General features: G+C 38.6%; 2 protein-coding genes across 2 annotated transcripts; both read left to right on the top strand.

Annotated features, from left to right (window-relative positions):
- Positions 1–28200: 28200 nt before the first annotated feature.
- PEX7 (peroxisomal biogenesis factor 7) lies at positions 28201–113560 on the top strand. The gene is made up of 10 exons (XM_060114949.1): positions 28201–28403; positions 30314–30371; positions 31249–31399; positions 39983–40060; positions 40655–40763; positions 61103–61209; positions 62858–62971; positions 64214–64269; positions 91939–92038; positions 112527–113560. Exons 1-10 carry the CDS (start codon positions 28274–28276, stop codon positions 112593–112595), a joined length of 972 nt encoding a protein of 323 aa, XP_059970932.1. The 5' UTR covers positions 28201–28273; the 3' UTR covers positions 112596–113560.
- Positions 113561–120644: 7084 nt separating this feature from the next.
- Positions 120645–122940, top strand: SLC35D3 (solute carrier family 35 member D3). Its single transcript, XM_060115373.1, has 2 exons — positions 120645–121083; positions 122108–122940. The coding sequence occupies exons 1-2, from the start codon at positions 120645–120647 to the stop codon at positions 122938–122940; spliced, it is 1272 nt and encodes a 423-aa protein (XP_059971356.1).
- The last annotated feature ends 17569 nt before the right edge of the window (positions 122941–140509 follow it).

Genomic DNA, 140509 nt, shown 5'->3' with positions numbered 1-140509 from the left:
TGTGGTGTCCATTGTAATTTCTCCTTTTTCATCTCTAATTTTATTGATTTGTGTCCTCTCCCTCTTTTTCTTGATGAGTCTGGCTAATGGTTTATCAATTTTATCTTCTCAAAGAACCAGCTTTTTTTTTTTTTTTGCGGTATGCAGGCCTCTCACTGCTGTGGCCTCCCCCACTGCGGAGCACAGGCTCCGGACGCACAGGCCCAGCGGCCATGGCTCACGGGCCCAGCCGCTCCGCGGCATATGGGATCCTCCCAGACTGGGGCACGAACCCGTATCCCCTGCATCGGCAGGCGGACTCTCAACCACTGCGCCACCAGGGAGGCCCTCAAAGAACCAGCTTTTAGTTTTATTGATCTTTGCTATTGTTTTCTTTGTTTCTATTTCATTTACTTCTGCTCTGATCTTTATGATTTCATTCCTTCTACTAACTTTGGGTTTTGCTTGTTCTTCTTTCTCTAGTTCCTTTAGGTGTAAGGTTAGATTGTTTATTTGAGATTTTTCTTGTTTCTTGAGATATGCTTGTATAGCTATAAACTTCCCTCTTAGAACTGCTTTTGCTGCATCCCATAGGTTTTGGATCGTCGTGTTTTCATTGTCATTTGTCTCTAGGTATTTTTTGATTCCCTCTTTGATTTCTTCAGTGATTCTTGGTTATTTAGTAACATATTGTTTAGGTGCCATGTGTTTGTGTTTTTTATATTTTTTTCCCAGTAATTTATTTCTAATCTCATGGCATTGTGGTCAGAAAAAATGCTTAATATGATTTCAATTTTCTTAAATTTACCAAGGCTTGATTTATGACCCAAGATGTGGTCTATCCTGGAGAATGTTCCATGCACACTTGAGGAGAAAGTGTAATCTGATGTTTTTGGATGGAATGTCCTATAAATATTAATTAAATCTATCTGGTCTATTGTGTCATTTAAATCTTGTGTTTCCTTATTAATCTCCTGTCTGGATGATCTGTCCATTGATGTAAGTGAGGTGTTAAAATCTCCCACTATTATTGTGTTACTGTTGATTTCCTCTTTTATAGCTGTTAGCATTTGCCATATGTATTGAGGTGCTCCTATGTTGGGTGCATATATATTTATAATTGTTATATCTTCTTGGATTGATCCCTTGATCATTATGTAGTGTACTTCCTTGTCTCTTGTAACAGTCTTTATTTTAAAGTCTATTTTATCTGTTATGAGCCTAGCTACTCCAGCTTTCTTTTGATTTCCATTTGCATGAAATATCTTTTTCCATCCCCTCACTTTCAGTCTGAATGTGTCCCTAGGTCTGAAATTCATCCCTGTAGATAACATATATGTGGCTCTTGTTTTTGTATCCATTCAGGAAGACTGTGTGTTTGGTTGGAGCATTTAATCCACTCACATTTAAGGTAATTATCGATATGTATGTTCCTATTACCATTTTCTTAATTGCTTTGGGGTTGTTTTTGTAGGTCCCTTTCTTCTCTTCTGTTTCCCACTTAGAGAAGTTCCTTTAGCATTTGTTGTAGAGCTGGTTTGGTGGTGCTGAATTCTCTTAGCTTTTGCTTGTCTGTAAGGCTTTTGTTTTCTCCATAGAATCTGAATGAGATGCTTGCTGGGTAGAGTAATCTTGGTTTTAGTTTCTTCCCTTTCATCACTTTAAATATATCATGCCACTCCCTTCTGGCTTGTAGAGTTTCTGCTGAGAAATCAGCTATGAACCTTATGGGAGTTCCCTTGTATGTTGTTTGTCGTTTTTCCCTTGTTGCTTTTAATAATTTTTCTTTGTCTTTAATTTTTGTCAATTTGATTACTGTGTGTCTTGGCATGTTTCTCTTTGGGTTTATCCTGCCTGGGACTCTCTGCACTTCCTGGACTTGGGTGGCTATTTCCTTTCCCATGTTAGGGAAGTTTTCAACTATAATCTCTTCAAATATTTTCTCGGGTCCTTTCTCTCTCTCTTCTCCTTCTGGGACCCCTATAATGCGAATGTTGTTGCATTTAATGTTGTTCCAGAGGTCTCTTAGTCTGTCTTCATTTCTTTTCATTCTTTTTTCTTTATTTTGTTCTATAGCAGTGAATTCTACCATTCTGTCTTCCAGGTCACTTATCTATTCTTCTGACTCAGTTATTCTGCTACTGATTCCTTCTAGTGTATTTTTCATGTCAGTTATTGTATTGTTCATCTCTGTTTGTTTGTTCTTTAATTCTTCTAGTTGTTTTTTCTTTATTCTTCTACATCTTTGTTAAATATTTCTTACATCTGCTTGATCTTTGCCTCCATTCTTTTTCTGAAGTCCTGGATCATCTTCACTATCATTATTCTGAATTCTTTTTCTGGAAGGTTGCCTATCTCCATTTCATTTAGTTGTTTTTCTGGGGTTCTATGTTGTTCCTTCATCTGGTACATAGTCCTCTGCCTTTTCATTTTGTCTGTCTTTCTGTTAATGTGGTTTTTGTTCCACAGGCTGCAGGATTGTAGTTCTTATTGCTTCTGCTGTCTGCCCTCTGGTGGATGAGGCTATCTAAGAGGCTTGTGCAAGCTTCCTGATGGGAGGGACCAGTGGTGGGTAGAGCTGGGTGTTGCTCTGTTGGGCAGAGCTCAGTAAAACTTTAATCTGCTTGTCTGCTGATGGGTGGGGCTGAGTTCCCTCCCTGTTGGTTGTTTGGCCTGAGGCAACCCAGCACCAGAGCCTACAGGCTCTTTGGTGGGGCTAATGGCGACTCCCGACTCCGGGAGGGCTCATGCCAAGGAGTAGTTCCCAGAACTTCTGCTGCCAGTGTCCCTGTCCCTGTGGTGAGCCACAGCCTCCCTCTGCCTTTGCAGGAGACCTGCAACACTAGCAGGCAGGTCTGGTTCAGTCTCCTATGGGGTCACTGCTACTTCCACCCCTGGGTCCTGATGCACACAGTACTTTGTGTGTGCCCTCCAAGAGCAGAGTCTCTGTTTGCCCCAGTCTTGTCGAAGTCCTGCAGTCAAATCCCACTAGCCTTCAAAGTCTGATTCTCTGGGAATTCCTCCTCCCGTTGCCAGACCACCAGGTTGGGAAGCCTGACATGGAGCTCAGAACCTTCACTCCAGTGGGTGGACTTCTGTGGTATAATTGTTCTCCAGTTTGTGAGTCACTCAGCCAGTGGTTATTGGATTTGATTTTATTGTGATTGTGCCCCTTCTACCATCTCATTGCGGCTTCTCCCTTATCGTTGGATGTGAGGTATCTTTTTTGGTGAGTTCCAGTGTCTTCCTGTCGATGATTGTTTAGCAGTCAGTTGTGATTCTGGTGGTCTCACAATAGGGAGTGAGGAATATTATATACTCCTAATTCTAAAAAGTATTTAATGCTACATACAAAACAAGGTATATATAATTTTAAATTATCAGAAATCAGTAAGGAAGCCAGTAAAAGACATATCAAGCAGCTAAGATAAATTAAGAATTCAATTGATTGCTAAATTTAGCTCTGTGTTTTGACTGCCAAAATAAAAAGAAAGCACATGATAGTACATATATTCATGTGAAGAGTCAAGTCTTAACCTGGCACTGAATTCTATAAAGACTTTATTACATAGAATCTGATAAGAGGACATTGGGGAATACAGTGCAATTGAATATGGATTTGTAAAAAAATTATATATGTTCTTCAAATTTAGATTTAATATTTTTAAAACCAAGAACCTGATATTAAATATTAATTCAGTGAAGGCATTATTTTAGAGGAATCTAAAATAATATGTCAGATACAATGCTTTCTGGTTATATTAACTTAATAAAAAAGAGGAACTGAGGGGATTATATTATTCACTGAAAGCTCACAAGTTGGCATTCCACAGCAGGGAAAAAAAAGAATTCAAGGAAATAGAGAAGTGACATATTGCTTGGATCCTTACCACAAAAGCAGGCTTCCCTAGAAGCTTTTGGCAAAGATTAAATCACAGTCAATGAATGATAGAATTATAACTTCGTAAATAGTCTGTGACATCTTTACACTTTAAAAAGGCAAAGGCAACAGAACTGAAGTTTACTAGTCACAATTATATCCTCCCTCAGAGTCCGTTGCACTTCCACTTAGAGATTGCCCTGGGGACACCTTTGAGAACACCTACAGGTAGGGCAAAGAATTCTCCTGATAAAGAGCTAGAGAAATATAAGGGAGAAATTGCCTGCTTCTGATTACAACAGATTAGGTAATACTGATCAACCCTCTCACTAAAGAAGACTAAGAAGGCTGGACAAAATTTAACATTTAAAATAAAGGCATCAAAGAACTAATGAGACAATGAGGAACTGTCTGGCCAGCTTCTGAAAGAAAGGAATGGGATTCAGAGGGTATGCCTACAGTTGGGGCCGCTTTGGGCCTGGCAATTTTTGTGCACAGGAATTAGGCGACTGGGAGGCTGAACTGCATTTCTGACACCTCAAAGGATGAAGAAAAAGTAAGGGTGTTATAGTCTAGAAGTACGTGTGAATTGGACACAAAATGACCCTTTTGTGGATAGCAACTCTTCCTTCCAAACATATAACCCAGAAAAAAATCTCAAACCCTGAAACTGGATTAAGGTAACTCCAGGCATTCAACAAACAAAATTCACTCCAGAGAAAGACAAATCACCCTGGACCGTGAATTATTATTATTATTATTATTATTTATTTATTTATTTATTTATTTTTTTTGCGGTACGCGGGCCTCTCACTGCTGTGGCCTCTCCCGCTGCGGAGCACAGGCTCCGGATGCGCAGGCTCAGCGGCCATGGCCCACGGGCCCAGCTGCTCCGCGGCATATGGGATCCTCCCAGACCGGGGCACGAACCCGTATCCCCTGCATCGGCAGGCGGACTCTCAACCACTGCGCCACCAGGGAGGCCTGGACCATGAATTATTTCATAAATATAAGATCCGTGGATGTAGACAAACATTTTAGTGCATGGTAGAATGGTAGAGTAGGAACAAGAATACGAATCCCATCCTGCCTTGGCCTGCTGTTCCTGAGTTCTCCCCTCCACTCACCATTCATATCCCCATAGACTCTGTCTCCGGAGGCTAATCTGTATGAATTAAATCAATGGGCTTCCTTGCTTTCTGTTCACCAATTGGGTTTGGTCAATGCGGAGTCCAGCAGGGGTTCTGAGGAAGGACAAATACTGGGACTCATGAGTCACCTCAGGCTGGCTGTGTTGCTCAATAAGAAGTCATTGCTCTTCTCAAGGTGGCAGATCTTAAAGGAAACACAGACTTTCATACTCATCCCTCACCTTGTCCTTTGGCACCTAGAAATGATGATGGCTCTGAAACTGCTGGCTCCAAGTTACTTCACAATACCTTAAAACTTCCCTATAACCCCTCCACACATTTGCAATTAGTCTTTTTGTAAATAAACCCACCTCACATTATCCTGTTTCCTGTTGAGACTCTAATAACTACCAATGAGCCTTTAGAAATTAGAAAACTAATTTAACTTCTTTGAATTTATTTCTTCATCCATAAAATAGACTGTTGAATTAAATTAAATTGAAAATCCTTTAAAGCCTTAATGTGCTTCGTTTAAGAATTCAGTAGGGATACCTGTTCTTATACTGAATTGAAATGTGTAAAGAATCAAAGTACTACTGGGTAACCAAACAGTGGATGAAGGTATGTTATCTTTATAGAAATATTTCAGCTAATACATATAAAGACTCTGAGGTAGTTAGGATGTCACCATTTTGCAACGCAGTGAATTTGGATCCAGGTACGGATAATCAATAGTTACTAACATCAGTAAAGGAGAGACAACTGGGTGTGTCATATGCCTCCTGATAGGAAAACAGACCACCAATTATGAGGTGGTCATACCAAAAACAGTAGGCGTGAATCTCATCAAAGCCCTGGAATCCAAAGCTGAGGTTCAACAACTAATTCCAGGAAATACAAAGAAGAAAAAAACAGGTTAAAATACTCTGGAGATGCAATGAGTAAAATCTAGATGGTGGGAAATTCTGCAAGCAAAGGACTGGTTTTAATTTTTGCACAAGTAAGTTACTACCACTGTAAATGATGTTAAGCCCATTTTCTAGTAATAACATGATCAAATGTGTCTGAGAGCCATTTCCATTTGAAAAAATAACAAGTGCCCATCACCATGCTAACTGCTTTCTATGCATACCTCACATCTCACATCTTTATAATGAGAAATCCAGGAACCCAGGGGAAAAAGGTTACCCAATATCAGGCAAGGAGTTAGTAACAAGACCAGGGTTCCAATACCGAGCTTGTGCTGCTTATTATAATGGGAGGATAAGACCATTGCTTCTGAAAATATCAAACAACCTGCTTTTTTCATTGTGGTGTGAGGACATACAACCAGTTCATTTAAAGCTGCATGGACTTTAAACGAAGGCTGATGAGAAGTTAAGACAGAGTCTATCTGCCAAATTTGGAATTGAAATATCATGTCAAAAGACAATTCTTTCTTCTTATCCTGGCAGCTGGGTACAGTAGCTGTGTTTCTAAAGTCCACAAGGGTGAATGTGGTTTGTGTTTGTTTGATGCTTCTGTTTTGTCTTGAAGTTTGCCATTTATTTCATAATTAATGCTAATTTAATACAAAATCATGTTTTGGATTTCTTAATTCTCCGAGAAAAACCTGTGCTCGTGGAAGATGAACCAGGTTCCTTGGTTTATATATTAGCTTCTAATTCTCCCTCCACCTGCTTCAGCAAACTCCTGGAGCAATGGTACTTAGCCATGGGCTCAGATCAGATTCACCTGAGGAATTTTACACACATAGAGACCCTCCCCACAACTCCTAACCCCAGAGATATGATTTAAATAAGTTTAAGAACAGGAGGCTTTCAATATACCTATAGGATTTGATAAAGCAATTTTGTTATCTAGAGATCTTACTCTTGGGATTCTTTCCATCTTTTTTTTTTTTTAGATCAGTAAAAATTTATTTATATCTTTTCCTCTTTAAGTGACTCAATAAATGCTTAAAAATGGAAAGAATTGTCATACAGAGTGAAGTAAGTCAGAAAGAGAAAAACAAATACCGTATGCTAACACATATATATGGAATCTTAAAAAAAAAAAAAAGATCATGAAGAACCTAGGGGCAAGACGGGAATAAAGACTCAGACCTACTAGAGAATGGACTCTAGGACACGGGGAGGGGGGAGGGTAAGCTGGGACGAAGGGAGAGAGTGGCATGGACATATATACACTACCAAATGTAAAATAGATAGCTAGTGGGAAGCAGCCGCATAGCACAGGGAGATCAGCTCGGTGCTCTGTGAACAGCTAGAAGAGTGGGATAGGGAGCGTGGGAGGGAGACGAAAGAGGGAGGGGATATGGGGATATATGTATATGTATAACTGATTCACTTTGTTATAAAGTGTTATAAAGCAGAAACTAACACACCACTGTAAAGCAATTATACTCCAATAAAGATGTTGAAAAAATAAAAAAAGGGATTTGCCATAATATTTCAAAGGATTTGTACTCATTCATTTAGCACTACATTAAGCTTTAAGTATTAAACAATAAAGTATGATCTCAACTGAGTTCACTCCTATCTGGAGACAGATGTGTAAAGAGATTGAGCTGTGATAGAATAGGTACAGAAAGAGTGGGAGGAGGAGCTATATTATTCTCCTGAATGGGAAGAAATTGTGGCCTATGCAAAAGCATGCAAAAATGTACAGACACGGGCTTCCCTGGTGGCGCAGTGGTTGAGAGTCCGCCTGCCGATGCAGGGGACACGGGTTCGTGCCCCGGTCCGGGAAGATCCCACATGCCGCAGAGCGCCTGGGCCCGTGAGCCATGGCCGCTGAGCCTGCGCATCCGGAGCCTGTGCTCCGCAACGGGAGAGGTCACAACAGTGAGAGGCCCACGTACCGCAAAAAAAAAAAAAAAGTACAGACAGGAATTGGTATGTTGAATTCTAGAAAACTGTAAGCATTTCAAGTACTATTATGTGTAAAAGAGTCATAGTAGTAATAGCTTCATAGAAATTATGGTCTTGCAGTCCGCCACTACTAGCTATTGCTACTCATTATGAGACAGGCTGGGACCTGGGACCTGAGACCCTTTGCTGCAGCGCTTGCACCTGGACAAACATCTCCTCAAGCAACAGAATACAAAGACACTGTAAGGGACTAAAAATAATTGTATGTGTGCCCAACATGTGCAGTTGGGGCATATTATGAACAACAGAATACAAAAAGACCAAAACCCAACTGACACTTCTGAGGTGCCGTAAGCAAAAGCAGTGTACTGCATGTGATGCCTGCATACAGCACCACCAAGGGGGTGGGCAGCCCACCTAAGCCACCCCTCGGCCTAACCCGCCCCTCCTCCCCTCACCTGGCCTTTTATCAATTTCTAAAGAGTCCAAGAACCCAGGTCAGTAACAATTATTTCTACAAAACTACTTCTACTACTACAACTGCTCTATTGTTGCTGCTACTACTACTATTACTAGGATGCATGTCTGATATGGTAGTTGTTAAGAAAATATGGAAACCAAGGCTGAGGTCGGATTTTGAATCACCTTCATGAAAGTCAAGTTTAATTTCATCCTATAAGAAAAAGAGACATTCAAGGATTTTAAGCAGAGGAGTAATATGACCCCATCTATATTTTAGAAAGAAAACTATGGCTTGCTGTAGAAGTTTAGGCCTGTAGCTAAACCCAGAAGGAAGTTAAGATGCTTCTGTAAGATTCCAAGCCTGGCCTCGGGAAGGGGCAGTGATCTTGTTGCCTCTCAGGGCTCCTCAAGCTGGAATGATTTTTGATGTAATCTTTTTTTTTTTTTTTTTTTTTTTTGCGGTTCGCGGGCCTCTCACTGCTGTGGCCCCTCCCGCCGCGGAGCACAGGCTCCGGACGCGCAGGCTCAGCGGCCATGGCTCACGGGCCCAGCCGCTCCGCGGCACGTGGGATCTTTCCGGACCGGGGCACAAACCCGTGTCCCCTGCATCGGCAGGCGGACTCTCAACCACTGCGCCACCAGGGAAGCCCGATATGCTTCTTTTAAAAGTATAGTTGCCAACATTTTCATTTCTATTTCTGTCCTAATAAGTTAAAGCAATTTTAATGCAGAGAAATGGTTCTCTTCACTTTTTGTGAAAGGAAGACCAAGGCCTTATCTATTTAGTATTGTTCTATGTCCCACGCACATACTCACCATTTCCCAGACTGTCAACGTGTCCCCTTCTTCCTCCCTCACTTCGACTAACGTTCTTACTGTTAAAGGCATCCCTTTAATTTAGATAAACAAATCATGGCAAATACACAGATAGAGCCACACAGTAAGAGCTTCTGTGTAAGAAATGGAAACCAACTCTGACTACCAAAACCAACAAATGAATTTTTTATGAGGATATTGGGGCTCACACATCAATGCAAGGTTGGCGTCCAGGCTCAGGAAAGGCAGAAACCAAAAGCCTTCAAAGGCCAGGAGCTATAGCTGAGGTCGCTCCACAGGAACAATATCTGTGACTTTTTCTTTGTCACAGAAAACAACTGTGAATTACAGTTGTTAAAGACATAAGACTTCTAAAATTAATAGTGCTACTTCATGAATAAATAGACAAATCAATCAGACAGAATAGAAAATCCAGAAATACATCAAATTACATAGGAAAATTTAGTATAAGATAAAAACAACCTTTTAGAGTATTGGGAAAAAGGGACTTTCAAAAAAGTGGTGTTGGAATAACTGCAAAGCCATATGGAAAAGATAAAATTGGATTCATTTCCCACACCATACACCAAGAAAAATTCCATATGGATATGAGATCTAATTATAAAAAATGAAACAATATGAGTACTCAATAAATATATGGGTATATTCTTTTCAGCTTAGGAGCAAGAAAAACTTTCAGGACTATGACTCAAAATTCAAAAACTAAAAAGGAAAAATAGATAGACCTGATAGCATAAAAATAAAGTCTTTATATGGCAAAAGATGTCACAAACAAACTAGAAAGACAAATAGCAAACTGGGAATAAATATCTGCAGCTGATAGCACAGCTCATAAAATGAGTTTCTAAAAATAGAGACTAAAAATCCTATAGAAAAATGAGCTATAGAAAGCTACAGGCAATTCATAAACATGGAAAAACAGGTGTCCTTTACCCATATAAAAAATGCTCAACCTCATTCATAATGAGATAAATGCAAGTTCGAATTACAGTAGTATTCCATTTTTCAGTTACTAAGTTGCCAAAAATCCAAAACTTTGACAACACACTCTGTTGGTGAGACTGTACGAAAGTAGGCACTCATTCATTTCTGGTGGAATAAAACAATGATAAAATACCTGCAGAGGGAAATTTGGCAATATCTAGCAAAAGTATGTACTCACTGACCCCTGGCCAATCAATTCTACTTCTAAAAATGTATCCTGAGTTTACACTGGTGAAATTATGAAAGACACGTTTAAAGGCTGTTCATTTTAGTACTATTTACAATAGCAAAAGATTGAAAATCACCCAAGTGTCCGGGAACTGGTTTAATAAACTATGATATAGTCATTCAATGGAGTACTATGCAGCTATAAAAAGGAATGTTGACTATCTCTAACCATAACCATTTTTTCTAGTTTTCTGGTTATTTTCACTAGGATGATAATCCCAGGTGAATTCAAGAAATAATTTTTTTAAGTAATGTGTTATACTGCTACTGAATTTTGTAATATAAACTCATACACACATGTATATGTCTCATTTTCTTAATAAGATGGTAACACATGATATACAATTGTCTACTGCTTATGGTTTCAGGTATTAGACAACAAGCAGTACAGGACTGGGAACCCTGAAATAAGGGAAATGAATGAGGTGACTTCTGTCAGAAGTCATTTTCTGTACAGTGCTGTAAGGAAGGAGAACTCCAACAGAGGCCAGGTATCTTAATATGAAGATAAAAAGATTGGAATTTGGGGAAGCTTAGGTGGTTAGAATGTGAAAGATAGAGTATCCAAGAGGAGGATGCTATACAGAAAAAGAATTCTAGAAATGTGTATACAAGACCCTAACCCTGCCTTAAATGAGCTTAGAAACAAGAAAGTTCACCCATAAGTAGGTAACTGCTTGTCAGAAAAAACCTGATATCTAAAGAAAAACAACAAAAATATAACATTCAATCAACTAGAACATGTAATATCTAGCATCTTAGATAAAATGACAAAATGTGACTCTTAACAAAGAAAAAAATCAGTTGCAGCAACAGACCCAGAAATGGCAGAGATGGTACAATTATCAGACAAACATTAAAACAGCTATTACAAATATGCACAAATGCTCAAGGATGCAAAAGAAACATGAGCATAATGAGGGAAAAATATGGAAGATATAATAAAGAACAAAATTGAATTTCAAGATATGAAAAATACAGTGTTAAAAATTAAAATTGAATTGAATGGAATTAATAGCAAATTGGACATTACTGAAGAAAAGATCAGTGAACTTGAATTAATAGAAACTGCATTTATCCAAAATGAAGCACAGAGAAAAAAGAATGAAAAAAATCCAGCAGAGCCTAGTGACCTGTGGGATATCAAGTGTTCTAAAATGCGTGTAATATGAGTCTCAGAAATGTTAAAGATTTTTCAGGTGAAAGCTTTTTTTTTTTTTTTTTTGTGGTACGCAGGCCTCTCACTGCTGTGGCCTCTCCCGTTGCGGAGCACAGGCTCCGGACTCACAGGCTAAGCAGCCATGGCTCATGGGCCCAGTCGCTCCGCGGCATGTGGGATCCTCCCGCACCAGGGCACAAACCCGTGTCCTCTGCATCGGCAGGCAGACTCTCAACCACTGCGCCACCAGGGAAGCCCCAGGTGAAAGCTTTTAAAATTACTTTTTCCCTTTTATGAGCTACAAGTTTCCTCCTTTAAAAAGACAAACATCTCGGGGCTTCCTGGGTGGTGCAATGGTTAAGAATCCGCCTGCCAATGAGGGGGACACGGGTTTGAGCCCTGGTCCGGGAAGATCCCACATGCCGGGGAGCAGCTAAGCCCGTGTGCTACAACTGAGCCTGTGCTCTAGAGCCTGAGAGCCACAACTACTAAAGCTCTCAAGCCTAGAGCCCATGCTCCATAACAAGAGAAGCCAGTGCAATGAGAAGCCTGTGCAGCCCAATGAAGACCCAATGCAGCCAAAAGTAAAAAAAAAAAAAAAAAAAGACAAACATCTCCCTATCAACTTTATGTCATGTTATGTATCATTATTATATTTTAAAAGTATAGTTTGTGTAAATCTAAATGATTCTCTCAGTGATATCTTGACCCAGTACCAGTCTCTCATTTCCATTAGGATGATCAAAGATTATCCTGATATCTTGGAATGCTATATGAATAGTAAAGATGGATACATATAAATATAGGCTGCCCTTGAGATAATCTGAAATCCTCTTTCAATGTATGGGCCAAAATATCATATATATTTCTACTATGTTTATCTTAATTACAGATCTCTACTATAGAGTTCCAATTTATGAGACCTTTGAATAAATACAAATATTTATTGTCTTAATGATTTGTGAACTAAAACTTATAAAAGCCAACCAAGAAGAATTTGTTTAAATAACATTTTATTTAGATAATAACATTTAATTAAATTGATCATTGTCATGAGTAATTTTATGTTTCAACTTGACTAGGCTACAGTGCCCAGTTGTTTGAGCAAACCCTAGTCTAGACGTTGCTATGACAGTATTGTGTTGAATGGTTAAAACATACAACAGCTGACTTTAAGTGGATTACCATCTGTAACCTGGGTAGGCCTCATCCAATCAGTTGAAGACCTTTAGAGCAAAGACTGAGGTTTCCTGGAAAAAGAATTCTGCCCCAAGACTGAAACATAGAAATCCTGCCCTAATTTCTAACCTGCACTATGTATATAAAAAAAAATATGTCAAATGCTAAACATTTAAACTTTATCCACAATTTCAAAACAGAAAATTTTCTCTAGATTCAAGAAGTTTTCAATTTTCCTAACTTGTGTTAGAACTAATTCACAAAATGTACAAGTATTTATATACTTCAAGCACAATACATTTCATTTGAAGCCTCATGTTTTTCATTACATAAATTTAACTATTTAATTTTAGTACATGATTCTGAATTTGTGCATGCCATCAAACATACCATATCCCAATTCCCAATTTGGTATTTTTTAGTAACTGTGCTTGTCATTACTGAGAAAACCAATAAAACTATATTTCTTTAAAAATTAAGGTAAAAATTTAAATCTTCCAGACTCATTGTGGAATATTTTATATCTTTAGGTATTTAAAATATGTTTAATATAAAATAACCAAATTTGGAATGTTAAAAAAAATCCTGAAATTCATAAATCATTTTTCTACCAAAAGGGATGGGAGGGTTGGTTTAATCCCTATCTTTGTAAAACCAGAGATTTTATTTAAAACTAGATAAAATTTAAAACTGTCATTTTTTTTCTCCCTTATTTCTTTGAAGTTCTTTGTCTATTTCCTATCTTTGAAGTCCCTTTGAAGTTCCTATTCTTCTCCTGTGGCCTATGACATTTCTTTTTTACTTTTTTGAGCTTACCTCTGATTTCAGAAAAAATATATTATTTTTAAAAGTTTATTTCACATCACTTTTAGCTTCATACAAATACATTCACAGCCCTACCCCCTTTCTGGATAAAAGCAATTTCAAGTACAATAGTCAACCTCCAGTTCATTTTATTTCAAGTATTTTACCAATTAAAACTTCCTAATTTCAATTAAATCATGTTTGGAATACACAAGTCTTAGATAATCATTCTTGAGCCCTGAGATCTCTGAATGCCATTTCCAGTTCAATAGACTTCTACTATGTTTGTATGATTCACAGCACTCCAAGCTCTTTTTGGATAGAATAGAAAATTTTGTCTGTATAACAGATTACCCCACACTGTAAAACAGTCTTAACATTTAGAAATATTTAAAATTCATCAACAGAGGACTTCCCTGGTGGCGCAGTGGTTAAGAATCTGCCTTCCAATGCAGGGTACATGCATTCAATCCCTGGTCAGGGAAGAGATCTCACATGCATGCCTCAACTAAGAGTTTGCATGCCACAACTAAGGAGCATACTGGCCACAACTAAGACCCGGTGCAACCAAAATTTTTTAAAAAAATAAAGTTCATCAACAGCTCACTTACTGCCTCTGTTTCACTGGGATTCTTTATTTCAAACATGGAAAGTTCTTTACTCTTTGTAGTCTAGGCTTATTCTGATTTTTAGTTTCTGAAATACTAAGCTTTAGACTATGAGGAAGTTAATTTCAGTACATCTGACCTCTTCTGGGGAGATGTCTTTAGTCCATTTAAGATAGTTGGGGCAAACTTCAGTGGAGCACAGCACTTTAATAAGGCCCATACCCTGGTAATTCTATTTCCATTATTTCTAGGATATTCACTAGGATATTGCCTTTCTCAAATTGGAAGGCTGTTAGAAAAAAAGTGCCAGGGAATAACTAGTGTGGCTAGGGTCATGTGTATCTCCAAAATGAGATTATATCTAGATCAGAGGACTAGGAAAGGCTTGGCCTTAGTTTTCAACCCAGGCCTGTGGAGTGAGGGGTAGAGAGAGCAGACGTCAGCTATTACAATAGAGGGAGCAGGAGCAATTTGTTACATAGCACTAGGTAACTAATATAATAATTGTGAATCAAATGGCTATTGTTTTTAGAATCTGTTGGACGCATTTAGGAATGAGAAAATATTTTGAATTTTAAAATGACATTTTTCAATAAGCTTGAAATTATATCATTTGCAGCTATTTAAACTTATGAGAAAACATTTTAGAAGGCAACTTAAAACCTGTGTGGGGTTCATAATTTTTCTAAATTCTTTTACGGAGTACAGAAGTGAAAAATTAGCCAAGACCTAACAGCATTGGGAAACCCCATTCCTTGGTGATAGTGAAAAAGGTTAAGGGAGAGAATTGAATCTTAAATGGAATTAAAGAGTTCAGTTATCTGCCTTGAAAAAGTAACGTTAGTAATTGAGCCAAGCTAGATGGTGCACAACTAAAATAATAGCCTCTACCAAATGAGGACTTAACGGTTACACATTTTACCTCATTTAATCATTACAGCAACGTTTTGAGGGAGATTTTATCTTTATGGAGATTTGAGGAGGCCAGTTTATCACACCCAAATTATTATGTTGAGTTGAGCCTACAGAAGGGGCACTCATTTATCCAGCCATTTCTCCATGTGAACCAATATCCATTTATGGGATAAATCCATCCATTTATCTCATTTATCCTATGACTAATCAAGGGGCTGTCATTACATGTGCAGCTCACCTAAAATGTTATCCTGCCCCAGAGCTGAAAGTGGACAAAAAGATGTCAGACTCTCCTCATTATACAAGTTAAAAAACACAAGGCCTGGGTTCAGTCCTAAGTCCCTGATTCTGAAGGCCTGTGCTCTTAACAGCTCTGTCTTTCCAGAAGATATGAAAAATGATTAAATGCATTTTCTACTGTGTTCAGATTATGTCAATCATACAGATTTTTGCCTCTCTTTCTGCATAAAGATTCAGTAAATACTAACACTCTAGTTAAGATGCTAAAACATTTTTATTGTAGTAAAATATACATACCAATCTAAACTCACCAATCTAACCATTTTAAGTGTACAGTTCAGTGGCATTAAGTACACTCATATCATTGGGCAGCCATCGCTGGCATCCATATCCCGAACTTTTTCATCTTCCCAAATGGAAACTGCATTCCCATTAAGCAATAACTCCCTATTGCCCCCTTCTCTTACCCCTGGCAACCACCATTCTACTTTCTGTCCCTATGAATTTGACTGCTCGATGTACCTCATATAAATGAAATAATATAATATTTGTTCTTTTGGGGCTGGCTTATTTCACTTAGCATAATGTTCTCAAGGTTCATCTATGTTGTAACATGTGTCAGAAGTCCTTTCCTTTTTTAAAATTTTATTTTCTTTCTTTTAATTTTTTTTGGCTGCGTTGGGTCTTAGTTGCAGCACGTGGGATCTTCACTGAGGCATGCGGGATCTTTCCTTGGGGCGAGTGGGCTCTTCCTTGTGGTGCGCGGGCTTCTCTCTAGTTGTGGCGGGTGGGTTTTCTCTTCTCTAGCTGTGGCGTGCAGGCTTCAGGGCGCGTGGGCTCTGTAGTTTTGCTGCACGCAGGCTCTAGTTGAGGTGCATGAACTCAGTAGTTGTGGCTCATGGGCTAAGTTGCCCTGTGGCATGTGGGATCTTAGTTCCTGACCAGGGATCGAACCCATGTCCCCTGCATTGGAAGGCGGATTCTTTACCACTGGGCCACCAGGGAAGTCCCAGGAAGTCCCTTCCTTTTTAAGGCTGAATTGTATGCATGTATATACCGCCTTTTGTTTATTCATTCTTCTGTCTGTGAACATTTGAGTTGCTTCCACCTTTTGGCTATTGTGAATAATGCTGCTATGAACATGGGTGTATGAATAGTTGTTTGTCAATTCTTTTGGGTATATATCCAGAATTGGAACTGCTGGATTATATGGTAATTCTATGTTTAATTTTTTGAGGAACTGCTATACTGTTTTGCACATTGACTGTATCGTATTGCATTCCTACAAGATTTCAAGTGATATACAAGTGGTTAGTGATGAACAATGAGTAATACAGACAATTAGCCCACAATTATGGACTCTCAGAGCTCGAAGAGACTTTACAGTACATTAGTCCAAATATCCTTCATATTCGAAGATAATGCTTAAAGTGTTTGGATGATGATTATGTTATCCTCTAGCAAACATTGATTAAAGGCTTCCTATGTGCCCAGCACAATGCTGCACAGAACTAAAAGGGAAAAAGAAATTACCCATCCTTTTCTGGAATTCTTTCCTATAACTACCATATGCAGCCTTAAACATAGCAACCTGTTCATTTACCTTGGATAATCGGATGCACCTGGGTGGAAAGACCATGCATTTCAATTATTTTACTTCCTGTCTATCTCCATGGGAAAGATAAACTAGTTTCAATAAAGATGTGGGTTGGTAAATATTTGCAATTAGAGTCTTTATGAGGTCACCATAGCAGTTATAAAAGCAAAACAATTTAAATATAATTGTAGATCCTTGCATAAACCTGACATCTAGCCATGTCTACCTACGTTATTTTAGGCTTCCACAGCATTGGCCAAGTTTAGAGTTACACAATTCTGAGGTTTAATGAATGTTTAGATGAAAACAGTTTCTATCTCAGTTGTGAAAAACCAATACCCTGAAATGATAATGAGGATAGGTAGTAGACAAGCATATTATAATAATAAAGGGAGCTCTGTATACGTGCTGCTAATGCTCTAAGTGTTCTAAGTGCTGGAAATGGTCTCTCTGCTGGACGTTGAATGACCTGGTATCTTACCTCCTCTTCAAGACTTCTGTTAAAAGTCACAATAAGTGAATACTATTCAGTTTTGAAGAAGAAAGAAAGCCTGTGATTTGGGACACTATGCTAAGTGAAAGAAACCAGACTCAGAAACACAAACACTACATACTCCTGCTTATATGTGGAATCTAAAATAGTTGAATACCTAGAAGCACAGAGTATAATGGTGGTCGCCAGGGGCTGGGGTGGGGGAAATGAGAAAATGTTGGTCAAAGGACACAAAGTTTCAATTATGCAAGATGAATAGTTCTGGAGATCTAATGTACAGCATGGTGACTACAGTTAACAATACTGGATCATATACTTGAAATTTGCTAAGAGGGTAGATCTTAAGTATTCTCACCACACACACACACACACACACACACACACACACGACTATATGAGGTGATGGATATGTTAACTAGTCTGATTGTGGAGATCGTTTCACAATGATAGCGAAACATGTATAAATATATACCATTTCTATTTACCAATTACCTCAATAAAGCTGAAAGAAGAGTACCAATAAGGTGTGCATGGCAGACAGCAAGTCTATGCCTTAGTCTTCTTGGCTGTGCAGAATCTTAGAAATCAATCTGTTTAATACCTATAAACCTTTTCAAAGTTTTTTCCTCCATGAGCTCCAGAAATGTCATGGTTTCATAAGTGGTTAATCAGAAGTTAATATCAACATCAGAGAATGAATGTAACTACCCTGCATTCATATAACCTCAGCCTAAAAACAAAGAAAATTAGAATTTTGTCTGGCCTTTGCTGCAGAATTATAAACGTGCAATTCCTGTTTGGCTTTTGAAATATTTAGACTAGTTTAATCTTGTTGTAGTCTTTTAAGACCTCCTAGCTAGAAATTATTGATCCAGTTGAAACTTTTCCATTTTACAGAGGAAGAAATAAAAATCTAGGGAAAGTATGGAATTGAGAATTAAAGGGCAAATTGAGATTAAAATGCAGTATTCTTTGTCCCATAGCTTACTTGCATTTAAAAGAGGAATCTTTAATTAATTTAAAAAGTCACAGGGAATAAATTCCTTTTTTTAAAATAAATAAATACATAAATTTATTTATTTATTTTTGGCTGCGTTGGCTAATTTCTAGTACTTTCTAGTAATTTCCAGTACTTTCTAGTGCTTTTCCAGTACTTTCTAGTAGTTTCCAGTAATTTCTAGTACTTTCCAGTACTTTCTAGTAATTTCCAGTAATTTCTAGTACTGGAGTTTCAGGCAGTCTTTGACTCTACTTCCATCCATACGCCTAGCAAAGCTGGACTCCACTTGGAGAGTACAGGTGTGGGGAGAGGTGTGAAGAGAGGGAAAGGGAGAGATAGGAGAAGATAAAAAATATTTCATGTCTCTCTTATTCCTTAATTTTCCAATTCAACTCAAGTTGTCAAACATTTATGGAAGGCTTACTGTACATTGAGCATTCTTTAAGATTCTGGAGATTCAAACAAATTAGACCTGGACTTGACTTCAAGTGCCTAAAATCCAGTATATGAGCGGGTTTATTTATGTATTTGTTTGTTTTTATTCTAGAAAACCTAGCCTGTGGGATGAACTACAGTATTCTACAATGCTGTAGTCATGTATTACTAGGGAAGGAGTGGCTAATATCTCAGAGTCCTTCAGAATTCTTTCCATGGTCAGGATTATCATAAACAATTTACCCCAGTTGGAACCAGCCTTTGTCCTTTCCATAGAGACCACACTATTTTTAGCTTAGACTGGAAATTTTCCTGTACCACTCTTGGCCAAGGTTCCAGCTGTCTTGTGTTTGCTCACTTCAATATTTTCTTAACTTCTCTTTAGCATTGCGAAAAACTCCAGAAATTTCCTAATTTACTCTTTGCACTATTACAAAAAGTACAGTGAGGGTTTAGGCTTGTATTACGCTGCAGTCACTCAATAATAATGTTTCCTGAATGCCTATCTCAGGTCCCTGGGATACACCATTGAACATAACAGGCAAAGATTCCTGCCCTCGTGGAACATATACTCCAGTTACTACATATAATAAAAATCTGAAATAATTGAGGCTCAAAATATAATTTTTTCTCTCTTATAAAATAAGTCCAGATTTAGTCAGTCCAAGGCTCCATTGGTGTCTCCACTGTCACTAAGGATCTTGACTCCTTCACTATTCGTTCTTTCTCAGCCTTGTCTCATAGCTTTCATCCTCAGGATTACCTCATACTCAGAAAATGGCTGATGTAGTCCAGTCATCATGTCTATATTCCAGGCAGCAGGAAGGAGAGGAGTGCAGGCAAAAGACCATGACTTCATGCTAATCAGCTCTTTTAAAATAGCTTTCTTAGAAGCCTCGCCCAATTATATTCACTCAGAGAAGGGATATCTGCTAGGGAGCCTGGAAACTGTAGCTTTAAACGCGGCAAGTATACGCAGCCAACAATTTAGAGGTTTTGTTACCAGGAAAGAAGAAGAGAATGGATGTTGGATAAGCAATACTCTTTGTCACATATATCTTAATCTTCAATATAATGCATGTGCATGTGTGTGTATGTATCTATAAATAGAGAGATGATAGGTAGGTAGGTAGATAGATGGATAGGCAGATGTACAAGGAGAAATTTTAGAGCATCATAAAGGGGACTCATCATATATATATAGTATTTTGGGGGCTGTTTTTACCCTTGTAAAAAATCATATATATAAACCCTAACTTTAAATATTAGACATCTACCCATCTTTAAATTTTTACATATTAGACATCTACCCATCTTTAAATTTTTACAGTGATTATCCCACCTAGACAGTTATTGTTTAAGGAGTGTGGGGTATGGGCTGTCACTCATTTCACTGAGTGAAATCCACTATCCTTAGTTCTCAAAATAATCTGCCGATTCCTTACTGTATTTATAATCTGAGTCAAAAAGATCTCCCTGATTTTGTAAATAAGAGGAAAAAAAAAAAAAAAAGGACTCCTCTGAGAGGTCCTGTATTTGGTTCAGGTAAAAGAGTGTGTGTCTTTAACCTCTGAGGTCTTAATGATGTAAGCGGGGAGGTGAGAGCACATTCAGCTTCTCCCTTCCTCTCCTCTTTACCATGCCCTGTAGCCCCAGGAATGGAAGAGACCTGTGGCTCTAAAGTAGTGGGTGTAATGGTAAGAGCTCTGTGCACCTGGAATACACTCAGTTCTGGCTCAGTTGTGGAAGAGCCGACTTCCTTTCTTTTGGCCTGAGTTTCCTAATTTGTAAAATGACAGTGATTAAGTTCAATTACTGTCACAGTAACTTCTTGAAAGAATTCTGAATTTGTACTATATCTCTGGTTTGTTTTTGTTTTTGTCTTAGAAACACTTTTGATTGAAAGATTGGCATATATATCAACAAAAGCAACAGCATATTTTCCAGATGTCTTGACAGGGGGGAAATTCCTTCAGTAGTATATTAGTCTACACAGGCTGCCATAACAAAACACCACAGATTGGGTAGCTTAAACAAGAGCCATTCATTTTCTCACAGTTCTGGGGACTAGAAGTCTATGATCAAGGTGCTGGCAAATTTAGTTTCTGGTGAGGGGTCTCTTTCTGGCTTGTAAATGGCCACCCTCTTGCTGTACCCTCACATGGCTATCCCGCTGTGTACACACAGAGAGAAAAGAACTCTCATGTCTTTTCCTCTTCTTATAAGGACTCCAATCCTTTTGGATTAGGGCCCCACCCTTATGACTTCATTTAACCTTAATCACCTCCATAAAGGCTCTATCTTCAAATTTGGTCACATTGGGGGTTGGGGCTTGAACATATAAACTGGGGGTGGGGGGAGGGGGAACACAGTTCAGACCACCACAAACAGTAACACAGAGAGCCGTGCTCTACCATCATTTCTTGATTAACTGTGGCAACGCAGTAGATGAAATACATAAGCTATATGTTAGTTTAATGTCTCAAATTGTTTCTTCATTTTGGGCCTTAATTATTCAAATTGGATAGCTTAACTGACTATAAGACTGGATAATTGCTCCATGCGCTCTCATTTCCCTGATTTAACTACCTGAAAAATAAAAAAAACAAGCTTCCTTTCAAAGGGTACATGGTCTTAGATCCCATTTAATTTAACACTTACTCTTCAGAATTTATTTCTTCAGAGCAGAAGTCTACTATGAACACAGAGACAGAAGTAGTTAATAACAATAACAACATACTTTTGTCTTTCTATTTCAGGCATTTAACTAACTTTTTCAAATGACTAAAAAGCCAAGAGAGAAAGAAATCTAAACTTCACTGAGCGCTTACTATGTACCTGGCATAATACTAGGCATAAACTGACCACTAAATCCTTACAACAGCCCTAGAGGCTATTATTATATCCATTTACAGAGAAGAAAATTGAAGTGGCTTGCCCATAGTTGAACTGAGAGGGTGGAACCCGGATTTCAAACCAGATCTGCTTAGTTCCAAAGCCTGTTCTCAGCAATATTATTTGGGGTAAAACTGAATATACAAATTTCAAGTAGATTAAGAAACTTCTATGTTGTTAAAAAGGATGGGATTAAAACTGTGTGTGGTTATGGAATGGTCTCCAAGATATATTGTGGGAATTTTTAACTGATAGTTGCATATGGTTTAAAATTAAAAGATTTTAAAAAATATCCAGTGACTAGCAAGTCTTGATTCCACCTTATCTCCTAGTGTCTCCATTATTGCTTCCCAGTGGCAACCACTATTACCAGTTTCCTTGTGTTTCTTTTGAGATATTCTATGAATTGAATAACAAGACATCTACACACATACACACATAAAACACAAATGGTGGCATATTAAAGCCCTGTTCTGTACTTTATTTTTTTAAGTAAACACTATATTGCTCTCTGACCAGGGGCACTGAAAAGTTAGAGTGAGAAGGACACTGCTTCTCACTATATACTCTTGAATAATTTTTTTAACCATGTGCATGTATTATTTTTCTCAGTTGTAAAACGTACATACAAGAAAACGTCTGCATATTTTTAATATTTGGATAAAGATCTTAATAACAGATAGTAAGATTTTAAAGAAAACCAACTCAAGGCCATTTTATGTCTCTTTTAATTTTGTGGCACAATTTCTTCTTCTTGAGGAGCATGATTTTCGGCAATATTTACTTTCTGAATTAAGCTTTGGGTTGTGATGCTACCTAAAATCAACTCACCTCTAACAGGAAATGTTACTCTGTTGTCTATGAAATATAGAATCCAATAAAGTATGGCTACAGCCTGGTGGTCTTACTTTGAATTTAAAAAACCTTCATTTACAATCACTTTTCTTTAAGACAAATCTTGGAGTCATGATATTAAGAGATAAAAAGAGTCAGAATCTATCACACTTATTGTACACCTGAGAAAGAGAGTACCAAAATGTAAAGCAGTGTGTCCCAAAACATAAAACAAAGAGTCCTGACATTCAGTCTGCTACTGTTCCCATTAAAAAAAAAAAAACCTTAATAATCATTATCCTTATAAATATTTTATTCATTAGACTTGTCATAAAAAGGATATGACCTGCACAACCCCCCCAAAAAAAAGAGAAAATAAGAAAAGCAATTACAATTCTTAAAAATGATATTAGATGCATGTTCTTTTCATATTCAGAAGTTGAGTTCTAGAGATGAGTTAGAACTTCTGGAAGTATTCAACCTTGAGGGAGAATATGAAAGAGGACAGAGAGCTTGTGGGATAACAAAGCAAAGACTTTTCCTGCGTAGGGGGTAGCATTAGAGAACACCCAGAAAAGTTAGTGGGTGTAGGGAACAAAAGAATCTTTCAGAAGAAATCTGTAGGCAATCCGTGTTAGTGAGGTGGGGGAGGGGAGATTTTATTTTCTTTTTTAGCTTTTTGAAAGTTTTCTCTCTGAAGAGTGGTGGAGAATAAAACTAAATTATAAAACTTTTCAATTTACTTAAGAACATTAAAGTTTGTTTTTAATGCACCAGACTTTCTGTAAAATTAAGACTATTTTTTAGAGCAGTTTTAGGTTCACAGCAAAACTGAGGGGAAGGCACAGAGATTTCCTATACATTCCCTGACCCCGCACATGTATTGCCTCTCCTACTATGAACATGTCCCACCAGAGTGGTACATTTGTTAAAACTGATGAACCTACATTGACACATCATAATCACTCAAAGTCCATAGTTTACATCAGGGTTCAGTCTTGGTGTTGTACATTCTGTGGGTTTGGACAAATGTATAATGACATGTATCCATCATTATGGAATCATACAGAATATTTTCACTGCCCTAAAAATCCTCTGTACTCTGCCTATTCATCTTTTCCAACCCCCTCAATCTCCACCCCCTGGCATCCACTGATCTTTTTACTGTCTCCATAATTTTGCTTTCTCCAGAATGCCATAGTTGGAATCATACAATAAGATTGGCTTCTTTCACTAAGTATTATGTATGTATAGTCTCTCCATATCTTTTCATGACTTGATAGCTCATTTATTTTTAGTGCTGAATAATATTCCATTGTCTGGATACACTACAGCTTATTTATCCATTCACCTATTGAAAGACATCTTGGTTGCTTCCAAGTTTTGGCAATTATAAATAAAGCTGCTATAAGCAACCATGTGCAGGTTTTTCTGTGGACATAAGTTTTCAGCTCCTGTGGGTAAATACTAAGGAGCACAACTGCTGGGTTGTATAGTAAGAGTATGTTTAGTTTTGTAAGAAACCACCAAACTGTCTTCCAAAGTATCTGTACATTTTGCACTCCACCAGCAATGGATGAGAGTTCCTGCTACTCCACATCCTCACCAACATTTGGTGTTGTCAGTGTTCTGGATTTTGGTCATTCTTATAGGTGTGTAGTGGTATCCCAGTACTCTTAACAATTCTCTAAGTCATATGGCTTCCAGATCCCTCACTGCTCTGCCTGCCCTTCTCAGAAGCTCTATTTTATGAAGAAACTGAGGCTCGAAGAGATAAATTATTTGCTCAGAATCATACCATTAACCACATCTGAGCTAAAATTTGTATTCATCATTATTTGCAATGAATTGACTCACAATGCAGTCACTCCTTTTTTTTTTTTTACTGTGAATAATACTGTACTGTAAATCATCACGCAGTCTGGGGACTATGAGAAGAATGCCAGACAACTTCTAAGATTTCTCTTTCACATGAAAGCATGCCTGCCTTTTTGCACAGGTTTGAAGGAAATCAGTGCTGTTTCTACTTCTTAGTTAATGAAAATGATAGCTTTTGAAGAATATGCTATTTTCCAGAGCTAAGAAATCCAAGGCAGGTAATGAACGTACTAGGTTTTTAATGTGTGACACTCACTTTTAAGATGACCATGTATATTGCTTTTGTACTTGGTAAGTTGTTTCTCTATCTGAACTTATCTATCTTAAGAATATATAAACACATACACAGTCCTGAGAAATAGCTTGGTACTATTGTGCATATTTGTCTGAGAGAATGAAATATATATAGTGACCTAGGTTTGTGTTCATTGTAAATGGTAAGATTTATGAATTGTCGAGTCAACCTTACAAAGAACCCTGGAAATGAGTGATCCTGATCCGACTGTGATTTCTCTCTGAGGTCAGCTCTAGGTCACCATATTCTGAGTCTTTATGCCACTTAGTCAGGATGGGAATTATAGTTGACCTGGATTTCCCTCAAATCTATAGATGTCAGAAGTCCTAGCAGAATCACACAACAGACATTTCTGGTATGTGACTCACCCATAGGGACTATGTGGGCATCAGTATAGGAAATTTTTCACAGGCCCCCCCAGGTGTTACTTAACAAATTAGAGCCATTTCTTACTAATTCAAACTAACTGGACAAAGAAAAGTCTGAATTAGTAAAATCTTTAATCATATACTTAAGAAAACCTTTTAATTGTAATAATTTCAAACTTACAGAAAAATTATAAGAATAATACTTGAAGTACCCATATATGTTTTACCCAGATTACCAAAGTTTTAACATTTTAAACCACACTTGTTTTATCTTTCTCTCTACTGTGCCTGTCTATATTATTTATTTTTTCTGCACCATTTGAAGAGTTATCCTTTTATAATTCCCTTTACCTCGTATTACTTCCTAAGTATTTCCTAAGAATAAGGGCATTCTCTTATGTAGCTACAGTACAGTCATCACATTTGGGACACAAATGGATACAATAGTTTTTATCTAACTACCATTCACAGTTTTCAATTATCCCAATAAGGTGTGCCTGACAGCCAGCAACTACATTCCTCAATCCTCTTGGCTGCACAGAACCTTAGAGATCAACCTGTTCAGTATCTATAAACCTTTTCAAAGTTTTTTCCTTCATGAGCTCCAGAAACATTACGATTTCATAAGCAATCAATCAGAACTTAATATCAACATTAGAGAATGAGTGTAACCACACTGCATTCATATAATCTCATCCTAAAAACAAAGAAAATTAGAATTTCAGGCTGGCCTTTGATGCAGAATTATAAATGTGCAATTCCTGTTTGGCTTTTGAAACATTGAGATTAGTTTATCTAATCCTGTTATAGTTTTAAAGACCTCCTGGCTAGAAATGATTGAATCAGTTGAAAACTTTCCTTTTTACATAGGAAGAAACAAGAATCTAGGGAAAGTATATTACTGAAAAGTAAAGGGCAAATTGAGATTGAACCTCAGTATTCTTTGTCCTATAGCCTACTTGCCTTTAAAAGAGGAGTCTTCGGGCTTCCCTGGTGGCGCAGTGGTTGAGAGTCCGCCTGCCGATGCAGGGGACACGGGTTCGTGCCCCGGTCCGGGAGGATCCCACATGCCGCGGAGCGGCTGGGCCCGTGAGCCATGGCCGCTGAGCCTGCGCGTCCAGAGCAAAAAAAAATATAAAAGAGGAGTCTTCAAGTAATCAATTAAAAAACTCACGGTAAGGGCTTCCCTGGTGGTGCAGTGGTTGGGGGTCCGCCTTCCAATGCAGGGGACATGGGTTCAATACCTGATCTGGGAAGATCCCGCATGCCGCGGAGCAACTGAGCCCCGTGCGCCACAGCTGCCGAGCCTGCGCTCTGGAGGCCGCGTGCCACAGCTGCTGAGCCCAAGTGACGCAACTGCTGAGGCCCGTGCGCCTGGAGCCTGTGCTCTGCAACGGGAGGGGCCGCTGCGGTGAGAGGCCCGTGCACCGGGGTGAGGAGTGGACCCCGCTCGCTGCAACTGGAGAGAGCCCACACGCAGCAGCGAAGACCCAACACAGCCAAAAATAAATTAAAAAAAAAAAAAAAACTCTCGGGGAATACATTTCTAGTACTGGAATTTCAGGCAGTCCTTAACAGGAAAAACCTGTATCAGGGGGTAGGGGTGGGTTTGATTGAAAACGGGCACAAGGGAACTTTCAGGTTATTTAGGCTCTGAAAATATCCTACTAGGTTAGGCTCTGGTTAACTAGTTTTTCCTGAGACCAGGCCTTGTTAAGAAGAACAGAATGCGCTGGCTTATTTCAAAATGGTTCCTTTTCTCGTCCCTCTGCAGGAAGCACAAAGTGGTTATTTCCCGATATTTACTGTGAGAAACTGGCTGGCCTCCTAGGCGTAAATCTCACAATACTGTAGAGCATGACTCTTTTCACTCCCATTACCATAATCTTTGTTTAAATTCTTATCTTTTGCTTGAACTATTGTTAAAGTCTTAACTGGCCTCCCCATTTCCAATCTCTGTTTTCCAGTTTTGTGTTGCCAGAAGATCTTTTAAAATGAAAACTTGGTCATCTAATTTCTCACATTAGAAAACTTTGATGGTTCCCCATTGTTTACATTACAGTAGAAGTCAAATTCCCTTGGTATTGCACACAAGACTCTTCATGAACCAATACAATATTCTAGTCTCTCCGTCCGATACTCTTCACCATACCCCTTTCATCTGGGCAGGCTGATACCTGGCAGCCACAATCTCCTATGGGTCATGCTGTTTTAGGTCTCCTGTTATTCCTGCTCCTATAATGACCTCCATCTTCTTGTCTATTTAAAGAAAACCTTATCATCATTTACACAGTCATTACTTGCTTCCTGAAGGTTTTTCTCCCATGCCCCATCTTCCAGTACTGACAATTCCTTTAAAAAATAGCCCCTATATATTTCTCATAGCACCTACAGTTTTTTGATTACACTTAACTGATGACACAAACTATATCTTATTGCATTTGAATCCCCAGTGCCTAGCACTGTACTTGGTGTATAAAGTGGCTGTATGACTAGGTTTGTACCTGTTGACCTGGCTTAATTATTAACTGCACTCTCTTTTATTCTCAGAAGGGTCTTGTTTGGCAGATAAGCAATATATGGCCACCCTCTACATGGTATATGCCTGGTAAATATTTGAATGGATGAAGGAGCCTTCGTTTTCAGCTCTGGCATCTGAGCACTTACTACTATACAATAAATATAGGAAGAATTTAAAAAAATTTTTAAGTTAGTTTCTTATGATGTCTTTTTCCTTAGCTTGACTACCGCTGATTTAACTTTGCTTCAATTTACCTCGGGCAACACGGCGCTCAACTGCCTTTTGGACTCACAGCATTGCTTCAGACTTTGCTGTAATTTGTCTCATTTTGTAATCATCAGCCACATTTCCTGATGCCAGTCTTTCGAAAGGTCAATAAATTAATAAAAACCAGATGGAGGCTGATATGCAAAAACAAAAGGTATCAGAATCACCACCTAACTCTAGAAATACTGCCCTCATGTCTACTGCGTCACAGGGGGGCGCCAAAGCAACTGTTTTGCCCAAGACAAAAATGGCCTCCGTCAGAGTCAATTCCCTTTCCTTTGCGGACCAATCGAAACCTAGCATTCAGGGCACCCGGTGTCCTCACTTCCGTCTCAGCTGCTAGGATCTCTAATTTTCTTAGCGAGTCCGGACAGGCCTCCTCCAACTTGGAAGGGCTTCGGCGGATGGCGGGATGAGCGCGGCGCGTGGCGGAGCGGTGCGGACGCTGCGGGTGCCCGGCCGCCACGGCTATGCAGCCGAGTTTTCCCCGTACTTGCCGGGCCGCCTGGCCTGCGCCACCGCGCAGCACTACGGCATCGCGGGTGAGGCCGGGCGGCGCTGAGCCGCCGGGGCGGGGGCGGGTTCCAGCCGAGCTCCAGCTCCCTCTGGTGGTCCAAAAGCACTTCCGACAGTAGACGGCGCCAGAAAAGAACACCAGGGGAAGCAGAGGAATGCCTGGCTCCCTGGCCGCCTTTGTCCAGTGTGGGGAGTTGGTTTAGAGTCGAGTCCATCATCTTTTCCAGTTACAGTGCGGAAGTAGCGTGTGGAAAATGCCTAGTGCCCCTAGTTCTTATGCCTTAGAGCGCACCGACACCATCGCCCCTAGTGACACACACCCCTCCAGGTACACGTGGCCCTGCGGAGAGCGGGCTGAACCTGTGGGGCCCCTTCTACCGGTCCGACGGGACCAACAGCTTTTGGAAGACGGTCTGCAGGGTCACCCCAGTACCCACTAATTGGACCACATTCCCCACAGGCTGCATTCCGGCTGTGCGTCTTAAGGATGCTCCTGAGCAGACGCCAGGAGTTTCCCCGCAAGTGCCAGCACGAAATTGATCATGTTCTTTTCTCGCTTTTTCTTGTCTCCAGAGGAATACAAACATTTGCAGGCAGTTAAGAGGTTCAGGTTAATGGTCTCTGGTCCTGGACTAGGTTGAAAGGCGGGGTTCTATTCTTGACTTACGGGGCTGTCTTTTAATTCATCTTGTAGCTGTTGTATACGCATTGAAGGTCTATGAAAAAATTCATTGCATAATGTCAGCTCTCGACAGTATTTTTTGTTGGGTCCTACAGTGATTTAGTGATTTCTAAAACTGAGAGGGAGAGAAATGTTTGCCTTCATATTTTCACCGTTAGCTTTTAGTGGTTGCAAATTCAGGTTTACAATACTTGCCTACCGTTTAGGTTGAAGACTCGTGAGTTTATAATGATATTTTAAATTATATCCTTAAAAAAAAGCCTTAAGAGGAACTGATACGTTTTTTTAAGTCAGTCATGTTTAATAGTTTTCTTTCCTTCAACCCAATAACAAATATAACTTTTTAAATATGCTGATCCTTTAGTAAAATAATTCCTCTTTGGTAGATAATGATATGTTTTGTTCAGCATTTTACCACCAAGTACGTGGTGAGTTCCACTAGGCATTTTGTTTTAAAATTCCATGCTGAATTTATTTTATTTTATTTTTTAAAGTATGGAACCAGTACTCTTTATTTATTTTATTATTTTTTTAAAAATTAATTTATTTATTTTTGGCTGCGTTGGGTCTTCATTACTGTGTGTGGGCTTTCTTTAGTTGCATCGAGAGGGGGCTTCTCTTTGTTGTGGTGCACAGGCTTCTCATTGCGGTGGCTTCTCTTGTGGGCTCTAGGTGCACGGGCTCGGTAGTTGTGGCTTGCCGGCTGTAGAGCTCAGGCTCAGTAGTTGTGGTGCATGGGCTTAGTTGTTCCGTGGCATGTGGGATCTTCCTGGACCAGGGATCGAACCAATGCCCCCTGCATTGGCAGGGAGATTTCTTAACCAGTGTGCCACCAGGGAAGTCCCAGAATGTATTGTAGATTTATTGTGAAGGCAGTGTGATGTAGAAGGTGCACAATCCCTGGGGTCTGTTAGCCTGAGGTTTCTCACCTGTAAATAGGGATGATAACACCTGTTTGGGAGGTTTGTGTGCCTGTCATCCTGCCTGGCCATAGAGTATGCACTTAAATCTCTCTCCCCTGTTAGAGCTGTGTCTGGATTCCAAGCATAGGTGAGATGGTAAGCTTAATATTTAATTAAGCACAATGTAGAGAGACAGAAATGGAGAGCACAGTCCTGATCATTTTGTATACATGGCCTCAAGTAACTTGAAATTTGTGACTGTAAAATTAGGTACTCAGTACTTGATACCTCTTTGCCTTGACATGGTCCCCCAGCAGGTTCAACAGCATGACCTCAGCATTTTTCTCCTTAGGCTGTGGAACCCTGCTAATACTGGATCAAGATGAATCTGGGCTTAGGCTTTTTAGAAGGTAAGCTGACTCTAACTATTAAACTTATATGTGTTCTCTGTTGCTTTTAAGACCTTCATAGAATTAGTTTTGAATCTTTGTGATCAATAAGATGTTTTAATTTGCAGTATAAAAGAACCTTCAGGATTTGCATAGTATAGAGCTTATTTTTGCCATGAACTTGTGATTATGTCACTTTTCTTCTAAAGCTCTTGCTCTTAGTATTCACTTATACATTGTAAAACTTAAACATAAAAAAATGTGAGCTAGTTGGTATACTGTTTGACATTCCTATCTTTGCTTTCTTCTTAATGTACTTTAGCTTTACTCATTCAGGAACTAATTATCCATTTTGTGCATTAGCGCTTCTTTCCCTTTCTTCTTTCCATGCCTGTCTTGTCTGTGTGACTGTTAGGCTCATTAACGTCTCCATCAGAGTTAGTCAAGTGTAGAGAAAGGAAAGGAAATTTCATCAGAAAATAACTACCTGCTGATAGCTCAGGTGAAAGATTTATGGGAAACACTGAAATTATGGATCTAAATTAGTATTTTCAAGTGCTTGTTCTTCTCTCCTATAAACACAGAAAGCAGTGAGCGCCCAGGTGTGGCAGCATGTCCTCATGTAAATGGTGCCATATTTCTAGTTGGGACCCCTGATTTTAACCTAGCTGTGCAGTTTTCTGGCTGTATGACTGGGCTGTTCTTTTAAGCTCTCTGAAGTTTTTTCTGAATCTGGCAAGCGCCTGCCCTACGAATCTCCCATATTCGTGAAGACCATGTGAGATAATGTGTGTTAGAATAGGTGATAAACTGTAAAAAAAAAAAAAAGCAATGATTGTTATTTTATGTTCAGCTGCCTATGTAACTAGAATTTTTTATTTTAATTTTCCTGGTGTAGCTTTGACTGGAACGATGGTTTGTTTGACGTGACCTGGAGTGAGAACAATGAGCATATCCTGGTCACCTGTAGTGGTGATGGCTCGTTACAGCTCTGGGACACCGCCAGAGCCGCAGGGCCACTGCAGGTCTACAAGGAACACACTCAGGAGGTAGGAAGGGAATCTTTCTGGGCTGATTGTTTTTCTTTGGTTGAGATCCATTTGGGGGTGGAAACATGAGGGAATGTCTTCAGGGGACAAGAAGTTTAAGCTTTAGTGTTTCTTGTACATGTTAGATGTCACTTGTTATTTGATTATTCAAACATAAAGTACCTTTTAGCCTAAGGAGCTGGGAAAGAAGAAAAGGTCAGGCTTCTCATTAGTCAGTAAAAACGCCTCCGGTAGGAAGTATACTGTGGCACGGGTTCCTCCAGAGGCACATCGCTTTCTTTACGCCGTAAGGAAGGATATGCCTCCATACACTGCCTTAAGATAGAGGTAGGTGGACTTTTCACAGAGACATCATAAGATTGCCTTTAGGACTTGACTATGATTCCTAAGGATTTTCAGAATATATTGAAGCAAGAGCTTGAAATACTGACTATAAGGCAGAGCTTACTGAAGAAGTTTAAAAACTAAATCTCTTACATGTGCTAGATATTGTGTGTGTGTATGGGTAGCATAGAGAATAGTTTGGCCTTCAGTCATATTAAAATACGTATATACTTTTCATGAACATGATGGTAAAGACATTCTCTTTTGGTGCTTTACCTTAAATGTTTTAAGAATTTTCTCAAGGTAGCAATAGATGCTTCAAATGAAAACTTGCAAATTTACTTTCAAATTTGTGCCTGGCTCATGGAAAGACCTCAGTAAATGCTTATTAGGTGCAAGAATGTTCGTCTTTTGTAATAATAGACTGGTTATGTGAGGATTCTAGACATCATTTTTATAGTTCTAGCTATTAAAAATGAGTATCTCTAAGGTCTGACAGAAAATAATAGAAAATTTTAGTTCCTCCATTTTATTGTAAAGGAGGCTCTTTGAATAAATGTAGTTATAAATGATCATGTTTTCATAGACACTGAATACCAAGACAACTTTGGTAAAGGAGGAACTTTAGCTTCAGCACGTTCAATGCAAAAATCCCCACAAAGCAGCATGTCCAAAATTCAGACATTTTTGTGGTACCTTCATGATTTTTGCCATTTTCTTATACCACTTAGATTATGATTAACTTAATGTTTTTCTTTCTTTTTAAAAAATATTTTTCCTCTCAAAAGTTTTCTTTCTTTTTCTTAAATCTTTGGGCCTTGTATTGCTTATCTATATAAATTCTAGGGCTGTAGCTAACAAATCATAAAATAATATATCCAATTTTATGAAATAGTAGATACTGATTTAATGCTTTTCTTTAAATGAACTTTACATAGTTATTTCACTTATTCTAAAACAGCACATATTCATGAAACCATGGAATTGATAGCTTAGTATGTACATTTATTTCATGTATGGTAAAATAAATATATAACGAATAAAATAAAATGTGGGCTTCCGTGGTGGCACAGTGGTTGAGAGTCCGCCTGCCGATGCAGGGGACATGGGTTCGTGCCCCGGTCTGGGAAGATCCCACATGCCGCGGAGCGGCTAGGCCCGTGAGCCACGGCCACTGAGCCTGTGCATCCGGGGCCTGTGCTCCACGGTGGGAGAGGCCACAACAGTGAGAGGCCCACGTACTGCAAAAAGAAAAGAAAAAAAAATAATTAAAAAAAAATGTATGTACCAGTTAAAATCATCTCTTGTACAACCAATGGTGTTTGTACTGCTACTACTCTGGAAAATACTGTTCGAGAATGTTCCGTGTGATGGTCACGCAGTCTTTACATCAGCTCAGTGAAAGTGAATTTCAGTATCTCATGTGATAGCTTATTTGACTTTTTGATTGCTCTATTGGTTAGATAATTGCTCTCTTAGGCCTAAATCTACCTTCAATGTCAACGAACTGTTGCTTCACATTCCTTTCTCTGACATGGTGAGACTAAGTCCAGTCCCTCTTTTCCAGGAGAATCCTTGAAAATAGCTGTCATGCCCCCTGTAAGTCTTCCCTCTTCCAGACTGTGCATTTGTAATTCTTTCGACCTGTCCTCAGGTTACACGGTCTCTATATCTTTCACCCTCCTGGTAAACTCCTTTGGGTAACCTCTTGTTTTACAGTGTTGCTTTTAATGTTGTAAACCTAGTTTATTCCAGAAATGTGTTTATTAGTGCTGAGCTATATATGACTTCGCCACCATGATCTTGAGCCTCTATTTCTAATAATATTACCTAACATGGCTGTGCATTTTCCCCAGCCACGTTGTAGTGCTGGGTTACTTTCAGTCCGCTTGTAAAGATCTTTGTACTATTGTTGAACCAGTGGTTTACATCATTCTATAATTATGTAACTGGTTTTTTGAACTGAAGACTTATTTTATTGTTTGTTTTTTCAGGCTGTTGTTCTAGGTTGTCCTTCCTCATTTTCTTTTCAAATGCAATTTTTGATAAGCATTTTGTATCAGTTAGATGCCTTGGCTGTTACCATAAGAGAAAACCAAACTAAAAGTGCTTTCAACGATCTGAGTTTTTTATTTCACATAACCAAGGATATGGAGCTGGGAATGGGTCCAGGTTTGTTTACTTGAGGCTTGGCAATGTCATCAGTTACCCAGGTTTCTCCTGCCTTTCCGCTCTGCTCTCCTCGGTGGGTTTCTTTCTTCTAACGCTCCATAGAATTCCAGTTGTCATCTCATCACATGCCCAGTCGTAACTCTGTCACTTGTGAGGGAAACAAGTCACCACTCGTACTTTCATCTAAATAAGATTCACCCCTGGGATGAGGAAAGGACAGAGCTTTCCCTGAAGGGCAAAACTGGGGTTCTGTGAGCAAGGAGAAAGGAAGATTGGTGGGTGGGGAGTCCCCATCACTATGTGCCACAATATTACTTCTTGTCTTTCTCAACAATGGTTAGTAAAAGTCGAAGCACACCAAGCCGGATAACGAGTAGAGAACTGTAGGACCCTCAGAAAGGTTGTCCTCCATGAGATTGTTAAAGAATTTCTGGTGATCAATCTAAAGCTCAGTATTATAATACCAGATATTTGGCATTTTTCATTAAAGAGAAATACAGCCTTTATTTAAAGTTTGTCTCTTATACCAAATATGCAGAAACACTTAAAAGGATTGATTTAAGGTCAAATAGAGTTTTGAGGAGCTAATAAATATTTGTTGAATATTCAACAAATAGTGTTGAATAAAGTCCAACAGTCAGTTTTCAGATAGTCAGACAAGTAGTTACGGAAGCAAAAAGGAAAATTCCAAGACCTAGATATATTTTAGGCCTTAAGGAATAAAGGTCCTGGTGAAATGAAAGAAAGAAAAACATGGAAAGTTTCCCTTTGCATGGCTTCTAAACTTAGCATCAAAGCAGGAATCAGATTCTCCTCTGTATTATTTAACTGCAGAGGCCATTATGTCTTTTGAGCCCCATAAAATGCCTTCAGCTCAGCCTGCTGCTGAATATATAATAAGAATGGAAGAACAAGAAAATTTTTAAAAGTTCAGCAAGAGGAGAAAAAAGAGAGTAATTGAGAATTTCGTTTCTGACTTCATGGCTTATAGCACTGGGCTGTTGAGAGTGAGTTAAAAGTGACTTCAAAGATGACAGACTCAGTTTAATATTCATTTCAGCATCTAATTCTCAGTGTTCTTATTACAGTTTTTAAAAATAGTTAAAATTTGTCTTCATTGTCAAATAGTGAGGCTTATCAGTTTGCTGAAAAATTTTAAAAGCTATTTGATCCCCTTAAAGTTTTTGATCATGAATTTATAAATAAAGGTAAAGAATCAAGGCAGTTATCCTGCTTTTCCTGTATGAATTTCACTGTGGGGTAATCAAATCGTTGGTGCGGAAATTTTCTTGTAATAGAATTCTACCTAGTAAATGTAGAAGGGATAATAGAATTAGAAAATCACCATTTAGTAGCCCCTAATGAAATAATGACCCTAGGCAAGGGTTATCTGTGGATGCTAAAACCATTAATTTAAGAGTGATCCATCTTATGAACAATCTTAGGATCACTAAAAGTGGATCAACCAGAAATTACACACCTCCTAATACAATAGAAAGCTAAAAAAAAGATTGAACTGAATCAAATCAAGCCTCTAGATCTAACTTCCAATTTAAAGAAAATAGGAAGGGTAGAGGAAAAAGTTGAACACCACCATGAGGAAACGATTAGCCAAATCCAGAATGTATTTAGAACATTCCATAGGACCAATAACTTCGTTTCTTCAACAAGTAAATGTCATTGGTGGGGTAGGGGGACCTGAACCAAGGTGGGAAAGGGAACTTTCCTAGATCAGAAATAACTTAAGAGACATAACAGCTAAGTATAAAATATGGATTTTGTTTGGATCCTATTCAGATAAACCAACTATAAAAGGACGTTTCTGAGACAATCAGGGAAATATGAATATGGACTGAGTATTAGCTGATGTTAAGGAACTGTTGTTAATCTAAGATGTGAAAATGGCCTTGTGCTCATGTAAAAGGTGAAAACATTCTTTCTCCTGAAGTATTTGTGAGTGAAATGGTCTGATGTTAAAATACTCCAGTAAGTAATGGAACAGATGAAACAGGATGGGTAAAATATTGATAATTATGGAAGGTGTGTGATGGATACCTGGGGATTTATTATGCTATTCTCTCTAATGTGCATTTTAAAATATCTATAATGAAAAAAAATTTAAGTTTCACATTAAAAGAAATATGTAGCCCTTTCTAATCGCTCAGTAATTAAAAGTCAGTGTCCCTTCCCTTTGTATTGATACAGATAAGTCTGAACGTTCTGGACACAGTTTTTATTTGATGATTTTTAATTAAATAGACCAACTTACAAAGGGCAACACTGTACAGTAGATTAAAAATGAGCTCTTTGGGAATTGGATTCAGTAATAAAATTTGTCCTCCTCAAACTGTGGTTCTGATGAAGTTCAGGTTTCATAAAGCAGGACAAAATATTCTTCAGTGTTCTTCTTTTTTCTTTGTATAGTTTCCCAATTAATTTTCTTCACCACTACCAAGAGTAATTTCATTAAGCTAGGCCTTTAGAGGACCCTGCCTTTAAAGCATAGTTGCATATCTCTCTTCTTTTTATATTTCCCGTGTCCACTATTTGAGTGGGAGTGGAGGGGGGGATTGGGAATAGGGAGAAGATGTGAGAGTAGACTAATGTGAGATGTGCTTTCTGGTCGCCCGCCCTTGTTATTATTTTCTAGTCTTCTTACTTTACATTATTTTTCTTAGTAGTTTTAAAAAAATCACAACCTGAAATGGTGTATTTATACTTACAGCCTATCTTCCCTTGCTAAAGTATAAGACCCATGAAGGCTGGGGCTTTATCTGTCTTGTCTAACCCTGTACTCTCCCTCCCACATGCCTTGTTCATAGTAAGTGCTTAATCAATATGTATTGAATAGTTATTTGACTTGAGGTTGGGATAATGGAATCTAGTCATCCCTTCTCAGCTGTCTCCCAAACATCTCTCTGGTTGTAAACTGTTTTCAGGGCTTGAGGTTAATGCCTAAACCCTGTTCTTCCTAGACACTTCAACTTGACTGTCAGGCTGTCACCTCAAACTCACTGTGTCTAAAATTACATATTATCTCCCTTCCTCCAGTCTTCCAGTTTTGTTAAGGCCACCGTCACTGCCAGTTCTGAGGCACAAAACCTTGGTGTTATCTTGCAGTTGTTCACTAGTCCTAATCCCTAGGGTGCTTTATGTCCCCATTTATGTCGTCTTTGGGGGAGTTTCTGGTCACTATTTTCACCTCTGCTTTCTGCTGTTGACATTTTAGCCAGCCCTCAGGGCCCTGCTAGGATACCTCTCTTCTGGGCATCAAGCTGAATTTTCCATCCCACCAGCTTTTGTATTTATGGTCTACAGTTTTCGTTTCTGTGTTTTAAACACAATATCCTGGCTTATACTGTTAGTTTCTTTCCCATGTCCTAGTATATTAAACACAGTAAAACAAACAAACAAAAAGTATATATTGATTGAGTCACCTTTATTTCCTTCTTTTTTATCCCATTTTTAACCTCACCATGTATGTCCTATGCTTGATTTTGTCCTAGACCCTGATGCTTGCCACTTTGTTATGAGTCACATAGAAGAGCTGGCAGCAGCCCTGGTATCAGCATAGTTTTCTTAAATCACGTCTTTTGTTCTCATTGGGGCTGGGTTCTCTGTGAGCCCGCGGAGGCTCTTGCAGTTTTAAAAGGTGAGAAGTTGTCAGGTTTCAAGTCCGCTGTCACGTTGGAAATGTGTAGAGGTAGAGGAGTCTGAGCTAATGATGTTATCTTTTAATTGTATTTGTTCAGTTATCCTCTGAAATGAAAACAGTAGCTCTTTATAACTACTTAGCAACAGCACAGGTTGTGGAGATAAATTTGGTTGGTTAAATCATTTTAACTCAGTTTCTTGAGTGCCTGTTATATTGCAATGAGCATAAACAAGATGGTTTTGTTTATGATGGTTCTTCCAAAATATAGCAGGTATGGCAGTTATTTAACACTGAATTTAGTAAAACATGGTAAATGCTGAACTAGGAGTAGGTGTAAGATGCTGTCGGAGTGCACAGAAGGAAGCGTCTGACTCCTCGATGCTTGAGGGGTTCATCAGGGGAGGCTTACTTCACAGATTTAAAGGGGCTGAGTCTTGACAGATGAGCGGGGGTTCACCAAGTGGATAGATAGGTAGGGGCTTTAATATGGGTATGGATAATTCATGAAAACAAAATGGAATCAGTCTGGGCCCAAATGGAGCTCCAGTGAAGGGTGATACCAACAAGGTCAGGGTTTTATTTCCCTAATATCACAGTCCAAGGTCACTGAAAAGTTCCATTTTAAAGTGCCTTCATGCAACATATTGTAGAGACAGCCTAGCATCATGATTAAAGGTGGATTCTGTGATTAGGCTGCCCAGGTTCAGGCTTCAGCTCTGCAGCTTACTAGCTGTGGGAATTTGGACAAGTTACTTAAGCTCTTTGGGCCTTGGCATGGTATTTACTTCACAGAAGTGAAGATGAAATGAGATAAAATATGTAAAGTGCTTATGACAACATCTAGCAAACAGTAGGTGCTCAATAAAGACTTCCTATTGTGGTTATTTTTGACTGTTCACATCAGCTTGGAGCAGGGGTTGGCCAGTTACTACTCGTGGGCCAGAGCCAAATCCAGCCCACTGTCTGATTTGTAAAGTTTTATTGGAACACAGCCATGCCCATTTATTAAGTATCATCTATGGCTACTTTGTGCTCTACAAGGCTGAGTTTAGTAGTTGTGACAGAGACCAAATGGCCCATAATGTATTTATTATGAATATAATTAATATATTAATATATTTATTATATAAATATTTAAGGCCTAAAATATTTATATGGCCCTTTACAGAAGAAACTTGCTGAGCCCTGGCCTAGAGGGTAAAATCAACCTCTTTAGGTCTCAAGCTCTTCCCTGATTGCTTCCAAGCCTGCCTTTTTCCATCCATAACTGACAGATGGCTGCAGCAGCACCTTGGATTTTGCTGACCCTTCTGTGTACCTCATGAGCTACTCTCTGTTGCTGGATCATGATTTCTTTAGTGTTCCAGCTGCTTTTCTCTCCTGTGCAAGAATATGGGCCGCAGCAGGGCCAGAACTGGGTGGTGAAACACTCACCTTAGTACATAATTTAAGTACATAATTTAAGGGGGCCCCAAAAGCTCAGTAGTCAAGATAAATAATCTCTTAATGCAGTATTTAAAAAATCAAAATTAATGTAAGAAAAATCTACGATGAACAAAATATCAGAGTTTTAAGTAAGGACATAATCAGTATTACTAATTATTTTTTGCTTTAAACTCAGGTTCCAACATGGCTAGGCATAGCACTAGGCAGCAGAGAACAGGGAATCCATAGTTAAGCCACAACAAACCCCAGACAGTCATGCTTCCTGCATAAATAAGGTAGAGTTTTTAGATTCAAAATAACCTGCTGGCTGATCACATTTAATGGCACACTCAGGTCCATGGCAGGACTACTTTTGTAAAGTTTAATTATACACATATTTGGTTGAACTTCGCTCCAGTAGTGATCTGTATATAATCCGTTGTATCAAATAACAGAATTAAAAGTATTTCCATAAGTTTTCATATAATTCATTTGAAGTGGTTTACTGAGAGCAGCGTCGGATAACTAAAGCTGTTTACCAAGAGATCTGAAAGAATCACGTCATTCCGATAAGCTTGTTCAAAGAAAGGCCAGAAAGGGATATTAATTGAATTTTAATGCTTTCTGATAAACATTGACCTGGCAAGCTTTTTTAGATGACTAACTTTCTAATCTTCTCTGACATTTCTTCAGGGTGCTGCAAACAGTGATTTGTTGGTAGGTTTAAAAATATGTATAATTTGTTTTAGTGAAGAAGGTTTTGGAAATGTTCTGTAGGATCCTGCTAAAGTAGAATGGAGTCTTATCTGTTAAGGGTAAGGCTGGAGGAATGGACAAGATGACCTTTCCCTTTCTCAGACACCATATTGAGATTTGTAGGACTTTATTTGATGTTTCAACGAAGTGAATTAGTTGTTCTAACTGGCTGTCACTGTTACAAACAGATAAATGTAATATTGAACTTGATGCTCTTTTGCATTCTAAATGGCACTTTAAAATGTTTTTAGGTGTACAGTGTTGATTGGAGTCAAACCAGATGTGAACAGCTTGTGGTGTCTGGCTCGTGGGATCAAACTATCAAACTGGTATGTCCGCATTACTGTATTTAAAACCAAATATTCCCTTCCTCAAAGCTTCCACTGAAGTTTTTTCTTTTCTGGAACATACTTCTATTGCTTTTCAGTTAGGCAGTTAATTTTCTTTTCAAAAAATATACTAAAGCATTTATTAGAATTTAAAATTTTCTAATCTTCTAGCTATAAACTAATAATTAGCTCAATGTTGATTATTTTGGCCCCTTAAATACCATCTTGCTTTATATAAAAATAGACTTTTGGGCTTCCCTGGTGGCGCAGTGGTTGAGAGTCCGCCTGCCGATGCAGGGGACACAGGTTCGTGCCCCGGTCCGGGAGGATCCCACATGCCGCGGAGCGGCTGGGCCCGTGAGCCATGGCCGCTGAGCCTGCACGTCCGTAGCCTGTGCTCCGCAACGGGAGAGGCCACAATAGTGAGAGGCCCGCGTACCGCAAAAAAAAAAAAAAAAAAAAAAAAAATAGACTTTAAAGAAATCCTTGAGATATATATGTATATTGTGTGTGTATATAAATACATATATATGGTAATATAAAGCTTAATGAATTTGCCTCTGTTAAGTAATTGATCTATTCATTTATTTGTAGTGGGATCCAACTGTTGGAAAGTCTCTGTGCACTTTTAGAGGCCATGAAAGTGTCATTTATAGCACGATCTGGTCGCCCCACATCCCTGGTTGCTTTGCTTCAGCCTCAGGTAAAGAATTCATTTACCAAAAGCATTATTTGTAGGGAATGGTGGCCTCACTTTTCCCAGTAGGTGGCACTGTGTACCTTAGATTTGGAGAAGAAAAGGGACTACATTCCTATTTGAACTCTTGAGACTATTTCATTCTTTCTCAGTCTCTAGGTAAGAATTAGCCCGGCCTACTTCTAAACCTTTGACTTAACATGTGACTTTTTGGTGAGGTGAGAGGTAAGGGACAAAGTGAGGGCTTTGGCATCAGACTTGATTGAATTTGGAAACTCTCTTCAGTGGTCGATTGTGGGGCATCAGGGTGATGCGATGGGTTTTTGCATCAGTAATATGGGGCTAAGAATGTCTAACTTACGGGGTTGTTGTCAGCATGAAATAAGGAAACGTAAAATGTCTAGCACACAGTCAACCTCCTTTGCTTGATATTTACCCTCTTTTTAGGGATAGTCTCTTTAATTCATTGCCACTAAGCCATAGCAAGAATATGTTTGGTATGATCTTTTTTCCTAACTGTTTACTTTTGATTCATGTCAGCAATTCTAAGATAAAAGCAGATACTTACATTTATATGTCTCTATGTTTTTTTGTAGAGAAAAGTCATTTTATAGAAATTTAAAATTACACTTTGTACTGTTTGCATAAGGATTTACAAATTTGGTTTGTTGGCCGATTCCTAAATCATGTATAATCTGAACAATCTACTTTATATATAATTTGGAGAGAAACATTGCACAGTTTCTCTGCAGTGCCATTTAAAACAGCTTGGTCCCCCTGCCAGATGGTCATTTAAATAGCTGTCCTCATCTTCACTCACCCCTGGCTGCTCTGGAGTGGGTCTCCCCTGGCCATTTACCTTCTTCTCACACCCTGTAACCCTGCCCTCACAGCTCTGGTACTTTCCTCCTCTTACCTTTCCTTTCTGCCAGTCTATCCTGTCACCCTTCTGTTGTCCTGACTTTACATGAACAAGTTCAGTGGAAGGGTCCTTCCGTAAGGTGATGGGGAGAAGAAGCTGAGATAACAAGAATAACACTCCCTTCTTCCCATGGTTAGAAGGTAGAATCATTCCCAGTGGGGAAACAGTATGTTGGAAGGCATTTAGAGGTTATATTCATGTGGTTAAGGATATGGAATATTAATTTTCAGTGATATTATAATATCTGCCACAGCATGACTTTTCATACTGTGAATTTTATAAGCACAACTATTAATGAATAAATATGGTTAATTAATGATTAATGGTCTGTCTTAGGCAGATCATAACCAGTTATAAATCTTTCAAAGTTGGGAACCAGTCTAGCTCCTTTTATTAGCTACTGAGCTGCTTTACTTATTAGATGGCTTTATTTTTGGTTTGTTTATCAGAACAAAGGTTGAGTAACAGTTATAAGAATGTGTTAATTAATCATAAATATTTGTGGCGATTGACAAGATAATATCGGCACTATATTTCTTGCTGCTTTTATAACTTTCAAAAAATAAATTTAGGAAGAGAAAACAGAAATGGCATCCCGATAATTCCTGTTTGAGCATATACGTAGTAAAGAAACTCAAACAAAACAGAAACATGCCAAGTAAAAAGTGCTCATTCCCCTCCTCCTATAGAACCACTGTTAACATTTGCTTGTATTCCTCCATAAAAATTCTTATGCTCATTCCAGAATATATGTTCAAAAAATTAAAAATATTAATGGGGAATATTCTTCAGGAAAAAGTCAGATATCTTTAAAGGCTGAATTTGCTTAGTGATGTTAGATTTTACATGCTTATAGGTATAAAACTTTTGTTGTTGTTGAAATTGTACAGGAAAATAATTTTGTAATTTTCAGTCAGAAAATCTCCTGTCCCAAATTCATTTTCCCCACTGAAAACATTGTTATTTTAAAACAATTTTTGATTGTGGAGATTTCTTAATAGCTGTAGTCCAGTCTTACAGCTGAATTGAGTGAATCATACCACCATTCAGAAAGAGTTCTTAGACTATAGGTTTAAATACACTTGATGGAAGAGAACATCTCTCAATTATATATTATGAATCATACATATGCATTTATATTATATATTTACGTTTATAAAATTAAAACAAGCCTAAAGTAGAAAAAGAGGTACAAAAGGTTTCTTTTATTTGATACACCACCAATAAACATTTGGCTAAAGAAAGATTTCTGATACTATTTCCTTCCTAAAAGCTCTGATACCTTAATATATATTGCTTCACTTTTCTTTTAGATAATTTGTATAATGTATTGAGTGCCATTAAAGCTGTAAAAAGCGTAGAAATAAAACAAAGATGAGCAATTTAATTGGTGTAAGCAAGGGCAGAGTTGCTTTTCTAAGGCTGCCTTCTTGAGTCACTTTCATCTGCCTCAGAAGACACATACTGGGAAGGAGAAACTGGTATCTACTCAGGGTATTCCAATGTGAGGAATGATTCAATTAGACCATTTGGGAAAATGTATACATAAATATAATCTATATGACACTTGTTATTTTCCAATGTGTTTATTTCAGGGCAGCAACACCTTATAGATTAGACAAAACAATAACAACTTTCCTGGTCTAGATGATGTCAGTTTATTCTGATAATGAGAATGCTGATAGTGTCAAGGCAACAGTTATTTTAAGGTTTGGACCTTGAAATGGTGAATGGATGTGTCTCCTCCATCTGTTAGAGGTTTGCCAATTCGATGAATGAAAAATTGCAACTAATTGTTGTTTTGATTTGTGTATTTGATTACTAGGACTAGTGAACACATTCAGTATGTCAACTGGCTGCCGTAGTTGTTCTTTTGTGAGTCAGCTGTTAATGTCTTTGGCCTGTTTTTCTACTGAGAGCTGTTTGTTGTTGTTTTTCTGTATTGATGTATGAGCTCTTTTTTTTTTTTTTTTTTTTTTTTTTTTTTTTTTTTTGCGATACGCAGTCCTCTCACTGTTATGGCCTCTCCTGTTGTGGAGCACAGGCTCCGGAAGCACAGGCTCAGTGGCCATGGCTCACGGGCCTAGCCGCTCCGTGGCATATGGGATCTTCCTGGACCAGAGCACGAACCCATGTCCCCTGCATCAGCAGGTGGACTCTCAACCACTGCGCCACCAGGGAAGCCCTGAGCTCTTTTCATATTTAGGAGTTAGTTCTCTGTATCTTATGTCTGTTACAAATATTTTCCCAATTTTTTTCTGTCCTTTAACCTATTTATTATATTTTAATTTTTACTGTATAAGCATTGAAACTTTTTGGTAGTCAAAACTATCAGTTTTTTGCTTGATAGGTTTCTGACTTTCATTTAGGATGAATAAGGAGTTGGCTCAGTGAAAAGTGGGAGGCCTTAGATGGCATAGCAAGAGAGAACATTCCAAGCAGAGTAGTATATTCAAAATTAAGAACTTGATGTATTTGAAAAACTGAAAGAGGGCCAGAGGGACTGTTGCCTAAGAGGAAAAGGGTAGTAAAAATCAGGTCAGGATCACAGGCAGGGGCCGAGATCATGCCTTGTGGGCTGGATTCAAGACTCTGGATTTTATCCTATGGACAGTGGGAAGACATTGAAGAGGTTTAAGCCTGGGAGTGATATGATTAGGCTTGCATTTTTAAAAGCTCATTTTGGCTGTCATGTAGAGAATAGTTTGGAGGTGAGCAAGAGTGGATGCAGAGAAACAATTAAGAGAGAGATGAAGGCATGGATAAGGATAGTGGCAGAAGAGATGGAATAAAGTAGGCTGATTTGAGTGGTATTTCGAGATGATTTTATAAGATGTGGAAGAGGTGGGAGAGGGATGAATAAAGAATAAGTCCTAGATTCTTGGCAAGGACAAATTCATGGATGGTAATGTCATAACTGAGATAAATACATTTGAAAACGAAGATCTTGAGTTAGTTTTAGAGCACGTTGAGCCTGTGGGACACACATGTGGGGTTGTCAAGAGCAGGTGGAGTTTGGAGCTGAGAAATCAGGCCTTATGAATAAAAATTGTGTCGTTGGCTCATAAATGGGATCTAAAGCCATTGCAGTACATCAGAGCACCCAGGAAAGACTAAATAGAAGAAAGCTTAGAATAGAGCACAAGTTGACAAACTATTGCCCTCAAATCAAATGACCCACTGACAGTTTATATAAATAAAGTTTTATTGGAACACAGTCACACCCATTCATTTATATATTGTCTGTCTATGTCTGTTTTCATGCTATAGTGGCAGAGTTGAGTAGTTATGACAGAGACTGAATGACCCCCAAAGCCAAAAATACTTACAGTTGGGCTCGTTACAGAAAATGTTTGCTGACCCCAGGTATAAGTCTCATTTGAGGGGAGATAAAGGGATGGAAGGTCTTTTGCACAGTGTGGTTATTTAGGGAAGGAGAGAAGGCACAATATCAGGGGAGGGGAAGAGTGCTTCCTGTATTGTCTCCTTGTTTCATTATCTAGCATCTGAAGATAGGCAATCGGTAGGATAATTGCTCCTTTCTTGCTAATAAGCTAAATCAATGCCCTGAGATGTTGAATTATGTTGAGTGGGTTCCACAGGAAATATAATATCACAGAAATCCTTTCTATTTGTTTATTATGTTTTTAATTCTAAAACTTAAAACTGACCAAATGTCCCTGAATTCTGAAGTATGACTAGGTTGGAGAACCTCAGAAGTGGAAACCTCCAGGTAAATTGTGAACAGACAAATACGTCCCATTTAGATTAAGCAATTTTTTTAGATCCTAAGATAATAGTGAATTATAATAACTTCTGTGTGTAGAGGTTCAGTTAACTCAGAAAATGTTTTGTTTGCTGATTAAAATTAATAGTATTTTCTAGAATGAAGAAAGGTACACTGATAAAATTATTACTACTATTTTTAAAATTTCTAAGTTGTGTAAGTTGTAGTTTCTCAGTCCATAATTTGAACCAAATCTTTTCTGAAATATCAAGTCTTTGGGGATGGGACCAGTAATATATTTTTCCTTGTCACATTTCCTTTTCCAAGCCTAAATTTCTTCTTTGATTTTTTTCAGTCTTTCTGTGGCACAACTAGCCATAAGGCTGGGCGTGTATTAAGTAAATGATAGCAATATTAACACACTTGTTTGAATTAACTAACCCTTTAGCCTGCATATATAACTTGAGTTAGTCATTTTTATGCTTTTAATGGAAATGCTAATGAGTTTCATGTTGATAGTGAATCAGATCTGCAAGATGACTGCAGTTAAGCATAATGGTTATAATTTGACCATTTTATAATTTTACTATTGGTAAAAAGCCCTAATACAGAGACTGTTAGTACAAGTTCAATTAAAATTCTTGTAAGGATGTGAATTAGTTTGACATTAACATCATTTTCTTAGTGTAGGGATGCCCTTTGGTCTTATATTCTACAGTTTCAAAGTATTCGCCTCAAACTCTGGAAGGAATTAGTGGTATAGAATAGATCTATCTTCAGAATGAACTGAAACATACTTCTTTTCTAGTGAAGCAGTGAAGATATGTCTGCTAGGAACTCTAACTGGTAGCATTTGTAATAAACTAGAATTAATAATGAGTATAATTTGGAAAAGTATTAATAAATAAAACCATAAATTACTGATATATTTTTTAAAATCCCTTTACCTTACTATTGCATGTAATTTTATTAACTTGTATTATTATTTAAGGCCCCCAAATTATCTTTCTTTGTTTTTAATTGTTCTTTCACTGACCATGACCAAAGGTAAAATCTGATAGCGACAAAGTCAGGCAGAGGGGACCTACAAGATGGCGGAGGAGTAAGACATGGAGATCACCTTCCTCCCCACAAATACATCAAAAATACATCTACATGTGGAACAGCTCCTACAGAATACCTACTGAATGCTGGCAGAAGACCTCAGACTTCCCAAAAGATGCCTGAGGGCAACCTACATGCAGGGGCGCAGCCAAAACCAAAGTTGAACCCCAGGAGCTATGCGAACAAAGAAGAGAAAGGGAAATTTCTCCGGGCAACCACAGGTGCAGCGAGTTAAATCCCCACAATCAACTTGGTGTACCCAGCATCTGTGGAATGCCTGAATAGACAAGAAATCATCCCAAAATTGAGGCAGTGGATTTTGGGAACAAATGTAGATTTGGGGTTTGCTGTCTGCACCTGATTTGTTTCTGATTTTTATGTTTATCTTAGTATAGTTTTTAGCACTTGTTATCATTGGTGAATTTGTTTATTGGTTTGGTTGCTCTCTTTTTTTCATTATTTTTATTTTAATAATTATTTCTTTTTATTTATTATTTTATTTATTTTTAATTTTTTTCTTTCTTTTTCCTCCCTTTTCTTCTTTTTAAAAAATATTTATTTATTTTTGGCTGCATTGGGTCTTCATTACTGAGTCTTCGTTGCTGCACGCAGGCCTTCTCTAGTTGCGGTGAGCAGGGGCTACTGTTCGTTGCAGTGCATGGGCTTCTCATTGTGTGAAACTGCAACCTGTGAAAAGGAGACCACAGACACAGTAAGTTAAACAAAATGAGAAGACAGAGAAATATGCAGCAGATGAAGGAACAAGGTAAAAACCCACCAGACCAAACAAATGAAGAGGAAATAGGCAGTCTACCTGAAAAAGAATTCAGAGTAATGATAGTAAAGATGACCCAAAATCTTGAAAATAGAATGGAGAAAATACAGGAAACTTTTAACAAGGACCTAGAAGAACAAAAGAGCAAACAAACAATGATGAACAACACAATAAACAAAATTAAATATTCTCTAGAAGGAATTAATAGCAGAATAACTGAGGCAGAAGAACGGATAAGTGACCTGGAAGATAAAATAGTGGAAATAACTACTGTAGAGCAGAATAAAGAAAAAAGAATGAAAAGAATTGAGGACAGTCTTAGAGACTTCTGGGACAACATTAAGTGCATCAACATTCGAATTATAGGGGTCCCAGAAGAATAAGAGAAAAAGAAAGGAACTGAGAAAATATTTGAAGAGATTATAGTTGAAAACTTCCCTAATGTGAGAAAGGAAATATTCAATCAAGTCCAGGAAGCACAGAGAGTCCCATACAGGATAAATCCAAGGAGAAACATGCCAAGACACATATTAACCAAACTATCAAAAAATAAATACAAAGAAAAAATATTAAAAGCAAAGGAAAAGCAACAAATAACATAAAAGGGAATCCCCATAAGCTTAACAGCTGATCTTTCAGCAGAAACTCTGCAAGCCAGAAGGGAGTGGCAGGACATATTTAAAGTGATGAAAGGGAAAAACCTACAATCAAGATTACTCTACCCAGCAAAGGATCTCATTCAGATTCATCGGATAAATTAAAACCTTTACAGACAAGCAAAAGCTAAGAGAATTCAGCACTGCCAAACTAGCTTTACAAAAAATGCTAAAGGAACTTCTCTAGGCAGGAAACACATGAGAAGGAAAGATCTACAAAAACAAACCCAAAACAATTAAGAAACTGGTCATAGGGACATACATATCGATAATTACCTTAAATGTAAATGGATTAAATGCTCCAACTAAAAGGCATAGGCTGGCTGAATGGATACACAAATAAGACCCATATATATGCTGTCTACAAGAGATCCACTTCAGACCTAGGGACACAGACAGACCGAAAGTGAGGGGATGGAAAAAGATATTCCATGCAAATGGAAATCAAAAGAAAGCTGGAATAGCAATTCTCATATCAGACAAAATAGACTTTAAAATAAAGACTGTTACAAGAGACAAAGCAAAAGACACTACATAATGATCAAGGGAACAATCCAAGAAGAAGAGATAACAATTGTAAATATTTATGCATGCAGCATAGGAGCACCTCAACACATAAGGCTAATGCTAACAGCCATAAAAGGGGAAACTGACAGTAACACAATAAAAGTAGGGGAGTTTAACAGCCCACTTTCACCAATGGACAGATCATCCAAAATGAAAATAAATAAGGAAACACAAGCATTAAATGACACATTAAACAAGATGGACTTAATTCATATTTATTTATTGAAAAACAATAGAATACACTTTCTTCTCAAGTGCTCATGGAACATTCTTCAAGATAGATCACATCTTGGGTTACAAATCAAGACTTGGAAAATTTGAGAAAATTGAAATCGTATCAAGTGTATTTTCCAACCACAACGCTGTAAGACTAGATACCAATTACAGAAAGAAACTGTAAAATATATAAACACATGGAGGCTAAACAATATGCTACTAAATAACCAAGAGATCACTGAAGAAATCAGAGGAAATAAAAAAATACCGAGAAACAAATGACAATGAAAACACAATGACCCAAACCTATGGGATGCAGCAAAAGCAGTTCTAAGAGGGAAGTTTATAGCAATGCAATCCTACCTCAAGAAACAAGAATAATCTCAAATAAACAACCTAACATTACACCTAAAGCAATTAGAGAAAGGAGAACAAAAAAACCTCAAAGTTAGCAGAATGAAAGAAATCATAAAGATCAGAGCAGAAATAAACAAAAAAGGAATGAAGGGAACAGTTTCAAAGATCAATAAAACTAAAAGCTGGTTGTTTGAGAAGATAAACAAAATTGATAAACGATTAGCCAGACTCATCAAGAAAAAAAGGGAGAAGACTCAGATCAACAGAATTAGAAATGTAAAAGGAGAAGTAACAGCTGACACTGCAGAAATACAAAGGATCTTGAGAGATTACTACAAGCAACTATATGCTAATAAAGTGGACAACCTGGAAGAAATGGACAAATTCTTAGAAAAGCACAACCTTCCCAGGCTGAACCAGGAAGAAATAGAAAATATAAACAGACCAATCACAAACACTGAAATTGAAACTGTGATTAAAAATATTCCAACAAACAAAAGCCCAGGAAGAAATGGCTTCAGAGGCGAATTCTATCAAACATTTAGAAGCGCTGACACCTATCCTTCTCAAACTCTTCCAAAATATAGCAGAGGGAGGAACACTCCCAAACTCATTCTACAAGGCCACCATCATGCTGATGCCAAATCCAGACAAAGATGTCACAAAAAAAGAAAACCACAGGCCAGTATCACTGATGAACATAGATGCAAAAATCCTCAACAAAATACTAGCAAACAGAATCCAACAGCACATTAAAAGGATCATACACCATGATCAAGTGGGGTTTATCCCAGGAATGCAAGGATTCTTCAATATACACAAATCAATCAATGTGATACACCATATTAACAAATTGAAGGATAAAAACCATGTGATCATCTCAATAGATGCAGAAGAAACTTTGGACAAAATTCAACACCAATTTATGATAAAAACTCTCTGGAAAGTGGGCATAGAGGGAACCTACCTCAACATAATAGAGCCCATATATGCCAGACCCACAGCCAACATCTTTCTCAATGGTGAAAAACTGAAACCATTTCCTCTAAGATCAGGAACAAGACAAGATTGCCCACTGTCACCGCTATTATTCAACACAGTTTTGGAAGTTTTAGCCACAGCAATCAGAGAAGAAAAAGAAATAAAAAGAATCCAAATGGGAAAAGAACTAAAACTGTCACTGTTTGCAGATGACATGATACTATACATAGAGAATCCTGAAGATGCTACCAGAAAACTACTAGAGCTAATCAATGAATTTGGTAAAGTAGCAGGATACAAAATTAATGCACAGAAACCTCTTGCATTCCTATACACTGATGATGCAAAATCTGAAAGAGAAATTAAGGAAACACTCCCATTTACCATTGCAGCAAAAAGAATAAAACACCTAGGAATAAACTTTCCTAAGGAGACAAAAGATCTGTATGCAGAAAACTATAAGACACTGATGAAGGAAACTAAAGGTGATACAAACAGATGGAGAGATATACCATGTTCTTGGATTGGAAGGATCAACATTGTGAAAATGACTATACTACCCAAAGCAATCTACAGTTTCAACGCAATCCCTATCAAACTACTAATGGCATTTTTCACAGAACTGGAACAGAAAATTTCACAGTTTGTATGGAAACGCAAAAGGCCCTGAATAGCCAAAGTCTTCTTGAGAAAGAAAAACAGAGCTGGAGGAATCAGGCTCCCTGACTTCAGACTATACTACAAAGCTACAGTAATCAAGACAGTGTGGTACTGGCACAAAAACAGAAATATAGATCAATGGAACAGCATAGAAATAACAGAGATAAACCCACACACATATGGTCACCATATCTTTGATAAAGGAGGCAAAAATATACAATAGAGAAAAGACAGCCTCTTCAATAAGAGGTGCTGGGAAAACTGAACAGCTACATGTCAAAGAATAAAATTAGTACACTCCCTAACACCATATACAAAAATAAACTCAAAATGGATTAAAGACCTAACTGTAAAGCCAGACACTATAAAACTCTTAGAGGGAAACATAGTCAGAACACTCTATGACATAAATTACAGCAAGATCCTTTTTGACCCACCTCCTAGAGAAATTGAAATAAAAACAAAAGTAAACATATGGGACTTAATGAAACTTAAAAGCTTTTGCACAACAAAGGAAACCATAAATAAGATGAAAAGACAACCCTCAGAATGGGAGAAAATATTTGCAAACAAAGCAACTGACAAAGGATTAATCTGCAAAACATACAAGCAGCTCATGCAGCTCAATATCACAAAACCAAACAACCTAATCAAAAAATGGGCAGAATACCTAAATAGACATTTCTCCAAAGGAGATATACAGATTGCCAGCAAACACATGAAAGGATGCTCAACATCACTAATCATTAGATAAATGCAACTCAAAACTACAATGAGGTATCACCTCACACCAGGCAGAATGGCCATCATCAAAAAATCTACAAACAATAAATGCTGGAGAGGGTGTGAGAAAAGGGAACCCTCTTTTACTGTTGGTGGGAATGTAAAGTGATACAGCCACTATGGAGAACAGTATGGAGGTTCCTTAGAAATTGAAAACAGAACTACCATATGACCCAGCAGTCCCACTACTGGGCATATACCCTGAGAAAACCATAATTCAAAAAGAGGCATGTACCAAAATGTTCATTGCAGCTCTATTTACAATAGCCAGGAGATGGAAGCAACCTAAGTGTCCATCATCGGATGAATGGATATAGAAGATGTGGCACATATATACAATGGAATATTACTCAGCCATAAAAAGAAACAAAATTGAGTTATTTGTAGTGAGGTGGATGGACCTAGAGTCTGTCGTACAGAGTGAAGTAAGTCAGAAAGAGAAAGACAAATACCATATGCTAACACATATATATGGAATTTAAGATAAAAAAAGTCATGAAGCACCTAGGGGTAAGATGGGAATAAAGACACAGACCTAGTAGAGAATGGACTTGAGGATATGGGGAGGGTGAAGGGTAAGCTGGGACAAAGTGAGAGAGTGGCATGGACATATATACGCTACGAAACGTAAAATAGATAGCTAGTGGGAAGCAGCCGCATAGCACAGGGAGATCAGCTCGGTGCTTTGTGACCACCTAGAGGGATGGGATAAGTAGGGGGGGGAGGGAGATGCAAGAGGGAGAGGATATGGCGATATATGTATACATATAGCTGATTCACTTTGTTATACAGCAGAAACTAACACAACATTGTAAAGCAATTATACTCCAATAAAGATGTTAAAAATAAGTAAGTCAGGCTGAATTGTATATATTAGCCCTTTATTCAGTCTGAGTCACACACACTTCTTTGTATTACATTGACCTTTTGTGTAGCATATTATACATAATATTGACTCTGATGTTATATATAGAATATTCAGTGTGTGAGACTGAGTAGCAGAAAAACACTGTGTGTAGAGTGTCAGCAGTATAATTACAAAACTTAAGTATCTGTACTTTGTAAATAGATAGTATATAAAAAGAGTCTTTTATCAACAGAATGTCCATTTACTTTAACAGAAAAAAGAGACAGTTTAATGACATTACCTTCATGTGTTATGTTAGAAATGAGTATAAACGGTAGTCATACCAGCCAGCTCGTCTTTGGTTGAAAGTGAAAGAAAATCTGACCCAAACTGCCTTAAGGTAGAAGATAATTTATTTGCTCACATAGTTGAAATGTCCAGAATTACACCTGGCTATGTACACACAGCTGGATGTAGGGATCAAAGACTGTTCTTGCTCTCTCTTTTGTTCTGTGTTCTGTTAAGTTGGTTTCAGTATCTGGTACCACATGATAGCAAGATGGCAGTAGCTGTAGACCCTGCATCCTTTCTTGTTTCTGTACAGTAGGAGAAAGTGGGAGATTCCTTTTCAGACATCTAAAAATGTTCCATTTTCTCTCATGGGCTCTGATGGCCTGTGTGGATGTTCCTAAACTAATCACTGTGCCTGGGAAAGGAGGCTGTAATGTGTTGATTGGCTTGGGCCTGGCTCAGCTCCTGCAGTTGAGAATGGGAAATGGGAGAGAGGGTGGTACCCAGCTACATACACTGAGAATGGCAAGAGTGAATCCTGGTTCGGTGAAGAAGATGGATAGGGGGTCAATATGAACTAAATTGTCTGCACATCCAAGGCTTGGAATAAATCAGAAGGGATTTGACAAAAACCTAGCACTGGACCTGTGAGTTGTAACCTATGTTCCTTAAAAAAAATTGAATACAGTAAAGCCATTTTCTGCCAGATTTTATGATTTTGGAAACTCATTGGAAGGTTTATTTATCAACCATTTGACGTTTTCCTGAAATATTTCTTCATGATGATTTTTCCAATATTTGCCTACTTAGTAAAGTTGAAAAGACGTAAAGTTTTTCTTCCACTCTACAAAAGGAGGGTTTGTGGCATAGTAAAAGTTGGGGTAAGCTCTAAAGCTCTCATTGTGCCTTTGCCATTTCAAGAGAGAGAAGAAAATTTGCTTACCAAGCTGTGTACAGTGCACTTCTTTGCATATTTTTCTTTGCTTGACTAGGGCAGGTATATCCTTTGACATAGCTGAGCACCTTACACAAGCAAACACTAAAATTTTTTGATTATTATTATATAATATATGGGAATAACCATCTTACCAGAATTTTTAAAACATATTTAAGGTTAATTTTGATTGTTGACAGGGACATTGTCAGTGAGTCAGTCAGATATTTAGTGAATGTCCACCTTTGTCTGGGCACTGAAGATACAGTGAGGGTACAGTCCAGTGGGAAAGAGAGCTGCTAAGAAAAAGCCTAGCAACAATAACGGTAAGGAACATGAAGCTCTTTGAGGAAGAGGGCACAGCACAGTGGTTAGGGACGTGGACTCTGCAGCCAGCCTCCCTGTGGTCAAATTCCGCTTTCACCAGTTACGTGACTTTGGTCGTGCTACTTAACTTCTGTCTCTTCATTCCTCATTTAAAAAATAAGGGTGATAGGGCTTCCCTGGTGGCGCAGTGGTTGAGAGTCCGCCTGCCGATGCAGGGGACGTGGATTTGTGCCCCGGTTCGGGAGGATCCCACATGCCGCAGAGCGGCTGGGCCTGTGAGCCATGGCCGCTGAGCCTGTGCATCCGCAGCCTGTGCTCCGCAACAGGAGAGGCCACAACAGTGAGAGGCCCACGTATCACACACACAAAAATAATAAAATAAAATAAGGGTGATAATAATACCCATGTCATGGAGTTTTGATGAGGATTAAGTGAATTCGTATGAGCAAAAGGCTTAGGACAGTGCCTGGCACAGAGTAAGGGCTCTCTGAGTGGTGACTCCTATGATTAACCTGTGTGCTCAGAATTCTGTGGAAACGTAACAAAGGATTCTTGAGCTTGTCAAAGTTGGCTGGTCAGAGAAGCTTCTCTGAGGAAATAGTGTTTAAACTGCTACCTTGTGAACAAGTAAGAGTTAGGAGATGAGAAGCGGGAAGCAGAGGGAGGGGATGTGGAGAGAGCAGGGCATATTTGAGGAAGCTCTGAATGGCCTTTGCATACGTATGTGCTGTAAGGATTAAGAGTCAGTGCTTATCTAGAAACTAAAACTCTGAGAACAGAGTTTTAGAGTAACTTCCTCCAGGTAGAATCTGGACTGCATGCTTGTGTAATAACATACTAGTCCAGTGATCCTGAAACCTGGCCCACCATCAGAGTCATTGGGAAGTTTGAAAAAACAACAGATTTCTAGCCTTCATCTTAGTCCTACTGAGTCAGATACCTCTGAGAAGTGTATGTATGTATGTATTTATTTATTTTGGGCTGCGTTGGGTCTTCCTCGCTGTGCGCAGGCTTTCTTTAGTTGCAGCGAGCAGGGGCTACTCTTCATTGTGGTGCGCGGGCTTCTCATTGCGGTGGCTTCTCTTGTTGCAGAGCACGGGCTCTAGGTACGTGGGCTTCAGTAGTTGTGGCTCGCAATTGTGGCGCACGGGCTTAGTTGTTCCACAGCATGTGGGATCTTCCCAGACCAGGGCTCGAACCCGTGTCCCCTGCATTGGCAGGTGGATTCTTAACCACTGCACCACCAGGGAAGCCCCAGAAGTATATTTTTTAATCACCCCAGCTGAGTCTAGTGATCAGCCTAATTTGGAAAGCACTGTACTAGTCTATGGTGTCACTCTGTTTAAGATGCCTAAATAAATAGCTTATTTCTGTTGATGTAATGGAAATTGCATGTTTGTTTTAATAGAAATATACTCATCTCTTTAAAAAAAACCCGACAGAATGGTTTCAGTGCTGAATTCAGAGAGGAAGTGGTTTCCTTAGATTGAGAACTCTTTAGTTTTTTTCCTCAGTTTTGTTGGTTGTAGTTTGAGTTATATTATGGTCTTTATCAATTAATTCTCTTACTTTGTTTTCTTGCTTACAGACAAGAGCTTGCTATAAAACATACTATAATCTTTGCATAAAAATAGTTTCAACTGCAGAATTCATGGTTGAGAAACCCAGTATTGTAAAATATTTGTCTTCACAAATATTACAAATGGTAGAAGCTTATATGATAGGCAGTCAAGACATAGTTTTATGTCGAATCCTGTGGCACACGTATAGCTAATTATGTCTTTCAACTGCTTATAACAGTTTATATTTTAAGATAGTATATGTGAATATAGCATTTGAGTTTTTCCAAGAATCTGGTCACCTTCAAAGTTGTATGGTATTTGCAAATCTAGACCTAAATATATCATTAGCTAAGTTAAGACAGACCAAAAGAGAGGAGTATATAGAGATTTAGATCTTCCTTAGTAGAGTTCTCTAAGGACATTGGTTTTGTTTAGTTCATGAAAGTTGTATTAGTACAGAATTCATATTTCTAAATTATATGAGATGAAAGGGAAGAATATTTGAGCTCTTTTCATAAAGAGGATTAATATGAAGTAAACTTTCTTTCGAACCATGAAAACTAAATTACTGCTATTACAGACTCCATATAATTGCATAAATCATAGCCATGCCTGAATATGTGGAGTCCAGTAGTTAAAAAAAAAATCATTCTACTCTAAGAAAAAAGTCATATTACATCTGATAGGCATCTGGCATTTCAAATAAATTATTTGGGCCCAATATGCATCCTTTTTCTACTCATTTCACTTCACAGTTTCAGATTCACCGTTTACACTTACTCTCCTTACCCAATTTCTTTTTTTTTTTTTTTTTTGTGGTACGCGGTCTTCTCACTGCTGTGGCCTCTCCCGTTGCGGAGCACAGGCTCCGGATGCGCAGGCTCAGCGGCCATGGCGCACGGACCCAGCTGCTCCGCGGCATGTGGGATCTTCCCAAACCGGGGCACGAACCCGTGTCCCCTGCATCGGCAGGCGGACTCTCAACCACTGCGCCACCAGGGAAGCCCTCCTTACCCAATTTCTTAACGCTGCAACTTGGATTAGACATAGTAGTAGCCAGCACATCCTATACCATATTATGCACTTAAATTCACTGGTTCTGCTGCCAGTGGCAAGTCTGCAACTGATAAGAGAAGCTGGTAATTCAGGTGGTTCTATGGCACTATCACGTCTGGCTGACAATGAAAGGCCAGTTATCTGGAAAATGCAATTTGAAAAATATATAAATATAGATGTCCTGGTGGCTAAAAGAGTTGAATGAGTCCTGGTACCAGTGGGCCAGAAGGTCTCTCTCCTACCTGGAAAACAAAGTGATGAGGAGGAAGTGACGAATGTGTGCAGCAGAAGTGGAATCTCAGCTCATTCAGAGCAGTTCTCACTTTTTTGTGCCCTTTAAATTAACTGCAAGAGGGGACAACCTAAGCCATGGTGTTTTTAAAAAGCATGGCTTGAATATGATGGTGAAGAACCAAAATATTGTCCCAGAGTAATTTGAAATACACATATATAATGTATATTATATATATAACATAACAATACGTTATATAATACACATACAGAACAGTGCATAATCTTAAGCATGTGATGAATTTTCACAATGAACACATCTGTGTACCAGCCCCCAGATCAAGAAACAGAGCATCCCAGAGGCCTCCCTCACACCCTTCCAGTCATTACCCGACCCTCCACTCGAGGGTGACTACTGAACTGCCTTGTAATAGCATAGGTTAATGTTACCTGTTTTTATGTTTTCATGTCTAGTTTCTTTTGCTCAACATTATGTTTTGTGAGATTCATCCATATTGTTGCTAGAATTACTAGTTGTTTCTTAATCTCCTAGTCCACGTTTATTGTAATATTTTGGTACTTTAAAGCATTCACATACACCCATAAAATGTAATTTTTAGGAATGTAATTATTAGGATGAACACAAGCTCATTGAACTTTAAACAAAGCTTAGTCATGGTTATATCAGACTTTATGATTTCAGACCTGATATTACATATAAATTTTTGAAAGCTAGTATACATCATTTAGGCATTTCCTATGTTTTAGTGGAAGCCTTGTGCCAAATTGAATCTTTTTCTCTGGGGCTAGGCTTTATAGAGTTTGAAGCTTCAGGTGAATTCCGTTCACTGCTTCCATGATGATAAGGGCTCGCCTTTGCCTATAGATGATAGAACTTGAGCAATCTTAGGTCTTTGAGAATTTATTGAAAAGCAGCCCCAGAAGGGGAAGGGATGCTTAAATGACCCCCGGACACATTCTCTGTCTCTAACCTGGACTTTTCTCTGCTTGTTAACTTGACTCTGCAGGCCAGCTTTCTCCATACAGTGAAACACAGGGCCACCAGCAGTTTCTCAATTTTGTAACCTGTAAATTCTACTGAGAGAGGGACTGACATTATGTTTTCAGTTATACTTCAGAAAAATCCCAAGTAGATACTTTTGACCTGTCAGCTGTGGCAGGGGCAGAAAATGAGATAGTATGACTGGTCTTGCTTAAACCTGTCCTTGGCCAGTCGATTGTGTTGAGCCATAGGCCTTTCTAGAATCACATGGTGAAAAGAGGGTGCTGTTCCTGGAAGGGTGTTGCTGGGCAGACCAAACTCTGGACATCCACACCACCCTGCTGTAAACTCTGAAGGTTAGGGAAAGTCGTGAAAGATCGTTTAATCAAAGCTACTTAGACTTCTGAAAGAAATTCTACTGACTGGTGGCTAGATCACAGACAGTGATTATAATTAGGACCCCTGAAATTTTGGGAGCTCTAGTCTATACCAATTCTGAACCATTTCCGTTTGGTACTTTCAAACTCATCATTTCATCTCATCCCCACTATCCTTAGCTAGATTCAAAAACATTAGTCACTCTTCTATCAGAGTGGTTTTCAACCTTTTGTAAAGTAGGAGGTTGATGCTTTTTAAATAAAAAAACTTTTTAATCTCACACACAAACAATAGTACATACATATGAATACATAAAAATGTTGTAGAAGTATTACCAAAACACAAACTATAGGGATGCACACCAAATTCAGGATTGTGGTAGCCTTGGGCAAGGAGGATGGGGAATGGGGTTGGAAATACAGTAGAGGTTTCAACACTATCTGTTGTATTTTGTTACTTTTACTTCTAAAATAATTGTGGGGCAAATATGACAGAATGTTAGGTGTCTATTAAAATTTTCCCCAATTTATAAAATAATTAACGTATAAATTAAAAGAATAATTCCTCAAGGTTTCGCCAACATTGATCACATGGCACTTCTCCTCCGACAACCTTAGGGGGCAGCGTTGTGTAGTTATAGTTCACAGGGGCTAGGAAGCCAGACAGCCTGGGTTCTGATTCTAGGCCCTGATTCCACTGTTTCCTCTCTGCTGACTTACTTCAGCTCCATGTGCTTCAGTTTCCTCCTTTGTAAATTACTACAAAAATTACTTTTTATGTTATCAAAATTTTTACCTCACTTGTTGTGATGTTTTTAAAGTTAATATATTCATCTCTTGGTATCTGTTGGGGATTGGCTCCAGGACCCTCCCAGGATTTCAAAATCCCTAGATGCTCAAGTCCCTTGTATAAATTGTCGTCATATTTGCATATAATCTATGCATATCCTCCTGTATACTTTAAATTATCCCCCAATTATTTAAAATACCTAATACAATGTAAATGCTGTGTAAATAGTTGCCAGCGCAGCAAATTCAAGTTTTGCTTTTTGGAACTTTCTGGAATTTTTTTTTCCTGAATATTTTTGGCCCATGGTTGGTTGAATTCACAGATTTGGAACCCATGAATATGGAGGACTGACTGTACATGTAAAATGCTGACCAGCATTTGGCATATAGTAAGCACTCAATAAATATTAGTTATTATTTATTCATGTTATTAATAGGGAAAGGAATGACTTCTAATCACGGTTATGTTTTGTTATTTTATTTTTAAAACTTTATCTCATTTCAACTTTATAAGGCAGATTTGTTTTTGTTTTTTTTTTTTGAAGTATAGTTGAGGTACAATGTTATATAAGTTGCAGGTGTACAATATAGTGATTCACGATTTTTAAAGGTTATACACCATTTATAATTATTATAAAATATTGGCTATATTCCCTGTGTTGTACAATATATCCTTGTAGCTTATTTTATGCCTAATAACTTGTACCTCTTAATCCCCTCCCCCTATATTGCCCCTCTGCCCTTCTCTCACCCCACTGGTAACCACTAATTTGTCCTTCACATCTGTGGGTCTGTATAAGACAGATATTTTATCATAGGTGAGGAAAGTAAGAATCCAGGATGTTAAGTAACTTGACTAAACGTCAACAGCTACCAAATGATTGAGCTGGATTAGAACCAAGCTCTGGAACTCCAAAGCCCCCATTCTTAACTTCTACATTTCATTACCACCAGCAATTTAATTCTTATCTTTCTTAAACAACTTGCAAAGAAATCAGAAAAAAATGGTCTAAAACTCTTGAACTTAGGTAAATGACATATGATTTAGAATTGGGATGATAGGAAATTGTATGTAGGTAACTAAAGGAAATTTTTAAAATTTAGCATTTTTATATACCACATATTAGTGTATCTACTATATGCTAGAGACCATGCTAATGATTTACAGGAACTTTGTTACACTAAATTCTTATACCGTCCTGCATGTAGTCATTCTGTTTCTTTTTTAGAAATGAGGAATCAGCCTCAGAGATATTATATAACTTCTGCAGGGTCACACAACTACTAAATGGAATCAAGACTATGCCTGCCATCACATTGTTTTTTTTTTTTTTTCATTAAGCTGAACTAGCTTTCTCACATGATCAGTTTTATTGTTTGTAATTTAATTTTGATGTAGATATACATATATTCAGGGTTTTTCATCTGGTCATTTTGTTATTTCCTCATAGTTTACAAAATTGAAGGCAAACAGCATGTAAAACATTTAATCAGGGTTGACTTTGTGCAGCTATGTGATATAAATCATTTTTGTAGTAATTCAGAGTATTATCTGTAGTAATCAGAGTAATTCAGAGTAAAATAATTCAGAGTATAATCATTTTTGTAGTAATTCAGAGTATAATGACAAATTTTCTCAACTTGTTTTTTCCAAGGTGAAAAATATACCTTTGGATGGCCCTTTAAAATGTAATAAATGTAAAAGCTAAGATTTGAAAATTATCCATTTCAACTTGGTAGATTTTGCACACATTTAAAATTATCCATTTCAACTTGGTAGATTTTGCATATTACCATTTTGTTTCTTAGAGAATATGCTGGTATAGGGTGCTAACTTTATTTACAAGAAACAAAGATTTTCAGGGCCTTTTCCTATCCTGAAGAAAAATGCATTGAGTGTGTGTTTAATCACTGCTATGTTTGTCTTAGTGTGAGATTTAGATTTTCCTGCTTTGAGTAGATCTAAAAACATTATCATGGTGCCTTATTTTTTTGTAGTTCATCACTTTTAGTAGGTCTTATGCATTATTATAGTACAAAAACAATATATATGTGTATATGATATATAGGTGGCAGTATCCTGATAGTGAAAGTGGTGTGTTTTCCCCTGACTTGTTGTCATGGGTACCGAGTATCCAAGTGGTGTGATGGAAAGTGATCAAGTCTTCCTCTTTCACCAGGCGATCAGACTTTGAGAATTTGGGATGTGAAGACAACAGGAGTCAGAACTGTGGTTCCAGCACATCAGGCAGAAATTCTGAGTTGTGACTGGTGTAAATACAATGAGGTACCCTGTCTGGTTCTATCCTGAGCTGCTGAGCCCTTCCTAATGTCGAAATGTTTTAGATTTTATTTTATCTTTGTTTATGTGGACTTTGATAGTGTTTATGGACCATTAAGTTAAATTCAGTCCCTTTTGTTTCTAATTGATGATTGTGAGTGACCTGCATTAGCATTAATTAGATTTAAGTGCCCATAAAACAGGCTGAATAAGAAACAGAAATTCTCAAAAGTTCAGTAGTGCAGCCTTACTTGTTTATTTGGGAAACTGATTTACAACTTATGTAATTTTTTACTTTATTGCTCTTAACCCTGCCAGTTTGAATCATCTTTTGCTTTCATTTCTTGTTCATTTTGCTAGTGAGGCTGCTGAACTATTTGTAACTTTATTTTTAATTTGACAGTCCATCAGTTTTTAGAATTTTCTGTTTCATCTTCCCATATAAACCTAACCAAGCTTCATGTTTCTGTAAGATAGCAGTGTCCATTTGTAACTTTTTGCAGAGCTTCAGCTAACCACATGAGCATGTGAATTAGAAATAGAAATGGATTAAATATGTGTTGATATGCTGTTTAAATATATTTATGTACCTGAAGTAGTCTGTTGACTATGACAAATAAGCATAACATATGCCTTGTTTTTCCCACTTTTAAAGTAATCAGTGAAGGTTAAGAGAACATTGTATTGGCTGAGTTCTTTAAATAGAAAGAAATAAAATAGATTTTAAAAATATAGAACATATTCCAAATAATACTTGATTTTAATAAAATTTTCAGTGCTGATGACTACAGTTCAAATCTCTCTCATGAATTTTCCAAATAGGAAAATGAAATTGTGGACTGTGTGTTATACTTTTGGGAATTCTAAAAAAGTTGCTGATATATACTTGAGAGTAGTTAAAAAAATTTTTTTAAATCATTGCAGCTTTTTTTCAGATGAGCTTATATTGAAGCCAAAAACGTTCAGACAATGGATTACTGCCCTGGTTGATGTGGAATGGGGCTGAGTGTGGACACAGCTCTTGGCTTCTTCAGCCATGAACTCTGGGTTCACCTAGGGTTCTAGATAGCAGGATTTATAAAACCTGACTAGATAGGAGACTTACCACATTCTGCATAAATTCTCAGATAGTGTGACATATTATATTAAGACATGGCCCATGAGAGTTGAGAGCAGTGATTGATTTAGAATTAGAAAAACATAAAAATTTAATTTATACTTTGCACTTTCAAATATTTGTAAATTAGCAGGCCTCTTGCCTTTTAATGCTTGGTAGAAACCTCAGAGGATGCTGAAAAGAAGGGTGGGCTCATTTGTCAGGTATAATTTTTAAAATCTTATGTTCTTATTAATATTCCTAAAAGTAGATTGGAAAATCTACAATGCTGTTTGAGACTATGCCTTTTTCTGTTGTGTATAGTGTTCCATCATATGCCTAAAGCATATTGAGTTCCTTTTCTCTCAAGTCCTACTAATTTTTGCTTTTTGATGTATATTTTGACTCCTTTCTATAATGTTATATAACTTTTCAAGAATGACTCCTGGGATCAGATTAAATAAATACCAGAAAATAGACACTGTTTCTAGTAGGAAAGCTTGGGTACTGCTTAATTGCAAAGATGTCATACTTTACTTTTCTCTGAATTGTTTTCAGAATTTGCTGGTGACAGGGGCAGTTGATTGTAGTTTGAGAGGCTGGGACTTGAGGAATGTGCGACAACCAGTATTTGAACTTCTTGGTCACACCTATGCTATTAGGAGAGTGAAAGTAAGTTTTTATCTTTTCTTTTTATACATAGAACAAAAATATAAATATAGTTAATGAGGTATATATAAAAGGTGCTTAGGGGATGGGTTATTCATTCTTCTTTATGCATGTTTTTGTTATCCAATGAATGATAATGAATATTGAAAGCTAAAATTGGGTAAAATACTGGAATACTTATTGAATGAATTGTAATAATGTAGTCAAGCAGTACTTAGGATTAAATAAAAATGTTTCTCTCATTCTGTCATCCCCATTCTACTATTCCTTTTAATATGTCTTAACTATAGTAATTTACTTTTAGTATTATATTCTTTACAGTTTTTCATTCGGTGGGAAGATTTCTTTATTTTGTTGGAACTTGCACAGAGAGAGAGTTAATTCTTTATTTTCCCTAGCATGATTGTATATATGAATGTTCTCAGAAGTTTAGGGTAGAGACAGTTTTCCACTTTGTAAACAGCAGAGGATGAGGTAACTTTTTTCTGCTGATCCCCTCAAATTTGTCAGGTATAAGGTGACTTAAGTTAGTTTCCCAGCTTTTATTTAGGTAAATTTTGCTAAGTCACTGTGGAAAACATCTTATTAAGGGACATTTCCCAATTTCATTCTTTGTTTTTTACATTAAGGATAAAAAGGTACCTTTTTGGTCTTTTCATTCATTATGTTATTCCTATTTAAAAAATTCTAAATTGTAGTTAATATTTTAAATTTTACTGGTTACAACTCAACATATGAGACACAGTGCCCTGATTTTTTTTCATGGCACACAGGTTTTAGTAGTTAAAAAATATTTTCTATATATATTTCACAGTGCTTCTGAGAATGAAATAGGGTAATGTAGTGAAAGTATTTTGTAAACTATGAAGAGCATTCAAATGTAATTATATTATGTGTATATAACTATTAAAGTACTGGTAAGAAAAACATGGAAGAAATAAAATTGCAATGGGCAGCCTGGTGAAACATGTTTATTACTAAATACTACTTGTTTTTAAATTTGCAGTTTTTGACCTTGATATCATTTTCATTTGATGTGATATACAAATAACATAAAAATTATTTTAAAACTTTTAACATTTAAATGTTTATTTGATACTTGTGCTAATAGCAATCATAATATGTATTCACAAAACTGGTTAAGTTAGATGAACTTTATTATAATGTTCATGGGAATGACCTTATGAAGTAGCATGTTATAATTACAGTTAACCTCAAAAAGGGTTTTTTGTGTTTTTTTTGTAGTTTTCACCATTTCATGCTTCCGTGTTGGCCTCTTGCTCCTATGATTTTACTGTAAGGTACAGTGGCTTTTGATATGTTTCATTGTGAAATACCAAGTACCATTTGCCTCTTTGCAGCTTTTCTGAAGGGTAATATGTTATCTTACTAATATAAAAATAATCTGAGCTGGGCACATAAGAATATTTGCCACTGAGATTAATATTATATTTTTCTGTTTTTATGATCTGGTGACATATATGAGTAAATTCTTTACTATTTAAAGGTTAGCTTGATTGCTCTGTTTAAAAGCCTTTTTTCCTGACAGTTGTTCCTCATAATATCTTCCTATGCTATAAACTGAACAGCCAGAATCTTTTAAATTTAACTTTTAAAAATTATGAAATTTTATTTCTTCAGTCTAATTATGTGAATCTTAAGGCTAAGATTGTTATGTATGAAAAAATCAGCATGAGTGTATGTATGTTTGTGAATATATATATGATTGTGTATGTATGTGTATGCACATGTGTATCTATGTTTTAATATGTGTATGTGTATCTCTAATCATACCCCCAGTTCTGATCCCACACCACACAGGGTTCATTCTACTTTTTCTCCTTTTCCAGATTTAAAACTCCTGATTCTTATTATTCACAATATATTTACCTATTCGCTACCCTAGAATTCTCAGAAAGTAGTTTAGAAATCACTGTATATCAGCTCATAGAGATCTTTTTCATTCTGCATAATACTCCATTATGTAGACATACTATAGTTTATTCAACTAGTCTCCTACATATGGGCATTTAACTTGTTACAAATATTTTATAAATAAGCAGTGCCACAATGAATAATAACCTTGTAAGTACATACATTCACATCAGTAGAGAATTAGCTTCAGAATATATTCCCAGATGTGGGATTGCTGGATTAAAAGGTAAACATATACATGTATATATATAGTTTTGTTAGATATTACCAAATTCCTGTCCATAAGGAATATACCAGTTTCCATTCCAAGCAGCAGTGTTTGAGACTCCCTGTTTCTCTACCATCTAAAGATCGTTGATTCTTTTTTTAAAATTAATTAATTAATTAATTAATTATATTTTTGGCTATGTTGGGTCCTCGTTGCTGCGCACGGGCTTTCTTTTAGTTGTGCGAGTGGGGGCTACTCTTCATTGAGGTGCATGGGCTTCTCATTGTGGTGGCTTCTCTTGTTGCGGAGCACAGGCTCTTGCCACGCAGACTTCAGTAGTTGTGGCACGTGGGCTCTAGAGCTCAGGCTCAGTAGTTGTGGTGCATGGGCTTAGTTGCTCTGCGGCATGTGGGATCTTCCCAGAGCAGGGCTCGAACCCGTGACCCCTTCATTGGCAGGCAGATTCTTAACCATTGTGCCACCAGAGAAGCCCCAAGATCATTGATTCTTTAGGGGTTTCCAAGTTTGTGATCATATCATCTATAAATATAGTTTTACATCTTCAATTCCAATTCTGATGCCCCTAATTGATTTATCTTTTTGCATTGGCAGATACCTATATTACAGTGTTAAATAGTGTTATAGAGGATGTCTTAATTCTTTTTTTTTTTTTTTTTTTTTTCTTTTTGCGGTATGCGGGCCTCTCACTGTTGTGGCCTCTCCCGTTGCGGAGCACAGGCTCCGGATGCGCAGGCCCAGCGGCCATGGCTCACGGGCCCAGCCGCTCCGCGGCATATGGGATCCTCCCAGACCGGGGCACGAACCCGTATCCCCTGCATCGGCAGGCGGACTCTCAACCACTGCGCCACCAGGGAGGCCCTTAATTCTTGTATTAGTAAAAATGCCTCCAGTGTTTCCTTGTTAAAAGTAAGATACTGACTTTAAGACAAAGTGTATATATTTATTTATCATGCTAAGAAAGTATGCATCAACTCCAGTTTTCTTGAGTGTTTTTTTTTTTAAAGTCAGGAATTGATCTTAAGTTTTGTTGAAGGCTTTTTCAGCATCTATGGAGATGATTATGATTTTTTTGAGCTATTAATATAATGTATTACATTAATGGATTGAACCAACCTTGCATCCTTAGACTAAATCCCTCTTGTTCTTTGTGTATTGTTATCTTACTGTGGTGTTGGATTTTGTCTGCTAATATTTTATTTAGAGCTTTTACATCAATATTTGAAGGTGATATTGACCTATATGTGTATGTGTACCTCTAGTCATACCCCTCATTCTGATCCCACACCACACAGGGTTCATATAGGGTTTTTTTTTCTGTTTCTTTTTTTAAATTTTTGGTTTGTGTATCAATGTTTTAATTGCTTCATAAAAAAGAATTAAGAAGTTTTTCTACATTTTCTAAGCTCTGGAACAATTTGTGCAACATGGAGGGTACTTGGTTTTTGAAGCGTTGGTAGATTTTCCCTGTGAAACCATCCGGGCATGGTTCGTTTTGTGGAGTACTTCTTGACAACTTTCTTTATTTCTTCTATGGAAATTTGTCTGTTTAAACTTTCTATCTCTAATGGGAGTTTAGGAAATTATCCTTTGCTTATAGGTTTTCACATTTATTTATACGGACGTCTGTAGAGTCATGACTTCTTAATTTCTTCTGATTCAATGGTTATTTCACTATTGTCATTTCTGATTTTATATATATGTGATTCCTACTTTAAGTTATCTAATGGCATGTTTATTTTGTTATTTTTTCTTCAGCATATAAGATTTTGATTTATGAATGAGAACTACTGTTTTTCTATTCAGTACCTCATTAATTACTGCTTTTATCTTTATTTCCTTCTTGATACTTTCTTTTGGCTTACTTTCTTTTTCCAACTTTTGATCTGGGAATTTACTTATTTTTATTGTTTCATTTTGTTAATAAAGTGTTTAAGGCTATGAGTTTTCTTCTAGTTTTCATTTCAATTGTAACTCATAAATCCTGATATATAATTTTTTTCATTATCATTAAAAAAATGTGTAACTTCTATTTGTATTTCATCTTTCTCCCAAAAGTTGTTTAGTAGGAAGTTATTTAATTTCCATATGAAAGTGCCTTTTAATTTTTGAGAATTTGTTAATAATTTCTAGTTTTATTATGATCAGAGAACACTGTTATTAGTCATTCTGTTTTATGGAATATGTTGATTTTTTTGTGGAGGAGAACCTAATAAATGATCAATTTTTGTGAATGTTACATATACAATTGAGAAGAAGGTATATTCTCTATTATCACATTGTAAAGTTAAATATATAACCATAAGCTCTACTAATTGATTATGTTATTTGGATCTTCTGTATCCTTTCTTATTTTTGGTCCACTTAATCCATTTTGTACTGAGAATGGAATGTTAAAATCTCCTATTATCAGTGGGTTTCTATCTCTGTCTCCCTGAATCTCTTCTAGTTTTGACTTCATAAAGCCATATGCTGTATTATTTGGTGCATAGATGTTTACAACATACATTTAGTGAACTGAGACTTTTAGCATCAAAGAGACTCTTTCTTTGACACAGCTAATTGCTTTTTAGTTTTAATTATGCTTTATCTCTTATTAGTGTCATTGCCCCTGCTTTCATATTATTCCCATCTTCCAGGTATACCTTTTTCCATACTTCTATTTTTAGTTTTTTTGAACCATGTTGTTTCTGGTATGTCTTTCATATAGAGCATATACTTGGGTTTTGCTTGGCAAGCTAAATCAAAAATCTTTTTATTATAATATGCAAGTTTAACCTATTCATATTTCTTGATAAAAATATGTTTGATAGCAAGTCTGTCATATTATTTTATGTTATGATTATTATGTGTATTATGTTTTGTTCATTGTTTCTGTGTGTGGTGTATTTTTTGTTGTGCTTTGGGTGGTTTTTTGCTCTTTTATTAAAAAATTTATATTTAGGTAAGTTTTTTTCTTTGTTTCAGTGGTTTCCTTTGGTCTTATAAATTTTGTAATGCTTTTATTCCCTTTATTTTGTTTTATTTAAACTTAAAAAAAAATCCCAAACAGTTCACCCACTTCTCCTTCTCCCCATCTGCTGCCTCTGGCAACCACCAATCTTCTGTTCTATCTGTGAACTTGTTTTCTGTTTTGTTTTGTTTTTGTTTTTTTCCATCCATGTTGTTGCAAATGGCACAATTTCATTCTTTCGTTATGACTGAATAATATTCCATTGTATACGTATGCCACAATTTCTTTATCCATTCGTCTGTTGATGGACACTTTGTTTGTTTCCATATTTTGACTATTATAAATAGTGCTGCAAGGAACATGGGGATACATATATCTTTTTGTGTTACTGTTTTTGTTTTCTTCAGATAAATACCCAGAAGTGGAATTGTTGGATCATATGGTATTCTATTTTAAGATTTTTGAGGAACATCTGTACTGTTTTCATAGTGGCCTCACCAATTTGCATTCCCACCAACAGTGCACAAGGGTTCCCTTTTTCTCCACATCCTTTCCAACACTTACTATTTCTTGTCATTTTGATAACAGCCATTGTGGTTTTGATTTGCATTTCCCTAGATTAATGATGTTGAGCAACTTTTCATGTACCTGTTGGCCGTCTCTATGTCTTCTTTGGAAAAATGTCTGTTCTGATCTTCTGTCCATTATTAAAATTGGTTAGTATGGTTTTTTGCTATTGAGTTGTGTGAATTCTTTATATATTTTGGATATTAGCCCTTCATCAGATACATGATTTTTAAATATTTCCTCCCATTCAGTAGGTCACCTTTTCATTTTGTTGATGGTTTCCTTTACTGTGCAGAAGCTTTTCAGTTTGGTGTAGTCCTACCTGTTTCTTTTTACAATACCAGTACAATACCAGTACCAGTACCAATACCAGTACCATACTGTTTTAATTACCATAGCTTTGTAATATAGTTTGAAATCAGGGAGCATGATGCCTCCAGATTACTTTGGCTATTCAGGGTCTTTTGTGATTCCATACAAATTTTAGGATTGTTTGTTTTATTCTGTGAAAAATGCCATTGGAATGGGCATCAAACTCAATAGTAAAAAAGCTAAAAGTTTTTCCTCTAAAATCAGGAACCAGACAAAGGTGCCCACTCTTGCCACTTTTATTCAACATAATATTGGAAGTCCTAGTCATAGCTATTAAACAAGAAAAAGAAATAAAAGGCACCCAGAGGGCTTCTCTGGTGGCGCAGTGGTTAAGAATCTGCCTGCCAATGCAGGGCACATGAGTTCGTGCCCCGGTCCGGGAGGATCCCACATGCCGCGGAGTGGCTGGGCCCGTGCGCCATGGCCACTGAGCCTGCGCGTCTGGAGTCTGTGCTCCGCAACGGGAGAGGCCACAACAGTGAGAGGCCCGCGTACCGCAAAAAAAAAAAAAAAAAAAAAAAAAGACACCCAGATTGGAAGGGAAGAAGTAAAATTGTCATTATTTGCAGATGACATGATATTGTATCTAGAAAACCCTAAAGACTCCATAAAGAATGTTAGAACTAATAAATTCAGTAAAGTTGCAGGATACAAAATCAGTACACAATAGTACACAAAAATCTGTTGCACTTCCATATACTAATAATGAACTATCAGAAAGAGAAATTAAGAAAATAACTCCACTTACAATTGCATCAAAAAGAATAAAATACTTAGGAGTAAATTTAATATAGGAGGTGAAGTACCTGTTTATTGAAAACTACAAAAAATTAATGAAAGAAATTAAAGAAGACATGAAGAAATGGAGAGATATTCTGTGCTCATGGATTGGAAGAATTACTATTGTTAAATTGTCCATACAACCCAAAGCAATATACAGATTTAATGCTATCCTTATCATTAGTCCCTTGTTTTTCAAAAAATTTAACCATTTATTTTCTGGTTTGTGAGTTTTTAATGGTATTTATTTTAACTCCTACTTACTGCATGTACAATAATCGATAAGCTTATTTTACCTTACTTTTTTTTACCCTCCCTATTGCATCAAATTTTGAGTTGTTTTATTTATATTTTGTTAGAACATACCACATATAACATGTAATACATATCATATTATATATTATTCTTCCACTCTTGTTTCCAATTTTGTTTTCATCTTAGATACATAACTAAATATATTAAATGCCCATCATCAATCTTTTTGCTAAAATTTCCTCATCATGTTTTAGTTTGATGAAGTTTATATTCTAGTAAATTCCTCAAGAAGGGCTCATGGGTACAGACTTCTCAGGAGCTCTCGCATATTTAAAACTATTTCTCTGTAGTCTCGATGCTTGAAGGATAGCTTAGCTGAATATGAACTCCTTGATTTACATTTCTTTCCTATAGGGACTCCAATTAAACATAAATTGAATCTCTCTTACTTGTCTTCTATATCAGATGCTTTCTCTCTGATACGGTTTTTTTTTTTTTAATTTTTTTAAATTTTATTTATTTATTTATTTATTTTTGGCTGTGTTGGGTCTTCGTTTCTGTGTGAGGGCTTTCTCTAGTTGCAGCGAGCGGGGGCCACTCTTCATCGCGGTGCGCGGGCCTCTCACTGTCGCGGCCTCTCTTGTTGCGGAGCACAGGCTCCAGACGCGCAGGCTCAGTAGCTGTGGCTCACGGGCCTAGTTGCTCCGCGGCATGTGGGATCTTCCCGGACCAGGGCTCGAACCCGTGTCCCCTGCATTGACAGGCAGATTCTCAACCACTGCGCCACCAGGGAAGCCCTCTGATACGTTTTTAGTCTCATTTTCATTCCTTGGTTATTTTTCTCCTGTCTTTGATGTCCTTATATTTTTGTGTAAATTTATTCTTTGAGTACCACATAATTTTGTCTTCATTTCTGATATGAATTTGCCATTTTTCTTCTATTTCTTTCTTGTGTCCAGTTAGCTCTATTTCACTTTTTCCTGTTTTTGTCCACTTCTTTTCTTTGTTTTTGAATTCTTGATTGTAAGGGGAAAGCTCTATACTTCTGACACCAGATGTATGTGGAGTTTTCCCACACCAAGAAATTCTCTAATTCTCAGCAGACACCAATGGTGTGTCCTACAAAGTTAACTCAATTCTAATTCTATCTACCTGGAGATAACATCAGATCCCACAGATTAAGAGCTCAGTTCCACTAGACTGCCCTTACGTCAGATGCAAATTGAAAGCCTAGATTGTCACCTATACTTCTGACTGACTAGCTGTAAATTGGGGTTCCCAAGAGCCCCTCCTCAGGTTTGATAATTTGCTAGAATAGCTCACAAAGCTCAGGGAAGGGCCTCCCTGGTGGCGCAGTGGTTGAGAGTCCGCCTGCCGATGCAGGGGATACGGGTTCGTGCCCCGGTCTGGGAGGATCCCATATGCCGCGGAGCGGCTGGGCCCGTGAGCCATGGCCGCTGGGCCTGCGCATCCGGAGCCTGTGCTCCGCAACGGGAGAGGCCACAGCAGTGAGAGGCCCGCATACCGCAAAAAGAAAGAAAAAAAAAAAAAAGCTCAGGGAAACATTCACTATATGTACTAGTTCATTGTAAAAGATATTATAAAGGATAAAAGTGAACAGCCAGATGAAGAGGTACAGAGGGTGAGGTCTGGAAGAGTCCTGAGTGCAGGATCTTCTGTCTGTATGGAATTGGAGTGCCCCACCCTGCCAGCACATGGGTAAGTTCACCAACCTTGAAGCTCATCAAATCTTGTTCAAGAGTTTTTATAGAGCTTAATTTCCAGCCCTCCCTCTTCTCTGGGAGTTCAGTGGATGGAGCTGAAATTTCCAGCCCTCTAATCACATGAGACTATGTAAGGACTCCATCCTAAGTCACCTCATTAGCATAAACTCAGGTGTGTTCCAAAGGGACTCCTTATGAAAACAGAAGACATTCCTGTCATTCAGGAACTTCCAGGGGTTTTAGGAGCTCTGTGCCAGGAACTGCAGACCAAGATCAAATATATTTCTTATTATACTACACTGATCTAGGTCAATTATTTTTCCTTCCTGTCCCCAGCTGCTTGTTTAGAGATATTAATTCAGTTTAGAATGCTATATTACAGTTTTTCTTACACTTTGCTATGCATTTTTTTGAGGTGGTCTTTTGTCAGGTGAAATGTTTGAGTTTATGGTATCCATTTTATTTTTATGTTTTTTAAAAAATAGATTAAGACTTTATGTGTTTCTGCGTATCCATGTACAGGATTGATGGTTTGGGATTGGTACGTTTCCTTCCTTTTAATCCTCTTTTCCCTTTAAACTATTAACTTCCTAAAATAACTCCTTGTGTCCTATGTACTTTAAAATCTGTACTCGATTCTATGCTAGGCTTTTTCAGTATTTTCACTCATAGGATGGGCTTTCTCTTTCTGGTGGTGGCTCTAAATCAGTTTTAGACCTTATCCTAGCTCTTCTCTGTTCTATTCAGTTTTTCCTAAATTGCCCTTGCTGTCCAATAAAGCTTAGATCTGGAACATGGGAGAATGCACATTGGGATTCTGGGGGATTTTTTTGTTTTGTTTTGTTTTTTTACATGTAATTACAAGTTTGGATGTGTTGTAGCCTGAGTTTTATGTGGTTTTATTTGTTCTTTTTGTTGTTCTGTATTGGTTTTTGTGAGGATACACTAAGAGGTTTGGATGTACATGGCCTCATTGCTTCCAACTACCCAGAATTCCTCTCCCCTTTACTTCTGAGTCAGTATTTGATATGGCAGAAGCTATGTAACTTTGTTAGTGTAGAATAACAATAAATTACAACAGTGCCTTGGGAGAAATTACATGCTCTAACTTGGTTTTTTTGACTGATCCAATACAAGCAGGCAGACAAACTGGGAAATATAATCACACTGTCTTCCAGCTCTCAATTAAAAGGGAACCATAACAAGTTTTTTTCTTTAATAGTCTGTATAAAATAGTATGGAGTGATTATAGAATTTTGAGCATGGGAGCCAAAAAATGGCAGCCTGGCAGACAGGAAGAACACTTATCAGTTGTTCACCACCCACCCCAGTCTTTTCCAAAGTGCATCTCTGGAGCTAGATCATTGGCTGGAGGTTAGGGCTGTAAATATGGCTTTGAAGACCATTAACTTACTGATGGTTTGGTCCATAGGAATGCATCAATCAAAGGGCAATAAGTTTAGAGAAAGAAAAGCAAAAAAACAAAATAAAAAACTATCTTCAGGAGGGAATTAATGTTGGAAGGAAGAAGGGAACAGCCCACCCAAAACAGGAGGAGACCCCAGAGCATGCAGTAGGTCAGAGAAACTGCTGGCGAGGATATCAGCCAGATGTGGGTGGCCAGTAATGTGAGATCCTCCAGGTAGACTGAGCAAGATGAAGAGTGAACTTGGAATCTTCTCTCTTACATAGTGTCACCTGTGGGCTCAAAAGGGATTTCCGAATATAGAATCTAGTTCTCGGATTTCAAAGTCTTTTCTGGTGTTTAAAGCTGATTTCCAAAGTCTTGACAACTGAGGTGGGAGCATTTATCTTGTGACATCTTAAATCCATTTCACTGTTCTGTTTCTAATTAAAGGGGAAAACCTAGTGACTACTTATTCTTTCTTTTCAGAATTGTCATTATCATCTTAATGCTACTGACCACTACCTGTTTTATCTATATACTTAAGTATCCTAAAACACCCAGTTGGGAAATGCCTTACCTTTGTTGATGTAGGTTTAACTCAGGAATATGTTAAAACTGGGCTTTTGAATGCAAACTACAGTACTCTAAAATCTTGTAGGTACCTAACTATGTCAGAAATCATTACAGTTTTTGGCTCAGCGTCTTAATATTCCCTCCACTTTTTATTGAAGTATAGTTGATTTATAATATTATATTAGTTTCAGGTGTACAACATAGTGATTCAGTATTTTTATAGATTTTTTTCTCTCCACCTTTAAGAATTAGGCTTTGATTCTTTCCTGAATTCTGAGCAAGACTGTAGATTGGGGGATAGATGTTTAGTGCTTCTGGGGAGAGAGAGATGGCTTAGGTCATGGTTCTCTGACATACTACAAGATCAAAAACATCACAGCTAGATTTGTAAGCATTTGGAAAAATTGAGATTATAATTAGGTAATAAGAGATCTTAAACATAGTTGAAAAAGACTTCAAATAGGCAATTTTTCTATATAACTGAGAGTTCAGGTTTCTTTACTATGTAAAATGGAATTAGTAATATCTGTCCTCATAAGCTTGCAAGGTGATTATAAGAACTGCATAAGAGAACATACTTGAAAATACTGTGCTAATTCTTTATCTCGGTTTCCAACCTTTGCTTCTCTTCTCAAGCCGCCCCCAACCCTATTCCCTGCACTTTCAGCAAACAACCTTATCTCTCTAAAAAAAAATAATTGTAGGATGCAAGCACAGATTATCTGTTTTCACTGCAAGCCTGTAAACGTATTTAAATCTATACCTATCCGTCCCTCCTCTGCTATTCAGAAGTCTTGCACATGAGTGCTCTTAACCCCATACACTTCTGTGTCCTTCAGCACTTTGTTCCATTAAATTACCTATTCTCTCTGTTATATCCTCAGTCTCCAACTCTCTACTGACTTTCTCCTCAGCCTGTAACTTCTTCCTTTATCCTGTATTTTCCTTTCACTTTTCTTTCCTTCTTAGCCAAGCTTTTAGTGTCGCCTTAAGCTCCATTCACCAAGGCCATAAGAGCTCTGCAGTCCTAGGGTGCTCTGCTTGGAGGTCTTACCCTATACCACTTGAATCTATAAAATGGATCCACATCACTGATTAAACAGGGCTAATTATCTTGAAAAGATTTTTAGACTTTGGCTTTTGAAGTCATTTGGCAGTGAGTGGCTCACTTATGATTGATTATGATTTCTTGGCAATTATTATGCTTACTTAGGAATTTTTGTGAAGTGAAAAACTCTAACTTAAAAATTGTTTTCAAATGGAATGAAATGTTTAATACAAAACGTATCAGTTAATAATGTTAATTTATATACATTTAATTAAAACTTGATTTTAATTTTCAGCTCTTAGACATTTTTGTAGACCCTTGAAAGCCTATAGTCCTAGGCACTTATGGCTATATGTCCATTTACTCCTAAGCCCACAGCTGGCTTTAGCCACACTTCTTTACTGAAATTGTTCTGGCAAAAGCCATCATTGACCTCGGTAATACCACATCCAGTCCACTTGTCAGCACCTGTCATACTGGACCTCGCTGCTGTATTTCAAATTGTTGATCACACCTTCCTTCTTGAAACTCCTTACCCCAGGGATTCCATGTTCTTCTTTTTTTTTTTTTTTCTCATCGTCCCTGACCCTTCCTTTTTGTACTTCATCATGGAATCTTTCTCTCCCCCTTAAACTTGGCAGACTCTGGCTTAGTACTTTTTTACATGTCCATTCTAAGTAATAATGCCCACCCCCCTTTTCCAGCTCTGACCTCTGTTGAGAGCTTCAGGCCTGCTTATTCAGCTCTATGCTGGTTGCAGGCACCTAGTGTCCAAACCAGCATCTCACACTGAGCTCTTTATTTCTTTCCTTCCTTCCCTCTGCAAGGCTTGCTTATTTATCTACATTATTTGTCTCAGTTCATGAGAACAGTATCTCTAGTCAAGTCTGAAACCTGGAGTTCTCCTTTTTTCCTACAAAATTGGTAAACATTTTCCCAATATGAAGTGGAGTAAGAAAACTTAAACCAAATTGCTTCACTGGCAGTATATAGAAGCGACATCATTTTACTTCCAGAAATAGGATTTTAATTTTAACATACATTATAGCCACTGTTACTGTTCCACCTTCGTACTAAATGTAACTGGGGCTACTAATCGTATATTCCAATGTAGGATTATCAAAGACTTTCTTATGCAAAGGAAAATGAATAGAAAAAAGAAAACAAAATGATTTGAAAAACTTTAATTTTTGAATGTATGTGTATATGTATGCATATTTGTAACTCTCATCACATGTTGAAACTACGACTTTTAATTGTACTAATGCCTTGTGTGAGTTTAGTCTCTCATTACTTTTGTGTGGTGACCACTCATTAGAAAGGTCAGAAAAGGTGCATTTTGGGTAGATTTTTACACCATGTGATATGAGTTAAATTTATCCTCTGAAGAATTTTAAATCTCAGTGGATTGATGATATTTTTAGTGGCAGAAAAATTATTTTAAAACAAAAAAGATTTGAGATGTAAGACCAACAGTAACCTGTTCAGTTTTTAGCACTGTTAATTATACAGATATCACTCTAGATTCTGTATGGCTAGTTTTTGTAATGTAAACTCTTCAAATATAAGTTTTCGTTTACTTGCTAATTTATATTTTGTTTATTTTTTAAGCTTTTAAAATAGTTTATATGGTGGGCATTATATCAAAACCGACACTATGATGGATATTTTAGTTTATAAATTGCAAGTTCCATATTTTTTTACATGGATCTATTATCATATCTAATGGGGAAAATCTTGAAGTCCTTTACCTGTATAGTAGTTCATTATGCTTCATCAAGTAAGTAATAAAGATCTAGAAAGTAATGTATAAAACAGATTTGAAATTATTTTGTATGGTTTAGGTTAAATAAAAACTCCAACCTTTTGGAAAAAATGTCAGAACTCTCTTCAGCTGATGGGCAATATATTCTGTAAAAATAGACATTGGTTCTTTCTAAACTTCACTGAAGATAGTACTAAATTTAAAATATTTCAGAGTGGATTATTTCCATTCTTTTATGAATGTTGTCATCATAGGTTTTAGCATATTATCTTTCTTCCCATGTACTTTCCATTAGGTTACTGCTTCTTCTGTCAAGCCGTGTTTGCTGTACCAGCCACACCTAAGTATGGTTTGAGTTCTAAATGCTAGTGTTTAGTTTTATACCAAGTAGATCATTTCATAAACACAGGCAGAAATCAACAAACCAGGTATATATGACAGCCAAACAAAAATAAAAGCTGCTCTAATTATGTTTCTTCATTAGGAAGAACATTTTGTCTCTTCCATGTTGTAGCAAATATTTCTCAGATAAAGATATAGCTTTCATAAATTGCTAAAGCTAAAACGATTAGTTTAGCCTCAAACAGAGTAACACTCTTCTGTTTCATGATACTTTTATAAATATTCTAACCTTTAAAACATTTTAAAATCAGTGGTCTTTGGTAATAATAAACCAAATAGCAGGGGTTTTTTTTAGACTTACAAATTTTTTTTTGGCAAGAAAAACATGAAGTGAATTTTAATTCCAATGTTTTCAAACTGTACTCACCTACAGCTTGTATGATGTGAAACTCTTTGCCCATACCAGCAATTTTAATGTTTCCAACTCAACTGTTAAGCTCCTTTTTGAATATAAAATGGTACAGCTGTACTCTGCTTTAAAATTCAGGCATATTTTACTTAATGGCTGTTATCTGTCAGCCATTGTGGTAGACAGTTTGGAATATCTTGCTGAGGAAATGATAAAACAAAGGCTTAAAGAGAAATAGAAGCACACAAAGGAACCCTGAGCATGTCAGTTGTGTTGGCGTAGTGGGAGATATGTAGTCACAAAAATAGATGTGGGGTAGTGAAAGATACATGTTGAAGGGACTAACTGTGGGTTGGCACATTCCCGGATAACACAGGAGTTAGGGCCACAGACTGTGAAGCCAGACTGCTTTTAACTCTCTGTATAAGCTTGAACAAGTTATTTTAAAACTGTGTGGCTCAATGTCCTCATCTGTAAAATGGAGATAACGATAATACCTACTGCATTAAGATTGCTGTGAGGCTTAGGTGAGTTAATGTACACAAATTCTGGCACATAGTGCCAGAATAGTAGTAGTAGTGTTTGCTACTATAGTCATTATTATTATCGCCAGAATTGATGGTGACAAAAGAGCATCTCTGTGGGGTTGAGGCCCATTTCAGCTCTAGTCTTCAAGGGTATGATAATTTTTATTTTACGACAAGAAAACAGGCAGCCTCAGCCTGGCCTTTTGTTGGCCCCTGCCTCCTTGGAGTTCAGTTTCTTAGTGACAGTGTGAAACTTTTTGTCAACATGTTCTCCAGTACGTGACTTTTACATTCATAGTTCTAGCTCTGAGTTCTAAAAGTATAAATACAAGGTAAGAGTATTTTTATCAATGCTTCTCTTGTGTGTAGACCTGATAATGACACCCTTTGAGTTTACTCACAATTTATTATTCAACATAAAACACAGTGAGGGCTGACCAGTGGTGTGCTGCTGGATATTTAACAACCAGCTCTTCAGGTGGGTGGGGGGAGCCTGATGTGTAGTGTTTGAGATAGGAGTTCAGTGGTGTCAGTAACCCCACCAGGGCAGTATCAAGCTACCTGTGTGATATGATGTCAGTAAGTACGGGGTCGGGAAGAGATGTGCGCATCCAGCTCTCACAAGCCAGTACGAGCTGGCTCCAGCACTCTGCTGGGACTGGCCCTAGACCTGGATGCTTGTTATCTTAATAATTATTGATTTTTTAAAAACTTCTGTCATTATATGTGCCTATATCTACATTTTCATTGAAAAATGTCTAGAAAGGAAAGGTATACACCAGGTAAACTTTACTTAAGCATTCTCTACCTCCTCTCCGTTCAGGGGCTTTCTGCCCCCTTGGCAGAATGATTTTTCCCTTCAGTGCATCTTAGATTTCTAGAATTTTCACATTGTCTCCATGGGCTTCTAGAAGAACATTCTTACCCATTTATTTATATGGAGGTAAAAGGGCTTAAGGCTTAACATGTATGTTTTCCTAGTTACACTTACACTTTAAGTTACACCTTCAGTAATTCTTAGTGGGGACATATTTGATTTTGTGGCAATGGTGGAAGACAATACTGGCATTTGGTGGGCAGGGACCAGGCATAAGGTCCTGCAAGGGCAATGACAGTCCCTCCAGTGAGGAATTGGCTCCCCTTCCTCCAGTGTCAGAAGCGCCCCAATTGGATTGGATTTCAGGGGGTCGGAACACTGAGCGGGAGAGGGCCAAGAGAAGACAAGTCTTTATCATGCCGAAAATCCTTCCACATCAATATCTGTTCTTACATTTAACTTCTTAGTTTTGGTTATCTGGGTCTAACTTATATTTTCACACAACACTGCTGTGGGGCGTGTGCTCCTTTTATCCAGAAGACAGTTGACTCAGAGAGAGAGAAAGACTGGCTGATGTCACACACAGCCAACTTGAACCTAGATCTCCTATTTCCAGTCTTTTTATGTGACTTGATACCTGAAAACATCTTGTAAGCCTAGGGCTCTTATATTTCTGATCCAAATTGCTAAAAACAAGCAGAATCACTAAAAGACTCAAGTCATGTTGTCTGTAGTTTATTTTTAGATAGCTCAGCAGATAGTATTTTATATGCGTATGTGTAGAGAGAGAGAGATAAAGCAAATGTGGCAAAATTTTAACAACTGGTAAATCTAGATGAAGGGTATATAGATGTTCAGTATATTATTCTTTGAATTTTTCTGTGGGTTGGTAATTCAAAATAAAAACATTTGAGAGACAAATAAGCTGTATTTGCTCATGTAAAATAAGATGCTGAAAATGTTTCTTACTATCAGTACCTTTAAATTAATTATTAAATGTGATATTTAATTATAATGTTTAATTGTAAAATACGATAAATAGCTTTATTATGTTGCATAAGTGTGCAAATGGCCTTTAGGTGGATTGTAGTGAATTTAGAAGCCTAACAAAGCAGCAGACACAGAAATACCTTTTATCTTTGTCACATTTACTCTCGTGGGATTTGCCTTTACACAGTAAGCGTCTTTACTTTGGTGTGTGCATGATGGGCTTTTTTTGATCCTTATGATTATTAGCACAGAGATTTCCACGAGCAGATACTTCTTTTTCTTCCCCTTCCCCAGAAACAAAGGTCAGCCAAAGTAAACAGATGGTATAGCTGAATATGCACTCTGTCTCACAAACCTTTCATTTCAACTCTACCTAGTCCCCCTTACTCACAAAGAAAGGTCAGTTAAAGTAAATAGATAAGAAATGGGGCTGAATGTGAGCTCCTGGGCAGGCTTCAAACGATCATTTTACTTCATCTTTTAAGATAGTTGCTTTTAATTCCTCTACATTTGTTCTTCAAACCACAAGAAATTGCGTGGCTAATGATATGATACTAACTGTTAATATTTGTAGGAACTATGACTGTATTCTTAAAATGATCCAAGAGTTGTTTAATGTTCCATGCCTTTCAGACATCTTAGATACAAATGTCTTTGTAACTCTATCACATTTTTTGCTTTGTAGCAAAGGTTCACTAAACTTCATCACTGATATTAAGAAAGCATCTTAATGTAGTCGTCTTTGGTTTCTTTTTTAATAATGTGAATATTTGCATTCACACCTTTGTTTAATTCTTGCAAGGATATTTTAGTACCAAATATATTTTATGTTAATAAAGCATGTTGCCTGATTACAGGGTAGGACTTTTCTGTTTCCTTGTTTTGTCCCTGGCATCTGGGGCATGGATACACTAAATAATTGTTTATAAATATAAGTGAATTTAAATTATATGAAAATATATGATATCCTTTGGTCACTCTGATCTTAAAAGCCTGCAAAAGGTTGTATTTAAATGAGGTTTCACTTATGTTTCAAGTATTAATTAATTAATTATGTTTGAAGTAGTAATTAATAAAACTAAATTTAAAACAGAAAGTCCTATTGAAATAAGAAAATGATATTTTTCGAGGAGAAAACTTGCTGTTCTCTTGTATTTAACTCAGTAATGACTAGATTGCAAAATTTTACTGTTGAACAAAACTTGGAATCTTTAATTGGTATCCTGATTTTTAACTAAAGTAACAGAAAGATGTTTTATTTTTTTCTACAATCAATTGTAATATGCAATTTACTGTTAAATCTCTTTAAGCTTTATATTTGTAATGCTTAAGATATTTGTAGGTATGAACCAGTAACTCCCAAGTTCGTTGATATGTCCCCAAAGATTTTTTCCATTTGACTTGTTTAAATTAGAAAATTCTTAAGGTAATTATTCTCATACTGGAAATATCTTTTGATGAAGTGAAACTGAACTTTGCTAGTTAAATGCCAGGTGAAAAATGAAAATAATTTCCTATAAAACGAAACAACATACATTAATTAGAAAAAATGTGTAAGACTTTGGATTTTAAATACCTTGATTTATAACTGCAGAACATTTTTCAGAATTATTTAGTACTAACATTTTTCTTTAAGAATCACATCAAATCCATGTCTAATTCAAAACCTAATTCAAGCACATGAAGAAATAGATCTAAAAGGAGTGAGGACGCTGGTCAGAATGGCCATCATCAAAAAATCTACAAACAATAAATGCTGGAGAGGATGTGGAGAAAAGGGAACCCTCTTGCACTGTTAGTGGGAATGTAAATTGATACAGCCACTATGGAGAACAGTATGGAGGTTCCTTAAAAAATTGAAAACAGAACTACCATATGACCCAGCAGTCCCACTACTGGGCATATACCCTGACAAAACCATAATTCAAAAAGAGTCATGTACCACAGTGTTCATTGTGGCACTATTTACAATAGCCAGGAGATGGAAGCAACCGAAGTGTCCATCGACAGATGAATGGATAAAGAAGCTGTGGCACATATATACAATGGAATATTACTCAGCCATAAAAAGAAATGAATTTGAGTTATTTGTAATGAGGTGGATGGACCTAGAGTCTGTTGTACAGAGTGAAGTAAGTCAGAAAGAGAAAAACAAATACCATATGCTAACATGGCAACATATATGGAATCTAAAAAAAAAAAATGGTTCTGAAGAACCTAGGGGCAGGACAGGAATAAAGATGCAGTTGTAGAGAATGGACTTGAGGACATGGGGAGGGGGAAGGGTAAGCTGGGATGCAGTGAGAGAGTGGCATGGACATATATACACTACCAAATGTAAAATAGATAGCTAGTGGGAAGCTGCTGCATAGCACAGGGAGATCAGCTTGGTGCTGTGTGACCACTTAGAGGGGCGGGATAGGGAGGGTGAGAGGGAGACGCAAGAGGGAGGGGATATGGGGATATATGTATATCTATAGCTGATTCACTTTGTTATACGGCAGAAACTAACACACCATTTTAAAGCAATTATACTCCAATAAAGATGTTTTAAAAAAAAAAGGCCACTCTGGGAAACCGAAAAAATAAATAAATAAATAAAAGGAGTGAGGAATGTTAAGCCTTAGCTTAATGCAGTAGAAGTCACCGCTTTGAACTCTGAATTGTGCTAATTAGTTCCAACAGAAAATTTATGGATTTTGTCAGTTAATTTGCATTATAATTTTAAAAGTCTGTTGTGCAGTGTCAAAAGGCAACTGAGTGGATTTTGTTGTATATATTTATACAACATCTAATGTAAATGTTGCTTTGCCTCATCTTCCATAGTAGGAAGTCAGAAGATAAAATCTGAAAATGAAAATAATCAGTGAATTCTGTGTGCGTATTCCTTAGAAAATATGGACTAAAATATCAGAAGAAACAGCTAAACGAATTGATAGTGATTGCCTCTGAGGTGAAGGGTTGAGGAGGTGCAGCTGGAAGCGGCTGCTCTTTGTCATGAACCTTGTAGAAGTAATGGACTCTAATCTGTGCAATTATGGTTTTTAAGAAAAAGTTATAGAGCAGGGAACCTCAGTGTTTTCCTCTCTTAGTGACTTGCATGCATAGTCCGTCTCTTTATTTAGATCAATGGGGTACTACCTGTCAGCTGTTAGTAGTTTACTCTGTCCCCTGAGAACTCAGGGATAAATAATTCACCCGTGAGGGCTGTCCTGAAACCCCAGTATAGAATGTGGGAATACTAAATGTTCTAAAACTGAATTCTTAGAGATTTGACCTAATAGAACGAACTATATGGAGAATAAAAACCAATTATTAATCTGTTTTCATCTTAAACAAAATTCAGCATCGTCCCTTTTCTTTCTTCACTATTAGATCGTGTGTGTGTGTGCGCGCGCATGTGTGTGTAAAACAGTAACCATCTTGAACTAGCTTCAACAGAAAAGGGGAATATTTCTCAAAATATGGGATCCCTCGGAGTCCAAGGCTGGGAGTGTAGCAGAACCTAAGGAAAGTACTGAAACTGCTTTACTCCAAATGCCTGCTTCATCATTCCTCCTCTTTCTGCAGACTGATTTTTCTTTTTTTTTTTTCTTTTTTTCCCTTAAGCTTTCATGTCCAATCACCGGCAAAGAAACAGAATTACGTGGTCTGCCCTGTCTCTCTTTTCCTCTATCCCACCCTTATTCGTGTCTGTCTTCTTCCCCCCACCCCCTTCACTGTATCCATCCTCCTCTGAGGAGAGAGTTGTTCAACAAAGGAGATCCTTGTAATCTGTACAGACATTTCCCGGCCTGATAAACCCGAGTGGGTTTATTCACAAATGCTTAGCTGCTGAGGTGAAGACATTAAGTATTTCATGGTGATAGAGCTAATCAATGACCAGAGCACAGGCAGGCGGCTGCTGTGAGGTGAATGTTCTTTAGAGCACTGAGGTGTGGAGTGAGGTTCTTCTGCAGCCTCGTCGGATCGTGTACTTCCGGGAAATGCCCTTCTGCTCCAGGTACTCACATGTTGGCACCAGTTACAGTTGAGATGTACATAGACTATTCTTATCCCTGAGATACTGATACTGCTTCACGCGTAGATAGCGTTCTTACCATTTCTTTTTTAGTTAGTTTCTTTTTTAGTCAGATATTTGTTTGGAACTTTACTGGGAAATTATTTCATGGTTCTTCAGTTTGTACCAGTAAGCAGTAAACAAACCCAGTGTGAGTTTTTCTTTTTTCCTTTATCTCCTCTTGTTGAGGTGTGGCATTCTTCAGAAAGTCATCTGGGGGCTTCCCTGGTGGCGCAGTGGTTGGGAGTCTGCCTGCCAATGCAGGGGACATGGGTTCGAGCCCTGGTATGGGAAGATCCCACATGCCGCGGAGCGACTAGGCCCGTGAGCCACAACTACTGAGCCTGCGCATCTGGAGCCTGTGCTCCGCAACGAGAGGCCACGACAGTGAGAGGCCCGCGCACTGCGATGAAGAGTAGCCCCCGCTCCCCGCAACTAGAGAAAGCCCTCGCACAGAAACGAAGACCCAACACACCCCAAAATAAATAAATAAATACATTTATATTTTTTAAAAAAGATCTAATGGAACATTAAAAAAAAAAAAAAAAAAGAAAGAAAGTCATCTGCATCCCTATGGATCGCAGCCATAAATACTTCCAGAACAAGCCTTCCATCAGCTAATGGTTCTCTTTAATTTGTCAAAGTACTCTAGGCCTTGTGGCGTATGGTTCCTGGGCTTAATGTTTATCGTGATGAAGTAGAGTCAGCCCATCTAAAATACTGATCTAATTAAAATCTTAATTGAAATATTATTATTAATTCATTTAGATAAAGAAGCTTAAGTCTAGAATTTTATCATATTTAACCCTGAAAGTTTGTAAATATGGTATGGTTTCTGGATAGGTGTAATTCAGTGTTCTAAAAGTCATCTGTGAAAATTGTTAAGTAATTCTTCAAAATTAATCATATATTCTTCATTTAGCAGGCAATTAATATTTTTCTGTTTTAAACTTTATTTTTGTTATTACCAGTTCCAAAAAGAAACAAAAAGCACAAATAACTTTCCAGTCTAATCATTCAAATGAGCATTAGCACTCAATAAGCATTTTTGAATTAATTAATGAAAGTTTACCTCTTTAAAAAATTGTTTTGATAGTCTACAATTTCTATTCTTTTAATCCCCTCCAAAAGTGATACAGATGGGCCTCCCTGGTGGCGCAGTGGTTGGGAGTCCGCCTGCCGATGCAGGGGATATGGGTTCGTGCCCCGGTCTGGGAGGATCCCATATGCCGCGGAGCGGCTGGGCCCGTGAGCCATGGCCGCTGGGCCTGCGCGTCCGGAGCCTGTGCTCCGCAACGGGAGAGGCCACAACAGTGAGAGGCCCGCATACCGCAAAAAGAAAAAAAAAAAAAAAAAAAAGTGATACAGATGATAAAATAATAAGGCCATGCTTTCATGTGTTCTACTCAGGGGGTTGTGACTTCAAAAGGATGGGAATCTCTGAGGTTACAAAAAGAGCTGATCAGTTGAGTGATACCCAGGTTAGGAAGAGACAGCAAGGTAGATGAGAGGATGCAGTAAGTGCACATACAAAAATATTAGAGGAGAGAAAGGAAAATTCCTATGCTTCTTGCCATGGGAATGCAGATTTATTCTAATTCATGATTTCCTTGGGGTATTGGTTTTGAATGTAAATTGGCAGGCTAATGGAGTCTTGGTGTGGGCTTTGGTTTATGAAATTTTCTATGGAGTTTGAGGAGTTTGGGGGAAGCCTGACTTGGTCCAGTTCATTTGAATTTTCAGGATGTTAATCAAAACCACCTGAAGAGTCCCAGATCCTTCCCAGCTATATTCCAGATTCCCTGGCATGGCCCAGGCCTAGAGAAAAAGGGAATGGGAGCACCTTTCAGTAGAATGTACTGGACTTGAAGCCAGTAGTGTCTCGTGCCTTGGGGCTGCCGTTAATTAGCTATGTCACCAGGAATTGCTTAATTTCTTTGACCGTATTCTCATCTCTGAATTGAGAATAATTATACCCTGTATGTCTACCTTGAAAAGTTTTTGTGCTGATCAAAAGCAGTACAAGACAATGAGAAAGCACTCTGTAAACTGTGTCAGTCTTTGTTGCTGAGGATGGATTGGGTAAAGTGAAGGAATCAGTTTGGGATCATCTTTGTTCTTTATTATTGGTAAGCTGGAACTAACAGCTGTTAATACACTAACAGGTTATTAATAAATTCTTCCCAGTAATTTGTTACCACCAATCAGTGATTCTCAAAGTGTGGGCTTAAGACCAGCAATATCAGCTTCACCTGGGAACTTGTTTCTGAAGCAAATTCTCAAGCCACACTCCAGAACTTCTGAATCTGGTTTTAACAAACCCTCCAGGTGACTCTAATGCAAACTTAAGTTTGAGAGCCACTGGTCTAGATCAGTGATTCTCAATTAATGGGTAATGCCCCCCACGGAGGTCAGACGTTCTCAACCTGGGCTGCACATTACAATCACCTGGAGAATATTTGCACCTCCCAAAGTACCCCAGGCCAATTAAATAAGGATTTCTAGGAATAGTGCTCACAGGTCAGTTGTTTTTTTTTTTTTTTTTTTATGGTATGCGGGCCTCTCACTGTTGCGGCCTCTCCCGTTGCGGAGCACAGGCTCCGGACGCGCAGGCTCAGCGGCCATGGCTCACGGGCCCAGCCGCTCCGCGTCATGTGGGATCTTCCCGGACCGGGGCACAAACCCGTGTCCCCTGCGTCGGCAGGTGGACTGTCAACCACTGGGCCACCAGGGAAGCCCCAAGGTCAGTATTTTTTTTAAGTTTCTCATTTGATTCCAGTATAGTCAAGGTTGAGAACCACTGCCCTATTGGCCTCACCTTCTGCCTGAAATCACTACTGTTTCTAATGGGAATTTACCAGATCTGTATCTTGAAATAAGTTAAATTTGAGAAGTACTGCTTTGGATGGTGATTCCCAAACCTAGCTGGTTGAGCATCAACATTTCCTGTGAAAAGCTTTCTGGATTCCTTTCAGACCCAGTCAATTGGAATTTTCAGGAAAAAATTCCTCAGCAAAGCTGGGGAATGTGTATTTTCTGAATGTCTGGTATAAGGAGTTTTTGGTCCATCATTTGGGAACCACATCAAAAGGTGATTTAAAAGTTACCTTGGGCTTCCCTGGTGGCACAGTGGTTGAGAGTCCGCCTGCCGATGCAGGGGACACGGGTTCGTGCCCCGGTCCGGGAAGATCCCACATGCTGCGGAGCGGCTAGGCCCGTGAGCCATGGCCGCTGGGCCTGCGCGTCCGGAGCCTGTGCTCCGCAACGGGAGAGGCCCGCGTACCGCAAAAAACAAAAAAAAAGTTACCTTATTTGTGAGGTTGGCCTTAGTTATCCATCTTGTCCTTAATATCCTCACTTAATTTTTTTATTCATCCATTCATGAAACATTCTTTGGGTGTCCATGTGTCAGACAGATACTTTTATACATGTAAGGGATACAAATAGGATACTGTCCCTGAATTCAAGGAGCTTAGTGCCTATTAGAGGAAAATAGATCTAGAAATAAATAAATGCATGGAAGCGTTGTAAGTATTATGGTAGAAGCCAGAAACATGGGAATCATTCTTGATTTCTTCTGTCCTGTTAATTCTTCTGCCTAAAATTATCTCCAATCCATGAACCTTTCTTAATCTTCACTGTTACCACCTTAAATCCAAGCTGCTTTCTCTGCTTTCCACCTGGCTAACTCCTCAACCTTCAGATTTCAGCTCAGTGTCACTTCCTTGGGAGTTCATTCTTACATCTTTCTGCGTTGTCTTTTGGGGCATTTGTCAGTTGCAATTACATTTGTGTTTTTGTGATTAAAAAAAAGAATGTCAGTCTACCCCACTGGACTGTGAGCTGTGGAAGGGCTGAAGCCAGGTCTCTCTTGCTTCTGGTGCTTATACCTCACACATTCTAGGGCTTATAAATTGTTGAATGAGTAAGTAATTAAATAATGAGAAAAGAAGCTGTCGTTACATTTTTGCTCATCACTCTAGAGAGTGCTGGACCCAAATAGTGCAAACAGAGGGAATTACAATGGTGCAATTTGCTTAAAATTTCAAAAGCACTAGATGACTATGAGTTACTAATAAAGGACCTAAAATGCCTTCTGATCCCTAAAAAATTAAATTATGAGCAGTGTGAAAACAAAAACCTCACAATTACTATCTGATTACTAATTAATAACTAATTTAAATTAATGTACATGCAAAGCATTGAAAAGTTGCCAAAACATTTCCCCATCTTTTTCTTGTAGTTAGGAAAGACTCACAAAGAGTTAATAACTAACTCAAGTTGAAAACAGGAAAGAAAAAGGAAGAACTTGGAAAAATATTTTAAACCCTCTGCTGAATTCACCTGTAAGCTTAATTTCAAAAGCATTGGTATAGAGATTTCAAATTACATTTTAATCAAGTAAAAAGTAATTTCAGCTTAATTTTTGAAATAATTTTGGTGTTTTATTTGACACAGTGCTACGTGCTTGCTTTGTTCAAGACTTGTGCAGTCAGAAGGCAAAAAGGAACTCAACCAAGACATTGTACTATGATGGATTTTTCTCTCTTTCCATCTCCAATTTAAAAGAAAAATGTCCCTACAGTTCTGTAATATTTTTAATCATTGGAGGCCTGTCCAGTATATTTACTTCCCATGAGAGAGCTTAAATAGTCAGTGATTTCATCAGCAAAGAGACAAAAAGGCACCAAGTAGTATATGTGCTGGACCAAAACAAACATTTCACTTAAAAATAATGTGCCTTATTTGACCACTTAATGATATATGTAGCCTGACTTCTCCCATATTAAAAGGAGCCCATTTTACTTGTGTGATAGGTGCATGAAGGCTCTCGGATATATAGAACTTTTGGGGCCCTAGAGTCCAGAGGAAGATTGCGCAGAGAGACCTTGCCCACTCCCTTAATTGCAATCGTGAGAAAACCTGGAGGAAAGCTCGCCTCCTCCTTACAGTTCACCCCTTCCTGTTGGCGCTTGAATGGAGATAGATAAAAAAATTCCGGCAGTGTACATGTCAAACTGTTAACAATGGTTGCCCTTGGAGGGTAGGAATGAGGAAAGAAAGACATACATTTCTTTTCTTATTTATTGAAAAGGCCATTTATGATGAAAAAACAAATTATAGTTTATAGTCATAGTGCTCAGCTTTTGGTTTTCTCAACTTATTTAGCTTATGCAAGTTACTGTATTCAACTTGATATTTTTTGATAAGACATTTTAATTTACTGAAAATTATTAATATTAATATTGCTTTTTCTGGTTTTCCTGGCTCCTCCCTTTGAGGTTAAGAAAATTGAAGCTCGGGTTCTCCCTATTTCACACACTCTCCGAGGCAAAAGCTGGATTCCTGTTCCACGTCCTCCTCTGGGTTTCAGCGTTCACATAGTTTTTACCTGAGTGTTCCTCACTGATGCTTTTGTGAAGTTTTTGTGGTGTTTGTTTTTCTGTATTATGTAGGATTTTTGTTTTTTTTTAGTAAGAGTGTTGGTCTAGGCACCTAGTCAGCTATTCTGCTGGGAATGAACCTCCCATCATTTTTGCAGCATAATATACACTTTGTATATTACATAGTTTCTACCAGAGCTCTGAAATGGTATCATAACCAATAGCGCTTTTATAGCATTCACTAGACTAGCCCTCCCTTCACCAAATACTAACCTTAGAGTTTTAGCATGCATTTTGTTTGATGAGGTTTTTTTTGCAAAATGCAGATAAATACTTGATAGTTTTTCCTATGTTAAAATTAGGGTGGTATGAATCTGTGGTGTGGAACTGGGTGGGGCTGTGACTGCCCATCAAGCTATGTATTAGCGCAAATTCAAATTGACTTTTTGAGTAGAATTTCAGCCCTCCTGCATGTGTGACTTTCCCTATCACACTTATTCAAGCTAAAGTTGGATGGTTTTCACACGTCTCCTTATTAGGTAACCTAATTTTCATGAGGCCCACCTCTCCTGTCCTCAGTGTAGCCTTATCCTTTAACTGGCTTAAAATAACAATAAAAACTGTTTTCTAGGAACTTATCAGGAGGGTATAAATGAATCCTTGTTGCTTTTTATTATCCCTAAAAAATTCTAAAAGAAACCAAGCTTTATGGTTTGTCTAAAGAGTAACCCATTCTACGGAAATAAAATCTAAATCCCAAATGAAGTCAGAGAGCTGATACCTGGATTAAATTGACTTCCCATAGAAGGACTGTGCTAAACTACCCTTTGGGGTGATGCCATTGACTCATGAGTAACAGCCCATGAAACAACATCTCTGTGTTTCCTTAAGAGATGTTGAGGATGCTCTTCATTACCTAAGCATAGGGTTTCTTCTCTGTGAACTCCCAAGGATGAATTCCCTTCTGAGATTTCCAAGAGCAATTTGGATGTGGACAGTATGAATTCAGGGCCTGATCGTGTCTCCCTTTCTTCTTTGGCTGATGGAAAGCTTAGCGTTTCAAGGTCCTCCCTGTCAAGTATATACAACTTCATGAATATATTTTTGTTTACCAGTCTCATTGCAGTTTGAATTTACTTTACTATCCTTACTTTTCATTTAACTTATATATTTTTGCCATGTTAAACTCATATTTTAAAACCATTTTGAATATTTTTTAGAACAAATTGGGTATACACAAAATCATTTGATTATTGTTTCAAATAATGCAAATCAGTGAATAACCATGTTTCAGGAATGAAATTACACAATTACATATTTACTTTTGGTTATTTAAAATCTGGAACATTAGATTTCAGTACAATTTCTGTCTCTAGATCCAAAGGAACAAATATGCATAGACAGTGGAGACCACTATTATGATTTCTGAGAGAGACTGCAGGCTGTTCCCTCATTTGTTTGGACAGGAAAATTTTCAAAAGTAAAATCACTCTCTTTAAATATTGTGTAGATTTCAGCAATCTGATAAATGAGCTATTTATTCATTGTCTCTCTGGTACCCAACAGTGGATTATCCATAGCAACAATCCTTTTCAAACTTAATGAGACCGACTCTATATTTATTAGGGAAATAATACCACCAGGTTAAACAAACTGACTGTTGGTCCTGTGTATTTACTCTCTTTCAAAGAGATCTGCTAAACCTTCAGTGTGTTCCATGTCGTAGATCATTAGGGAAGCTGAATTGGATATGTCTCTATGATTCTGAATATGCCATTTTTGTGGTGTGTTTAGAGTCAAATAATAAAGATGATGAGCAAATAAAGCTTTAGACATGAAGTACTATTTTGTGCATTGAAAACAGAGCCAAATTATTCTCCATACTATAGAAATCAGAGATATATTATGATAAATATTACCACTCCCAGTCTATAGAGGATCAATAGAATACTTAATATTGGCCCAGGAAAACATATTTCAGTTTTTCTTTATGCTAGAAATTACATTGACATGGACTCTATAAGAAAGGCCGTGCCTCAGAAAAAAGGTAGTTTCAGAATTGCAGAGATTTTCATAAGAGAACAGATTTTTTTTTAAAGACTTTGAATTGCTGTTGAAATGTAAATTAAACCTGCAATCTTTTCATGTCAGTTGTTGAGAAATGAAGTAGTATTTAAAAACACAAAATGTTAGAGTTCATGTAATCCAGTATCCTTATTTTTTTTTTTTTTTTTTTTGCGGTATGCGGGCCTCTCACTGTTGTGGCCTCCCCCGTTGCGGAGCACAGGCTCCGGACGCGCAGGCTCCGGACGCGCAGGCTCAGCGGCCATGGCTCACGGGCCCAGCCGCTCCGCGGCATATGGGATCCTCCCAGACCGGGGCACGAACCCGTATCCCCTGCATCGGCAGGCGGACTCTCAACCACTTGCGCCACCAGGGAGGCCCCAGTATCCTTATTTTACAGCCATGAATGCTTTTAGAAATTGCTAAAAAACTAGTGTCTCTCATCTCAAATGTCCTTGTACTATATAAAAACAAAACCAAAACGTGTTAAGCTTCCATCCTACAAAGTATGCTAATGGGAATATAATAAACTTTTGCAAGGGTAGATTGATTAATAATTCCATTTGGTTTTTGTCTTTTTATATACAGTAGAAAAGAGCACATTTTTTTCTTTATTAGATTTTTAAATGTACATTAGTAGTGGGGCTCTGCATTTATGAATTGATTGAACCTGTTTTGATGAAATCTGCTATGTTAAATATCTATTTTTTCTTAGATAAAATTTTTTGTAGTTTTAATATTTAAATTATTTATTTTTCTTTATGTTCACAGATTCTGGAACTTTTCAAAGCCTGACCCTCTTCTTGAAACAGTGGAACATCATACAGAATTTACTTGCGGTTTAGATTTAAGTCTTCAGAGTCCTACTCAGGTAATGGATCGATCTCCTCATGTTTTTTCTACCCATACAGTTTACAGATAGCTCTATGTGTGGCATGTGTTGCTTTTATGAACAAGAGTCTTGCCTTTAGGGCAGGGCAAAGTACATTTACTTAATAAACCTGATCTTTTTTGCTGTATAAACTTGAGCATTTGAAATACTAGAGAAGAAGAGGTATCCAGAAACTTGGCGTACCTCTCTCCTTTTGAGAGATTGACTTGTCTGAGAGGAAAAGGAAACTTCCCCAGAAGTGTTGTGCTTAACATCGTAGACCTCTTCCAGTGGGTAACAAGAGAAGAATGGAATGAGGAAGGATTGTCCCCAGAGGCTGGTGGGAGTCAAGAGTGTGTGGTCCTGGATTCAGCTGTCCTGCTAAGCCTTTGAGATGACGGGCAGGTCATTTCCCTGTCAGGACTGTCACCCTCATCTCCACACCCCACGTTGGAAGACGGGCTTTACGTGAAGAACAAAGTAGAGGAGAGTGGCAACTGTTTTAATTACGAAAGTTCATATTTCCCCCCTTTTTTTCTCTTGAGGACTTCAGAGTCAATATTTTAGATTTTAAATATTCTTCAGGTTTTTCAAAAAAGCAGTTTCAGTTTTGAAAATTGTAAACTCAGGTCAGAAACACTGGACTATGTGGAGTGATAAGATACTTTATAATACAGACTATGTGAAAACACCAACATATCAATGGAACAAAGTAATATGTGAAAATTCTACAATATGACTAAGAAGTTATGCATTTATGATAAATTTTAGAAGTTAGACAAAAAGCAAATTACATTTCTCAATACTGTATTCTTAAGTTTAAGTGAATACATGGGTTTCTTTTTATTTTAAGAGTTCAAGACAATTCTGAGTTTAAAGTGTTTTCATTAGACATCAGAATATTCTCATTAACAGAATAATTGTTTGAAAATGACTTAACAGCATCTAAGAAGAGAACAAATTGAAATAGTGAGGGGTGAAATGGCATTATCTTTAATGTGTATACAATGTGCTTTAAATGTTCTAGTTCTTTTTCTGAGAAAAACATTTATTATAGATGATTTTTTAATAAAATAATTGCACCTGTTTGCTAGCCCAGTTTGAAAAAGTTGTAATGTACCTATTGAAATATGGCAATACCCAAAAAATGACCCTAAATAGATATCTTCCTTCTCATATATTTCTATTAACCCATCTCTGTGATCCCCAGACTGTGGCCTGAGGCAACACATGTGCCTCTGTGACACATGGCAGTTCCTCACCCAGGTCTTGGAGAGAGCCAAATGTCGAATTAGTGTTTTCACTTTCTTCAGATAAGTACCTCGAAGTGTAATTCCTGGATCATATAGTAGCTCTATTTTTAATTTTCTGAGGAATCTCCAATATTTTTTTCCGTAGTGGCTACACCAATTTGCATTCCCACCAACAGGGTATAAAGGTTCCCTTTTCTCCACATCCTCACCAACGCGTATTATTATTATTTGGCTGCGTTGGGTCTTTGTTGCTGTGCGCGGGCTTTCTCTAGTTGTGGTGAGTAGGGGCTACACTTTGTTGTGGTGCATGGGCTTCTCTTTGCAGTGGCTTCTCTTGTTGTGGAGCACAGGCTCTAGGTGCACAGGCTTCAGTATTGCAGTACGCAGGCCCTAGAGCATGCGGGCTTCAGTAGTTGTGCCACATGGGCTCAGTAGTTGTGACCCGTGGCCTCTAGAGTACAAGCTCAATAGTTGTGGTGCACGGGCTTCGTTGCTCCATGGCATGTGGAATCTTCCCAGACCAGGGATCGAACTCGAGTACCCTGCATTGGCAGGTGGATTCTTAACCGCTGTGCCACCAGGGAAGTCCTAGAGTTAATTTTTGTGTATGGTGTAAGATAGTGGTCCAGTTTCATTCTTTTGCACGTGGCTGTCCAGTGATTTGTGTTTTTAAAGATCATTCTGGCTGTTTTGGGAGAATAGACCATAGGTATGATTGGAAGCGGGGAGGTCATATTGGAGTATCTTGGAGTAATCAGGCAAAAGACAATGGTGACTTAAAATCTAAGAGATGTAGAGATGGAAAGATTCAGAATAAATTGCTGGATGTTTTATATAGTTCAACTTAATAGTTTGGAGATAGCGATTGTAGGATTTGCTGCTGGATTGGAAATAGGCTATGAGAAAAACAGAAGAATCAATTTGGATTTGGATCGGGAAAACAAGGTGAGATAGGGGAAGAGGAAGGAACTTCAAATAGAAACAATCAAGAGTTGTGTTTCAAATGTCTCCTGTTAGACATTCAAATGGAGATAGGCAGTTTGATAGAGGCTGTCCACCTCAGGGAAGAGTTTAGGGCTAGAGACACAAATATGGGAATTTTTAGCATATAAATGGCTTCAAAAGTTTGAGGGTGGAGTGAAATTATCTGGAGAGAATATGTGGAAGAAGAGGCTCAGAGAAAACTAGAAGCCTGAAAGAAGAGAATTCCAGCAAAGGGGATTGAGAAGGAATGACTAGTGAGGTAGAAGAAAAACTATAAAAGTATGGTATCTTTGAAGTTCAAAGAAAATAGTAGTTCAAGGAGGAGAAAATCACGCATGCTGCTGGTGGGAATATAAAATGTTGCCATCACTTAGGGAAAGTTTGACAGTTTCTTAAAAAGTTAAATGTAAATTTACCATACACCTCAGCAATTACACTCTTAGATATATACTCAAAAGAAATGAAAATATTTGTCCACATAAAGACTTGTATGTGAATGTTCATAGCCAGAAAGTAGAAGTAATCCAAATGTCCATCAACTGGTGAATGAATAAGCAAAATGTGGTATACCAATGCTACAACATGGATGAATCTCCAAAGTATTATGCTAAGTGAAAGAAGCCAGATACAAAAGACTACATATTGTATAATTTTGTTTATATAAAATGTCCAGAAAATGCAAATCTATAAAGATAGAAAGGAGATTAGTGGTTACTTGGGGAAGGAGCTGAGAATGGGAATTATCTGCAGATGAACACAAAGGGTCTTTAGGGAGTGATGGAAATGTTCTAAAACTGGATTGTGGTAAGAGTTATACAGCTGTGTAATGATACTAAAAATCATTGAATTGTACACTTAAAATGGGTGAACTTTATGGTATTTAATTTATATTGGGTTGGCCAAAAAGTTCATTTGGGTTTTTCCATAAGGTGTTTCTGAAAAACCTGAATGAACTTTTTGGCCAACCCAATACCTCGGTTGAAGCTGTTTAAAAAAAGAGAGATAGAATGGAAGAAGTTCTGATTTTTCCTAAGATGTAAAAAGATGAAAATCTTTTCACTGTAAAAATAAGAAAAAAGGCAGATAAACTATAAAATCAGAACTGTGTGAACCCATCAGAGAGCTGAGGTGACAGGGAAAACAAGTAGCCTGAAATCCAAAGAGAGACAGACCCCTTCCTCTAAGGAGAGATGGGACACTAGGACTCTTTTACCTGTGACAAAGCATAGGAAGAAGACACAGCTGCTATACAAAAGGGATATAGTGGAAAAAGTGAACAATACGTGTGAACAAATGAGGGATTTCAGCAGAGAGATGAAAATATAAGAAAGAGTCAAATGAAAATAGTAGAAAAAATTTTGAAGTACAGTACAAGGGATACAGTCCTTCAATATACTCATCAGTAAATTTAGAGATAGGTCACTAGAAACTACCCAAGCTGAAACAATAGGAGAAAACAAGAATGAGGGAAGTAAAAGAGAACAGAACATCCAGGAACTATGGGACAATATCACATTGGAGTCCAGAAGGAAGGAGAGAATAGGGAAGAAGTATTTAAAGAAAAATTTCCAGGGCATTCCCTGGCAGTCCAGTGGTTAGGACTCAATGATTTCACTGCTGTGACCTGGGTTCAGTCCCTGGTTGGGGAACTAAGATCCCGCAAGCTGCGTGGCATGGCCAAAAAAAAAAGAAAAAAGAAAATTTTCCAAAATAGTAGAAGTTGTCAAACCACAGATCCAAGAAGTCCAGAGAAACCCAAGCAGGATTTAAACAAAGAATCAAAACATCAAGGCATACCCATATTCAAACTGCTAAAAAACAAGGATAAGGAGAAAATTTTAAAGGCAGACAGAGGAGAAAAGAAACATATCCAGAAGACTAGAGATAAGAATTACAGCAGACTTCTTGTCATAAATCATGTAGACCAGAAGATGATGAAATGTCTTTTTAAAGTACTGAATGAAAAAACTGTGAACCCATGATTCTATACCCAGTGAAAGTGCCATTTGAATATAAAGAGAAAATAAGGAAATTTTCAGACAAAGGAAAGCTGAGAGCACATCTCTGCTGTAAGAAATGTTAAAGGAAGTTCTGTGCAAAGAAATAAGCCCAGACCAAAACATGAAACTATGGAAAGAGAGAAAAGGAGGGACGGAGGGAGGGAGGAAGGAAGGAAGGAAGGAAGGAGGGAAGGGAGGGAAAGAAGGAGAGAGAAAAAAAAACTCTGGAAATGGCAAAAATGAAGTAAATATACAAGACACTTTTTAAGTTAATTTTATCACTCTGAAAAATAATTAACTGCCTAAAGCAAAAGTAGTATTGTATTCAATACATTTGTGTACAGTATATTGTAAGGTTTTTAATATATGCAAAAGGAAAATGTAGGACAATAATAGAACAAGGGAAGGTAGGGAGGAGTTAGAAGTATACTGTTGTAAAGGCATTACTACATGTGAAGTGCTATAATACTATTTGAAGGTAGATTGTGATAAATTCAAGATGTATATTGTAAACCCTATGGTAACCTCTAAGAAATTTTTTTTTTTTTTTTTTTTGCGGTACGCGGGCCTCTCACTGTTGTGGCCTCTCCCGTTGCGGAGCACAGGCTCCAGACACGCAGGCTCAGCAGCCATGGCTCACGAGCCCAGCCGCTCCGCGGCATGTGGGATCTTCCTGGACCGGGGCATGAACCCGTGTCCCCTGCATCGGCAGGCGGACTCTCAACCACTGCGCCACCAGGGAAGCCCTCTAAGGAATTTTTTAAAAAGAGCTATCATTAATAAGCCAGTGGTGGAGATGATTATTTTAAAAATCAATTACTTCAACATAATAAAAGCCACATAGAAAAATCACACTTAGCCAACATCACACTCATTGGTGAAGGACTGAAAGCATTTTCTTTAAGATCAGGGATAAGACAAGGATGTTCACTTCTACCACTTCTGTTCAACATAATATTGGAAGTCCTAGCCAGAGCAATTAGTCAAGGAAAAGAAATAAAAGGCGTCTAAATTGGAAAGAAAGAAGTAAAATTATATCTGTTCTCAGATGACATGATCTTATATGTGGAAACCTTTGAATCCAACCATTTCAACAATTATATTAAATGTAAATGGTCTAAACACCGAAATTAAAAGACATTAAAAGTGATAGATATGTGAGGGACTTGGAGAAGACTAGGTCAATATTTAGTGACCTGTCAGATTTGAGGTTTGAAGAAGAGGTTTTCTGACTCCAAGTTCTAGGATTTGGTTACTTTCTGTATTACATTTTCAGTGAGTAGTTTACCCTGTTCTTCTCCATTTTATTTATACTGTGTCTTGGACTTTAAACTTTCCTTTCAAACTAAGATCATGATCCTAACCAGTATGTTTTTTAAAAAAAACATATCTAACATTAACACATTTTAACCCAAACATTTATTTTTATTATTAATGTATAGTTTTACCAAGTAACATTAAACTCCTTTCTAGGGGAAGTAAGAATCAAGTTCTTAGTGCATCTCCCTATTTTTTTCTCACTTATTTTATCTCAGTTATCTATTGCTATATAACAAACTCCCCCACAATTTATTGGCTTAAACAACAATTGTCTTCGCTCACAGTTCTGTGAGTCAACAATTTGGGCTGAGCTCAGCCAAGCAGTTCCTCTGTTGGTGTCTCATGTGGTTCCGGTCATCTGGTGGCTTAACCAGGACTGGGTGGTCTAAGATGGCCTCACATAGATGTGTAGGGTGTAACACTGGTTGTCTTCTGATCCATGTGTCTCTGGATAAGTTCAGGTTTCTTCACCTAGCAGTTGTAGCTTTCCAGGAGGGCGAGAGCAAAAGCTGCAAGGTGTCTTCAGGACTAGACTTCGAAGTCACACAACATTCCTTCTGTGGCAAAGCAAGTTACAAGGCCAGCTCAGATTCAGAGAGTGACAGACAGACTCCACCCCTTGTTGGGAGTAGCTGCAAAGAATTTGTAGCCATTTAAAATCTACCACATTAACCTTTTGTTGGTATAGTTGGTAGTTTAAGTTATTTTTGACATATAATATTTATCCTTTATTCTCACAAATATTTATTCAAGTTTACTTGTTGCATGTTAATTTAATTTCACTCTTTGTTCATAGTTTATTCTCTTAGAAAGTATCTTTCTCTCACCTCTTAGAAAGTACCTTTCCATCTGCTTTCAAAACCTTGTCATCTGTGTGGTGATCTTAACAGCTGTGAGACTTTGCTGATGTTACTTTTGGCCTCCCGTGTCTTAATATATTCCCTGTCTTAAAAGAGATTTTTCTTGTATTTATAATTTTATATTTATTATTTTCTTTTTAGCTTCTCCATTCTTAGAGATCTGAAAAATGAGATCCAAAGACATTCTTGTATTATAACCTTCTTTCTTTTTAACAGAGTGTAAGATCTTGTCTTTAAAGGTTTAAAACTTGACAAATAAGTGTCTGGGGTCATTCTTTAAGGATAATTGCTGAGAAATATTCTGTGCCCTCTTGTTAACCAGGCTGAAATCATCCTTCACCTCAGAAAATTTTTCTTTGAATTTTTTCCCTCTGATCTTGATTTGTATAGTCCTGACATTTTCTCTTTTCTTTCTTATCCTTATTATCTCTGCATTGGAAACCTTTTTTTCTGTTTTTAGGCTTATGATTCTAGACTTTTAATATGTCCATTTGTATAATTGGGATTTTCTGTATTAATGTATTTTTAGAATCCCTGACTTTGTGCTCTGCAGTATCAACTCTGCTTTTTTGAATGTTCATGGATATTTAGTTTAGTATTTATAAGCTGGGTACAGGTTTATATATCATTACACATTCCTTTTGGAATATAGTTATTTCTCTTTTAAATCCCCTTTAGGGCCTCCCTGGTGGCGCAAGTGGTTGAGAGTCCGCCTGCCGATGCAGGGGATACGGGTTCGTGCCCCGGTCTGGGAGGATCCCATATGCCGCGGAGCGGCTGGGCCCGTGAGCCATGGCCGCTGAGCCTGCGCGTCTGGAGCCTGCGTGTCCGGAGCCTGTGCTCCGCAACGGGGGAGGCCACAACAGTGAGAGGCCCGCATACCGCAAAAAAAAAAAAAAAAAAAAAAAAAAAAATCCCCTTTAAAGTAGGCATTATTAGTTCATTCCAAGACATCTCATCTTTGTGTTTAATAAATGTATCTTTTTTCCCCATGATGAAATTGGGAAATTATATTTAGAAGAAATAAAAAAGATTACCCATGGTTTTGCCACTCTAGAAACAATCTCTATTATACCATATTAACTTGTTTCTTTTCAGCGCTTTTTTAGGAATTTTTATTTGAAGTGTAACACCCATATTGGAAAATGCACATATTTTAAGTGTGCAACTCAGTAAGCTATCAAGAAGTAACTATACCTGTGTAACTACCATTTAGGTTAAGTATGGAACACACTACCAGCATCCCAAAAAGCCCACTCATGTTTCCTCCCAAATCTTATACCCCTTTCTCCTTCCCAAAGATAAGTACTCTCCTTTTCATTTTGTTTCAGTGGAAGATGCTTAGATTTGGTTCTGATTTAAACTAGTTCTGTAGGTGTGTTTGACTTTATTGATGTTTTAGTAAAAAAAATTAGCAATATGTGTGTGTGTGTGTGTGTGTGTGTATATACACACACACACACACACACATAGAATCATTATGCTGTATACCTGGAACTGATGCAATATGGCAGTTGTATCTCAATTAAAATAAAATAATAAAGAAACAACAACAAAAATATTAGGGTATCATTTAAAAATTCAGCTTATGTTTTGATTCAAATCCCTATTCCCACAATCTTAGATATCAGGTTTACAGGTTGACAGTGGATAAAATATTTTAAGATTCTCAGTATGAGGTTGGAAAATCAGATTTTGAAGATGGCTAGCATTACTGGTAGTTAGGATATATGTGTCCTGTTCACCTTTAATTTGAGGTGATATTTTCTGCATCTGTCGCAGACTAGCTTTAGACTTGAAAAGAACACGTGCCAGAAGTACCCAGTGTCCTCAGGCATTAGTCTCTGTTGTTTCCTCTTTGATGCTTTCAGAATTGTGTAATTTTTAGCTTAAAACTGTATAACAAATGCTTGTTTTCCTCCAGCCATAAAACCTTCCCCAGGCCCAGCTCCGTAGAATCTTGGTGTAACCCTGTGTCTACTGCCCCCTGCACTGCATGGGCTGCCCTTGCAGTGCGAGCTTCCGAAATTGTTGACGCCTTAGCCTCTGCTGCCTCTGGGCTCCCATTCCTGAATCAGTCATTTACTCTCTTATTCATTTTTCTTTCTTTAGACTATAGAGCATTGCTTCATAAAAAACAGCAGACTTGACACACAACAAGTTACTTTTCAAAAAAACTTCATTTGGGCTCTTGGTCCTACTCAACTTACCTCTGAAGTCTTTTTGATTTTGTAACCCATTCTCCACAATATCGTTCCTCAACCTTCTGCAGTATCATTAACACTCCAGACATTTGTCCTTACCTCCATTCTTATTGTCAAAATAGACAAAAATGAATATCTTCTTCCAGCGCTATCACCTCAAAATATTTATGTTCCATCTCTCTTTTTCCCCTTTCCATTAGGTTCCTAATTTTCTCATTGGCTTCTTCATCCAGGTCAATAATCCACTGGTTTTTGTTTTGTTTTGTTTTTTGTTTTTAGACCATCAGTCAGTTCTTTTCTCTATTTTCAAAACTCACTTGATCCCACTGTCTTACCTCCCTACCAGTAAATTCAGTTTCTCATCTATTATTAGACATCAAGAATTAGTAGTTTACCTGTTGCTTTTAGTTTCTCAAAGTCAACATTCTCTTTTAAGCCCCTGCATCTGTCTTCCTTTCATCATTCAATTGAAGTTAAGCCCCAAAAGGTCACTAGTAAGAGCTCCTGAAAACCAGGTTAGCCTTTTCTCAGACTTTTTTAAGCTATATAATGTTAATTTTTTTAAAAGAAAAATCTTCCCCTCCTATTGCTTTAATGCTAACCATGCTAAGCAGTTTTCCTTACCTGTTTGCTAAATATCTCCATCTCTTAGGCCAGTTTCTTCCTTACCATCCTTCCAAAAGCAGATATTCTCCAATATACAAGTCTTAGTCCTCTAACTTTTATGCATCTTCTTCTTGAAGTTGGTGTTTAATTATATGTTAGTGATGCTTGACCCATTTATCCAATTGCCTTTACTGTGTGATCTCAATAGATGTTATTATATACTTATCCTTCGGTATTCCTAACGTGGTCAGTTGATTGCATCATGGGGCCAGACTAGAGACCTGGGAAACCATCCTAGTTTTCTTGTTTCTCTTTGCATCCCTAAATTCAAATGGGCATCAAGCTTATGAATTTTTCCTCACCAATATCTCTGAAATGTGGACCATACTATTCTAGCTCCACTGCCTTAGATAATCATTTATTAGTATCTCTGCCATGGATGACTGTAGTAATCTCCTAACTGGTCTCTAAGCTCTTTCCATCATTCCACTGATTTCCTAGCACTGCTTATGGGGAGAGCTCTCCATAATGCAAGTCTGATTTTGTTAGTCCTTGACCTGAAATATATCAATGGCCCCATTAAAGGCAGCAGCAAGATGAGGTTTGCAACCCTTATTACTGTTAATCAACATGGTTCTAAAAATTGTAGCCAATTAGTAATAGGAGAAAACAAAATGGAATATAAATATTTTTAAAAGGTAGAAAATTTTATCATTATTTATACTTCATACTATTGTCAAATGTTATAATCCAAGAACATCAACTTTAAACCTATTAAAAATAATAAGTGTTTGATAAGATCAATAAAAATATACAAAAATGAATACCATGTGGATACCAGTAATCATCAGTTAGAAAATAAAATGGCAAAAATTACTTTTACATGGCAACAACTGTGTGTGTGTATGTATGATACATAGAATAAAAATTTTTAAATGTGCAAGACTCTAGATAAAGAAAATTATATACCTTCACTAAGGGACTTTTAAAAAAGACTAGAATAAATGAACAGACATATCATGTTCTTGAAACAGAACGTGTTTTTTTTTTTTTTTCTTACAGCTGTCATTTTTTTAGGCCTTTCTTATCTTATAAAGATATTACGTTTGCTTCCTAACAGGCCTTTCTCTTTTTGGAACGCATGGTCAGTCACTCCTGTGATTGCTCTTTAACTAGTCTGACCATTAACTTTCTGCCATACTAGTTACATACCAGTTTTAATTTACAAATCAACATAGCTAAATTGTCATTCTCATCATGTCCTCTCAGAAAACTTTCAAGAGGCAGCTTATTACCTCCATAGTAGAGTCTGAACTGTTAATCTTCCTTTCAAGACTCAATATAATCTATGTTGCTTTCTAATTTTATTTCTCAACCATCCTATGTAATCTCCCTATTTCATACCAGTTATATTTTATTATTTGTGATCTCCATGTGTTTGCCACTTTTTCCCTCACTGTCCTCCACTTCTGCCTGGGCAAAGTATTTCTGCCTTTCCAAGTCCTGGACAAGGTCTTCTATTCCTTCTCTCCTTTCTCTTCTTTTTCTTCAGTAAATATTTGAGTGCCAGCCATGTGTCAGGAGTTACATAGTGAATTTATGCAAACTCCCTGATATGTATGTACTAAATAAATGTTGAATGAATGAATGAATGAATGAATGAAAAGACCTTTTTTTAGTATATTAGTCAACACTTTCCTTACTTTTACTTAAACTTCATACTGATTAACATAATAAACCACGTTCTTCTCTGTAGTCACTTCCTTCCGGAAGCTGGTTGAGTAAATAAGACGTATTTTCTTTAGCCCGTTATTTAATACATTGCAACATAATGTCTGGGCTGCTTTTTCAAAATTTAGAGTTGACTGTGATTTCTTTCATTCTCTTTACATCCCTCTGCTTATTTTTCTTGTTCATTTTTGCTAAAGAGGTCATATGTCATACAGATAATTATAGTAGTTTGAACAAGTTTCCCACGGACAAAAGCAATTGTCCACAAAATTGAGAGAAAGGAGTATAATGATAAATAGGAAATGGAAAACTTGTCAATAAAGTAAATCTCTTAATGGGTCTGTAGGGCTTCTTTGTTATATTAACAGCCATATTAAATCATTTGAAGTAAGTTACCTTATCAGTGGCATGTGTAAACATTTTAATAAAATGGAGAAAATTGATAAATTAAGGAATATAAATTCATTTTCTAAATTATACATGTATTTAAAGTCTGATATTTTCATTATAATGTTTCCTTTTCCAGAATTTACATTTATAGGATCATTATTATTGAGGATGTTTTGTAACAAGTCTTACTTGATCCATCAGTGATAAATTTTTATTATAAACTCCTTATTGACTGGATTTGTTTCTTTAATACCCTTGGGTCTACTGTAGAACTTAGCCCAATACTTTGCACATAGGAAATGGTAAAATATTTGTTTAATACAGTTGCTCTCAAGCATTCCATGTATAACAATGTCATGATGTATATGCTATAGCTGTATTCAGAAATTAATGGGCTATAGTGATAGATAATAAATTTCTATTCAGTTTTTCAAGAATGTTTCATTATATGTTTTAAAGAAATTGACATATTAGGGTAGTAGCAAGAAATTCATATTTCTAATTAGTGTGCTTATTCTTAAAACGTAGAAATATCTATTGTGCTGTTCAAAGTAAAATTGAAATAACTAAAAATAGAAGTTATGTGGACTCTTACCCTATTAATTATTTTCTACTACCCTAGGAAATAGCAGCTTTTAAAAATAATAATGAAAAAGACTGATCCTGTCTTCAAACTTTACACTAAACAAAGTATAAAACTTTTTGACAAACCAATTTTCCTATAATGTCGATAATTTTCATTTTGAGTTTTATTGAAAAGGTTTGCGTGTTGATCTCAGACTAAAGGAAACTGAGAGGAGATAGGGATGAAGTGTACTACAGTGGGGGCTTGCAGGTTAAGAAATACATTTTCTACTTGAATACCCTTGCAGAAGATGTAGAGACTGGAGGCTCCTACCCTGTGGTGTCCACATGCACAGTCACCACAAGGGGAGAGGGTCACACAAGATAGACCTTGGCAGCCAGCCTTCAAGAAACCCTAGACGGGAGTCAGACAGGAGCCAGAAAAAAAGCCTCTCTCAAAAGATTAAGAGTTTCCTCAGAGGACTTATAATGCAATTTAGTTACCTTTAAGCTAGAACTTTTAGTTTTACATTTCTTCTTTTTTTGTTGTTGAAGTATTGTTGATTTACAATATTGTGTTAATTTCAGGTGTATAGCATAGTGGTTCAGTAGTTTGGCAGATTATATTCCATTACAGGTTATTATAAGATAATGGGTATAATTCCCTGTGCTGTACAGTATGTCCTTGTTGTTTATCTGTTTGATATGTAGTAGCTTGTATCTGTTAATCCCATACTCCAAATGTGTCCCTCCTCTCTTCCTTCTTCCCTTTGGTAACCATAAGTTTGTTTTCTATATCTGTGAGTCTGTTTCTACTTTGCATGTATACCCATTTGTAGTATTTTTTAGTTTCCACATGTAAGTGATATCCTATGGTATTTTCTTCCTCTGGTCTTCATTTATTCTTATTTATTCCACTGCCTAGAACACTTTCCTTCTCTCCATTGTACCCCTGCCCCACAAACAAAGGCTCTCTGGTTTAGGCATACTTCTTTAAGCCACAGCTTAGATAATATGTCCTCCTGAAAGCATCCACTTTCCTCACATTTGGTTATAGTGACCCTTTTCCTATTTCTACTAGACCCTGTCATTCCTCTATCATTGTTCACATCACTCTGCACTGTAGGTGTCTATTTACTTATTCATCTCTCTGCTGGACTCCAGACCTGTGGGGACAGAGACAAGGACCATCTTGTTTACTGTAATATCTCCAGCATACTTCTGACACAGAAGAGGTGCTCAGCAAATATTTGTTGAATAAATGGATGAATATAAGTATATATGTATATGTGTATTATATTTTAGATAGCTTCATAGTGCAGAGGAGTATTTTACTAACAGCTCCTGGGACATAAAAGAAAGCTCCCTATGAAACCTCTAATTAATACAGGCAGACCTCGGAGATATTGCGGGTACGGTTCCAGACCACCACAATAAAGCGAATATCTCAATAAAGTGAGTCACACAAATTTTTTGGTTTCCTGGTGCATATAAAAGTTATGTTTACCCTCTATTGTAGTCTGTTAAGTGTGCAATAGCATTAGGTCTAAAAAAAAGTACATACATTAATTTAAAAAATACTGTATTGATAAAAAATGCTAACCATCATCTGTGCCTTGAGTGAGTTGTAATCTTTTTGTTGGTGGAGGGTCTTATCTCAATGGTGACGGCTGCCGAAGGCTGGGGTGGCCGTGACAATTTTGTAAATAAGATAGCAGTGAAATTGGCCATATTGATTGACTCTTCCTTTTACAAACAACTTCTTATACTATGTAATGCTGTTGGATAGCATTTTTACCCACAGTAGATCTTCTTTCAAAATTGGAGTCAATCCTTTTAAACCCTGCTGCTGCTTTGTCAACTAAGTTTATATAATATTCTAAATCCTTTGTTGTCATTTCAACAGTCTTCACAGCATCTTCAACCAGGAATGGATTCTATCTCAAGAAATCACTTTCTTTGCTTATCCATAAGAAGCAACTCCTCATCTGTTAAAGTTTTATCATGAAATTGCAGCAGTTCATTCAATTAATCACAATTCAATGAGGCTCCACTTCTAATTCTAGCTCTCTTGCTGTTTCCACCACATCTGCAGTTACTTCCTCCACTGAAGTCTCCAACCCCTCAAAGTCATCCATGAGGAATCAGCTTCTTCCACACTCCTGTTCTTGTTGATAGTTTGACCTTTCCCCATGAGTTACGGATGTTCTTAATGGCATCTGGAATGATGAATCCTTTCCAGAATGTTTTCAGTTAACTTTGCCCAGATCTATCAGAAGAGTCACTATCTATGGTAGCCTTATGAAATGTTTTTCTTAAATAATAAGACTTAGAAGTCGAAATTACTCTTTGGTCCATGAGCTGCAGAATGGATGTTGTGTTAGCAGACATGAAAACAACATTAATCTAATTGTACATCTCCATCAAAGCTCTTGGGTGGCCAAAGTGCATTTCCAATGAGCAGTAATATTTTGAAAGGAATCTTTTTTCTGAGTAATAGTTTTCAATAGTGGGCTTAAAATATTCAGCAAACCATTTTGTAAGCAGAGGTGCTGTCATCCAGGCTTTGTTGTTCCATTTCTGGAGAACAGGCAGAGTCAATTTAACATAATTCTTAAGGGCCCTAGGATTTTCAGTATGGTAAATGAGCATTGGCTTCAACTTAGAGTCACCAGCTACATTAGCCCCTGATGAGAGAGTCAGTCTGTCCTTTGAAGCTTTGAAGCCAGGTATTGACTTCTCCTCTTGAGCTATAAAAGTCCAAGATGGCATCTTCTTCCAAAAGTAGCCTGTTTAGTAGTCTAAACATTGGGAGTCTGTTGTTTAGTGTAGCCACCTCATTATCTTAGTTTGATCTTCTGGATTAACTTGCTGTAGCTTCTGTATCAGCACCTTCTGCTTCAACTTTTATGTTATGGAGAGGGCTTCTTTCCCTAAACCTCATAAACCAACCTTTGCTCCTCCAAATTTCTCTTCTGCAACTTCCTCACCTCTTTTCGTTTCTTCATAGGATTGAAGAGAGTTAGGGCCTTGCTCTGGATTAGGCTTTGGCTTAAGGGAATGTTGTGACTGGTTTGATCTTCTATCCAGACCACTAAAACTTTCTCCATGTCAGCAATAAAGCTGTTTCACTTCCTTATCATTCATGTTCTAGAAAAAACTTTACCTCCCCTGATGAACTGGTAAATTTATTATGCTATTTGCTTATCTTACATTATTGTTTGCATTTGTCAGCTCTGCTGTCAGAAGGTGGAGATAGAGCTCAATTTCATATGCCATTTTAGCAGTTATTCTTAGCCTATTTTTCCTGGTATAATTATCGGCCTCTTATCCCCATTTCATGTGTGTTCTTTTAATGAAATGGCTTTTCTGTGGCCATGTTGAAGGATACTTTTCAAAATGGCAGTCATGGCTCTCATACAAATATAGCATGAACCTGTGTCAAAGACCTTGTGTAACTTGTGAAGGATTTTACAACTAGCTCAAAGGAGCCAAAGAAAAAACACATATAGGCAACTCCTGAATGTGAAAATGAATTTACTAATAGGTGCAGAACCGGTCAGTATCTATAAGGCAGTAACATTTAATGATTAGAATCATCTCTTGGGAGACAGGATGAGGCATCAGTTGCATCTCCACAGGACAACCTTCATTTGCAATTTTAATGGCTGAGAATCATTTGATTACTATCAGTTTTCTATAACTTTAGAGTTGTAAAATAATCCAGTCAAAGACATTGTAAGGCATAGACCCCTATAGAATCAGGTAACCCTGTGGGGCTCTAGGACAATGCCAGCATTCTGCTGAAAGAACACCTAGCAATCTTTTTGCTGATTGCAATCATTCACAGTTTTTCCTGACAGCAAGGTAAGGAGCAAAGAAATGAGTCCTCATATAGGAGACTGAAACGGAGAAAGAGGATCTTCGGTAGATGCGGAAGGAGATATCCTGTTATCGTCTTCTCATTCTCTATGCTGAGTCTGGCCTTGAAGGAGTCTTCATGGCAGGAGTGCATTCCCGGGGATGGGAGGGAAAGATGGCTTGTTGTGGAGAAGCAGGATGGGACCTGGGAAAGATTCCTTGCTGTGTTTGACAAGCTAAAGCAATGAGTGGATCTCATCCAGTAAAGCAGATTTTTTATTATCATGTCATCTGCTTGTTTATTTTTTGGTCTTTTTGTTAACCTTATTTTTAGCAAAGTCTTTTTCTTTTTTTTTTAAACGTCTTTTAGGCTGACCTCAGATAGGCAGTATGGGAAATTAAGAAAAAGCCCTGGGGGCTTCCCTGGTGGCACAGTGGTTGAGAATTTGCCTGCCAATGCAGGGGACACGGGTTCGAGCCCTGGTCCAGGAAGATCCCACATGCCGCGGAGCAACTAGGCCAGTGAGCCACAACTACTGAGCCTGCGCGTCTGGAGCTTGTGCTCCGCAACAAGAGAGGCCGTGATAGTGAGAGGCCCGCACACCGCGATGAAGAGTGGCCCCCGCTCACCACAACTAGAGAAAGCCCACGCACAGAAACGAAGACCCAACACAGCCATAAATAAATAAATAAATAAATTTTTTTTAAAAAGAAAAAGCCCCATGTTTACCCTAAGTTATAGAATGCCTTTAAGGCCATTGGGGTGGTGATGGTAATTAATGAGTGCCCCCTAACCCCAGACCCACAGCGACCACACGGTCACCTTTCTTTACCAGGAAGTCTCTACAGTGCCTTCCTTAGAGAATCTGGAGCTGCATTGTTAGTTTACTAAAGTGTTTCTTACCTTATTATTAGTTTTTTGATTGTTAGCTTTTTAAAACTTAGAGCACTAGATGGGGTTTAATTAATTAGTTAATGGAGAAATAGTGTTTGCATTAATTTGAGTCAATCTATTCATAATTCTGTATCATTGCAGTTTTAGGTCTTTCTCATATTACCAATTAATGTAGTATAGAATTATGAACATTTGCTGATTCAGTGGCCTTGACATCTGTTAGTTATAAGTTCTGAGTAATTAAGAAGCTGGATTGAAGGGTGCTAAATAGGGATTCAGAAAGGTAATTTATGGATACCTTATATTAGAAGCTTAAGTCTCATTTCTCTGATTCTCTTCTCCATAATAGTTGACACTTAACATACAGAAAGGCCCAGCACTTGGAAAAAAATATACATAGATGAGACGGATAAATTTGTCTAATGATCTTTGTATTCTGTGGTATAAAAATTTACAATTGCAGGATTAGGCAAATAATGAGTGTCACTTGGCCTTTTGTGAGGCACTATTTTCCGTGGACAGACTCAACCAATTTAGGTTCTGCTTCCAACTCTGCTGCTCTAGTGTGGTTATGAGAAAAAGTTAATCTCTGCAATCTTAATCTATAAAATACATTCTTTGAGCTAATCTTCATTGTGTCATTGTTATTACATGGGCCATGACATGGTCCATGCCCTCAAAGAGCTGAAGACACATGTGTCAATAAATAAGCACAGCTGATTATTATAGGTATAGTGAATGACTTCACAGAGGAGGTAATGCTTAAACAGATTCTTCCCAAAAGAGTTGTCATCTCCAGGCAAAACAAGGTGAGGGGTAGGGGGAAAGGGAAGGAGAAAGAGGTTATTCGGCGGGGGTGGGGGGGAATCAGCGAGAGGATAAGAGCACAGAGGCATGAACAGGATGCCAGGATTTGAGTGTGTGAGCCTGGTGCAGTGAGAATAAAAGAAGTGGGTAGCAACCAAATCTTGAAGAGTCTGGTTTTTAATGCTTAAATAAAAAAACGTTTGACTGAAAGGTCTCTAATGCTTTCTCTAGCTTGGATTCTGATCTGAGATATTGTTAATGAATGATAAGGAGTTAATATGTTCTGATTAATCTGAGCAGTTCCTGTATTCTATAGTGACAGCCAGGTAATTAGATTGACCAGGACTGTGAGTTCCCTTATATAACTTTCAGCCTTTGCAACCATTAAAGGACGCAAAATACAGCGCAAATAACTTTGGTCAATTCCCTCTCCTGCTACTTCATCCTTCATGTTACTATCTACATTTTTTCATTTCTTCTTCTTTTATTGTGGAAAATTTCAAACGTATAAAAAGCAAACAATAGGATAATGCACTTCCATTATCCAGCTTCAACAATTATCAACATTCTTGTTTTGTTTATTCCTCTACTCATGTCCCACTCCTCATTCATTATTATTATTATTGCTCTTATTGTTGTTGTCATTATTATTCTTACTGTTTCTAGGTATCATTTACATACAGTGAAATGTACATATCTTAGATATAGGTTTTTGACAGATACACTTGCGTAATCTACATCCCATCTCAATACAAAACATTTGCATCTTCCTCCAAAATTCCCTTGTACCCCTTTCCAGACTTTCCCTAGCCCCATCCCTCCCTCCAGCTGAAAAGACAAAACAAACCAAAGCCCTAATTTTTTTTTTTCATCTTAGATTAGTTTTGCCTGTTTTAGAACTTACATGACGGAATCTCCTGAATGTACTCTTTCGTTTCTGGCTTGTTTCACTCCACTTATTATCTGTGGGATTCATCCACATTGTCGTGCCCATCAGTAGTTCCCTCCACTGTGTTGCTTAGCAACATTCTGTTGCATGAATTTACTACAATTTGTTACCCATTCTTTTGTCTGTCTTTTGGTTGTTTCCAGTTATGTGGTATTGTGAATGAAGTTGCTGTGTACGTCCTTGCATACATTGCTTTGTGAAGATGTTTTCATTTCTGTTGGAAACCCCTCTAGGAATGGAATCACTAGGTATATGTTTAACTTTATAAGGAATGGGCAGTTTTCCAAAGAGTTGTTATACCAGCAAGGTATGAAAGTTAGAGCTGCTCTGCATCCCTGCTAACATATGATATTGTCTATCTAAAATTAAAATTTTAGCCATTCTCATGAGTAAGTAGTGGTATCTCATGGTGGTTTTTATTTGCATTTCCTTGATGCCTAATGATGGTGAATATTTTTATGTGCTTATTGGTCATTCATATATCTTTTTTTATCGGTTAATAAAAATTTTTTGTGTTGTCTTTTTATTATTGAGTTATAGTTGTTCTTTATATATTGTGGATGCAAGTTCTTTGCCAGATATATGTTTTGTGAACATTTTCTCCCACTCTGTGTTTTGCTTATTCGGTTTCTTAGCAGTGTCTTTTGATGAGCAAAAGTTTTATTTTTGATTGAGTCTAAGTTATCTAATTTTTATGGTTATTGCTTCCTGTTTAAGAAATCTTTACTTACCTTCAGATTGAGACTATATTCTCCTGTGTTTTCTTCTAAAAGCTTAATACCATTAGCTTTTATATTTCAGTCTGTGGGCCATCCATCTCAAATGAACTTTTGTATGATGTGAAGTTGGGGTTGAGTTCATTTTTTTCCATATGGACATCCAGTTCTAGCATCATTTGTTGAAAAGACTTTTCTTTCCCTGTTGGATTGTTTTGGTACGTTTGTTGAAAAGCAACTGTCTAAGTGTGGGGTCTATTCCTGAGTATGTTCTGTTCCTTTGACCTACTTGTATATCCTTATTCCAGTATTGCATTGTCTTGATTACTGTAGTTTTATGATAAGTCTTGAGTCAGACAGTGTAAGTAGTATAACTTTGTTGTTCTTTGTCAAGATTTTTGTGGTTATTTTAGGTCCTCTGCCTTTCTACTTAAACTTTAAAAGTCACTTTCTCCATTTCTATTAAAAAGCCTGCTGGGATTATGAATTATTTATAAATTATTTGGGGGGAGAATTAACTTCTTAAATACTGAACCCATGAACATGGTATATTTTCCATTTATTTGGGCCTTCTTTAATTTCTCTCAGCCGTGTTTTAGTGTGGACATTTTGCATATCTGTTGTTAAATGTGTTACTAAGTATTTTGTTACTTGATGCTATTGTAAATGAATTTTTTTAATTGTAATTTAAAATTTTTTTCTTGCTAGTGTACAGAAATATGGTTTATTTTATATAGTAATCTTATACCCTGAGACATTGCTACACTCATCAAATTTTTAACACACAGTTCCTGAGCACCATGAACTATCTTCCCTTCATGTTTTTATGTGACTTTTTGGACTTGAATGTCCATATCTCCCATGTCTGCCCCTAAAGAGGGCCAGTGTGAATGCCACGGCATTTGTGAAGTCTTCTGACACTGCCCCAGTTGGATTCAAAGAGTTCCTCCCCTGAGAAGACTCTATTAGAGCACTTTCCACTTTTGGTTTTGAATGAGCCATTCTTTGAAGGCAAGAGCTATACTTTACCTCCTTTTTTATCCCCACAATAGCTAGTATGATGCCTTGGTTCACAGTTTAGGAATGTATCTTTTCAACATTTATCTCAGGACCTATAGGGAATTATGTAGCTCTGGCAGGAAATCCTTACAGGCAACTTCAATCAATTGGAACCAATCCCTGAAGTGTTCTTAAAAAGGGAAAATAGACCTTTTTTCAAAAACGTGTCCCTGTGTACTTCCTATTTAAAGAGATGTTCCCTGGTGGATGATCTACTTACACTCTAAAAGACTAAGGCTTTTCTGCCAGTTTTGAACATTTGTAGATTATGTTTCCTTTTTGTTTTCAGGTGGCTGACTGTGCTTGGGATGAAACGATAAAGATATATGATCCTATTTGTCTTACCATGCCTGCTTGAGATAAACTACTCCACTCAGAAACAAAGGATATGACTGAAGAACTGCTTAGCAGGAAATAAATGATTGATAACATAGAGTTTATGTTTTTATATACTATTCAGATTTCAAAATTTAAAAATTTATTCTGGAATCAGTTTTGAGGAAGCTGGTAAAGACTTTGGCTCACTATTTAAGCCTGGTACATAAGCCATATTTCTTAAAATCCTAAGGAATATTGAAGTTATGATATATCTTGTAGTATCTATTAAAATATAACCTTTCTAGTATAAAATGGATTAAAATATGAGAGGTCTATAGATTATATTGATAGTGATATATTTCATTTTTGTCACTTTTGATGAAAATAAAATCACTGCTGTTGATAAAAATGACAATAAACTGCATCCCTTGATCATTTATGATTTTATGACACCCCCAACAAGATTACTTCTTCTAATATAGTATATATATATAACACTATATAATATAGATATATCTATGGTTCAGTAACAGGGCTCTAATAATCACTGATTTATTCAGCAGTTATTTATTGAGCATCTACTGTGTGCTTGATACATGGAATGAATGAGATTCTTTCAAGGACTGGTGTCTGTCATGCTTTAAGAACATGGATGCAGAGAGTTAAGAGCTTACATGTATTTTACATTTATTCAAATATTTTTAGATATTATACCCATGACCCTATGTCTCTCTTCTTATTTCTCTACAATCAAATTTTTAAAAAACTGGTCACTGGGCAAAAAGTCTTAGGTCCCACCAAGGTTTCAAGCAATTACCCTTGAAACTAAGTAATGAAAGCCCTAAGTAATGCAGTAAACCCTCCTTACTACCTCTCTAAGTCTTGAAAAACCTTTAGGTGTGATGACCTATAAAAAATTAGGTTAAAAGGGAAAAATTAGTAGAATAGGCAACTTTGCATAGCGCTTATGTTTTTATATAATATTAAAATAAAATGTGTTATAAATGGCAAAAATTGTCATTAAATTTTAAACAAGTTTTTGAGATTTTTTTAAAGAGCAAAATATACTTGTAGTAATCAGAACAAAAATAAATGTAAATATGTGTATATTGTCTAATTTACATATTTCCCTGTTTACTTGTTACAGAAAAATTTAAGACAGCTTACAAAACACAAAAACAAGACCACAAGAACAAAAGGAGACATAAAGTGGAGCCAGGAATGGGCTTGAAAATATATGCCTTAAAGTCCTAGAAAGTTGCTACTGGCAGCCTAAATGGGAAGTCTGGTCAAGTACACAATGCTGCGCAAGGCCTGAGGGCAAGGACTTTGTCCTAGTCCCTGGCTTGGCCCTAGCACCATGCCTGGCACATAGAAAGTGCTCAATGAATATTTGTCAAATGAATGAATGGTCTCACAGAAAGTATAACTCTTTTCAGTTCTTAGACCAATCAGTGCTAATTATTTTTGAGAGGCCCCCATAGAGAGGACACTGCTTCACATGAATGTCTTGTAAGGAGCAAGGTGCTCAAACACATCCTTCGATGTGTCACGATGATTAGGTTGGTTCATAGAGCTGCTTTGTGTTGCATGCAGTTCAATAAAAGTGGGTTTACAGTGAATGTTCTCTGTATCGGCAGAATTTATAATAGACCTTTTAAAATACCTAACCCAGATCATATTTACAGTGAAATGAAATCACTTATTTTTCTTTTAGAATGCAAGAGATTTTATTAAAATAATCTGCCATGTATCATTTGAAACAAATACTTGTGATTTAAAAACTAATATCTCTCTTGATTTATTTCCCCTCTATTTCAGGGATGTTAGAGATGTTTAGAGCCCTAACTTCATAATACTTAACTCAGGTGCTTGGAGTCTCTCAGTCTGAAGGAGGGTGGGTGAACATTTCTTCAGTGAGTTCCCTGAGCTAGGATTGGCAAGCTAGAGGAAAAGGAGCTGGATTGTGACCTAAAAGGGAATGCACACGATTTTTGAATTCTTGGTAATTCATAAACCGAGCAGCCTCTGGACTTTAGAGGACAACCAGTCATTCTTCTAGTTGGGAAAATTAGAATTTGTCTCCTGGCAACTGAGTTCTTGGGTTTCATCCTGCCTGCCTCCCCAAGTTCCTCCTGCACCTGCAGTGACAACACAGCACTGAGGAGTGGATGCAGGAAAGGGGAACTCAGGTCACTGAGCATCTTCTGTGATCTGGGCATTATGTGAGATGCTTTCTGTATCTAATCCCCTTTAATCTTTATAACGTCCCTGCAAGGAAGCCCTCCCATTTTCCAGACAAGGAAACGAAGGCTCTCGGGAGTCATAGTAGCCAGGAAATGTGGAGCTGGAATTTGAAATCTGCTATGACTGGATCTGGTCCTGCCATGTGGCCACCTTTTCCTAGGAATAACAGAAATTGGCCCACTGAGAAATAGTAAAGCTGTGGGACACTCTGGTGACTAGATCCTGATCGTTCCTGAGAAAACTGGCAAAACTGTGTTTCCAAGTCTAAAGCGCTAAGAAGCTGACCCTGGGTCTGGGGTGACCCTAAGGTGTATCACCCCCAGGGAGACCCAGGCTGAGAGCCAGCTGTCCCTTCTGCCTCTGGCAGTGAGTGTTCTCTGTATATCTTAGCTATAATTTGGCTCTTCCAGCAATGAACTCATTAATTTCTTACTTAACTGGCCTCTTCTTGAAGAGAGAATCCACTTACATGTTTTTGACCTCCATACTGACTACTCCCAAATCTCCTGCCTTCCCCACTTGGGTCTCCCTCAGCCTTTGCACTCATTTTCTTTCAACCAAACTCAACTTGCTCACCAAGTGGGCTCCTCCTGCACATGCTTTTTTCATTTGTTGTCAATACAGTCCACCCAGGCGCTCAAGCTAAAGACCTAAATGCCATCCTTGTTCCTTTCCTTATTCCCACCTCTCCAGTCCAAGGCACATCAAATAGGTCACTAAGTCCTATCCTTTTCACACCCTAAATACTTCTCCATTCTGTCTCTTCCCCTCAATCCAAACACCACTGCCCTAGTTCAAGCCGTCATTAGCTTTTCTCTGGACGATCACAACAGCTTCCTAAATGATGTGTCTGTTTCAAGTTCTGTACCCTTGGAGCCATCCTCCTCAACACAGCTGCCGGAGGCTGATCTGAAATGCAATCTGACTACATCAATTTCAGTGTAAAACTTTTCTCTGCTTATAGGATTGTCTGCAGGAAGAAGTTCAAGCTCACTAACCAGGCAGCCAAAGTCCTCTGGGGCTAGCCCTTGCTGCTCTCGGCAGCATTGCTTCTCTCCACATTGTCACGAACTTTGTGCTCCGGCAACACCAGTGTGCTCCCAAACTCCCTGTGTAAATAATGCAGGTTTTCATTTCTATCTTAGCTCAAGGTAGTCCAGGTGCCTGGATTAGCCTGCTCTTGGCTTGGCAAATTCTTACCCATCATTTATTTGAAAGTCATGTGAAATGACTAAAGAAAAAGTTTGACAACACACAAAAATTAAAATAGCAAAACACAGCAAAGCTAAAAAGACATATTGGAAGGATATATTTGCAACATATGTAACAAATGATTTCATATCCAGAATTTATAAAGAGCTCTTAAAAATCACTAAGAAGACAACCAAAGATAAAAGCAACAAAGGATATCAATAAGCAAACAAATGTTTAATATACTTCAAAAGGATACTTAGTTAAACTTCGTCTCATTGATGACAAAGAATTTTTTTGCTTATTAGTTTGGCAGACATTTAAAATATTGATAATATCCAATATCAGTTAAAGCGAAAGTACTGTTATACACCTTTTTGGAAGGCAGTTTGGCAATAAAGTTTTTAAATTAGCCATTGACCCAGCAGTTTCAGGTCTAGGATTCCCTGCCTGTACCCACCAAATCCTTACAGAAGTATCTAAGAACAAATTTCCAAGGGTAATCATTACATCAGTGTTTGGTAAAACCTAGACGCCTGTCTGGAGAAGAAAGATTATATGATAGAACAGTCATTTAAAAGAATAAGGTAGAACTGTGTGTGCTGACATGGAAAAACAGATTGTTATTGATATGTGTATTATCTATTTCTGTGTAACAAATCACCCCAAAACTTAGCAGCTTAAAGCAACAAACATTTATTTATCTTACAGTTTCTAGAGGTTTGGAATCCAAGAGTAGTTTAGCTGCATTGTTTTGGCTTAGGTTTTCTCATGTCATTGCAGTTAAGCCATCACCTAGGTCTGCAGACATCTGAAGCGCAACTGGGGCTGAAGGGTCAGCTTCCAAAGTCACTTATGTGATTGTTAGCTGGCCTCAGATGTTCACTGTGTAGAACACTACACTGGCTGGCTGAGTGTCCCTACGACATGGCATCTGGCTTTCCTCCAGGCTGAATGATACAAGAGAAAGAGAAAATTCAAGATGGAAGCCTCGGTCTTCTGCACACTAATCTCAGGAGTAGCCATCACCTCTGCTGCATTCTACTGGTCACTCAGACCGACTGTTGTACAACGTGGGCGGGGTTAACAGGAGTGTAAATATGAGGAAGCCAGCCATCTCTGGGGACTCTCTTGGAAGCTGGTTACCACAATATGCTTTTATAGACAAATGTGTATAATATCCTAATTTTATTTTATTTTATTTTATTTTTTGCGGTACGCGGGCCTCTCACTGTTGTGGCCTCTCCCGTTGCGGAGCACAGGCTCCGGACGCGCAGGCTCAGTGGCCATGGCTCACAGGGCCAGGCGCTCCGCGGCATGTGGGATCTTCCCGGACCGGGGCATGAACCTGTGTCCCCTGCATCGGCAGGCAGACTCTCAACCACTGCGCTACCGGGGAAGCCCCTAATTTTATTTTTTTTTTAAAGGGAGAATTATGTATGTATACATATATGCACAAGAAAAACTGAAAGGTTCACGCCAAACTCTCAACAGTAGCCAGCTCCGTGTAGTGGGGCTGGGGGTGGGGAATATTGAAGACAGCATGTTTACTTATTACTTACAAAGTTTGTTTTCCTTTTATGTACTATAATGAGCATGTATTACTTTTACAATTAAAATAATGAAATAAGACCATATTTCCTTCTCCAGGAAGCCTTCTAGGATACCCTTCTCAAGCTGATGTTATTGCCCTCCTCAGCACTCTCCTGTTTCTGCCACAAGCCCCCACTGTTGCATGAGTGTCATTGTGTTGCCTCACCTCCCCCTGTGAATCCCTAAGGACTAAGATAAGTGCTCATCTTTGAATCCTCTATGGCTAACAGACTGCCTGGTACAAAATACTAGCTCTATATATGTTTGTTGAATGAATGAGCTAAAGGATTTATTTAATGCTGTCGAAATTTATTGTGTAGCTCCAAAGGTAATGGAGGTTGAGTCTTGACTCTTGATACCAATAGGTCAAATAGCTTTTTGACCTTCAGATCTACATTCATGTTCAATTAACCTTGCTAAACATAGTATTCTTATTTTTCCCATTTTTCCTTAGAAGATTTCCCATTTTTCTTTTAGGAGATTATCTAGTAACTGGTTTGGGAGATGGCATTAATTTTTTTTAATGAAAGCCCTAATGGAAAAAAATTATATGCAGTAAAATGGAGAAAATATACTGTTTCATGCCAATGTAGGTTTCAAACATTAAGCTAAATATTCTTGCCTAAATGAGAAGGATAAGAGAGCTGAATCAGCCCCAAATCTTTTACCTAATGTTAGTATCACAAATGGAAGCAATTATAATTGCTGGCAGAAATGAATCATTCCAAAACTAGGTCTGTGCAGACAATTCTTTATATTCACTTAATATGGCTTAAAACAACCATCCTTTAATTGGAACAGTCCCCAGAAGTAGAAATGTGTTATTTGCTGATGCTGTCTTTAAAAAGTTAATTTTCAAAGTTTTTATCTGAGTGTACTATGAATATATGCTTATACCACACATATAAACATAAATTTCAACGGTTGCTTCAAACCTCATTATTTTCTAAAGGAAGAATATCAACACTTGAAAAACAGAGTCTCTGAAATAGCCAAGAGTGTGTAACCATAGCTTGTAGCTACAAAACCCAAGAATTCGCCAGGGAACCGGAAGCACAGTTTGCAGTATAATGCTTTCCGGTTGCCACAGTTCCGCAAGCATTTTCTTGAGTGCCCACTTCTGGGGGCCCTACTAGGCCCTGGGCATACCAGCAGGAGGACTGGTGGAGCCCAAGCTCTCTCCCACCAAAGGGAGCTCCCAGCACACACAAAGCTGACGCAGATGAAGGACTGCAGTGATGCTACCAATCCCTGATGTAAACTGTTATTTTGCTGCTGCGGCAATAATAATCGCGGCTTCAACATCTGGGCTGGAAGCGTTGCGTTTAGCACAGCAGTGGAAATATGGAGGAGAAAACAAAAGAATTAGTAGGGAAATGTGCCGTGTGTATTAGGGCAATGTGGTGGTTAGAAGGTTGGGATCCCAGTGGGGGTGGGTGGGTAATAGAAGTGAAGGAAAAGAGAGGTAGGGCGCAGCGATCTCGCGCGCTCTTCCTCGCTCCGGAACCCTGGCCAAGCCGGTAATTTTTAAGCAGCGCGAAAACTATACTGTGCTCTTAGTGGTGACCTCTGCTGAGCGAACCCGCTGTTGCTACCGAGTTTACGGGTCCGGACATTACTTTCCAGGGAACGAAATTCAGATCGTAGGGACACAGAAGTCTTGCACCTGCAGAAAACAAGAATTTCATTCTTTTTACTCTTAGCCAAGTAAGAAGTAAACAGTTCACAAGTCCTGTGGGAGACAGACATGCCCTGGGCCGGGGAGGCAGGAGGTAGGGGTTGTCCTCCCCAAAGCGGCCCGTGACAGTTCCGCAGGTGGCGGTCGGTTCCAGGGCATCCAGAGAAAGCAGCACCCAGTCTCGGCTGTACGTCCGGGTTCCCGGCCCTGGGACCACGCCCTCCCTCCCCTGCCTCCACCCACACCCCATTCCCCAGAGCGGCCAGTCTCTCCCCGCTCATCCCTGGGAACCGTTGCCCCGGCGATCCTCCGGAGCTAGTAGAGGCTACTTGGACTTAGTTTCTGCTGTTTTGCCTATTTCACATCTTTGCCTCACTTGGAATAGGTGTCCCTGCCCCCGCCCCCAGGCTCGGCTGCCCCGCGATGCCACGGCGCCCCCGGGGTCCTCCCCCCGCCCCTGGCCGCGAGCGTAATTCCAGGTCCCTCCTCGGAAGGCGCACAGACAGAAGAGCGCGTCACCCGGGACTGAGAGGGACTAGCTTCCCGCTCTAAATAAAGCACGTCCCGGCGGCGGCCCGGGGCCCTGGGCTCCTTCGATGTTGGGGCGTTGGCGCCCGAGCATCCGGGAGCCCCGCAGCCCGCTGGCACCGACGTTTTCCCCTTCCCTGGCCGGCAGCTGAACAGGGTCCCGCGGCTGCGCCGGGAGGAACAGTGGGTGGAAAAACCGCTGCAGCTCACGGGGAAGGGGGCTGAGGGAGCTGTCACTTGTTGCGGCTAATGAACGGTGCCCGACCGTGGAACGCAGCTGTTTCTAAAATCTTTAGCTGTGCCCGCGATCCCCCAGCCCGCGCCCCTCACCTCGGAGCTGGGAAGCAAGGGCAAGCGGGAGCAGCTGGCCATGCGGGAGAAGAGAGGACCGCGCCCCGAGAGCCCGCCCGGGTGGGTGCTAGGTGCCCGAGGGGCGCAGGTCCGGTCCCGCTTGCGGCCGCTGCCGGGGCTTCCAACCGCAGAGCGTCCTCCCTGACGGGGAAACCGCGCGGGACACAACCCAACGCAGCCCGTCACCTACTTACAAATCGCTGTCGCTAGGATTCCCGCCACTCCTCTCAGACCAGCCCCCCACCCCTGCCACTTTTCGGAGTCCCCCGCCCCCGTCACTGCCTCCCCGGAGCTGCGGGGCAGTCGGACGCGGAGCCGCAGAGCCGCGAGGACGCCTGGCTGGAGCTGCCCTTTGCAGCCGAGCCGGCGCCCCCTGCCCTTCGCCGTGGTGTTGGGCGGGCTCCCCTGCCGCCCTCGCTCCTCTCCTCCCGGCTCTCTTCCCCGCTCTCCTTCCGCAGGTCTCGGAGCTCCACCACCGCCGGGTGCGGCGGGGCAGGCGCGATGCGGCAGCTGTGCCGGGGCCGCGTGCTGGGCATCTCGGTGGCCATCGCGCACGGGGTCTTCTCGGGCTCCCTCAACATCCTGCTCAAGTTCCTCATCAGCCGCTACCGGTTCACCTTCCTGACCCTGGTGCAGTGCCTGACCAGCTCCACCGCGGCTCTGAGCCTGGAGCTGCTGCGGCGCCTCGGGTTCATCGCTGTGCCTCCCTTTGGCCTGAGCCTGGCTCGCTCCTTCGCGGGGGTCACCGTGCTCTCCACGCTGCAGTCCAGCCTCACGCTCTGGTCCCTGCGCGGCCTCAGCCTGCCTATGTACGTGGTCTTCAAGCGCTGCCTGCCCCTGGTCACCATGCTCATCGGCGTCCTGGTGCTCAAGAACGGCGCGCCCTCGCCGGGGGTGCTCGCGGCCGTGCTCATCACCACTTGCGGCGCGGCGCTGGCAGGTGAGCGGGCCCCGCGCGGACCCCCGGTACACCCCACCCCACCAGTCAGAGACCGCGGATATCACTTAGGGCAAAGCCCTCACTTCCAGATGGGGAGACTGAGGCAGAGAGAGGCGGAAAGCTTTGAACGTGGTCGCTCGGCTCGAAAACGGTACTTCTGAGACCCAGCAGAGCCTTCCCCAGGGTTCCGGCCTCCCCCTTTCACAGCCCCCTCCCCCGCCCCCCGTCCTGGCTTCCGACCCCCGCCCTTCTCACTCCGTATCGCCCTTCCGTTCTCGCCCTCCCCCTTCCGTCTTCCCCCTTTATTCGTTCCTTCCTCCGGGAGGGGTGGGAGAGCCGCCTGAGCCTGGGAGCTAGAGTCCCCAGACCAAGACGGAAGGAGGGGGCCGTGAACTTCCCTGGGTCACTCGGGGCCGGAGTAGGGAGGGACGACGGGAGCCAAGCTGGAGCCCCGGGGCGAGCTTGGGATCACCGGCGCCGCGCGGGGGTCTGCGGGCGCGAGGCACAGGCAACTGGATTGAGAGCCGTGCGGGCCGGGCTCGGAGGACTGAGCGAGATGGGAGCTGGCGAAGCGGGATGCCTTCATTCGAGGGTCGAGGGGAGGGCGTTCTTCGCCCGGTTCCCAGCCCGCCCGCGGTTAGAAGCCGCTAGCCGGGGCCCGCTCGCTCCTCCGGTGCCCCACGGAGGCGACAGGCGTACCACGTGCCTGGGTGACATCCGTGCCAGCTCGGGAAGCCACAGCGCCTACCCCGAGGGCATCTGCGCTGTCCTGGGCCTCTGTCTTGGATAGAGGTAGAGGGGAGACCCCCGGGGATAAGGAAGGGAAGGCGCGCTCCTCCTGCCTCGAACTGGGCATTGACTGAACTTGGCTCTTCCTTTTGATAAGCCGGGGTAGAGCTGGGGCGCGAACCCTGTCAACTTTCCAACCGACGCCGTTGCCCCAGTGGGTTCCCACCCTTGCCAACCCGGTGTCTTCTCTTTTTCCTTCCTGCCCTGGCTCCTGCGGCCTCTTGATGCGCTCCAGGAGCTGGCGACCTGACCGGCGACCCCATCGGGTACGTAACGGGCGTGCTGGCGGTGCTGGTGCACGCCGCCTACCTGGTGCTCATCCAGAAGGCGAGCGCCGACACGGAGCACGGGCCGCTCACCGCGCAGTACGTCATCGCTGTCTCCGCCACCCCGCTGCTGGTCATCTTCTCCTTCGCCAGCAGCGACTCTATCCACGCCTGGACCTTCCCCGGCTGGAAGGACCCGGCCATGGTGTGCATCTTCGTGGCCTGCATCCTGATCGGCTGTGCCATGAACTTCACTACGCTGCACTGCACCTACATCAACTCAGCGGTGACCACCAGCTTCGTGGGGGTGGTGAAGAGCATCGCCACCATCACGGTGGGCATGGTGGCCTTCAGCGATGTGGAGCCCACCTCTCTATTCATTGCCGGAGTCGTGGTGAACACCCTGGGCTCCATCATTTACTGCGTGGCCAAATTTTTGGAAACCAGAAAGCAAAGCAACTACGAGGACTTGGAGACGCAGCCTGGGGGAGAGGAGGCGCAGCCAAGTGGAGACCAGCTGCCGTTCGGCTTGGAGGAGCTGCCCGCGGAGGGTGGAAATGGCGGGTCAGAAGGTGGGAAGGTAGCAGGTGGCTCCACTCAGCAGGGTGGGCAAGAGGCGGCGAGGGGCAGCCCCAGAGGAGTCCCGCTGGTGGCTGGGAGCTCGCAGGTCTCAGACAGCCCTGAAGAAGTGAGCAAGAGGTCCTTAAAGGCTACTTACCTCGAAGTGTGGAGGTTAGTTAGGGGAACCAAGTATATGAAGAAGGATTATTTGATAGAAAATGAAGAGTTACCCAGTCCTTGAAAAGGAAATGCATGTATGTATATATGTACATACACCTATTTTCTATGTTAGAGATGACATATTTTAATGAGGAGCCGCCCAATATTTTGCTTTGAGGAGTGGGGAAGGGGAGCAAAGAAAGAAGCTGAAACGCCTGACAGCAACAAAATTAGCAACGGCGCGTGAATTATTTAGCGCGAGTTTAGCCTAGGCATCACAGAGACAAAAGAATGTGAAGGTGACTAACAAATGAAGGCAGGGTTTCCGGCTGCAGACTCCTGGCACATTTTTTGTCATTATGACCCTAACCACATATCTGCATGTACCAAGAGTCCTTCAACCATCCCCTACAAAGATGGAGTGTAGAAATGATGGCAGCGCTTAGTAAACTCAAAGATTACATGCAGGGGCACCTTCTTGATGATAGTTAGAAACTATAGTTTTTATGGCCAGCTGGGAAGAGTATATTATTGAAATGACATTTTTAAATACATTGAACTGATGTTTACTGTTTATAGTCATCTGAAATATGTTTCCTCTAATATTTCCTCACTTTTAAAAAATATATAAGCGCTCTACTATTCTATTATTCTATTATATATTGGTAGAAAATGTTAAAGCTATTTTGAAACTATGAATCCTTAGCTTTAATCATGAAGTTTAAAGTTGGCTTTTAGTAATTATAAAAACAATTTGAGAGGTTGTTTTGGTTCGTTGCTTTTTAATATTTATTATTGAATGCCATAACCTTTTTAAAAAACAGTTTTACTGTGTCCAGTATTTTCTCAAGTAAATGCAACGGCTGGCATATAATTCAGTATTAACTGAAACCCAAACAGAAATGAGACCGTTCTGTTAAGCTAGGCCTTTCAAGTTGCACTGCACATCCAAACCGTGTTACAAAAAGAGCAACTGCTATATTCACTTTATGATATTTTTCTATCTTAAATTTGTCAAAATAAAGTATGAGTCTCTCTGCTAAAAGGGATAATGTTAGAAATTTGTTTTAGACACATCTGTGTTCTCTTGCTGTTGTGTGGCTTGTGTTTGCCTTCCATGGTGGTGTTTACTATCTGGGATGCAGGGCCCATCCCATCAGGAACTTCCTAAATTAGCATGGCAGTTTGGTTTCAAACAACAACAGCATCAAAAGCACTCTCATTTTCCAGTCAAGGAAAAGTAAAGTAAAATAAAGTTCTGCCTCATGCTGTAGCATGAAAGCCATCCACAGCCGACTTCAGTTAACATAGAGTTTGAGACATAATAGTAGCGGGCAGCCAGGGGGAAGTCTTCCTGTCAACCCTCTCCTGGAGAGGTACTTGGAGGGTGAAGACACTCATTATTTGCCAGCATATTTCTGAGACTCTCAGATGGTGGCGTCCTTTATTTTTCTTTATTTTCCAAAAATCAAGACAGAGCAAAAAGCAGAGGTGTCAGTTTGTCTCCACAAGCTGGTTAAGTGACATTGTAATGGTTTGTGATTGGGTCTGGTTGACTTGTTTTCACGGCAGTGGATTGTTTCCATAGGTACCTCTACAAGCCGTTTAAGATGTAGGAGCTCTCATTTGGCTGCAGTTAGAAATGGTTGGCTAGAGTTATACTGACTTCTTTCAAAATAAGCATTAATTGTAATGCCGGCATGCCAGAAGGCAACATCCTGCTGCAACTCTGTGAAGCTGAGAATTAGTGAAAAGCAGCGAAGTTGAATGAAGTATATATATTTTTGTTAAGTCCACTATCAGGCAAATGGATAAAATGATTGTTTTTCACTGAAAAAAAATTCCTTTTGGTTAAAACTGTTGGTTTGCGTTTATTACAAAAAGATTAACTCTTTTCTGTCAATAAACTTGTGGAGACACTGTGTCAGTTAGAATTCTCCAGAGAAACAGAACCAAGAAGGGGTGTGTGCGTGTGTGTGTGTATATACTGAACCTAGAAGATCTATCTATCTATCTACTTTAAGGAATTGGCAACTGTGGGAGTTGGCAAATCTAAAATCTGTAAGACAGGCCAGCAAGTGGGAAACTCAGGTAGGGCTTTTATGTTGCAGTCTTGAGGCAAAATTCCTTCTTCTGCAAACCTCAGTCTTTGCTCTTAAGGCATTCAACTGATTGGATGAGACCCACCCACATTATGGAGGGTAATCTCCTTTACTCAAAGTTGACTGAGTATAAATACTAGTTATATCTTAAAAGTGTCTCCACAGCAACCTTTAGACTACTATTGGACCAAACAACTGGGCACCACAGCCTAGACAGTTGTCAGAGAAAAGTAACCATCACAGACACCTATGGTAGGAGGGGAAAGGGGTGGGTATGATAGGATAGAAAAAACCCAGGAAGATCAAAAGTGTCACATGCATTGGTTTGGGCAAAGCTTGGGAGTCTCTCCGTGGAGTAAGCAAGTCACACGGCAGGGCAGAATAGGAGTCAGTGCTGGAGCTCAGCCACAGGTCCATCTACAGACTCAGGTCCACTCTGACCTTTGGGCTCTGTCAAGGCATTGAGTCAGGCACGAAGGAGGCTTCTGACATTCTCCAGAGTATCACCCTAGGAGGGACTCAGCTGGAAGTCACAACTGTCGCTTGAGTGACCCAGTCTTTGTGCTCATTTCTGACAACTTGGATTCTCCCTTTTTCTGAGAATATGCCCCCACCTTGTACCCCTTCTGGTGTCTGGTCCCAACTGACAATCTGTTCCTCTATCAATTCTTCAGGATGGAGGCCCTGCGTCACACTCACTTGCCACTTCTCAGCTGGAATCTGTCTGTGGAACACAGCAAGATGTCAGGCCTTCTCAATGCTGGCCCTGCTGCTAGACCCCTACCCAGATTCTGTGTAGCCCTCTATTGTTCATTGAGTCATAGATCAATCCGAAGCCCTGGGGTAAAAGATTTCCCAGAACTGTGCAGGTGAGAGGTTGTGTACATGCTACTGTGGGGTGCTGAACAGAGCTGAAGCAGTGACCTAAACTTCTATGAGACTAGCCATCCTGAAAAGTGGTGTCAGAGGGCCTACTAGTCTGTATGATTAATAGCAGTAGTTCACCAAGACAAAGCTGGGTGAAACTCACAAGTCCTTACCTGACTGAAGATTTTTTTTTTTTTTTTTTTGCCTTTTAGTTTGAGAAGTTTCTATTGACCTATCTTCAAGCTCACTGATTCTTTTTGGGCCATGTCCAGTCTGTTGATGAGCCCATCAAGGTCGTTCTTCATTTCTGTCACAGTGTTTCGGTTTTTTTAAATAACTTCTAGCATTTCCTTTGAATTCTTTCTTAGAGTTTCCATCTCCCTGCTTACATTGCCCATCTGCTCTAGCATGTTGTCTACTTATTCCATTAGATCCATTAGCATATTAATTATAGTTATTTTAAATTCCCTGTCTGATAATTCCAGAACCTGTGTCAAATCTGAGTCTGGTCCTGATGCTTGCTTTGTCTATTCAGACAGGTTTCATCCTTGTTACTTAACATGCCTTATAACTTTGTTGTTGTTATTGAAAGCTAGGTGATGTATGGGATAATAGAAACTGGGGTAAATATGCCTCTAGTGTGAGATTTCATGGTAATATTGACTTCGTTTAATGTTTGCTGCAACTGTTGTCTTTGGGCTTCTCCAAGAACTCCTCCTTAAACAGAGTTTGACACACCTCAGCTCTTAGAGCTGTAATCCACTCTTATTAGATTGGAGCCTTGTTGGTGTGCTGGTAAAGTATAGGGGCGGGGACGTGTTCTACAATCTTATTATTACATCTCAGTCTGTTAGTGGCGTGTGTCCCTGGGTTGTGACCTTCACAGGTGTTTCTTAGCCTTTTCTTTTTCCTCCCCTTAGATGAGACAGGTAGACCAGAGGGGCCATCCGTGGGAAAAATGCCCTTTCCCCAGGGTGGGAAAGTCTGGTAAGTCCCTGCCGCTGGAGAGTAGGCCTCTGTTGTGAAGAACCCTCTGGGCATATTTCAAAATTATTACTCTTTCCCTCCCTCTGCCAGAGTGCCAAGGTTTCCGGGAAGTCAAACCCATGAAAATGTAGTGGCTCCACTAAGACTCCTCCAGGAGTTTCTCACGTGATAGTCCACATTCAGCCTCCAGAAATGTATAAAATTTACCATTTAAGTGTTTCTACCAGTTTATAGCTCCAATGGCTTCTGCTTCGGGTAAGGAGGTCTCTGCTGTAACTTTCTGGATTCATCTCTCTATCCAGATTTGGGGGTGGCAGTTTGCCCTGTGACCTCAGTTCTCTGATGAGTCCTTGAAAAGTCATTGATTTTCAGTTTGTTCATCTTTTTCTGCTTGTAAGGAAGGTAGTAACAGCTTCCAAGTTCTTTATATGATGGAGCTGAACCAGAAGTCCTGGCTGAAGATTTTTGAAAAGTCTGCTCAATTTCTATAACGACAGCCATTGTGAAGGGAAAGTAGACATTCCTAAGGAAGGTTCCAAAAGAAAATAAAAGCACCCAAAGCTACTGGCCCTTCTTGTAACTCCTGACCTCTGCACCTCATATTGAGTGTTGGCCACTCCTGCACTCAAGCTGTGGTGATATGTGCATGTCAGTGTGGGCAACTTTTGAGTCCAAGTGTGAGCAAGAGTCAATGCACATTGAGATTGGTTGCCATGGTAGTTGTCATTAGTATAAAACAGTCTTTTTTATTGTTACTATTTGCTTAAGTCATTTTAAGTTGAGATTTCTGCCACTTTCAATCCAAAGAGTCCCAAGTGGCACAAATATAAATAAATGGTTCTTAGCCAACAGGGTGGGGTGAACAAAAAAAGAGGGTTTTTTTTGTTTGTTTTGTTTCTGTTTTTCATTTTTCACCATGCAAGCTGTTACCTGCACCTGACTAGGGATTAGATATGTCACCCTGGTCTCTTACAAGTTACCATCTACCACGTATCACCTATGGTCTTAAGCAACCCATGGTTTTACCTGTCGTCTTTCTCTTCAGTTTACAATTCAGTTGAATCCCACATTCATGCTTCACAAATTCACTGGACATTGGAGCAATGTCGTGTATTGCACACTATTATAAATAATAATACCTGAGGTTTATTATTACGGTGCTTGCACTTTGCTAGGTGCAGTTCTAAGTGTTTTATATGGACTAATTCATGTAATTCTGACAATAGTCCTACAGGTTGGCATTAATATTATCCCAATAATACAAAGGGTAAACTGAGACATGAAGAGGCTCCGTAACTTGCCCTGGTCTCATAGCTGGTAACTTGTAGGTGTGGGAGCTGATTTGAACCCAGGTGGTCTAGCTCCAGTGCCCATCTGTCTCACCATTATGCTATTCTGCCTCTTGGTAAGAAGCACTCAACCTGACATCATTAAGCTGGAGAAGGTGGGAGTGGTGGTGGGCAGTTCCAACGCTTGTTAATTTTGCAGCTCAGTGAGGACCCAGACTCTATGCATGATTCCTTTCTGCTGTCCTCAAAAAGGAAAAGGATCCAACCTATACGTTTGTATGTACGAACAGTTTTCTGTTTGTGAGCACTAAGGGACCCAGAGAGCAGTTGAGGTACCATGAAAACAGAATAGAGATAGGGGTCCAATTGCTATTATAACCAAGTCCCCAAGATCTCCAGGCTTTTTGGTCCATCTCTCATTTAATATTCAAATAAAACAACTTAATCCTTTGCCTTAAGTAACCCTGAAGAGTACAGAGCTTCAGACTAGTGTTTCTGAGGATTCCTTGAGCATGCTCAGTGTTGTTGGTTACTTCCTTCTCCCAGCTGCTGCGTCAGTCACTTTTTAAAAAAAAGTTTTATTGAAATATAATTTACATCCATAAAATTTGCTCATTTTAAGTGCACAATAGTCATTAGTATGTTTATAGAATTGTACAACTGTTACCACCATCTAATTCTAGAACATTTTCATCATCCCAAAAAGAAATCCTGTACCATTAGAAGTCACTATCCATTTCTCCTGAATCTTCCCAGCCCCTAGCATCACAAGTCTACTTTCAGCCTCTATGGATTTGCCTCTTCCGGTTGGATGCTTCCTGCTGTCCTGAAATTGCTCTTTCAAGCTGCTCTTCCTAACCTGCTCCTGTGCTCCTTTTTTATGCCAGGTATTGCTAATAGAAAGTTGATGTTGGGATGCAGTTGAGGAGATCTACTAAATGCTTGAAGCTCCCTATCATAAGGGCATTTCAGTGCAGGAAAGGAAAACGTGAAAGTTAATGTCGAATGTCCTTGCTCTTGGTGTCTCTGAGTATTTCTCTCCCTACTTGGGCCTTGCTTGCTGCTATACACAGTCCCTTTCCCATAGTCATACTTACCCTAGACTTAAGCCCCCAAGTTCCTTATTTTCTTAATATTTTTCTGAAGAAGTAACTGGAAGTGCTATAATACTGTTCTCTAAGTCAAAAGAGCAATCATTCTCCAATATAATTCTTCACCACGTCCTAGAATGTGGAAAAGCCATAGTTATTAAAGCATCACCCCTTTTCTGTCCCACTACACAAAACACACACACACAGATATGTATATATATACACACACATATATATATCTATACATATGTGTGTATATATATATATACACATGGATAGAGAAAGTTACTCTGGAAGATTTTACAACTAATGCAAAGTTAATTGCCCATCTGTCATCTCCCAGTCCCTCTCCTATTCTACCTTGCACACAGAACTCTCAACTTGTTCAGGTACAAGCAGCAATGTGCTCAGGGAAGGTGGACCGATCCCCTAGCTGGATTAGTCATCATTTTTCTAAAGCCATCATGGTGGACCCATAGCTCTTTGCCAATGATTGGTTTAGCTGTGGGCCTGTGACCCAGCTAGAGAATGAGGTGAATGAGTAAGTATGCTAGGGAAGGGGTTCTGGGCCATTTCGCTATGATAAGAAGACACTCTTCAGAAGAAACTCCCTTTATCCTGCCTTTGCATGCAGTGGTGTGGATGTGATGTCTGAAACTACAGTAGTCATTTTGCAGCCATGAGTGGACAACCCTAAGTGTGTACAGCTGTGTGCTGAAGGCAACCAAGAAAATGAGGAAAAGAGTCTGTTTCTTGACACCTTCATTGTGCTGCTGAATTAGGAACACTGGAACTCCCTAATTCAGGCTTCTTGTTATAGGAGAGGATAAATTCCTATTCTAAAGTCATTTTTAGTTGGGCATTCTTTTCCTCTCAGTCAAAAACTTCCCAATTGATATAATTTAAATTTGATAATTAATTTTGCTTCTGAAAGAAAATACACTTGAAAAGCAAAACTTTTTTCCATTGCAACACCGATTTTAACCCATCTATCCATAATTTATCCCTTTATTCAACATTTATTAAGTAAATATTATATACCAATTTCTGAAATTTGTTTCCTTTTTTAAAATATTTCTTTATAGTCAATGTAATCAGTGATTTTATATACATGAAGGATTCCTTCCAAAAGGGCTAATTTGAGGATAAAGACTAGTCAAAACATTCTTTGAAAGGGCAATAAAAACTCTAAGGTTTATCTTCTAAAGTTTATCTGAAAGACACAACTGGACAATGTTTCCCACATTCACCAAGAGTTTAAAAAACGAACTAGAAATGTGATAAAAAAAGGGGGGCAAAAGGTGTCAAAAGAAAGTTTTTAGCAAAGGAGATCAAATGTCTCTTATACAGATGAAAGGATCCTTAACATCATTTAAATAGGAGAAAAGCAAATTAAACCACAATGAAAACACACGTGTCAGCAAGGCTGTTGGAACGAAGGTTGTTCAGGAGAAAGCATGTTGGTACCACCTCTGAAGACAAGAAAATGGATAATAAATAATGCACCTTATTATGGGCTGAATGTTAATGTCTCCCTCCTCTACCCCCAATTCATATGTTGAAATCCTAACCCTCAGGGTGTTGGTATTAGGAGGTGGACCCTCTGGGAGGTGATTAAGTCATGAGAGTGGAGGCCTCCTACCTGGGATTGGTGTCCTTATAAGAAGAGACAAGTGAGCGTGCCTTCTCTCTCTGCTCTCTGCCATGTAAGCATACAAAGAGGAGCTGGCTATCTGCAAACCAGAAATCAGGCCCTCACAAGACATGGGATCTGCCATCACCTTGATTTTGGACGTTCCCAGCCTCCAGAATTGTGAGAAATAAATTTCAGTTGTTTAAGCCACTCAGTCTATGGAATTCTGTAGTCCAAACTGACTAAGACACAGCTATTATTTCATCCAGCAATTCATTCTAGGAATTTATCCTAAAAATATGATTGCACATGGGCACAACAATATATGTACAAGGACTAAACCATTTTTGCCATACCCAAAGTGACAAGAATCCTAAACTTCTATTTAAAGAGTACTGGTTAAATAATTTATGATACAGCCAAACAATAGAAGACCTGCAGTCATTTACAAAGAAAGACTTGGGGATGATCTTCAAGATATGTCTAGGAAAAGTGTGCAGTATAGAAAAGTGTGGATTGTATGCCACCATGTGTCTACAAAAAGGGATGCTGTCCTTTTGTATGCATATGATATCTTTGGAAGACTACAGAAGAAGTTGGTAATAATTCACAGTTGTCACTGTGAAGGGGAATCAGGGGACAGTGATACAGGGGTCAGAGGAAGACACACTGTGTACCGCTTAGTACCTTTTGGATTTTGTGTCTTGTGAATTATCTACTTAAAATTATTAGCATAATGACTTTAAAAGGTGACTACATCCCATAATGGGACAGACAAAGCCTCTTTGTCTCCCAAATTCCCCTTTCCGTGGGTTCTTGATAAATACTGGTGTTTGCTAGCTGCTGTGAAACATGATACTGACAACCCACTAATAAATATACCAAGGCTTGGTGAATCCTTAATATTCCCCCCAAAGTATAGAGGATAAATAAATTGAATTCTAAAAAGTAATTCAAAATATGTGATTGTGCCCAATAAGATTGCTAAGGTCTGAATGTTTGTGTCTTCCCCAAATTCATATGTTGAAATAATAATGCCAAATGTGATGGTTTTAGTAGGTGGGGTCTTTGGGAAGTGCTTAGGTCTTGAGAGGGGAGACTTCATAAATGGATTATTGTTCTTACAAAAGAGACAAAGATTTTATTTTAAATAAATACCTTTGGTGGGCACTTAGTTTTCCCCAGGCATTCCTTCTCCCTTCTCCCTTCTTCCTTCTGGTACTGGAGTGCCCTGCTTTAGCTGCAGATCTCAGACTACAATCCCAAGTCTCCCTGCAACTAGCTGCAGCCAATGGGATATGAATGAATAGAATGAGGACAATGCCCATATCACTTGTTTAAAAGAAACTTGCTTGTTGATGAGAAAGTTTTGGAAATGGATAGTAGTGATGGTTGCATTGTGAATGGAATCAGTGCCATTGAATTGTATACTTAAAAATGGTCAAAAGGGCAAATTTTACTATATATAGTCTGGTCAGACTGCTATAACAAAATACCATTTTAAACCACAAACATTTATTTTCACAGTCATGGAAGCTGGAAGTCCACGATCAGGGTGCCAGCATGGTTGGGTTCTGTAAGGACCCACTTCCTGGCTTATGTAGACAGCCATCCTCTTGCCATGTCCTTACTTGGCTAAGCGAGAGCTCTGGGCTGTTCATCCCCTTACGTGGGCACCAGTCCCATCGTGGGGCTCTACCCACATGACCTCATCCAAATCCAATCATCTCCCCAAAGCCCCACATCCAAATACCACCACACTGGGGATTAGGGCCTCAACATATGAATTTGGGGAAGGTCACATTCAGTCCATAGCAATATATTTTACCACTATTAAAAAAATTAATAATATAATATACCCAAGTCCATTGACCTGTACACTTTAAACGGGTGAATTGTATGATATGCATTTTTTTTTTTTTTTTTTTTTTTTGCGGTACGCGGGCCTCTCACTGTTGTGGCCTCTCCCGTTGTGGAGCACAGGCTCCGGACGCACAGGTTCAGCGGCCATGGCTCACAGGCCCAGACGCTCCGCAGCCCGCGGGATCCTCTCGGACCGGGGCATGAACCCACGTCCCCTGCACCGGCAGGCGGACTCTTAACCACTGCGCCACCAGGGAAGCCCCTGATATGCATATTTTTAAAAAGTAAAAGAAACCTGCTTGTCCTTTCCTCTCTCTCTTTCCTGTCCCATGGCTGGACTGTGGATGTGGCACTGACCCAGCTATGACAAAACACCTTTAGAAGAAAGCTGGGAAACTGAATAATCCTGTGAGTGAGGTTTTCTACCATTACAACCCTACCCCTACTTTCAGACTATTGTGAGAGAGAAATACACTTGTTTGTTGAGCTTCTGTACTCAGGATTCTTTTTAGTTCAGCAGTTTAGCCAGTGTTTTCACCGAAACACTGTCACCTCACTTGTCACAGTGAGAAAGACAATGATTAGGAAAAAAAGAGACAGGGATTGAGGGCATCCACCTACTCTCTTTCTCCTGCTCCTTCTCTCCATCATCTTGACCAACACTCCATTTGTAACCAGCAACGTCCCAGGACTCCACAATTCCTATACCCATTACATAAATTTACTTTAATTTACAGAACTGCTGAACGCACAGTACTGTATATAAGAGTAAGCTACTACCATCCAATTTTTTTCCTTTGATTTCGTTAACAGTAGATGGAGTTTCAACGAGTACACTATTCTACAGTAGAACTTAAATAAGAATTAGTTCATGGTTCACGCCAACAGAGTCAATTGCATATATCAACTATGTTCAAATAAGCAAATCAATTTTTTCCCTAGCTATCTGAGTAGAGTCTGTTTGCCATTTGTTCCTTTTATTTCACTACAGAAAAGATTATGGAACATGAAAGCAGAAGGGTAGAAACCATCACTTTTCTTAAATCCATCCTTTATTATAAACTAATTCGGTAGATCTTCAGAGCTTGCAAGAATGTAGCAATGGATTAACTTCAGTGATATGTTCTCAAAATAACCCATAAAGTAAATTTGATGCAACAGAAAGAACAATTACTTATTATCAAAGGGCATGCCTTTGATTATGTCTCTTCACATGTTGTAATTCCAAATATGTTTGGCTCATTTCTGCCTCTGGATCAACCTTTTCTTGTGGTGTGATGGAAGAGACAAAGGTTGATTTTAATTGTTTGATGCCAAAACACCTGTTGAAAAAATTTAAAACTTGATAATCTTGATGTTTTTCTATCTTGATGCAGACCTAATTCAGAGAGATCTGGACAGTGGACCAAATTTCTTGCTTTTTGTTTGGCTATTTGACTTCATGCAGAATAGCCGTGTGTGTGTGTATGTGTCCTTGTATCAAAGATCTCTTAATGAATGAGAGATGCTGTTGGTCTTGGACTGGCTTTCCATACAATTATGTTGAATCTAGAGTGCTAATGTATTGTGTGATTTAATAAAACATCACCAGTTATAAATCTCTGCTATATAGCACCTCTGCCTTGGATTAGTGGAAGTTAACACAGGTCATGTCTGAAATTCAAAAGTCCTGACTATATGTGGAGTGCTTTCACATTGATTGCCTAGTTCTCTGAAGGGCTACCATTCTTTCTCAGCAATCAATGATTGCTGTGCCCAGTTACCCTTAAAGCAGCCCATTGCAAGCATCCCAGTTCAAAAGACCAGTTTCCTATTTTCCTTTCAGGAGTAATGTTCAATTTTCAAATGAATTAGACAGGCAAATTGGGGAAGTTTTACATTTTGCAATTCGCCTAGTGCGTGTCTTCCAAAATCTGCAATATATTTTATAAAGATTATTACTGACTTGGTAAACAGCCATTTCTGTAGGCACTTACTGTCATTGTGATGGTATAAAGGCAAATTCACTTTACCTAATATTCCCTAAGCCTTCCAGAGTGCTGCAGTAATCATAGGATGGCACTACCTCTTCCATGTGATGAATGGCTTTGTAAACAAACACTCTCCCCTTTAATTCCATCACCACATGGAGAAATGATTGTGGAAAGGGAGCCAGTAAGCCAGACAGTTCACCGCACAAAAGCAGGTATTCCACTGTCTTATCTGCCCTATTCCCCACTGCCCAGCACTGTGCCTGGAACGCGGTCCAGCACTCAATAAATATCTGTTGACTGACTGACAAAAGAAAACCAAGTCATGAAAAATCAAAGCACAACTTCAGTATTCTCATTCAATTGGAAACTACATTGGATTATAAGCTCTTTTAAGATGGCCTGATTGGTAAGCCTGATTTCCCTAAAGTGCCATTCTTGGAAAATAAAATGCTGTAAATTGAATCTGCTGGGTAAGGAATTGGCTGTGTAGTCTCTGCATAAAAGGCAGAGGCAGGAAGGCTTGGTGCAGACTGTTTGGAGGTCTGCTCAGCGAGATGGGGAGCTCTCACCCAGCACTCTTAGTGCCCCAGGGCCCCATGCAGTCAGGTTTTAGGAGACTTGCTCTGACTCAATCCAATAAAAATGTTCATAAAGAAACTTTTTTTTTTTTGGCTAGGATGCTTGTCTTGAAAAATAATATAGAACACTGTTAACAATTCAGACAGGAATGGTAGAAATAGGTCAGACAAAAAATGAAGGGTGAAGTTGTCCTGGCCTTTCTTTAATCTTTTGAACAGTGTTTGAAAGAGCTCTTGGCCGATGAACAAATTTGTTCTGTATTGTGGAGTTAATATCTGTGCCAGGGTTTTTGTCATCCCTCTGGGCATGGTGATCAATATATCTAATAAAGAGGAAATGACTAGACTGAGCCCATTGGAGGCCAGCAGTCTCCCTAATGGGGCCCACAAAAGAAGACACCCTGAGATAATAGTCACACTGAGTTTGGAGAAATGTGGGTCTTCACAGAACAGTTAGTGGCTCCTATGTTAGCACTGAGTTACCTTAAGGAAGCTTGGCAACATCCAAGGATAACACTAGAAAAGAGACAGCAAGAGAGTGAACCAAGTGAGTGAGGGAAGAAGGAACCATAGACGACAGTGAATGAGCAGAAAACAAGGGAGCCTTTAAAAAAAAAAAACAACTTTATTTTCTTAGAGCATTTTTAGGTTCACAGTGAAACAGAGAGGAAAGTACAGAGATTCCCTACACAATGCATGGCGTCCCCCATTATCAACATCCACCATCAGAGTGATACATTTGTTACAATTGATTAGTCCGCACTGACACATCCCTCTAAGTCCATAGTTTTCACTACAGTTCACTCTTGGTGTTGTATATTCTGTGGGTTTTGACAAATGTACACACATCCATCATTATAATATCATACAGAGTACTTTCATGCCCTAAAAATCCTCTGTGGTCTGCCTATTCATCCCTCCCCCACACTCCCAGCCCCTGGCAACCACTGATCCTTTCATTGCTTCCATAGTTTTGCCTTTTCCAGAAGGTTATGTAGTTGGAATATACAATATTTAACCTTTTCAGACTGGCTCCTTTCCCTACTTAATAAAACGTATTTTAGTTTCCATGTCTTTCCATGGCTTGATAGCTCATTATTTTTCAGTGCTGAATAATATTCCATTTTCTGGATGTACCATAGTTTACTTATCCATTTACCTTCTGAAGGGTATTTTGGTTGCTTCCAAGTTTTGGCAATTATGAATAAAGCTGCAAAAACATACAGGTTTTTGTGTGGATTCAAGTTTTCAACTCCTTTGGGTAAATACCAAGGAATATGATTTCTGGATAGTATGGTAAGAGTATATTTAGTTTTGTAAGAAACTGCCAAACTGTCTTCCAAAGAGGCTGTACCATTTTGCACTCCACCAGCAATGGATGAGAGTTCCTGCTGCTCCATATCTTCACTAGCATTTGGTGTTGTCAGTGTTCCAGATATTGGCCATTCTAATATGTGTGTAGTGGTATCTTACTGTTGTTTTAATTTGCATTTCCCTGATGATACATGATGTGGAGCATCTTTCCAAATGCTTATTTGCCATCTGTATATCTTCTTTGGTGAGGTATCAGTTAAGGTCTTTGGTCCATTTTTTAATGGGATTATTTGTTTTCTTGCTGTTGAGAAAGGATCATTTATTAGGACAGCAGAAGAGTTTACTGATGTTGGGAGTGAACCAGTGGTCTGTATCTGATATATATATATATATATATATATATATATATATATGTATATATATATATATATATATATATATATATGTTTATCCAGTGCTAACACAATCTAATGTATATATGTATATGATATATATCCCTGATATATATATATATGTATCCAGTGCTAACACAATCTAAGTCACATGCAAGAGAACCTCTGATTAAAACACAGTGATAAAGAGAAAAATATGTAGTCACCAACTCAAATGCAAAGGGAAAAAATGCATGTTATCAGAGGTATTGTTTGAGAATCAAATAGAAACCTTGGGTCCAATAGGATTTTTAGGTTTAATGGTTCAATGAGAAAATTAAGGAGGTTTTTCCCTTTAGAGGACAGTTGACTAATTGCCAAAATAGAAACCAATCTAGTTACCAAGTCCTTCAACGCTATCAGGAAGTTAAAGATGTGTATGAAGAACTGCAAGGCACGACCATATGCTTTACACCAGGCTCCCATTATTACCCAGGGTGGTCTCAGTTTTCCTCTTTGATAACTGGGATGATCAAAGAGCTTCAAGAATAAGTTTTTTAGTTTCTTTGTTTTTGTTGTTGTTTTAAGAACAGTGAATACACCTTGGTTATTCTTAAAAGCTTAATATGTCAAAATCTGACTAAAAACGAAATAAATGATTTGCTTTGCAGAAACTTGCTTTACAGATTCTAAACACTGTTTAGGTTAGAAACTTACCACATGGGGGAAAAGAAGGAAAGTGCCCACATCAGAAGAGCCTGTTCAGCTTCCTCAAGCCTCTCCCAGAAGGATGCACGTCAACACCTGTTAGAGGACTCTCCCCACCCTTCCACCAGTTATTTTTTTATTTATGTTTGTGTATTTGTGTCCCCACTAGACAGAGCTTCCACGGAGCAGGGCTTGGGTTTGTTCATCTTTGTATTTCTAGTGACCATGTGCTTTATAGCACCTAGTGTGCATTTAGTAAGTGCTTGCTCAATGCACGAATGCCTTCTGTGTTGCAAATATGTTTTCAAACAAAGAAACATTTGTAATAAAAGGAGTTCCCAGGCCCTTCAATGGCAGGCCTTGAAAAACAGTGATGCACTGAAAATCCTCCCTGAATTCCCTGCTATGGTAGTGTTGTCAAAATGTTAAAACCAAATTATACCACAGACATCCAGTTAATTCTTCTTTCCTTTTTATTAAGTCGGCCATGCATTTCTTACTTGCAAATTATGTTGTCCTCAAACCTGGGCATGTCACTGTTATGTAAGCTGGACATTTAGGGACAAATAATTTGTTTTTTGTTGTTTTGTTTTCAGGTTCAAAATTGGAAAAAGATCCTCAGGGAAACTAGCAAAGCTGGATGAGTCCAGCTGTGGAAGGGTAGGAAAGGTGGCTTTCTAAAAGAGGCCTAATCAATGGAGCTATGTCTATGTGGCTGAGGATACATTCAAATGCCTGCCAGAGACTGTTATTAGTTCTGGATGAACAATGAGAACTGTAATTTATATTGGCTTAACTTTGAGGATTTTCCCAAAGCTGGAGGCACTCTGATTAAAATCTCCAAATTTGTTAACTAACAAACATTCCTAAGCAGGCCAGAATTTCTCCTGATTGAACACTCTTAATATTCAACATAGAAGTGCAAGATACCCCAGTAGATAATTATTTAAATGAGGTGCCAAATACTTGTGTTAAACAGACATCTTAATTAGCAAAACAGATATATCCATATTTTTGCATTTGAAATACTTAATAATACCACTATTCAAGAGTTATAAAGACTGTCTTCTCTGAGAAGGTCAATGAAGTCCCTACATTGTTCATTTCCATGCATCCCAAAGTGCCTTTCTTATTTCCTTCTCTTCATGTCATTCTCATTGATTTGCTTGAGGTGTTGCACTTTCCTGAGAGAATAATTTTCATTGTCAGATATATAAAATGATGTTTTCCTAAGATTGTATGAATTGGCAAAACTGAGCATAAGAATATAACCTAAAATATTTTGTAGAGAAGCATCTAGCTTGTTTGTGATGGTTTTATTAGCTGCTTATGGGAAAAAAGTCTTTTTTTTTTTTAAGGGTTCAACAATTCATGATTTTTATTCTCTCTCTGAAAGCTTGTATCTATCTATCTATCTATCTATCTATCTATCTATCTATCTATCTATCTATTAAACCAAGGAAAATAACTGAAGATTTATGGGCCTCTTGTGTTTTAAAAGGAAAAAAAAAGAAGGTAGCCACTAATTTGCTCAGATACAGCAGGCTTAGTAGTCCTGTATTTTGAAGATTTTAAGAATGTTTCTTAAGGTGGGAGGAAAGGGAAAACATCCACTATCCCTTTCCAGAATTTAAACAGAGGACAGTAGTCATTCTCTACACCCAAATAAACTTATGGCAGCAGTTCACATGTGACCAAGGTGAATGTAGAATGGAGATGTTCTAAACACAGCTAGGACTCTCAGCAAAGCTAATACACTAAAATCATATGATTACATTTTGAAAGAAAATGCACAAAAACCAAATAGGAATTTTGAGATTTTTCATTTGAAGGTAAATCTTAATGCTATTAAATTCACAAATATGTTAATTTAAATACCCAGTTCTATTATCTAAAACACACATTGCAAACATACAAATATCTATCCTCTCCACATGTCAGAGCCCATTCATTTCATGGTTTGGAAATAGGGAGAATAGATCCCCTTAAAATGTAAGTCAGCAGTTGTTTCTTTACAGTTCACTTTAGCAAAATTCATACAAAATAGTAATTAACAATGATCTTCTTTACTTGTTAACTCACAAGGAAACACCTTCAAAACTGCATTTTGCTAAAGTTTCTGTACTAAAATGTAGAAAAACTGAACTACACAAATATCGAAAAGTTAAAGCTTCCTTAATTTTTTATTCCTGGCACCACTACCACAATTTACAGGGCAATATACCTGATTTAAGAAAAAGAAAAAGAAAAAGACAAAGCTACAACAGATAAAAGACCTCAGGAATGTACATCTAATTGACACTACCTTGCATTAAGCAATAGCTGCACTTTTTGCAAACGGTGGCTATGAACAGTTGTCCTGAACAAGAAGGGTTTCCTGTTTAAGCTGCAGGAACTTTTCTGACTGTGGATCATCCTTCCTTCTGGCAGATTTTTACAGTTCCTCTAATGCATTTGGGACGACTGTCTCAAAGTAACCTGCAGCTTTCCTGACAACTCCTCGCTCTCTCTCCTGCTAAGAACTGTAGCCCTTTTCTTCTGAGTTTTTAGAAACTTCTGCTACCCTATCCACCACTTCCACCCCCAGATCCATAACCACCACCATAGGGACTTCCCGAGCTTCTCCCACCAAAACTGCCCCCCTTCACGGGTCCATAATTTGATGGCTGTTGTCCACTATAATTTCCAAAATCATGATAGTTCCCACCATACCATAGTTACCTCCAACATTTCCTCCTTCACTGTAACCATCATATCCGCCCCCCCCCGCCCCGCCCACCGCCACCATATCCTCCACCTTGGTTTCCATGTCCTGGTCCACCACCCCCATAGCCTCCTCTACGACTGTAACCAGGACCACCGCCATAGTTACCAC

This window comes from Mesoplodon densirostris, chromosome 12, assembly GCF_025265405.1.
Source record: "Mesoplodon densirostris isolate mMesDen1 chromosome 12, mMesDen1 primary haplotype, whole genome shotgun sequence".
Lineage (NCBI taxonomy): Eukaryota > Metazoa > Chordata > Mammalia > Artiodactyla > Ziphiidae > Mesoplodon > Mesoplodon densirostris.
Note: the sequence above shows the minus strand (reverse complement) of the source record. Positions and strands in the feature narration are given on the sequence as shown.

What these genes read in the sequence shown, in the direction of transcription:
- PEX7 (XM_060114949.1), top strand. Translation starts at nt 28,274, where the DNA reads ATGAGCGCGGCGCGTGGCGGAGCGGTGCGGACGCTGCGGGTGCCCGGC. An exon ending in ACTGGTGTAAATACAATGAG is followed by an intron (nt 61,210 to 62,857) that starts GTACCCTGTCTG and finishes AATTGTTTTCAG; the next exon opens with AATTTGCTGGTGACAGGGGC. An exon ending in TCCTATGATTTTACTGTAAG is followed by an intron (nt 64,270 to 91,938) that starts GTACAGTGGCTT and finishes TTATGTTCACAG; the next exon opens with ATTCTGGAACTTTTCAAAGC.
- SLC35D3 (XM_060115373.1), top strand. Translation starts at nt 120,645, where the DNA reads ATGCGGCAGCTGTGCCGGGGCCGCGTGCTGGGCATCTCGGTGGCCATC. An exon ending in TTGCGGCGCGGCGCTGGCAG is followed by an intron (nt 121,084 to 122,107) that starts GTGAGCGGGCCC and finishes GATGCGCTCCAG; the next exon opens with GAGCTGGCGACCTGACCGGC.